Source organism: Phyllopteryx taeniolatus, chromosome 2 (genome assembly GCF_024500385.1).
Source record: "Phyllopteryx taeniolatus isolate TA_2022b chromosome 2, UOR_Ptae_1.2, whole genome shotgun sequence".
Taxonomy (NCBI): domain Eukaryota; kingdom Metazoa; phylum Chordata; class Actinopteri; order Syngnathiformes; family Syngnathidae; genus Phyllopteryx; species Phyllopteryx taeniolatus.
In genome coordinates, this window is record NC_084503.1 from 31,573,289 (window position 1) to 31,717,467 (window position 144,179).

A 144,179-nucleotide genomic window follows, 5' to 3' on the forward strand; every position below is an offset into this window, starting at 1 on the left:
CCGGATCGGTCGTGGCCCGGGTTAACAACGTCCGGCGCCGTCATCCTGCAGGGTGCCGTTGGAAATTCAGCTACTGTGGGTCGAAGTCAAAGAAGAAGAAGAGGTGGAAAGCGGGTTCTTTGGCAGAAAGAGAAGAGGAAAGCACAGAGCCTAGAACTGAATGTGGGGACTTTTAATGTTGGGACTATGACAGGAAAATCTCAGGAGTTGGTTGACATGATGACTAGGAGAAAGGTTGATATATTGTGTGTACAGGAGACCAGGCAGTAAGGCTAGAAGTTTAGGGGCAGGGTTTAAATTATTTTACCATGGTCTAGATGGGAAGAGAAATGGAGTCTGGGTTATTTTAAAAGAAGAGTTGGCTAAGAATGTCTTGGAGGTGAAAAGAGTATCAGATCGAGTGATGAGGCTAAAATTTGAAATTGAGGGTGTTATGTGTAATGTGATTAGTGGCTATGCCCCACAGGTAGGATGTGACCTAGAGGTGAAAGAGAAATTCTGGAAGGAGCTAGATGAAGTAGTTCTGAGCATCCCAGACAGAGAGAGAGTCGTGATTGGTGCAGATTGTAATGGACATATTGGTGAAGGAAATAGGGGCGATGAAGAAGTGATGGCTAAGTACGGCATCCAGGAAAGGAACTTGGAGGGACAGATGGTGGTAGACTTTGCAACAAGAATGCAAATGACTGTAGTGAACACTTTTTTCCAGAAGAGGCACGAACATAGTAATCTAAAGGAGGTTACCGACTGTAAGGTAGTGGTAGTGGAGAGTGTGGCTAGACAGCATAGGATGGTGGTATGTAAGATGACTCAGGTGGTGGGGAGGAAGATTAGGAAGACAAAGGCAGAGCAGAGAACCATGTGGTGGAAGCTGAGACAGGACGAGTGTTGTGCAGCTTTTCGGGAAGAGGTGAGACAGGCTCTCGGTGGACAAGAGGAGCTTCCAGAAGACTGGACCACTGCAGCCAAGGTGATCAGAGAGGCAGGCAGGAGAGTACTTGGTGTATCTTCTGGCAGGAAAGGAGAGAAGGAGACTTGGTGGTGGAACCTCACAGTACAGGAAATCATACAAGGAAAAAGGTTAGCTAAGAAGAAATGGGACACTGAGAGGACCGGGGAGAGGCGAAAGGAATACATTGAGATGCGACACAGGGCAAAGGTAGAGGTGGCAAAGGCCACACAAGAGGCATATGATGACATTTATGCCAGGTTGGACACTAAAGAAGGAGAAAAGGATCTATATAGGCTGGCCAGATAGAAGAATAGAGATGTGGAGTTTTTGACCAGCTTGTTCAATAGAATTCTAGTGCGTGAGAAGATGCCTGAGGAATGGAGGAAAAGTGTGCTGGTGCCCATTTTTAAGAACAAGGGAAATGTGCAGAGCTGTGGGAGCTATAGAGGAATAAAGTTGATGAGCCACACAATGAAGTTATGGGAAAGAGTAGTGGAGGCTAGACTCAGGACAGAAGTGAGTATTTGCGAGCAACAGTATGGTTTCATGCCTAGAAAGAGTACCACAGATGCATTATTTGCCTCTAGGCTGTTGATGGAAAAGTACAGAGTAGGTCAGAAGGAGCTACATTGTGTCTTTGTAGATCCAGAGAAAGCCTATGACAGAGTACCCAGAGAGGAACTGTGGTACTGCATGCGGAAGTCTGGAGTGGCAGAGAAGTATGTTAGAATAATACAGGACATGCACGAGGGCAGCAGAACAGCGGTGAGGTGTGCTGTAGGTGTGACAGATGAATTTAAGGTGGAGGTGGGACAAGATGGAGGCATGCACTGGAAAGCAGAGGAATGAAGATTAGCCGAAGTAAGACAGAATATATGTGCATGAATGAGAGGGGTGGTGGGGGAAGAGTGAGGCTACAGGGAGAAGAGATAGCAAGGGTGGAGGACTTTAAATACTTGGGGTCAACCGTCCAGAGCAATGGTGAGTGTGGTCAGGAAGTGAAGAAACGGGTCCAAGCAGGTTGGAACGGGTGGAGGAAGGTGTCAGGTGTGTTATGTGACAGAAGAGTTTCTGCTAGGATGAAGAGCAAAGTTTATAAAACAGTGGTGAGGCCAGCCATGATGTACGGATTAGAGACAGTGGCACTGAAGAGACAACAGGAAACAGAGTTGGAGGTGGCGGAAATGAAGATGTTGAGGTTCGCTCTCTGAGTGACCAGGTTGGATGAAATTAGAAATGAGCTCATCAGAGGGACAGCCAAGGTTCTATGTTTTGGTTTAAGACAAAGTTAGAGAGAGCAAACTTCGATGGTTTGGACACGTCCAGAGGAGAAATAGTGAGTATATTAGTAGAAGGATGATGAGGATGGAGCTGCCAGGCAAGAGAGCTAGAGGAAGACCAAAGAGAAGGTTGATGGATGTCGTGAAAGGAAGACATGAGGGCAGTTGGTGTTCGAGAGGAGGATGCAGGAGATAGGCTTACATGGAAAAGGATGACGCGCTGTGGCGACTCCTAAAGGGACAAGCCGAAAGGAAAAGAAGACGACAAGTGAATTAATCACATAGTGTTGAACATTTTTTTCCCCCCATTAGTAGTGAGGTTAATTCTGACCCGAAATACCTCAGACAGGATGTTGCCAGGCTGCTCAGTACAATAAATGAAAACAATTGAAATCAGTTGTACCAAGCAGATGCTAGCAAATGGCATGTAACTGGGCTTAAAACATAGTGTCTAATGGCTAGCATGAAACCATGCTACAGGAAATTAAACTTACAGTGACAAAAGTCTCTGGCTGCTCAGAACAATATCAGCAATACAGTGAATTCAAAATCATTTACCAAGGAGATGCTAACAAGGAGCATGAAACTGCTAAAAGGCTATTGAATAGCATGAAAATGGCAGCCTTCACATTTGGCTGAAGATACCTTTTGGGACCGAGCTCTGCCGCAAATAGCGAAAATCCATGAGGAATTGATACGACTCCAACTAAAATGGTTTGTAGTTACCGAAAGATGCCACAAGATGTCGGCAAAGGACAACTTGTGTCTAAATGAAGCCTCTCAACTCACTCAAAATTGTTTCCTCAGGATCAGGATTCCACCAGATAGCACCAAAGCAATAAATAGTGTTACTGACAAAAAACACGCAGGATAGGTTAAACTAGGGGTCACCAACCTTTTTTATATTGAGAACTGTTGACTAATGCAAAGAGCTATCAGTTTGATGAGCACTGCTGTAATAAAAAAAAAAAAAATGCTCAAATTATTTGGGGGTAAATTATCTCATTGACATTGCACCGGCTAGCTTCTCCCCCAAAACAATATCTGTTCATTATGCGCTACGATATTGAACTTTGAATTATAATAGATATTATAATAGATATAAAAAAAAATATCATAAATTATTTATATATATATATATATATATATATATATATATATATATATATATATATATATATATATATATATATATATATATATATATATATATATATATATATATATATATATATATATATATATATATATATATATATATATATATATATATATATATATATATATATATATATATATAGAGGCGGCACGGTGGTCGACTGGTTAGAGCGTCAGCCTCACAGTTCTGAGGTGCGGGGTTCAATCCCCGTCCCCGCCTGTGTGGAGTTTGCATGTTCTCCCCGTGCCTGCGTGGGTTTTCTCCGGGCACTCCGGTTTCCTCCCACATCCCAAAAACATGCATTAATTGGAGACTCTAAATTCCCCCTAGGCATGACTGTGAGTGCGAATGGTTGTTTGTTTCTATGTGCCCTGCGATTGACTGGCAACCAGTTCAGGGTGTACCCCGCCTCCTGCCCGATGACAGCTGGGATAGGCTCCAGCACGCCCGCGACCCTAGTGAGGAGAAGCGGCTCAGAAAATGGATGGATATATGTTATTTTTAAATTAATGTAAGGTTAATTATAAAAATAGCAACAAAAAAAGATGTCGGTCATAGCTAAGAGGTGCTATTAAAAACGAAATAATATTAAAATAAATAGCACAAAATATTTTTCTCTGGTGAGCAAATTTTTTCCTGTGGTCCTTGGGGCCTCCCTGATGCGAATATGTACGGTACCCTCTAGAACTATGACATTTAGAGCCCCACACAACCAGTTGGCAGAAAAGACCACAGTTTATTCTAATCAAATATATTGCTAAATGCTAATAATAACTAGCATTTATATTGCACCTTTCAAGGATTTGGGTGTTTTGAGCCACGCACGCACACACACACACACACTGCTTGCTGTTAATGATTGACATGTTGCATAATTATTCTTGTACGTTATGCTGATAGGTTGCAATGTTCACAATTGAAAGTTAATAAACCACATGCCAAGCTCACTTCAGTCGAGATGCTCAGATGACATCCATTCAGTCACCATTTTGCTGCCATTTCCCACGTGAGCTGATGAGAGCCAAATGCACAATCAGCATTTTCCTTTGAAACCTGACACTCTTCTTAGGGCTTACTACAATTCCTCTCCAAAGCTCTATCTACTGGATTTCCTCATTCCCCCCCTTAAAAGCAACGCAAGACATTCAGCTTACAATAAGATAAAGAAACACTGTACTGTATAGAGCACAAAGCTCCGCCAAAGGCCATACTTCCATCCATTTAGGGTCAGTTTAGCTGGAGCCTATCCCAGCTGACTTTGGGTGAGAGATGGTGTACACCCTGCATGAATTTCCCCTCAGGCACGACAAAAACAAGTTGTTTTTTTTAGGAACTGGTTTAATGAAGCCATCCAATCTCCATCATACCGTGAAAACTACATACAAATAATAATACAATTAGGAACAGACAAACGCACAGGTAGCTAACAATTTCAATGGTGAAAATAATATACTAACGAATACCTCGTTGGCTGCTGCCGCAAAAGAGGGAATTGAAGTGTCCTGGAATCGGGAGGTGATTGTCTTTAATGTTTCACTCTTATCTTAACTTATAATGTTCTCTAAGTAGCCATCGGTCATCTTGTCGTGTTCAGGACGTGCCTCAGCCTTATACTTTCAGCCATCCATTTTCAGTACCGCTTATGCAAGGGAACCGAGGTCCCGTCAACAACTGACATCAAACAAGCAACAACACATGACACACCAATCACCCCAAAGTCACACAAACATATCAGTGTATAATTAGACACCATCATGCATTTACACCTTGGACTGGTCAACAGTCAATCGTAAGGAACGGTAAAGCATTCGCACTTACATTCACACCTATGGACAATTTAGGGTTTTAAACAAACATTTCTGGGAATGTGGGAGAAAGGCACAGTACACTGAAAAGGTCCTTTGAATTTACAAACACCAACTCCAATGAAGTTGTGTAAAATGTGTAAATAAAAACGGAATACAATGATTTGCAAATAATTTGCAAATATTACGATGAATACACTACAAAGACCAGCTATTTAATGTTCCAACTGACAAACTTTATTTTTTTGTTTTTTTTTGGCAAATTATTTACTCATTTGCGGCACGGTGGCCGACTGGTTAGAGCGTCAGCCTCACAGTTCTGAGGACCGGGGTTCAATCCCCGGCCCCGCCTGTGTGGAGTTTGCATGTTCTCCCCGTGCCTGCGTGGGTTTTCCCCGGGCACTCCGGTTTCCTCCCACATCCCAAAAACATGCATTAATTGGAGACTCTAAATTCCCCGTAGGTGTGACTGTGAGTGTGAATGGTTGTTTGTTTGTATGTGCCCTGCGATTGGCTGGCAACCAGTTCAGGGTGTACCCTGCCTCCTGCCCGATGACAGCTGGGATAGGCTCCAGCACGCCCGCAAGCCTAGTGAGGAGAAGCGGCTCAGAAAATGGATGGATGGATTATTTACTCATTTGAATTTGATGCCTGCAGCATGTTCCACAAAAGCTGGGACAGGGGCATGTTTACCACTGTGTTTCATCACCTTTCCTTTTAACAACACTCAATAAGTGTTTGGAAACTGAGGACACTAATTGTTGAAGCTTTGTAGGTGGAATTCTTTCCCATTCTTGCTTGATGTACAACTTCCAAAACTTGTATGTACCTTTCAGCATGAATGGTGCCTTCACAGATGCTGGCTTTTGAACTTAGCGCTAATAACGATCCCGATGGTCCTTTCCCTCTTTGACCCAGAAGACACGACGTCCATGATTTCCAAAAACAAGTTGAAATGTGGACTCGTCAGGTAACAGCACACTTCTCCACTTTGCATCACTCCATCTCAGATGAGCTTGGGCCCAGAGAAGCCTGCAGCGTTTCTGTATTTTGTTGATACACAGTATGGCTTTCGCTTTGCATGGTAAAGATTTAACTTGCATTTGTAGGTGTAGTGACGAACTGTGTTAACTGACAATGGTTTTCTGGAGTGTTCCTGAGCCCACGTGGCAATATCCTTTACACAATGATGCAGTTTTTGTATATACTGCTGCCTGGTCACTCCAAGGTCACTGCCAGTTAATGGTGTTTTTCAGCCTTGCCTCTTACGTGCAGAGATTTCTCCAGATTCTCGGGATCTTTTGATGATATTACGGACTGCAAATGATGAAATCCCCCAAATTCCTTGCAATTGTACGTTGAGAAACGTTGTTGTTAATCTGTTGGACTATTTGCTCATGCAGATGTTCACAAAGTGGTGAACCTCGCACCATCCTTTCGGGGATGTTCCTTTTTTATACCCAATCATGACACTCACCAGTTTCCAGTTAATTTGTTCACCTGTGGAATGTTCCAAACAGGTCTTTTTTGAGCATTTCTCAACTTTCCCCCGAGTTTTGTTGCCGCTGCCCAAGGTTCTTTGGAACATGCTGCAGGCATAAAATTAAAAACGAGAGAATATTTGAGGGAGAAAAAAAACCCCAAAAAACATACGCAATAACATTAATCAGTTTGAATATTAAATATCTTGTCTTTGTATTGAACTCAACTGAATATAGGTTCAAAGGTATTACATTATTATTATTATTACATTACATCAGTGTACCAATTATTCATGTGCAACTGAAAATTAAGTAATTTTTTTCAGTGTACCCGCAGAAAACCAATAAAAGCATAAGGAGGAAAACACAGGAAAATTTCAAATTTCAAAGGAAGCGAAATTGTTTCACAAGATGAACAAATGAGTTGCAATGTTTGGTATACAGTCATTACGCCTGCAAACCTGTACATATTCAATTAAGCCTGATCATAACGTGACCATTGGGATGTTGCTTTGCCAATGATAAGGACAAGACTGACCTGTTACGCAATATACATGCATTCTATCCGAGGAGCATGCATGTGGAAAAAAAAACAAGAGCTTTTCGTCTTCTGCTTCACGCTTGTTTGATGATGCCCAACGTCTTAAATATCACGCGTGACTGACTTGTATGATGGAGTGTGTGCTTTTCCATTCTGGACACATGCCTAAGAAGTAAATGCACCCCCCCACACACACATATACAATACAGTATAGCATATACTGTGTACACATATTAAGTATACCAATTATAATATTATAAATAAACATGCAAAATAATATGAACATTTTATTATGTAAATAATTTTACATTTTTATAATTTTTAGAATAAAATAATAATACAAAAATATATTTTAATAATATAAAAATGGGAAACTGAACGAGATATATTAGCACATCACCATGTAAAATAATATTAATTACTCGTTACTCATACTCCTTTATTAATAAAGTACAGTTTTTTTTTTTTTTTTTTTTTTAACCTGTCCTGTTCAGCTGCATGGCCTTGCAGAATGGTGGATCTGTATGCCTTTTTGTGCTGCCACATTTTTGCTGTGCAACACGGGCCTTTGAAGTACTCCCTCCGTTTATTTTTATTCTTATGTTTATTGAAAATGCAGCTGGACAGAAAAGGATTTTAGGGGACAGAACGGACAAGGGAAATGGGGGTGCGATCGACAGCAGAACAATAGTCAGACAGTCGAGATATTTGAGCACAACGTTACAACAGTCAAATCGTGTTCTTAATTGCTGATTATTATTCTCTCAACAGGTAGAATAATCATTTAAAAAAATACTAATTGTTACATTTATATTGTAAGAATATACAAAAAAAAAAAAGCCCAATAGTATGAGCAGCTTATCCACTAGTACAGTGCCGTGAAAAAGTATCGGTCCCCTTCTCAAATTCAGATAAAAAATTTTTTTTTTCGCAGTTTCCCCACTTTAAGATCATCAATAAATGTAAATATCAGACAAAGATTACACAAGTCCCAAGTAAACATAAAATGCAGTTTTTAAATGGTGACTTTATTTATTAAGGAAAAAAAACAACAACTATTCAAAGCGTCCTGGCCCTGTGTGTACCTGGCCACCCGCAGCAGTAACAACGGAAATCAAGCGTTTTCTATAGCTGGCAATGAGTCTTTCTATCTCTGTAGACACAAACACACGCACACACACAAACACACGAGTCTGTCAAAAACATTGATTTTATTCATTTATCTTAAAAACTTTAAAATAAAGTGCTTTTTATGTACATTATAACAAAAACAACAGTCACAATTCATCTCCATAATACAAAAAAAAATACAGTTCACAAGTATTTACACGACGAATAATTATAATAATAATAAAAAAGAAGGGAATCATGCAGGCAAGACCACATTTGTCTACTCTGTTTTTCAGTTAACTAAGTGGATAGCGTTTCGTTGGATGAGGCCGATAAGGAAAATTGAATGTTAGTTGTACTTGTATTGTGCTGGTATTTGTCATGGGACTGTTTTGGAGAAAAAAAAAAACAACTAAAAAATGAAATAATAATAAAGCAATGAGGGGGCCATTAAAGGAAAATGGCTTTACACATGTGGCTACATTCATGTCCAGTACAGTATGTTGCATCACCGAGGAGCTGCTCAAAACGAAGCATGCTTAACTGCGTTGGAACAAAATGCTCATCATTAATAAATATGCATGTCGACAATTAAGGCCAAATGGTAACTACTGTATACTGTACACGTCAGAGTTGGAGAAAGGCATGTGCGTGCAAAATAAGAAAGCATTTTAAGCAGCCCCCAGTCTTGTGGTTAGCGGCTAATGTAAGCAATGGTAGCATGACCCGTGTTGCGAATTGAAAATGTTTTGCTCGGCGGTACGACATGGCACGTGTCGAAAAAAAGGCAGAACGACAAAGGCATTTTATACTTTTATGTGGTTATCAAGCATATGAAAGCAGCATATTCTTCTTTTGATCAAGTAATCAAGTTCCCAGGGTCCTTAATTACATTTTCAGTAGTTCCTATGGGGAGGGGTGGGTGGGGGGGAATGTAAATCCAAACAATTTTTAGCTAAATTGTCTCATCTTGGAGTTACCAATTCTAACTAGCAGCATGTTTCGGCGCAGCTCATGTGTTATTAGGACTCCCACAAAGTTTTCAGGCAGGACACGCCCCGCTGCAATATAAACTGACTCCGAGACGAGCGCCGCTGCTCTATGATTGGATGCTGTATCCCGGTAGAATACGCTCCACTGCTTCCAGATGGGAAAAGAAGTATGTGATTTAAGTGTGGTGGGGTTAATATGTTTCCCACTAACCCTAACTCACCCTAATCCGAACCTTAACCCATCCTAAATCACCTTAATCCCCAACCCTCGCCCTAAATTTAACCATAACAAACTTCTTTGTTTTTATTTCGTACAAATGTGATACATGTTTGGGATGGTCACCTTGTTACTGTATATCTGCGTGGCCTGCCCTTCCCGCGACGCAGGAGCCAATCATGTTGCAGTGGGGCGTGTCCTGCCTAGAAACTGAGGAAATCCTAATAACGCACAGTTCACACATACTGTAGGCCACTTGACTTTAATACACACGTTTTAAACTGAAGTGTCAAGTTAAGTTATGCTTGGCACAATTTCAAGCATTGCTAAGCTAACTAGAGGCTAGTATTACCATATGGACTAATTGAGATTCTTGACTTTTAACAATTTCAGTTAAAAGTTAGTTAATGGCGTATACAGTATTTGCAAATTTGAGCGAATTTAGCAGTTAGCTTGACTAATTCTCGAAGTATGTCAAGGCCAAATTTACACATATTCAGCTTTAAAACACAAGTTTAAAAACTGTAGTGTCACCGTTTGTAGTGTATGGCTATGCTAGGATAACAAGCGTGAGGGACAAGTATTAGCATATGGACGCGATATCGGGATTGTAGACTTTCCAATACTCAATAAATTAATGTTGTAAATTTGCAGATTTCAACAAGCTTCACAAATGTAGCAAGCTTAGCTCGCTCTAAATGTAACAAAATCTATGTAGGCACGAGTTCAGGACCAATTCATAAATATGAATGTTTAAGAGACGATTAAAAGCTGTGTCACAGTTTTTACTATTGCTAAGCTACCTCGTGACTGGTATTAGCGCATGGCCCCATTATTATCAGGGGCGTTGCACTGAGGGGAAAAAGGGGACAGCTGTCCCAGGGCCATGAGCATTTTGGAGGGCCTCTGACTGCCCCCCCGATAAATTATTTTAGGAGGGGGCCCTCCATAAAGCTACTGTATGTGGGCCTAGAATCTGGTGCTACGCCCCAGATTGGGATTGTAGATTGGGATTTAAAAATTGATTTAAAAATGCACATTTTCAGATTTAAACACACTTAGCAGTTAGCACAAACACAGGTAGCTTGGATCACTCTAGCAGTAACCATATCAAACCACCAGCATGTTAAGGCCCAATTTACACAATTTTGGCACATTCTAAACTGAAGCGTCACCTTTTAAGTTATAAAGGCACCATTTCCAGAATTGCTAAGCTAACTAGTGGCTAGTATCGGCATATTTGTAATTGACGTAGCTGTTGTCCTCTTTTACTAAATGTACAGTATAACTAGATACTGCTTTGATATGCTTGATGCACAAACACAAGTGTGCTCATTAGCAGTATTACGTATGGAGGCAGCAAAATATGGGTGGCAAAAGGTTCAGTTCTATACAACACATCTTACACAAGGTCCCTTAAAAACTCACACACGCACACAATATTAAGCACAGATCGTCAATATAAAGCAAAAAAGAAACACAGACCACTTTTTGCGCGCTACGCTATGCAATTACACTGTCAGCTGGATGCGATGGAACAGAACCACTTGTCAGTCACTTAGTATTTGAAAGGTTTTATGCTGAAATAGATACGGAAAGTTCAGTAAAGTGGTGCTGTATATATTATGTGCCCTATTGTACATTGTTAGTAATATTGTTCTCTATGAGCTTCTAACATCTTTGGGAAACGTCTGCTTATTAAGTCTCAATAGTGTACACAGAATGTTCACAATGGTCCCAGCGTAATTTCTTGCTATTTTCTCAGTACAGTAGTTGCATTTTATGTGTAAATTGACAAACTGTGCAAACACCCTGATTTTTTTGTACTTTCATCGGACTCAAGTGATGATGGATGCGTGCTTGGAATGAAACATTTTGGGGGGGGAGAAATGTCCGACAGATGTCTTTTTAAAATATCCAATACATAGTTGTGCGTAAATTGTGTATAAATAAACATAATACTGATGTTTTTGGAAAAATATCCTTGGTTTGCATCTGACCGACTTCCTCTTTTCTGCCATATCTCCCTGTCCTTTCTTGGATGGCTGCTGCACCAAGTCGGTAGTTAGCGTTTGTACTGTCAGTGTCCCATAAATAGCATTTTTAAAATAAAATAAAGTAAAAACCATTTCATTAAAATAAAAATTTTCATATACATGCTCGATATGCCAGTCACACTTAACTATGACCTAATGCAGTGGGCTCCCGCACCACAACATCCGAGAAAGGTCCGGGAGAGGTGGCAGGAACAATGAGTCGAGATTTTTCATTGGGCTTGTTGTACCCCACGACTCCTGCCTAGCAACAGGTGACCACGACAATGTGATGTGACCAGGAAAAGACAATTCTGTTGTTTTCCACTGCTGTAGCTGCTAGCTAATATTCTATTTTAGGTTTGATATTTTTTTTTTTTGTGGGCTGCACAGTTGCGTACGTTGCTGTAGTAAGAGAAGCCGACAGTAAGAGTAGTGTAGTTATCCTGGTTTATACTGTATCTACCTAAGTGGTCTGCGATCCACCGTTTTCTTTTATTCATATAAAAACACCACTGAACACAGGATGATATTTTAATGCCTTTAGCAAAACCCTCTGTTTGCTCTTTGCAATGCTAAATCAAATGATGTGGAATTGGTCATCACAATACAATGGCAGTATTGCATTTTGATGAGTTCATTGTTGCTTCTTTTTCAGTTTATTATTTTTTAATTTTTTTTTTTTTGGCAGCGAGCACATGATGATTCGGTGCGACCCTGAAAATGTTTTTTCTTACTCCTTGGCTTTCTGTTAAGTAAAGTGGGGTATACGCATACCAATTTTTACACACGACAAGAAAATCCAAAAGTGTGTTCTACTCAAGATGACCAACACAGCACACATAACCATGTCTGTCATAGTGTCAAAACTGACCTGTGAGAGGCAGCATGGTGCTACAGGGTATCCAGACAGCCAAAAAACTCACTGCAACATAGTTCCTTGACACCAAAATGCCACCAGATGGTGCCAAAGCAATACTGATAGTTTTTCAGCAAAGAGCGGAGGATATGTTCCAAAACAAATTCGTAAATAGGCAAATTGGCGAATGCTGAACTGCAAATATGCGAGGGTTCGCTGTTGTCCACTACATAAAAAAAATGTAGAGGTGGGGAATGCGTGAATGAGTCTGAACACAGCCCATGTGTTAGTTAATCTGGTGCAAACTATTCTCGTCTCCTTGTCATTTATTTTTTTGGGGTGAATGATTTGAATGACACGTTCTACAAACAAGCAAGACAACCAGTTTCTCCTTTGTTTGTGTTGAGCAACAGCGCCAGCTTCAGCGAGCTTGCTGATTGGCTAGCATTCTCTTCCATGTCACAATCACAGTGTCCGTGTATCAGCCCATCTTGGTGTTGACCACACGATAGACAATTGTGTAAAATCGTAAATACTGAACAGGCTTAACATTACGATTGTTGGTTTCCAAGCAGATTGGACATGGAAAAAATAATTCTCAACACCTGACACCCCTGGTTAATTGCTCAGGATAATCGTTTAGAGACAACCGACAATTAGGCCTTTGGCGACTTCGATCAAGGGAGGAAAAATGCTCAAATTCAGCCTGATTATAGGTATGCGTGTACCCCGCTTAATGCTCCCATATTTCCTAATCATCGTAGTACCTGCATGATTCAGCGTAGACGCTTGCCGTCCGACGGTCCACGGTGCGTTCACTGGTATGTGCGAATAAACAGACTTTTTCTTTTCTTTTCCGGACATACATTCAGGAGGTACGAGTTTGCGCGTTTAGTGGCCTTTTCGTTGCCTCTTTGATCTGTTAAGCTGTTATACAGTCTCATCGTCCTTTATCTGTTCATCATCGTCCACACAGACATAGTAAGAACGCATCAGTTTTTCGTCCTCGTTGAACCTGAACTTGGTGGCTTTTGTACGGCCAGGGCAGTAGACGTCTAAGGACAATTGACTTGAAGACATAAATACTGCGAGACCGTCTTCTGTCTTGCATTGCCACACTAGGCACGCATTTCGTATGCAATTAGTGGCCATGAGGAAATTGACTAAACTATTGGAGAGCAGCTGTCAAGTCCTCGACCCTGCTGGAGCTGCTTTTGCCATCCCACGCAGCTTGAAAGCAAAAAAAAAAAAGAGCAACACAAAAATATGTCAGCGTCTCGTCTCACACAATGGAGTCTTTAATTTCCGAGCCTAACCGCACTCTGGGCCGGGGGCAAGTGGGCGAGTACTCCACGTGGCTTTCTTTGATGTTGAGTGGCCGCCCATCGGACGCGTCGGAGAAGCTCTTGCTCTCTGGCGAGGACTCCCTGGTTGGCGTGCTGCAGATGTAGTTGTCGTTGAGTGTCTGGTAGCCCTTGTGGTCCGACGTGGACACAGGGATGGTGTTGCCGTTGAGCGGCAGGCTCTCTGTGGGCTTGCCGGCCATCCTGGGCTTCTTCTGCTGCATGCTGGCACACTCACCCTGCTTGAGCATCGACTTCATGTGGTCGCGGTTGCGGTAGATGACGAACAAGGAGAAGACAACGAGGGAGAAGGCGAGCAGGGCGCACACCACGATGAGCTCGTTCCAGTAGGTCTTGGTGTGGATCTGCTCCGAGCGAGACTCGCCTGGAAGGATCATGACCTCCTCGCGCTTCACGTGTGGCGTGCGTGAGTGGCTCACCGCGGTCGTGGTGCTCTCAAGGTGAGGTTCCGCTCTCACGCAGTAGTTGGCCAGCAGCTGGCGGAAACTCTCCTCCTCCGACCAGCACTCGTAGGTCTCCGTCTTGTCGGCTTGCGCCACCACCACCAGGCTGCCCTCGGGGGTGGTGTAGAGGAACTGGCTGGCGCTGTAGCGCCACTTCCTCTGGGCCAGGTTGGAGCGCAGCTTGCAGGGCAAGACCCGTAATGTGTTGGTAGGGATTGTGATAAGATGGCAACGGGATCCACCTTTCCCAAGAATGAACAAGAAACATTAAATGTGTGTCATACAGTAAATAAATGAAAAAATGCTTTTTTTTTTAAAAAAGGGGTGGGGAACTGAACAATTTTAGGGCCTTGAGCACATTTAATCCAGCCCACCATGCAATTCTAAAAACTAATCCAACTTTTAAAATATACAGTATGTGACCCGCCAGCACGAAAATGATCGGAAGTCACATGGATGTGTTTTTATCTGAGCCCATAAAACATTGACTGTGAAAAAGAGTGTTTCAGATGTGATTCATACACCAGAAAAATAAGTAAAAAAAAAAAAAAAAAAAAAAAAAATCAATTGCCAGTTGGAACTGATGTGAATTTCTTACCTTAATGCCTAAAAAAAAATGCTTTAATTGTGAGGGTACAGCGAAATCCCCATGAGAAATGTTCGACGACGACAACGAAAAATCAACGACACTAATCAGCGCAAAACAAGGAAAACCACATCATATGGTTTCTGGTATCAACAGAAAGGTTGGGGTTCTCTGCAGCAACAGATTTACTACAATCTCTACATCATTGGTAAGCATATAGCTCAAAACACATCCATGCGACTTCCAATTGATTTTGTGCTGGAGGGTGACATATTTCCTCGATAGTTGTCATAGGCTGGGCAACTGTTCAATGTAGACGAGCCTCTTTTTAAAATGTTATTTATTATTATTTTATTTTTTTACAATATAGCGTACACAATCTTGGCCAGAGTTTTCGCTTGCATCATAACAACATCCTGTTTTGGCCGTTTTATTTCGATGACAGAAGTCTTTCTGTCCGAAAGCGAAAGTGCACTTTTGGGCGAAGATTTTCTGTCTGAAAATGTGGTGCATCATAGTCATTGTTAACAGAAGTTAATGAATATTTGCTCATGAGTATTGCTATATTGTCTGGCTACATGTGTTGCTTCACCATTTGTGTTCAAATATCCATTGCTTAAAAGGTTATAATACCATATTGGGGTTCTGTAAAATGCTGAACAGTCAACTTGTTTGCTTCATTGTGTAAGCCACAAGATCCAAGTGCCTTTTGATTTGAAAAATGTCACTCTTTAAGAATCATACTCACGGGCAGCTGCTGGTCGGACAGCTCTCGGGCCGAAGAGCGTCTTGTTACAAATGGCCGATGTATCAGCCTCCTCCACATCTTGCTGCCAGTGGCTGAGACAGAACACAACAAACCAAAACACCCACAGCTGCAGTTAAGTGACATGTTGTGTGCACATGCTCATTCATCTACAGTCTTTCATTAAAGGCGTGATCACACTGCCAGTGCAGCGTGACAAAGGGGAACAATCTTCTTTTTAACAGCATCTTGCGCTAGCTCACAACATGACTGTTGGCCTGTTTTTTCATTTGTTTTGGTACACAGTGCGGAACAGTAGAACTGCTTAAGTTGTACATTAGAGCAGTGGGTCTCAACCTTTTTGGGGTCCTGGACTCCAGTAAATTTTTGATCGACCCTGAGGCCCCACTGAACCTTGCAAGTTAATGAGTTTTCTTGCAACACTTTCCTGCAGATGTGTCACAATAAAAGCATGATTAAGAAATAAATGGTGTATGCCAACTGAAACGCTACGGAGCTCATAATTTGAAAAGAATGCAGCTCATGTTAAGTTTGTATTAACAGCTTCATGCAAAACCTTTAACATTGCAAATGGGGGCGAGAGCTCTTATTAAAATGCAATGAATAACAATTGTGAAACATGGGATTAGAGGGAAAAATAATGTTACCCTCTGTTGTTTAGGTAAATAAAGGTATGAGTCACGTTGGAGTAAAATAATCCAATCTCTATAAATGTCATAGGATCTTTTCAAAAGATATTTTATTTTCACGGACCCCTTGGAATTACACCACAGACCACTCGAGGTCCACGAACCCCTGGTTGAGAAACACTGTAATAGAGTATGTTATTCGAACCCCCCAAAAATGTGCCTTTTAAAACCTCAGAAGTCACACCGCCGTCATGTCAATGTCAGGTCGGCCACCATCAAATCGTTAACGCTCCGTGCTTTGCTTTTTTATTTTTTTTGTTGGCTTTTTTTGCGACAAGAAGCAGCCTCAACAAGGGATGCTGATGTAAGTGGACTAAGGTTCAAAGCACTGTGGATCCATCCATTCATTTTCTTTACCGCCTCTCTTCACTAGGGTCGCGGGCTGCTGGAGCCTATCCCAGCTATCATCGGGCAGGAGGCGGGGTACACCCTGAACTGGTTGCCAGCCAATCGCAGGGCACATACAAACAAACAACCATTCGCACCTAATTACCGACGGGCAATTTAGAGTTGTCAATTAACCTACCATGCATGTTTTTGTGATGTGGGAGGAAACCGGAGCGCCCGGAGAAAACCCACGCAGGCACGGGGAGAACATGCAAACTCCACACAGGCGGGACCGGGGATTGAACCCCACTCCTCAGAAATGTGAGGCAGACGCTCTAACAAGTCGTCCACTGTGCCGCCTGGATGGATGGATGTAAAATCTAATTTTTTTTGGTGTAATAGAGAAGTCTCAAAGGCACATTATAGTGATATTGACTCCACTTGTATTATTTGTATTTATTAAATAGTAGTTAACTTTTTTCTTTTCTTTGTTTTGACAGTTAAATGAAGATGCTAAGAATCAATGTTAAGGGTCAGTACACAGTTTTATTATACAGCTGTTATACATCTTATTTTTACACATGTATGACCCTTAAAAATGTTTAAATGTTACTTAAAACATTGCCTATGCTGTTAAATAATGTTTTGTTATGGCCACAGTTTGAATTTCCATTATTTTCTATGGGAAATGTTTCAAAATCTGAACAAATTCTAGGTTGAACAGTATCTTGGAATGCGTTCCATTCGACCTATGCAGTTCCACTGTATTATGGTGCTGTATTTTATTTAAGACACACTGCACATCTTTGTTTAACAATTTGGAGTGATGGAAAAACTGATTTGCAGTTCCAATTGCGGCTCTTGCAGCCCTACCTGTCGGGCGGTGCCATCCTGACGTCCCGACACAACCGTCCGGTCCAGGCACAGTAAGGGTCTCTAGACAGGACACACTCTCCACAGCTTTGGTAGTTGGAGCAGTTAGCCACGGGGACCTCCACAAGGCCAGAGTAGGATGACACAAACAGCAGGCCCTGTAAATGGGAAGGACAAAACATGCATGGTAATATTCATCAGAACAATCCGGCCTCTAGTATTTTCATGCAAAATCACACACACAAAAAAAAACTTCATCTATAGTCCTCATTAGGGTCACGGGTAAGCTGGAGCCTATCCCAGCTGACTTTGGTGGAGAGGCGGGGTACACCCTGGACTGGTTGCCAGCCAAGCAGGGCACATACAGACAAACAACCATTCACCATTCATTCAGGGCAATTTAGAGCAGTGGTGTAAAACAAATTTTCGTCACGGGCTACATCGTAGTTATCGTTTCCCTCAGAGGGCCGTTATGACTGTGAACCCATATAAATGTATGATCGCTGCATATTATTACTAGACTTTACACCGATTTGATCGGGCTGATCGGTATCGGCGATATTTAGCAGTTTATGCTGATCGGCTTTAATGTCATAATTCGCCGATCCGATCAATGCTCCGCAAAAGACATTTACTCCGCGTCGCCGCGTGCACAGTATATTTGAATCCAAAAGCTAGTTTATTTTTAGCCTTGTCGCATGTGTTTTGATGTAGTACTGTAAATATCTGACGGCCAATGAAGTTATTTAAAAAAAAACAAAAAAAAAAAACGACAGGCAACACGTAATGCCCGGCCAGATCAGACTACAAGACAAATTTGCTCTTTCACGATTGCACTGTCAGACTACTGCAATAAAATCTTGTATTCCGATACCACCGCATCCCGTTTTTTATGATCATTGGGCTTTATCTTGTCAACTCAAATGCGACCGGATACACTCGTTACCGTGGCGACGACAACAAGAGTGGACCTTTATGGAGCCAAGGAACATATTTTATAATTGAAAAATCTCACGGCACACCAACCAACAAAAATGTCACAAAAAGTGGATACATTAATGACTGTATTTACTTCCTGCCATCTAATAGAAGAACATTCATTTGTTCTGTCTGTCACTATGACTCACTGGCATAAATAGAGGAACAAAGATACATTACTTATTGTAAATATAATTTTTGGAGCAATTAAATACACAAGTATATACAGTAAATGAACAGGTCATTTAAATGGACACATTCCTCCATCTTGTGATCAGATCAGTGATCGGTTATCGTTTTTTTAAACTCGCTGATCGGTGATCGGCCACAAAAATCCGGATCGTGTAAAGCCTAATTATTACATATACACAACAAATTGATTCATAACTAGTTTCGAAATCAGTAAAAAAAAAAATATATATTATTATTTTAAAAGGGGGATTGGCAAAAAAAAACCCAACCTCAGTCTTTTTAAAAGCAAAGACAATTGGCAATTTTGGCATTTTAGCAAGAAACATGAAGTCCATGCACATGATTTGCGTTGGCGGGTCACATAAAATTATGTGGCGGGGCCAGACCTGGCCCCCGGGCCTTGAGTTTGACTCCGGTGATTTAGAGCCTTCAATACATGCATGAGCAAAAATTTCATAACCAATGTATTTTTTAAAATTGTATTTCTTTGGTAGCATCAATTTATTTGAGAGTTTTGATACTGATATTTTCATCTCAATCTCATTAAGAAGTTTTGAACTGAACTAATAATTTTCATGATTTTTGATTTTACTCTCTTTTAGTATTCTTTAGAAAACCCACGCAAAAACAGCCAGAACATGCAAACTCCATGTAGGAAGGCCCGAACCGAGATTCAAACCTAGAACCTCAGAACTGCAAGGCACCTGTGCAAACTACTATCAGCCGCGCTGCCTCACGCCGAAGCAATTACATAATTAAAAACAATTTAAGTAAACAGCGCACAAAATCTGTCCAGATGGTCCCTTGCTTGGCGCCAGTGGGGTAGTTAAATTGGGGGTGACCAGGCATACACGCAGTACCGTCCTCAACTCATTTTTACCAGCTTTGAAGTGCACGCCACGAGTCTATATTAAGGCTGTCTTTCCCAGCAGTATATTAAACAAACATCACTGAATCATCTTGTTTGTATTTCATCGGCCAGAATACATGGGAAAGTAGCTTGGACTTTATTAGAATGACATAATCTTTCGATAAGAGTCCATTTTGGCCCCTGGGAGAGGCCATTATGTCATAAAGAAGGGAAGGTAATGAAATTGAGCTGCGGCTAAAACACCAGCAAGGATCATAAACTCTGCTCCAGATGGCCAAATAACTCTTAAGAAAATGGGCAAAATGGCCCCAGAGGGGAGGGATGTCTTTAGGCAGCTAAGACAATTTAGCTCTTGTGCTGTTTTTTTTTTTTCTTATTAAATGAATTATAATCTAAGAAGCTCTGTCAAATGTATTTACCCTCTGAGGGTCCAGTTCGATGTGCTGCACGGGCTGCGGGACGGGAAACAGAACCATCTCCTCGATGATGTGCATCTTGTCGTTGGCGTTGACGGCTTTGTGTAGCTTTCCGTCATCTGGGCACAACGGCAAAAAAAGTTCAATGGGTTGCATGTCATCTCATTGCACCGGACTATCGTTCTATTAGTCATTTCAAACTGCTATATTTGCTAGAGGACTCTGCATCTTTTTGCACAATTGTCAAAAGAAAAGAAAAAAAGCACCGGCATTACCACATTACTGGTAACCTTTTATTGCTCAGTGACAGTGTTTTTTATGTCTTTATGTCTCAAAAGTATTCTCCGTCAGTTGACTGTCTGGTGTCGTACTAGAGCGGCTCCAACTACCGGAGACAAATTCCTTGTGTGTTTTTGAAATACTTGGCAAATAAAGATGATTCTGATTCTGATGTTTGAGACCCACCCACTCTATGCTAAACTGTGCACTGGAGGTACCCTTAAGAGGGGCACATTTTGGAAACAAACAGTTGGGTCTGTGGAGTGTCTGCCCACCCATCTAGCATGACTGTACGTAGTACAACAGCCCCCCCCCCCCCCCCCCCAAGACAATTGTGAGCTTTCAAAGTCGTCCAGACTGCTGCTGGCCTATGGGGGCTGGCTAGCTCACCTTTTGTCTTTATTAGCATATTTGGTAGAAGTAATTGAAAGTAATCAAGTTACATTTCTTGTATATTATGATACTTATATTACATCAATGACTACATTTTTGAAAAGGGTAACTAATAACTGCATCGATATACATTTTTAAGTAACCCTCCCAATCCTCGCGACATACACATAGTGTATGTAGTGTATGAACTGCTGTCACCACGGGTAAAAATGCTTTTATTGTCATTATGAGCGCTTACTTTTTCCCCACACTCGGAGCTTTGCTTCCACAAGTACGAGCGAGAAGCATGACAACATGGCATTTTGCAGGGTTCCGCCCTCGGTCACTATGGTAACAAAAGTTGGACTTGCCATCGTCTCAGCAGTACAGTTATATGGGATGAGGGCTGCATGGCTCGCTTACTTGAGACGGGGCTGGCCCCTAAAACTGGCTGATTTCGTCAAGACAAGATATAGTGTGTAAAGAGTGCTAGGATTCTTGATTCTCACAAATGTTATTAAGACACCGTTTAAAACAGTTTGGAATTATGAAAAAACAAAACAAAAAACACCTCCTTTGAGCAACACAACACTGCATGACATGCTTTGGACAAACACTGATCTGGCTTGTGTTTTTTGTGCTACCTGTTCCAATGAAGAGCACATCATAGGCCCTCTCCATGCCCTGGATCTTGTGGACAGCAATCTGCGTGTAGCGCACGCTGCGTTTGAGCAACAAAGGAGCGCTGCGGATTACACTGTCCATCAGGAAATGGTCCTTAACGAAGTTGAGCACCTTGTCGGGCATGTGCAAGGACGACTGGATTCCCATTTGCCTGGCGTGGTTGGTCACACACTGTGTGGGCACGCAATAATTAAATATACAGTACGCTCATCCAAATAAAGAGTACAGTATATGCTTTTGTAATGCAACTCACAGCTCCGGGTCGTGGTTCAGGTGCAGGGTGATTGTACGTGTACCACTGCTGGGTCTCCCTGTTGACCTGCCTGTAGCGTCCATTGAAGGCCCGTTCCACCTGTGCCATGGTGAAGGCACACACTGCAGAGCTGCCTGACGCTCCTTTGTACCTGTCAACAAAGTCACGAACTTACATAGAGTTGTGAATGAATGTCATTGAATCGTGTCATTGTATATGCCATGATACATTACAAGTGGTCAGCTGTCAGTGCTTCTGTGTTATGGTAGAGACCTGTCTGGCAGTCAAAAATACTGTAGGTTTTAAGATTTGTCCCTCCATTCTGCAACCTACTACCTCCTAATGATGAATAAACTAAACGTGTGTAGTTTAGTTATGTACTGTATTTTAGATTTAATATTTGTAATCAATGAATTGGCAATATTAAACATATTTGAATATTATGTTTTAGATTTTGTACAATGTTACGATATTTTGGGCTGGCAAATTGTATTTAATTTTAATTTCATTTGTTTTTTGTCAATGTCTTTGTCTCCTAAGTGTTCTGTAAATTGACTGTATGTTGTACTAGAGCGGCTCCAACTACCGGAGACAAATTCCTTGTGTGTTTTGGACATACTTGGCAAATAAAGATGATTCTGATTCTGAATCACTTTGGCGGCACGGTGTACGACTGGTTAGAGCGTCAGCCTCACAGTTCTGAGGACCCGGGTTCAATCCCCGGCCCCGTGCCTGTATGGGTTTTCTCCGGGCACTCCGGTTTCCTCCCACATCCCAAAAACATGCATGAATTGGAGACTCTAAATTGCCCGTAGGTGTGAATGTGAGTGCGAATGGTTGTTTGTATGTGCCCTGCAAACTGCTGGCAACCAGTTCAGGGTGTACCCCGCCTACTGCCCGATGACAGCTGGGATAGGCTCCAGCACGCCCGCGACCCTAGTGAGGAGAAGCGGCTCAGAAAATGGATGGATGGATGGATGGATGTAATCACTTTTGAAATTATATTTGTAATTAAAAATGGAATGCAATTTTCAATTAAATTTTAATTCAACTTGAAATTTAAGTTTAAGTAATTATTTTATTGAATGTTCAGTTAACATTTTAAGTTAAATTGAATTACATTTGTTTTGCTTATTCCATCCATCCATTTTCGGCACCGCTTATCCTCACTAGGGTCACGGGCGTGCTGGCACCCGTTTCAGGTAACTCTGGGCGAGAGGCAGGGTACACCCGTGACTGATCGCCAACCAGTCGCAGGGCACATATAAACAAACAAGCATTCGCACTCACATTCACACCTACGGGCAATTTAGAGCTTTCAATTAACCTACCATGCATGTATTTGGGAGGAAACCCACGCAGGCACGGGGAGAACATGCAAACGCCACACAGGTGAGGCCGGATTTGAACTTGTGTCCTCAGAACTGTGAGGTAGATGTGCTAACCAGTCGTCCACCGTGCCGCCATTTTGTTCATTATTATTTTTAATTTACCCATGAATTTTTATTTTTATTTCTCAATTTTCAAACATGTTTTAGGTTATAGAGAAAAAGAAAATATCATTAAAGCAGAAATATAACTGCTAACAATAAACTTGGTGGTGCAAAGAATGAATTTTAGCTCTGAATATGTTGCAACAATGATAAGGATTTAAAGATTCATTTGATTGCCAATAAATTATTTTTTAGCAAAACTAATCAAGAGATATTGACTGTTATAGGTGTCCATACTGTAAAGATGTCTGAGGAGGTTAAAAAAAAACACAATAAACAATCTCTTACATTGCCATATTTCAAAATTATAAATCCCCTGATTATCAGTTACATGGCATTTATCCACTTCCCCTTCCTATACAGTGTACTGTATAAGAAATATGTATGAGTATATATGTACTGCATGTATGTTTTCAAACCAGCCAACGAGAGGATACCGTCTTCACCATGTCGCTGTGTCACTTACCACTGTGACGTGAAGACGCCATAGAAGACAGTGCTCTCCCAGCTGTCTCCCATGGGTTTCAGGACAAACATGTCCTGGATGATGTTGAAAGGGAAGCCATCATCTGGCAGGGAACACAGGAGCTGGGCCTTCAGGAAGGTGGTCCACTTCTTCTGCAGGACACGCTCGCCACCTCTGTCGCCCTGGAAACAAACGGCAACTTTTACGCTTCCACGGAAACAGTTTGGGGAATGCCCTTTTCTGTCCCTAGTCCACAAAGCTGAGTATTTAAAGCCATGAGTTTGGCATGGAAGAACCAGATGAATTCATCCCAGCAGTGTTTGATGCAACACAGCTTATCCAAGCATGCCTTGCTTGGCGCACTGGGGGCTTTCAAGCTGGAACATGAATGTGGTCTATCACAGATGCATTTCCTTCCTTGTCCTTTAAAGGCTCCTGCTGGGTTCTACTGTGCAAGTTGCACAGACAGATGACACTAGTCACAGAAGATCCAAATAAAATCAAGTACTTTGGTCACAAACATCTGCATGATAAACCAGCTGAGAGTCCTATAAAAGCAATAGAAGTAGCAACCGAACTATATATAACAGTGCTACACAATGCTTAAAAGCACGGGTTTCAAACTTCCTTTCATCTGAGGCCACATCGTAGTTATGGTTGCCCTCAGGGGGCAAGTCATAAGAACAAAACAACATGAATGTCATTCACAATGAATCATAAACAGCTTGAATCTTTTCTTTTTATACAAGTGCAACAGTAACAGTTTGAGGAGTCCAAATTAGTAGGCTGTAAAAACATTAGTAATTACAATTTGTATTGCTTTGGATCCACTCGAAGAGCCCAGGAGAAGCTGTTTAAAGTTGCGCTTACTTACTCACAGACTAGGCATGTGGCCTAAATAAGTCTCCTTTAAATGAATTAAATTACAAACATGAACAATATCTCCACTTGCTTACAGTTGCCTCTTGAAGGAGAGGACGTAGCACAAGATTAAACTAAGTAGGAAATTAATTACAGCTTTTGGGTTCACGCCTCACACCTTCCCCTGAGATTTAACAGAGACGGGAAGAATCTCCACATAAACACTGGTACCCTGGTAATTATCAGCGAGCCTGTAAACACACGGTGAAGCGATCCAACAGCCAGGTGGCACATGTGCAGGAGCAACAAAAAACACCCAAATCTGATGATGAGTTGCAGCAGTGTCAGGGCCTCAAAAATCCTGAACTCCCTTATGAGAGCGCAGGGGAGGGAAGAACACGTGAGAGGTGGAACAATCCCTCCCACTGTGAGCTCTTAAACATGAACAATCATCTCGCTGCGTGCTGAGGTGAAGCCTGGTGGGACTGCTGCAGGCCTGTGAGCCAATTAGGCTGGACGACAGTAGACTTTGCACGTACAATAACGAGGAGCACGCATTCCTGTTCTTGTTAAGAATACCCGTGCTATACTTTTGCATGAGGGCGATTCCCCACAGACAATAGTCGGACTGTGAAAAGAAAAAAAAAAATAAAAAGTCTCTTGCATCAATGTTTCACATTGTTTACCAACATCTTTACATAGAATAGAGAAGATAACAATGAAAAACTACACTCGTCAGAAGAAATGATGGAGATATTGGTGTTTCGGATGAATATTAAGGATGAACCTACAGTAAAATGCCCTACAGTATATAACATTTACATGTGAACTTAAATTGACCTACTTTAAACTTTCTAAAGCACTTCTCCAACTGTTCCAAGTTTAACTAATTCTTGCGCAACTTGCTGTTTTCTAACAAGGAGCTGAACGGCAAAATTCACGACACGTGTTCATGAATGGACCAATACATTTCCAAGGACGTCAACCTCTATGGCTTTTCTAGCAGTCAGCAAGAGTAGATGTACAAAATGTCACACTAAGTAAGAGAGCATTGATGTCAGTACGTATTGGATGAAGTAAAGACAGACTGTACAGTCTTCTTGCACATTAATCATAGATAATTGAATTAGGGGAATAGAGAAATATTTTTTTTCCCACTCCAACGAAAAGCAGATTTTCTCCAATTAATGGGGGGAAAAAAACTTATTAACTCCTAAATATTTTATAAAAAAGCAACACGAACTAAGAGTAGGTTAGGCAGTAAGTTGCAAGTTTCATTTTTTTTCCCCCTCAGCTATTAACAATAGATTGCAAAACAAAATGACACACTTCCACAAAGCTCATGATGTGCTCAAAGCAGTAACGTCATTGCTTACATTGACATTTGCACAAATTTGTTTAGCCACCCGATTGTCTTGAGCGCATTAGTCAGACTCGGAAAATTAGACCTTTATTGTTAATCAACAGCGCATAACATAATGCTCATTATCCAAGGGTGTTGGCACTTGGTTTATTTAAAAAAAACAAAAACAAAAATCTATTCCCGACTGGGTTTTGACTCATTGCCAAAAGAAAAATAACATAGCGGTCAGATGTTAAAAATGTCATAAACCATGTTTGCACTGGTCATTTTAGATTGATAGTGTTGACAGTAACGATAATTACTTCACATTAAAAGACAGCACAGTACGGAAGTGGTTTGCACGTCTGCCTCACAGTTAAGAGGTTTTGAGTTCTAATCTAAGCACAGTTCCCATGTTCACCCTGTGCTTGTGTGGGTTTTCTATGGGTACTCACACTTCCTCCTGCCCACATTCCAAAAACAAGCAAGTTAAGTTCATAGATGGCTCAGAATTGTCCATAGGTGTGAATGTGAGTGTGAATTTTTTTTTTTGTCAATGTGTCCCCTGCGATTGGCCGGTGACCGGTCCAGGGTATTGATATCTGATCCTGATGTATTGTGCTACATCGCCCTCTTCTCCCACCTCTGGTAAAGAATAGCAGTGCCACGCTTTAATGAGTAATTCACCACCATTTCCACATCAACACATCCAGTGTGCACACCTGAATAAACACAGGAAAGACTGAGTGGGAGAAAGGGGAGCGGTCACGTCGGAAAAGAAAAACAACAACTCTCGAGCGGAATGACTTGGGGAGGCAGAGCAAAACAGTAGTAGGAACACGGCGGGAAACCTTCAAAGATGTGCAAAGATGGTCCGCTTTATCTGACAACACACACTGAGCTGGAGGGGAGCCTGCCAAGATTAAGTAAACACAAGCCTGGTGCAGAACATGGAAAAGGGAAGGCGTGTATCCATTAAAGTATATCATTGCTGTCAGGCGGGATCCTCGCATCTCCCAAAATACTACTTTTCAGGAAATCCAAAAAATGCCCTCTTGCTTAAGTTACCAAACGCCGCATCATTAAAGTTGGTATATTGCTATCATGTACTGAAATCCTATCATAGACGGAAATTAATCTGTATGCAAAGTTACCTTCGTGGCTGACGGACTTCCTAGATTTTCACTAGTTTTCTTTTTCTTTTTCACAACATATGGACTTTCAATCTTGAGGCGACATTAATGCCGTGAGGCTACCCTGAAGTCAAGAAGCAGTGGAGTTATACGACACTTCTCAGACAGTTGATGTGTTTCAGAGAGAGTTAATAGATTTGCTCTAAAGCTACTTTCAACACTTAAGATTGATTACTCATTTGTAAGTAATAACAGACCACGGGACTGACCATTAGTCTTTGTCAAGAAAATAAGAAATTGACCATATTTGGACAAACCAGGTTTCCACCTGACAGTGACAGTATGTAGTTTTAAAAGCTTGATAGAGACACAATGTAAAATACCAACAGAAGTCAATTAAACAACAACTTATTGCAAGCTGTTGTCATTGGATGTCAATCATTAAAGCAGCGCTACTGGTCGGGATGTTATGATTGGTTGAAAACAAATTCCAATCTGTTGTTGAGGAATTGCTGTTGTTGTAGTGATGTACAGTGGACTCCCGCAAATTTGTGGTTTGGCATTTGTGGATTTTTTGTGGAAACCTATTCTCCATTATAGAAGGAAAAACTATTTGTGATTTTCAGTAACATGGTAAAAAAGTCCGAAAATTAATGTTTTATTTCTGTGGCAAAATACTGTTTATGGTATGTATGATATTTATTGTATTGTAGCATCTCTTTGAGACAATGAACAGTTACTGTCAACCGGCCCATAATGCTTAATAAGCTTAGGATGGTAACGAACAGCAACACATGCATGAAATACTAAAACAGCATTACTATGCAGTGCATTGATGTGTTGAAGCATCCATTTGGAGAATAAAAGCAAGCACCTGCATGAAACAGCCAGTCAATATGCTGCCTCCAGTGCAATAAAAGTTCATTAGAGAGAAACGCACACAGTTTGGGGCTCCTTTCACAGAGTCATATCCATATATAGAACCCAAAAAGCTCGGCAAGGCGCACCTCCAGGAGCCAGTCGAATGATGATGATGATGATTGAATTTGTATTGTGGCCAAACCCTTATCAACACCAACAAGAATATAGTGATTCCCAACCTTTATTGAGCCAGGCACAAATTATACATTAGAAAAATGTCACCAAAAAGGTAGATACTGTAAGAATGTCAATTATGCTAAGGTGAGTTGTACTCGAGTAAGAGTAGCGTTACTTTAAAAGAGTAGTCCTCCAAATAATTACTTGAGAAAGCGAAAACAAGTATTAAGTAAAAACAATAAAAATACTCAAGTATTGAGTAACTGGTGAGTAACTCGCATGTGCATGAATGTCAAAGAGTCAAACATAAAACAGGAATACACAAATTCAAATATTGCCCAACAATATCAGTTCATAACAGCCATATATTTTTTGTTATGAAATAACAAACTAAGACAAATACAGCCACAATAAATGGCCTTGAATAACGTTTTGTTTACAAATGTGAACCAGCACAATCAGCTCACCAGACAGAGATAAATAATTATATATTATTTGATTATGTTGAACTTTGACAGGTGGATTCACTCGCATTAATCACCAATGCTGACATCTGTTTCATTAATAATAATTTAAAAAAAAAACCCAAAGTGAGTTCTGCCAACTTACATCTTTATCTTCATTGCTTTGCATACACTGTGGATTGATTTTTGGGCTTGCTCCTTTTGGATGCTTAAATCGCTTTTGACAGCGTGGAATAGAGAGCGCAAACGGGTCTAAGTATGTTGGCCAAGCTGCAGTTTGCATTCACATGCTGTGGTTGACCTGCTGGTTTTAGTCCACAGAGCATTACATTTCGCAAACGCAGTCCGAGACAACCGCTTCTATGTTTATCAAGTTCCAAGTGGAGTTCTTGTAGGCTGCCATGTTCTACGTAAGTAAGTCACTTTGAAAACGTTGGTTACGTGTGTGACCGCGCTGAGACTGTGCACGGTCATGTGACTGTTTGGCTCCGTTTGATAGGTCAAATGCACTCAAACGTCACGAGTTGGATTGGTGAAACAGTCATGTGACACAAGTCTCTCTGACGAAACAAAATAGATTGCGCAAGTAATAATAAATACCGGTAGATAAAATAGAAGTAACAAGTGGATTGCAGCGCAATGGAACAGAGTAAAAGAAGCGTTTATTATTAACAAAAATACTCAAGTAAAGGTAAAAAGTATGTTGCATTAAACTACTCTGACAAACACAATTTATCCCTAAAAGTTACTTGAGTAAATGTAAAGAGTAACTATAGCTCGTTAGAACCCACCTCTGCAAATATGTACAGTACCTTCTGCCATCTAATAGAAGATAATAGATTTAATTCTTCTTCTGGTCACTATACGTTGCTGGCATGGATAGATGAACAAAGATAGATTATTTAGAGTACATAATAATTTTCTTAACATGTAGGTTGAAATTGCTTGATGACATTGGAGAGCGGAAAAAAGAAGGTGTGGATGATTCCCACGGAGGGAAACGAAATGTGTTAAAAACAAGTTTGTACAATCAGACAAAAAAAACTTGTGATGCACTATTTCCATCACATGTCCTGCGTGTTCCAACATGGGACCATCCTACCTCACCCTGAGTGGCAAATGGTGGTACCTACATGAAAGACAAAGGCAGCTGTAGGCCTGGCATCTGTGTGTGTGTGTGTGTGTGTGTGCGCGCGCGCGTGTTTGTTCGTGTGTGTGTGCGCGTGTGTGTGCGTAAAGCGGACCAGGTGTCTGTCGTGTTACCTTGCACACGCGAGCGATCCTCGACACAATGGTGTTGTCGAAGAAGTCAAATTCCTTCCCCGCCTCGCTGAAGAAGAAGTAAATTTTGTCATCGTCACCCACAGGGTTCCCTATTGGCTGACTCTCCTCGATGTAAGCCGAGCCCACAAAGAATGGATCTGTGGAAAAATAGAGTAAAACAAACAAAAAAAAATGATTAATCTGTTTGGCCTTTTGCATAAGAACTACAGTAGCCTTTACATCGCGTTTGTTGTCAAATACATAAAAAGTCCGATCTTGGAGAGTAGATGAAGCTTTAACCCTGGCTGTAATTGTACTCCGATGTCTCATCAGCATGAATTACATACAGATCCAAATAGAAAAGAGGCCTTAATTGTGCACAGTGCGTGGCGCTCTTTGGCAGAGTGCTTACAAAGAGCATGTGTGCTGACTGATAGAAAGCCAGCCATCTAAAGAGGAGCTTGTCCTCTCTGCATACATTAACAAGTGGGACCTGCTAATGAGCAGTACTTCTGAGACCTTACCTACTCAGACAGATACATTAAGGATAATACAAGTCTTGTTTCATCCAAGTTCAGTTCAGTCCATTTTTTTCAATTAATAATTGGTATTGAATCAAAAGTTGGTGATTTTACCAAAATACAGTGGTGCCTTGAGATACAAGTAATCTGACCTATGAGATTTTCAAGATACGAGTTGTCTTTCAGACGGTCTTTTGCTTTGACTTGCGAGTAAAAATTTGAGCTACAAATGCTGAACTCAACTCACTTCACAACAAGCAGCAGTTTGTCAGATAGTGAGCAATTCTTCAAAAGAGAGGCTTGAAGCAGTTTTTTTTACCACCTGCTGTTGAAGTTTATTGTAAAAGTAAAGACAAAACAAAGAGAATTATACGCTGCGTGTTTAACCAAACCACATAACTTCGCCTAACTAAAGCTTAAGGCTAACACACAATGCAAAATGCCATAGATGGGCTAACCAAGCATCGGTGTTGCCGTGTTATAACCCTGAAAGAAACAGAAATTTTAACACAAACGGTGGCGCAATAGATGGAGACAGATGATATAACAATACTCACTCATATTTGCAACTTACTGAGGAGCTGTAACCTGTACATGGAGATTCATGTATATTCCAGACATGCAAACACCAAAGGCATCAAAAAGGTGACAAAAAAAAAAACATTGTAGGGGGGTGGAGCTAATGGGCAGAGAATTGTTTTGATTTTAACATAAATTAAGCAATCTGGAAGACTCTGAAGAGTACACTATGGCAAAATAAACAAATGTTCTTCACGTAGAAAAACATTTATTTACAAGTACGTGTTGATGTACAAATTTAAGATTAAATTAAATTTGCTTCATTTCTTTGTTTTTTTTTGTTCTGGCTTCCAATTTGAGCCCAACCCATCTCCCCCTGCACCTGATGCCTGCTCCAAGCTGTGCCACATGAATAGGATCCTCCTCTTTAAGTACTCTCATTCTGGAAAACAATTGACTAAAATCATTGTTTGTTTCACTTTACTTTTCACTATTAACAACTTCAAAGGCTAATCCCAAATGCATCCTCCAGGAAAATGTTAAGTACAGTATTTTTTTGTTTTTATTGTCAATTTCTGATTTTGAAGTTAGTTTATTCTGTGTTGTCACATAATCCCCAACATCGCTCTGTCGCTTATGACGTTTAACATTAACATCCGTAAATTAATTAGATAATTGTAGGCACGTTTCCTAATTAATACAAGATGTACTAGCGGATCAGCTCTTGTCGCCGATGTTACGCGTGGGTCTTTTCCATATTATGACAGTGTGCTCGCACAGTATTTTAACTAAAGCATTCTGATACAATTAATAATTTTCCTTGTAATCATTTTTACAATGATGTACTGCATTACAAAACAACCAAAAAGAACACATTCACTCTCATTTACGCAGTGTCCCTGAACGCACCTTGCGCACACCGGCTGTTGCTTCGTGCCTGCCGAATGTAAACATGAGCGGCGGTTGCCAAGTACAGCGTTCGTCCCCGACATATGAAGGCTTGTATTTAGTATGTCCAGACGGGTTTTGTCCTGGAAGTCTCTAGCAAAACCTGGCACTCTTGAATGACAATGAAAACCGTTCTTTGACGGCAGAATGAGCGTGTTATCAATAATATTCATCAAGCAGAAATGAACTAAGTTCAGTTCACGTTCGCCCAAAATATGAACTAGTTCATCAACTTTTGTTCATTGCACTCGTTCAGGTACAACACTGGGGTTAATCACTAGCTTCCATAAAACAAACTCATTGTATTTGATTAAGTATATCATATACTGTAGAAAAAAATGCATGTATACAGTGTGATGTGAGGGTTAATCGAGTTTTTACCTTGCAGCCATTTCAAAGAGTTTTCCGTCTTTAGTGCCATTCCTTGGCCCAAACTCTTATAAATGACAGGCTCGTTCCCTTGGAAGTTGCTGACCGTGCCCGTGTACAACTCACCATCTGAAAAAGGAAGAAAAAAATGTTTAAAATGGATTAGTTAACTAATATTCATAATACATAATAATAATACATTAGACAGAAAATTATACGCTCGTGTTAAGCATGAAAAGAAAGTCTGAACAGTGGATCAGCCAAGTACTAATAACCAGTGCATTATTTACTGTAAAACAAACTGAAGACTCATGGTTAGCATGATGACTCCTTCGCAATGGTGGTCAGTCAGGGTAAGCAAAAGCCTTCTGGTGCTGGTCTAAACACTACCAGAAGCATTGACCTACATTTACAACCAAAATTCTACTGCTTCCAGTGCATGTGGATGTTAGATATGTCCAATCAGATTTTAGGCTCTGTGTTGCCATGTCAATCCAATCCGCCAAGGGCCTTGAGAATCAGTAGTGCTGCATGACGTAACTTAGACGATATTAGCAATGGGACTGTTTCTTTACCAAAATGGATTTCAAATTTGTCCTCACACGGCCATAGCACAGGCCCTTTGATGACGACAGCATTTTTCCTTACCTCTAATTGATCTATAGTGATTTGCACACATGAATATATTTAACAATCAGAATCTCTGATGAGTGTGATGTATTTCATTTATTAAATGTTTTATGTCTTTGTCATGTCATCAGAAAAATATTGATTCTGAACTGCACCAGGTGATGTACTGTAGCCTGCTGTTATATTGCATTTTTTTTGTATATATTGATATATTTAGTACCAATATTGTTGGTACTAAAAGGTGGATAGTCAATTTAGGCCTACGTACCAAATTCACGGTCCGCCACAGCTCATTAGTAAATCAAAGTTGAAATAGCTTCTTTCTAAAAAAATTTTTTTTAAAAAGGCCTTTGTGTTTTGTGTAGTTTTTGCTGTACGCACCAACAATGATGGCGGTGGATTTGTACTCGGGATTGAAAGGGCAGCGGCTGCGTCCATCCTCCATCGCCACCTCACCGGCGTCGTCCCTCGCCAGCGTGAAAGTGGACGTGTTCTGCAGACAGACAGGCACTGTGATATCCTAATAACATGACCTCAGCAGCATCGAGCGCTAAAATACACAAGAGAGCGCTGACTTACTGGCAGCGTGGACGGTGAGTAAACAGGTTGTAATTTACCACACATATGGTTTGAATTGTGAGCAAAGCGGTCTACAGTCTGGCACACGTGCCTTAATACTCCGCTTTAATAAGCAAGCGGTGATTAAACATCAGTTTTTTCTTACAGCTTTTTTTGATTTCAACAAAACACAAAGGCATTAATAATTCAATTAACAAGAATGAATGAAAACTCAGTAGCACCACAGGTTTCCATCAACCCAAAACTATCCTGTCCGCACGACTTGTTTGAATATATTTACAAATATTTCTAAGGTGTTGGACTCTAAGGAGCGTAGCGGTTAGCACATCTGCCTCATAGTTGAGAGGTCCTGGGTTGAATCCCGCTCAGGGCTTGTGTGGGTTTTCAGCAAGTCCTCTGGCATCCTCCCTATTTATATTAAAGTGAAAATAAATTACTTTAATACAGGTTTGCACCGAAATGTAAATATCCAACTTTCTCCTACTTAAAGCTGATATCGGTGTGTTTTTTTTCTTCATGTACATTTCAAATGACATCCGTATATCCCATTTTACATTGATGAAACACATGTGACAACCCGAATGAAAAGATGCCCAAATTGCACATAACTCCAGCGACAACATGAGAGCAAACAATAATACAAACATAATACAAATATTACAGGTTACATAGCATTTAGTGAGCTGTGGGCTGAACCTTACCCCATTGATTGAAATAAACTTCGTTACTTTGAACCTTCATTCGCAAATGCTCATATTCGCACATTATCTTTTTTTCGGAAACCTATCCTCCATTATTTGCTGTTTTTATGCTCAAACCAAAGCAATAAAAATATTACTTTGGCACAGTCTTGTGGAACTTTGGTGTTGTTGTTAGGTTTAATTCATCAATGGTGTTTTTCATACACATTTGACATGTCCATTTATGTTGAAGGTCCTTGAATGCACCTTGCGCACCCTCAAGATTGAAAGTAAAAGTATATTTGTACTTCTAATAGCCCATATACTTTCCCATTAAAAAAAATGACTGTATTCCATAACATGTATTATTTTGTGTAGATGCCAAAAGGTGAGTTTTAATGACTTAATACTGTTTGTTATTTGTTAGCCAATGTGTGAAGTCACATCTGTTTGTGGTAGCATGTTATTTTAGTTAGTATGCTATCTAATACTACTGATGAGCATCATGTAAATATGGTTTGTTTGTGTTGAATAATTTAATTCCTGAATACAGTAGTTAAATACATGTAACACGTGTTCATGATTGTGTACATGCTAGATGCATAGTGCTGTGCTTTGTCACCACCTTGTGGCATCTATACACAGTTAAAAAACCCTTTTCGCAGGGGCATTCATTATTTTCAAATTTTCGCAATTCGTGGCAGGGGTTCACTGTACTCCATTGGCCGCCATCAGCAATGACTTGTGCTTATTTACTGATGGTCACACATCTAATGTAGCATATTTACATCATATTTAATGGTCTATGTGTTTGCTGTAGTTGTTTTTTAACGTGTTTATTTGTGTTTACATGGGTGTGTATATGTCACAGATCGTTGGATTTCGTTGACCTCAAGCTTGCATTGACGGGGTATATCTGATCTACGGCAAGATATCCGATACGTATCGGCTTTATATCCATATTTGGAAGAGGCCTGATTCCGATCTAAAGCTGTCCGAATTCACCCACATTTTTTCTCTTCACGCTGCCATGACGCCGATACCAATTATGCTAACTGAGAGCACAAGATCAAATCAAATAGCCTAAATCCAGCCGCCAGAGTTCAACACCCAGTCTTTCCAAAGCATGTCTGTCTGTTTAAAGAAGAGCTATAAAAATAAACATAAAATGTTATGCATGTGACAGACCGTCCTGCGCTGTGTCAATATAAAGAGCATTCACCCTGTCCTCAGTCTGAGACATCCTGTGTTATGGTTTCACTTTTTGACGTCAAAAGTGGGCAAAGTTTACAGAGCTGACGCTAATGTCACCCCGCTGTTAGGCTACCATCCACTCCTGACGTGCTCCTCTGCTAGATAAACATGTCTACTGCTTGAAACCACACACACACACACAGACACACGTGCACACACACACACACACACCCAGTACCCCTCTGTTGATTTGTCTGGATAAATTGCCTCAGCAGGGTCCTGACACACTCTGATGGCAACGGATGGGAGAAAAAAAAACAAGCTTCAAAAACCAAAAGAGATAATACTGTAGAGTGGAACTTCTCAGATTTTCTGGAAAATATGCCTCAAAAGGCAAACTAAACGTCATCACATGAAATCTCCTTGGATTTTATCTCAGTGGAGTTATTCTTTGAGAAGGCTTTTTGTTGTTTCGTGTTTGATGTTACCACAGTACAGTACCAATGATGGAAAAAAGTTGTGACGATAACCAAAGAACAGGAAATGGAACTCATTGCGACATTGGAAAGGCTCTAGCCCAGGGGTGGGCAAACTTTTATACTCAAGGTCACATTCGATTTTTAAAAGGGATAGATGTGCCAGACGACGTAAAAAAATTAAAAATTAAAAAAAATAATAAATCAAATGTGTATTTAAAATAGTTCATTTTTATGATAACAGCTTAAAATTTGTTTATTTGAGTATTTAGAATTTATTATGAATAATTAACCAATTATTTAATAACAAAAATGTTAAATTCATGTTGAATAATATTTGTATGCTTTTTTTTTTTTTAGGGAAACCCATTTATTAATGCAACCAATACTGGTATTAAAGGTCTCTTGGTAAGGTAAATGCTGGGTGAGCCAGATTAAAGCACGGACAGGGTTACTTTGCTCACTCCTGGTTTTAGCTCTTCAGTCCAATATGAACAATACAATAAATAATTTCAGACACTCAAATCCATTTTTACTGTGTAGATGCTAAAATAAATAACAGCTACCATTAAAAAACACATTTGTATTGTGCTGTACTTACTGTACCCATCTGTCGGGTGTCTTCAAAGGGTGAGTAGTTTTAATTTATTTTAGTTCTGAAGAGTTTTTACTGTGCTGTGATTAAGTTATTAAACTAACGTATTGTTATAATGTTACCCAAAACATTGCCTGTATAGTTTGTACAGTTTTATGGCAACATTGGTTTCATTTTATAACAAATTAATTCACTTTACATTATATCCTATGTAAAAATTTGCTTTGAATAGAGAACAACTTGGAAGTGAAGCAGCATCTTAATGGATTGTGTTCCATTTTGGAGTTTTCCACCGTAATTCAACAGTTGGTTGAGAAACACATGCTTGAAGACTTACGATGTAGCTGCAGATGGGGCTGAAGGCGTAGGTGCCGCACACGTACAGGTGAGTGCTGTTGAGACGCAGCAGAATCTTGATATAATTGAAGCAATCGGTCTAGTTGAGAGGGGGTGAAAAAAAGTAAAAAGAACATGAAAGGTGGTATTTTTCTCCTCCCAAAACTCGCTCCTGTTCTGCACAAAAAAAATAAAAATACCTGAAATGATCAAATAAAACTCACAAAAAAAGGACCAAGCAGGGATAAAAACTAAAGCGTTCAATGGGGGGAAAAGCTGTCGCCTGCTGAGTGGAGTCGGGACTACACAGCAGACGTGTGCAGTGCGGCTCGCACCTTAGCGGGCCTTGTCACCGGAGGATAGTACAACAGCTGGTATGACAACAAGTGAACGAGCACACAAGGAAAAAGAAGGAGAAATTCCCCATGCACACCTGATGAATGTGGAAGAGAGTGTCAAAACATGATAGTTGAAGGTGACACCAAAAAGCTGTACTCAAAGTGTTGTATGTAAGCCTGCGGCAACCTGCTCTAAGTTGTGGCAACGCGTTAAGGGGAGACCGAAGGATATCCCAGCTGACTTAAGGTGAATGGTGGACTGTAAAACAGGTGGTCTACATGCTGGACTGATTGCACAGTATTCAGCTATGTGAATCATTACACTACCTGTTGTCCATTCTCAATATTGCTTATTCTGTTCAGGGTTACAGCAGTATTGATTGCTAATTTGCACAACAGTCAGCTATGTGAGCAGCTACACTACCAAGCCTACCTATTGCTCAAGTAGTACAGCTCAATGTGGTATGCACCATTGACATTACATTTAAGTGTTAATTTATGAAAGTGACACAATATACAAGAAAAATAATGCTGTCGAAATTTTGTTGTTGTTGATGTTTTTACCACTTTCTCTACGCGTAGCGGTGTATCTCACCTCGAGGTTCTTCCCTTTGAAGCTGCACTCTTCTCTCTTTCCAAGCGGAGTAGCCCAAGTTAGCTGAAGGCCAAAAACAGTCAGAATAAATCATCAATAAAACAGGGAGATGTGCTTTAAGAAAGTGTACAATGAACTTTTGCATATTGCCGTCCAAAAGAATAACATCTCAGTTAAAATGCAACACCCGTCTGATGTTGAGAAATCTGCTACTATTAGTATAGAGTATAATTTTAAAAATACATAAATAAATAGCAGTGTATATGTATATGAAAAAAAAGATTAGAATTATAATATAGATATATTTATTTGTAATATTATATATAAAATATCTATATTTATACAATACTGGCTGCTCATTACAATGGACCTTAAGGCAACAACAATAAGAAGATGACAGTTTGGTGACAGTTTAATTCTATTTTCATGATTTCCTTTGAGGGAAAAAAACTAAATTCGACTCCCAGCGCAACACTGTGCTTGTGCGGACGTGTCTGGCACAGTGACACGCTCACATTCTTCTGCAGCTTAGTCCTGCTGATGTCGGAGAGGCTGAGGGCAAACAGCGCTTCCCGGGCCCCCACGTACAGCATGTCGTCCTCCTGGCTGAGCAGCAGCGATGTGTAATTGAAGACGCCCTCGGCAGAGAACCTTTTAGCCGATCTCTCCTTTGCATCTGCGAGACACACATACAAAACGCGTTGTCATTATAAAGACACAGTCTGGTAGTGTGAAAAGTACACAGGTGGCCACTTAAAGGGGGGACTTGAAAGGTGGAAAAATTGACTTTTTAATGGGTTGTTTACAAATGTTTGGGTCTCTCGAGAGCCTGTCTGACCATCAAGTGTAAAATTAAACAACCATCTAAATCCTAAATGATGTATGTCAGAAAATGTCTCTGTGGGTAAACTGTATTGAACTTCCATAATTTACATAATAACTGCTCCCCACACTGAGTTTCTCTGCCCATGATGTGATCAGCTAGGCTGGGTGAAGATCCAGTCACCCCCCCCACTATCGTGTCAAAGCCAAAAGGTCAGCAGAGTTGCATTGATTTTTGTTGGATGCACAGGATAGCGTTAGCTTCTGATAAGCGGCACATACTTGATTGCTCAGTGAAGTTGTCAATGTGGCCTTGGTGGGTATTTGTGTTTGGTGATGTGGCCATGCGCCACATACACATGGTGTAGTGTATGATGTGATGCCTCCAACTATTATTGTCCTTATGAATGCTCACTTTTTTCTCTTGGCTCTGGTTCTTGATGAAAAGACGAAAGGCAGGATGCCATGCAATACAAAAGAGGACGAATAGAACGCGCACACTTGCAGGCGAGATGCATTCCACTCTTAGGCACGTGTGAGATACAGGCCGCTATTATGCATACACTTGACGGCAAGATAATAAGCAGCAGCCAGCGAAGCCTCTGCAGTATCAAAGCTCAGGCTCTGCCCCTGGTTGTCATCGTAACAAAAGTTGGACTTGCCATTGGCTGAGCAATATATGGGGTGAAATAAGGTTTGGCTAACTTGCATGAGACAACCCCTAAAAACGAGACGATTCAGCAAGACAAGAAAAAGAGTGCTTTTATAATTATTTATCTCGGTGGTATTTTGACAAAAGCATGTCAGACATGATATCAACACACATTGGAGCTGTTTTAAATGCAAAAGCAATGCAGAATATGCCTCCTTTAAAGGTTACAATCCTGACAAGTTGCAACAAACGCGTTTGCTGCTTTGCAACGAGTACAGTTGCACTTGCACAGTCAGACGGCCCAATGTGGCTCACACTCAAATTCCTTCGGCAAAAAAAAGTTCGCCAAAATGTGTTTCTAACCACTTGAATCCAACTAATGGCAGCCAATGCAGAATTTATCAGCCAGCAATGTGGAATCCAGACTTGGAGCAGTGGTATTAACATGCACTTTGCTCACAGCTTCCTACGTGTTAAGCGTGCTGATGCACTCCATCACATAGTTGGCTGGGAAAAAAGAAAAAACTATTTACTAAGTACTATGGATGCCAGCTACCATCATCATTTTGGATGAGATACCATACATTATTTTTCATTAGGTTTCTTGCATTGGGAAAGAGAAACTTGTCCCGGAATGTTAATAATTAGTAAAAATAAATAAATAAATCAACAACTGTCACAGGTTAAGAGGTGAAAATGAACATGTAGCATCTTGGATCTGATGCCATTCCAACTCAATGGGGTTCCTATGCCAACAAAGACAATACCTGACAGTTTGACCAAGATTGACTGAAAATTGTGAGCGGTATGGAGGCGAGAAGCAACATGTCTATCACCTCGTTGACCCAACGCACTCTAACATCTATGGCAAGGACCTTGAATTACCTACAATCAAAAGGATTTATACTTTGACAGTGACAGAATTCCTTAAAATTTAAAGATCATGAAAATAGTGAGTGGATGAGGAGCAACAAGGAACATGTACTAATAAAAGCTTCAACCCAAATATATTTTAAACATTTGACATCATTCAAGATCCACTCAGGTTCTTGCACTGAAAGAAAATTAATACCTGAAAACATAAAGGATCACATAATGCGGCAGGTACAGAGGTGATGAGGTACTCATTTGACTACAGTAATTCAAGCAAATTGTGGATCTGACAAATAATCCCAGAAAGTTTGAAGGTCTGTAAACATTGAAAGCACTAGAGGTGCCAAGGAACATGGACGAATATAACGATTGACGCAAACTACATCAAGCATCTTGAATCTGAAGCCAAGAGCTATTAGATTCTTTCCACAAGTGAATCACTACTCAGTATTAAACAGATATCAAATCAGCGGTGCACCAATACTACTTTTTTCAGACCAAGACTCTTAAATGCCCGTAGGTGTGAATGTGAGTGCGAATGGTTGTTTGTTTGTTTGTGTGCCCTGCGATTGGCTGGCGACCAGTTCAGGGTCTACCCCGCCTCTTGCCGGAAGATAGCTGGTATAGGCTCCAGCACGCCCGCAAACCTAGTGAGGATAAGCGGTACAGAAAATGGATGGATGGAAGTACAATTACAAGTACTACAGTATTTACATTTAAGCACTCGCCGATTCCGAGAACCAATAGAGTGCCATTAGGTCTTGCAATTGTGATGAAAATGTATTTTATTTTAATCAAGTTTTGTTCAAAAACACAAACTTTTCTTGAACATGGATGGCATAAGTCTCATTCAAATTGAACTTTTTATAGCGTAACGATGGGCCATTCATTACTTCAATTTCAACATCAAACTGCATGTTTTTCTAACAGTCTTGCCACACATTTCACTTAAATGTAGCCTTTAACACAATGCATTTCACATATATGGTGTCTCCGTCGGAAAACTAGGGGGCACTTTGTAGAAGGAGTACATACAATAGATACGAGATGAGGAAAAACATTGGGTGCATCTCATTTCTATATTTGGAACTTCCTAGGTCCTACCTCCTCCTCCTCCTCATGCTAGCTCCTCCCACCAGAAATTCCAATGAGGAGCCAGGATATTGACAGAGGAGCGATGCAGGAGGAGGTAGGAATGTTTGGAAGAAATGAAACAATTGTTCCTCGATGACGTCATTTCATGGAGATGTCTATTAAAAGATGACGTCATGTCATTGATATGTTTCACAAATAAACCGTCTGCGTGGCTAAATTATTACTATCATCATAAATGTCCACTTGATGTTTTATCTATTAAGCGGGATTACATTTAAGACAAATTGAATCAACACGGTTATTCTTTACAATTTTGCAGATGCAAAGACGATCGTGATTGGTCAATCCCAAACTCGTTCTTATGTATTAAACATTGTAGAACCAACAGTAATTTATTTTTTCTTGATGTGCCCAAATGCATTTCACAAATACTAATTACAACTACATAATCCTTAGAAATATGTGGTTGGTTGGCGTATAGTAACCATGAGCCATTGTAATTTAATCATTTTAGCATTAAATACTGCCCCAAATACAAGAGACACTCAGCCAAATGTATATTCAAACTACAATAATGACAAAAACAGAAGCTTAACTATTTAATTTTGAAGTTCTGCTCTGTTCAGGATCCAGCTGGTGCACGCCCATTTTTAAACGTCACCATCGAGGAGCTATAGGACCGTGGAGGATACATCAGACATCCCTCGATTTAAGCAGCCCGGGGAGACTCCTCGATGCTCGATCCTCGCTCCTCCATGCGAGTTTAAGACACTTGAGACGCTCCCTAATATGGTGGCGTGACAACAACTTTCGGGTCACGTTCAGTGTTTTGAGGAGTGAGGAGGTAGGAATGTTGCATTTTAGGGACTTGAGATGCACCCATTGAGACTTGTGGCTATAACATCAACAAGTAGGAATATAAAAGCCAGGTTATTTCTGTGTGTGAACTCCAAAATCAAGTCAATAACAAAATAAATACAAGACTGCTTTTTGAGAATACAACAAGTTATAAAACTAACTGAAAAAAAATGTATGTGATGCTTTATATCAACATCGATTACTTCTCTTTACTCAACATTTCACACTTAGGGGCTTCGTGATGGGAACGCGGTTGGCTCGCCCGGAACTCACAGGGCGGCAGCCTCCTTGGCCGCCTGGGCGGAGTTCATCATCCATTTTGCGGAGCATAATTTGCCCTCATCTAATAAAGTGCAGTAATTCGTTTTTACCTTAAAGTATCTCCACATAGACATGACATACTGTAGCTCCTACTTCACCTGCCCGGAGGTTATTTGTCAGGCAGGTAAAGCGGCATCGATGTGTTTGCGTCGGAGCACAGTACAGGTGCTGTTTAGACGTGCAGTATCAGCACCGATACGCGTATCCCTATCTCAAATGTATTAAGAAAAACAAGATTTTTTCAGAGCAGAAAAATCAACACTTGAGAATAGGATTAGCAACAAAAAAGGGACATTGTTTACATACTCTGTAAAGCCTTTTCCTGGGTAAATGTTTACTTATTGCTTCTCATTGTAAACAGTGAAAACTGAACATGACTCCAAAGACAAAATGCTGCTGCCTTGCTCTAATAAGATTAGCAGCTTGTAAACATGAATATTTCTTGCAGTTCAACTCAACCTCAAAGTACTTTGGCTAGAAAATCAGGTCTTCCTACATGGGAGACAGCCAGCTGCACAAGACTCGTCTTGTCCAAAACATCACATTTGAAGGACTTTTGCAAACCAAAAGCTCTCACTTTGCTGAAAATCCTGCAACATCTGGAGTCAATGTAGAGAAAGCCTGCCATTAAAGTCATAGGCGGGTACGCAATGTATATTTTAAAACAAAAAAACAAAAAAGATTTCCTGTTTTCTTCATCGGGTCGTTTCAAGAAAGCACAATAAAATGAAGAACAATTAAATAAAAAGCTCCCACACATTTTTAGGAATACTTAATCAGTTTAGAACCTTGAGAGATTGGGGCTGACAATAATACATAAAATAATTTAAATAATGCCGAAATTAATAAAGTACAGTAAAAAGATTTTAAAAAATGAAAACGAAAAAACAAATATCAAATCACTTTAAAACAGCTCAAAAGATATCAATGCCAAGTTTCTACCATCAGTTTAAGGACTGTCAAATGAGAAGAAATAAAATATAATGTAGAAAAACCCCAAAAAATAGAATATAATTTAAAAAACTATAATAAAATTAAATATCAAAGCCTTTGAAAATAATTCAGTTTAAAACTTCTCAAATGTAATTAATGCTGACAAATAAAATCTTAGCAAGATGTACTATAAATGTTTACTAGCCTGATGGTCTTCTGGGTTCTGGCCATCCATTAAAAAAACAGCTTCCCTGTGGCACATGAACACCCTGACGTACATCACTGGGAGAGAGCATAAAAAGCAGAGGAGGGCAAACTCGTAAAAGTAGCGGCACTGAGAAATGGACATCGTTTAAGACAGTTCTGCTAACATTGAGCGGTCTTTCTAAAAAAGAAATAAATAATGTCAGTTGCGTGGCATTTCCTGTCTTGTGGTTGATCAGCGCAAGCACTCTTGAAAACTTGAAAAGGTCATTTGTGGTTGGACAAACAAGAGAGCGAGAGAGAGAGAGAGAGAGAGAGAGGGAGAGAGATAGAACATTCCCAAACAGACGCCACGTTCATCCATCAGCCTCTTGTTTCATCAGCTGCCTGCCAGCATCAGCTCTTCACCTTTGCTCAATGCCACACTTATCATCAATACTGCCAGATCTAATGTGTTCAATTAGCCACAGGTTGCCAAGGGACACTATATGGACATAGCCTTGGCCATTACAGCTCCTCAGAGTGAGAATGAGAAAACATGTGTGGACCATTCCTTTACTCTTCTGGGAAGGAGTGGGAATTTTTGTCCATTCAAACAGAAGATGATTTGTGAGAATCAAACAAAATCCAATTAAAGAAACTAGAAGCTTCTATTAAGGACTTAAATATAATATAAAATATATACCATCCATCCATTCATCCATTGTATTCCGCTTATCCGAGGTCGGGTCGCGGGGGCAGCAGCCTCAGCAGGGAAGCCCAGACTTCTGTCTCCCCAGCCAACCTCCGCCAGCTCTTCCGAGGAGATCCCGAAGCGTTCACAGGAAAGCCGAGAGACGTAGTCTCTCCAGCGTGTCCTGGGTCGTCCCCGGGGTCTCCTCCCGGTGGGGCGTGCCCGGAACACCTCACCAGGGAGGCGTCCGGGAGGCATACTAAACAAATGCCCGAGCCACCTCATCTGGCTTCTCTCAATGCGGAGGAGCAACGGCTCTACTCTGAGCCCCTCCCGGATGACCGAGCTTCTCACCCTATCCCTAAGGGAGAGCCCGCACACCCTGCGGAGGAAACTCATTTCGGCCGCTTGTATCCGGGATCTTGTTCTTTCGGTCACGACCCACAGCTCGTGACCATAGGTGAGGGTAGGAACGTAGATCGACCGGTAAATCGAGAGCTACGCCTTTCGGTTTAGCTCCTTCTTTACCACCATGAACCGATTACAAAGTCCGCATCAATGCAGACGCTGCACCGATCCGCCTGTCGATCTCCCGTTCCATTCTTCTCTCGTGAACAAGACCCCAAGATATTTGAACTCCTCCACTTGGGGAAGGATCTCATCCCCGACCTGGAGAGGGCACTCCCCCTTTTTCCCACTAAGGACCATGGTCTCAGATTTAGAGGTGCTGATTCTCATGCCAGCCGATTCACACTCGGCTGCGAACCGCTCTAGTTCTAGTGAGAGTTGGAGATCACGGTCTGATGAAGCCAACAGAACCACATCATCTGCAAAAAGCAGAGATGCAATACTGAGGCCACCAAACCGGACCCCCTCTACGCCTCGGCTGCGCCTAGAAATTCTGTCCATAAAAGTTATGAACAGAATCGGTGAAAAGGGGACAATTCTGTTCATAACTTTTAAAAAATATATACAAAATTTATACCATCAGTTAAAAAAAATTCAGATGACATTGATGCCAATAAAGATGGAATAAACTAAAATATGATAAAATACAATGAAAACGAGCTAAATAAAATAAAATAGAAGCTTCTATTAAACATATAACTATTAATATATTTGAAATGACAAAACAGTGTAGATCATATTAAACAACATTGATGCCTATAAAGACTTAAAATACAATAAAATAATAAAATAAAATAAAAACAGCTTCTGTTGAGCGCTTTGAAAAATATAAACAGTTTAAAATGTATGAAATCAATCCATTCCTACAATCAAATAAATAAAAGACAATGAAATAAATAGTTAAATAAAGTAACATAAGAGAAGCTGTTGTATGTTAAACTTCTCAAATGACATTGATGCCAACCAACAACAACAAAAAAACAAAGCTTATATTAAACATGTTCAACGGTTAAAACTTCTCAAATTAAATACAATCAAATTAAAATTAAAAGGTTTTCTCAAAATAATAAAATTAAAATTAAAAAGTCATTAAAAATAAAATAATAGAAGCATCAAGTAAGGACTTATATAAAATCAGATTCAAACTTACCAAATGAGATTGATGAAAATAAAGAGAGATATTTATAAATAGAATACATTAAAAAATAAACTCACATTATAGAAGCTTCTATTAAGCAATGAGATTTATCCCGACAAAGAAAAAAAAATAGTAAAGAAACTCATCCAAGCTTTCTTTTATGGACCTTGCTTTGTGGACTGGTGCACTGTCCCAAGACTTTTGGACATATCGTGGAAGCTAGCAGTAAATCAGGTAAAGTTCAATTCCAGCAGCCTATTCATTCAGGGGAAAAAAAACATACATGAAGAAAGGATGGCAGTAGCAAGTCATGTATCTCAGCATGTGAGAGAGCAGCTGCTCCCCGGTGAGCCTGTGCAAACGCTCTGCAAGACAATGAGATTTCAACTCAAGAAAGAACAGAATAGCATGACTCCAGTCGTGACTGTAGTAAATACAGTATGTAAAGTATATCGGCTTGACTATCGATACACATATATCTGCATCCGTATTCTTGTGCCTGATAGCGGTCAATTCTGATATGGATGCTCCAGGGAAAAATCTTGTATAGCCCATCAACTTTGCACAAACTACCATCCAAACAAGACATTTTAATGCAAGCGATACTGATGATGTTATCTGCAAAATAAAAAATAAAATAAAAAAAAGTAAATCAAAAAAATACACGCCAAACCATATAGTGAAGCAGATGTTGAGATGCTAATCGCTCCTACGAGGCCTGATTGTAAACATGGCTCGCAATGGCTAAAGCAGCATGAGGCGGCGATGTGCAACTTTGGACCCTTCATGAGGTACAACTGCACAACGTAATATCATCCAATGTATCGAAATGTTTGCTCTTAGAAAGATGAGAACGCTCACTAGAACAGAACAACATATTTCCCATAAAGGTTATTAGGCTTAAGAGCACTATACAGAACAGGTCTTCACAGCAAAGAACACACAACATACCGGTATCTATCTGAATTTTTATCATTCGGTCATTCAATCAATAGGTGATCGATTTTTACCTCCAGAAGGGGCGCAAATGAAAGCCAGTGACAAGGGCTATCCAGAATTATTTGGTCAATACACTCTTATAACATCAAGGCATATCTCAAATAAAAGCAATCAATGAGTGAGTTACTTCCCGATCTGATATCAAAATTGTCAATAAACCCTAATAAAATCACCCAAAAATTTTAGTGTTTGAAAAAGTCCATATCACGGTCATAATTAATCTGCAACAAACCACACTGAGTGGTACCTCATACGAAAGGCCCTCACAAGGTGATAAAATGACCAAAAAGCATGTTTTGTTACTTGGAAAGTCATTATTAAGGTCAAAAATCAATTTGCAACACACCACATTGAGTCGTAACACATTAAAGGCCATGTTGGCAACCTTGCAGATATGTTATCACATTGTCAATAAACCTTAATATGGTGACAAAATTATCTAAAAACATGTTTTGTTACTTGAAAAAGTCACCGTTTAGGTCGAAAATTTAATTGCAACAAACCACATTGAGTCATACCTCATATTAAAGGCCTTGTTGGCGATTTTCCATATATGTTATTACATTGTCAATAAACCCTAATATGGTGACAAAACTACCTAAAAACATATGGGTTATTTGAAAAGGTCACCGTGAAGGTGAAAAAAATCTATTTCCAACAAACTACATCGAGTCGTATATCATATACCTGAGATTTATGCACACAAGTCAAAATGTGCTGTTTAGCATGGCTTTTGCAGAATTGTGTTCATCATATCGAGTTGTGTGTGCGCATCACAGTGAGCGGTAGTTGCACCTCATAGATAACAAGCACACCATGGCAGTGCCTAATGCTCACTGCATGTTGATTAAGCAACATAGACGGTGTTGCATCGGGACAAATAAGTGGAATGCGGGCACTTGATGGGGCTTAAACGGAGGAAGAAACAGCACGCACAAGGATGACTGCATAGCTCTCAAACATGACTTGTGTGATGCTCAGCTCTGTCTAGTGTCTCTCAGGTGTCAATCTGCTCGCATACAGTGGTGGTGGTCTACCAGAGCTGGAAGCTTTGCACAATCCTGACGCCTTTGTGGTATGCGTGAGACAAATAGAAAGTGGCTGGATCCAAGAGCAGTCGGAGGCAGATGTGTAAGGATGAATAGTTTATTGATGAAAGGTAATGGCGGTGGTCCTAGGTGGGTTGGCAGGCGGCGTTGTGGACAGGTGGCAGGCAGTGGTGAGGACAGGGAGCGATGACGGTCCGCGAGCTGTTTGTTGCGTGCGGCAGACCGGGTCAATGCTGCACAGACGTCATTCCATACAGCCTGGATCCGCTGGAGATGATCCTTGACTACGGGGACAGCCCACTGAAGAATGTCAGAGCGTGCAGAATCTGGTACGAACAGGCGGTTTGGAGGCCCAGTCTTGGGATCCGGGTGAGTTTTTTGGGCCTCGTTAAACACCAGTTCGACTTGCCAAGTGGCAGCACCAACGAAGCACGAGGAAGGATTCCTGGGTTCCGGTTTATCAGGGCTGGTGGGGGGGGGGGGGGGGGTAAAGAGTTTGCCGTTTTTGGAGCCAAGGCGGAAGGAGAGATTGAAATTAAACCCGCTCAAGAAGAGACTCCAGCGAGCTTGTCGGGGGTTAAGGCGTTTGGCAGAATCGAGGTAAGCGAGATTCTTGTGAAATTGTAGAAACCAAGGAAACGTAGTTCTTTGCGGGTGGTGGGAGTGGGCCAGTTAACGACTGCTTGCATCTTGGCAGTGTCGGGTTGTAGTTGACCTTTGGAGATGACGTAGCCCAGGAAGTGTACAAGGGGAGGTGGAATTCACATTTTTCAGGTTTAACATACAGCCGGTTTTCAAGGAGACGCTGAATGACTTGGCGTACATGGAGGCGGTGTTCTTTGGGGGAGCGGTAAAAAATGAGGATGTCATCAAGGTATACAAATACGAACCGGTTGAGCATGTCACGGAGGACGTCAGTAATAAATGTCTGGAAAACTGCAGGGGCCTTGGTTAAACCAAATGGCATGACCAGATACTCGAAGTGTCCGACAGGGGTATTGAAGGCAGTCTTCCATTCATCTGATATGGATGAGGTGGTAGGCGTTCCGTAGATCCAATTTGGTGAATACCTGAGCGTCACAGAGGGGTTCAAACGAGGGGTCGATGAGGGGAAGCGGAGATTTATTCTTCACGGTGATATCATTGAGACAACGGAAGTCAGTACATGGGCGGAGAGTGGTGTCTTTCTTTGCAACAAAAAAGAACTCCCCAACTGGAGAAGAGGAAGGTCGAATGAGTCCGGAATCCAGAAAGTCATGGATATAGTCCTCCATAGCCCTCTTCTCAGGTCGGGAAAGGTTGTAGAGATGGCTGGAGGGAAGACGGGCCCCCGGCAACAGATTAATAGCACAGTCATACGGGCGGTTGGGGGGGTTAGAGAAATACCGGAGAGAGATCACGATATTCTCCAGGGACTCCGGAGAGGTCAACGAGCATGGAAGAGGGTGGTGGTGTACCAGAAAGAGGTATAGATGAGAGCAGGCACTGTGAGTGGCAGTGAGGGCTCCATCCGTTGATGGCTAAGTCTGTCCAGTCTATGGTGGGGTTATGTCTTTTAAACCAGGAAATTTCAAGGACTAATGGGGTATCAGGAGAAGGGATAACAAAAAGGGAAATGTTTTTGCGGTGATTTCCTGAAATAAGCAAGGTGACTGGCACAGTTTGGTGGGTAACAGCGGAGATGATACGGCCATCCAGGGCTCTGACCTTCTTCGGAGACGGAAGCAGTTGGAGAGGAATTTGGAGCTGGTGAATTATGGCTTCATGAATGAAATGGTCATCGGCACCGGAATCAATCAGGGCAGTGATGGGGGTGTTAAGAGCCGAAACTATAATGCAAGCAGGAACGGTCAGTTTGGCTAACCACAATGCTCTCAGGTTGCGTTGAGCCTGGTCTTTTGGCCGGAGGGGACATGAGGAAATAAAGTGACCGGTTTGACCGCAGTAGATACACAGCCGCTGGGCGATACAACGCTGACGCTCCTGTGGATCGAACTGTGTCTTAGCAACTTGCATGGGCTCTTCAGTGGCTACGTAGAGTGACTGAAAGGCGGAAGACTGTGGGAGGCGGGTGTGAAGCTGACGGCGCAGCGCTCGGAGTCGGAGGGTTTTTGCGCGAGCGAACCCCCCTCGCTTGTGTACGCCCTCACAGTTTGTTATCCAGACGGATGGAAAGGGCGATAAGATCCTCAAGAGAGGAGGGCTCGTCCCGGACTGCTAGCTCATCCTTGAGCTGCTCGGAAAGGCCATTGGAAAAAAATTGCATCATCCCACCCACATTCACCCGCCAATATCCGGAACTCTACGGAATATTCCGCTGCAGAATTAGAGCCCTTCGTGAGCGTGAGTAGACGACGGATGGCTTCTTTGCCCTGAACGGGGTGATCGAACAATTTACAAAGTTAATCGGAAAATGAATTGAATGAGTGGAGTACCGGGGAGGAGTTTAGCCATAAGGAAGTGGACCATTTAGCTGCTTTGCCGCAGAGGAGGTTAGTGACATACGCTACTTTGGATTGTTCGGTGGGATAACTGTATGGTCGAAGGTTGAAAACGAGTGAGCAATTGAGTAGAAACTGACTACATGCACCAAGGTCGCCGGAGTAGGGCTCGGGCGGCGGAACATGAGGTTCTTTATACAGGAGGCATGGTGACGCTGATGCTGCAGGCGCTGAAGGCGTACAGGTGGAGGGTTAGCTAGCATCGTTGAAGAAAGGAGGGATACCTGTTGTGTGAGGGAGTGTAGGGATTCTGTGAGTTCTTGGAGTGTCTTTTCTTGTTTTCCTATGTGGGCTCCTTGGAGAGTGAGTGCGTTCATCAGTACTTCCGGAGTTGCTAGGGTCCATAATGGCCGAAGTATTCTGACACGAAGAGAGAGTGGCTGGATCCAAGAGCAGTCAGAGGCAGATGTGAAAGGATGAATAGTTTATTGTTGAAAGGTAATGGCGGTGGTCCTAGGTGGGTTGGCAGGCGGCGGTGTGAACAGGTGGCAGGCAGTGGTGAGGACAGGCGCATGCTTGGCGGCAGGAATTACGTGGATCAGGCACGGGGGGGAAACACACTGGAACAAGGAGACACAGGAGTCAAAAAAGGAACGAGGAATAGGGTGATTTACGGGAGGTAAAAGGGCCGTGGTACCACTGAAAGTAACTGCAGGCAGTATATGACAATGCGAGCGACTTATTCCGACACGCAGCGTGTAATTCCCTCTGTCACAACACAAAAAAACGAGACGTGCCCACGCTCGCCCGACGACAAGATGTCAGAGGTGAAGCCCGAAAACTTGTGTACACAGACGGGAGGCCAACGGATGCTACGTTGTGTGAAAGAATGCCAAAGAAAATGGGGTGCTGATTGGTGCTAAGAACACCGTTGACGGACAGTGAGAAATGTGAGGCATATACAAGGGGGTTGTCATGGCAACCGGAGCCCAGCAACTCAATGACGTGATGATTGAATCATTTACAGTGGCATCAAAAAAATGCAGTTGACTTAAAGTTACAGTAGTCAAAACTAAAGAAGCTAATGTACGTATTTGCTAACTAAACAAGTTTGTGGTATTACACTAGTGTTGTCACCATACCAAAGTTCTGACTTTAAAACAATATCTCTATAAAGTAATTCAGCAAGATGAGTTCTATTTTAAAGCCATTGCTAACATAAAAAGTCTTTTTTTTCGTTGCAAAACAATGTCTTGAAATAAAATTGCCTCATCATTTTAGTGCGTGGCAATCAAAAGACACAAGTAAATAGTAATGCTAGCACTGATGCTAATGCTAAAACAACACGAGAGGTGTACTGGTTGGTCCACCAGTTACATTTTGTTCTACAGCATTACCTTGATTTACAAGTTAAATTCATTCCGTGACCAAGCTTGGAACTCAATTTACTTGTATCCATCCATCAATTTTCTGTACCGCTTATTCTCACTAGGGTTGCGGGCGTGCTGGAGCTTATCCCAGCTATCTTCGGGCGAGAGGCGGGGTACACCCTGAACTGGTCGCCAGCCAATCGCAGATTTTACTTGTATATCAATTCAATTTTTCCTATAAATGAATTGAAATGCCATATCTGTTCCATCCTCCCAAAAAACACCACCATTTTTGAATATTTTTCATAAAGAACAATAGGATTGTATTGTATAAAACAAGAGAAAGTAAACAAATAAACTGGTTCTATAAAGTATAATTGCTGTACTTACTGTAGTATTAGTGTGTTGCATGTGGCCTAGTGAGTGACATTAGGAGCTTGCATCACAGTGCACTGGCAACTGTGGCTCTCCTTGCCCACATGCGAGGGTATTACAGTACTTTATTTGCGCAATTTTTCATTTTCTTATTTAAATTATTTTATTCAAGTGGTGGTACCACTGTATATTTACGTTTTTTAGGACTAACTGGAACGGAGATTTTGAACAGACAAGCTGCAAGATCTTGTTGAATGTGTCCCCTGAAAAGTGGCATTGTCATAGCAGCTAAGAGATCTCCCATTGTCACTTTGTGTACTTGTGACCACACATCTGCGGTCGTGAATATATTTGAACATTCACAATCTAAGTGGGTTGCACATTCCTGCAGATGGTTTGTGCCGCTTGCTAAGTGCACTCCCTGGAAGCTGGCATATGATTTAAGGCCTAAGTGCTAACGCAGCATACAGACCCACTATCGTGCGTGTGTGTGCGTGTGTCTGTGTGTGTGTGTGTGTGTGTGTGTGGTGATGAATTGTGGAGTAGTCTGCCGTTCTGGTTGCAGACGCACCGCAGAGTAAGCTGAGCGAGTGAGGAGGCGGTCGGGGCCAGTCTGAACGTCGCATGCTGATGGTTTTCTGCACGCGCTCCTCAAACAGCTGGAAGCTTTTACCAACGCACCGCCGCCACCGCTCACTTCCTGTGTCGTTGTACTCCACACATACAGCTTTGGTGATAGGTTCCATTATAGCGGCCGGGGGGGTTGGGGGGGACTAAGTTCTGATAACGACCAGGCTTTCTCGTTAAGAGCGCAGAATTGAAAAGTGATTTAAAAAAAACAACAACCTCATTTTATTGTGTTAGTCTTTGGAATGGAATTATAAAATGTTGAAATAATGTGCAGGTAAGATTTTAAATAGCATTTTAGTATAGGTAATCGTCATTAAGTATGGAAATCCATTAATTCATCATCAATGAAAATCAGTTTATGGTCCATGTACTAGTACAGTACGCTCTTTGCCCTCACGAGTAGAACGACGAGGACACACTATTAGAACAACTGCATCTTACTAATAATGTGTTTTTCACTATTACCTTCCATTACTGTATGACATTTCTACACCTCAGTAGGACATATTACTAGTGAGGCAAAACTAATAGTAGGCATTTTGGTACTACTAGTAGGGTCCAAGAGGCTACAAGTGCATGACAGATGCTAACTAGTTGGGCCTAGTAGTGCAGCACAGTAGTTTCCTAGTAAGGTTTAATTGTGTACTAGTAGGCCAAAGGTGGTACTAGTAGTGGGGGGAAAAAATACTAATAAGACAGTCTAGTCATTCTCATCGTGCGCTGTACTTGGTATTTAGTGCACTTCAGATGTCATTATCATTTACCATTTTGGCTTATCCTCAAACTTGTGAATGGGTATCTGGTACATTCTAAAAACAAAGGAAAAATGAGTAACAGCTATAACTTTTGTAATCCAAGAAATATCTTCACTGCAAATTTGACTCTTGCAATGATGCACACAAAAAAGCCAAAGAAAAAACAAATGCATTTTTTTAATCAACAACAATTATCATTGGTTTAGAAATACTGCCATCATTAAAAGCGAAAGAAAAAGAAAAAAATTGGTTTGGTTGGTTTTCTGAAGTGTTCCTGAGCCCATGTGGTGTGAAATATATGTGAAATAGTTCATAGCTACAAAAATGTGATTAGAGCTTCATTTTTATTTATTTTTAATACAGGAAGTTAAGAATAGAACCACAATGATGTCATGGCTTGCCAGACTATCAAAGCACTCCCTAAACTTCCAATCTGAACGCTCCAATGTCTTGCCCTCGACTGCTCACAGTCAGCAGGGCGCACATTTGCATGCTATCTGGTACATTGCTATGATTTGCAATGTTACAGTCCTTAATTCATTTTAAGTGGGTGGAAATCCAAAGGAACAATTAGTTGGATGGAAAAAATTAATAGACCCAAAGTGTGGCATCACACTGGAGCCTTTCAATGGCTTCTACGGTCCAAACGTTAATGTTAACAGAATGCGAGGCTGTGTAATCTACTTTGGATGCAGCAAATTCAAGGGAAAGTTGTCAGTTTTGATTCATGCTAATGTGTTCATTCTTGACAAAAAGTGCACATGCATGCTGAATGCTAATAGCGCTCCAAGTGCAAGATCTCCATGGGGGAAAAAAAAAACTTGAAACAGTGTATCAGTCTCGTCGTCGTAAAATAAAAATTACTTACTGCGAGATGCTGCCCAGACTTCATGAATCACACATTTGCATCAGCCCTGTTACAAAATCTCTGCCCAAAAAAAACAGCAACAATCATCTCACGCAGCAATCCCTAACAATGTGTCATTAACCTTGCATTCCTGTCTGTCCACCTTAATTTCAGAGCTACAAGGTCATTTCTCACCACACGCCATTCTGAGCCAATCAAGCTCTTGAAATGTGTCAGGACGAAACCTCTCTCCATATGCTCTGGAGCATGTAAAACGGGGGACGAGGCCATTAAAACCATGCCGCAATTAGGTCCCTATTGTCGAGCATTGTTGTCGTCGGATGAGAGCATTTGTGAGCGTCACCTCTGCTAGTGGGGGATTCGAAGACAGCCTTTCTTTCAGGATCAGCGGGCATGTCCTCAGCATCGCAGTCTAAAAAAGCTCAAAAGCAACTGTTTTAGAAATATCGTATATTTTTATTCTTGTGAAATGGTATACATTGGACGCTCCGCATACTTGCGGTTCGACACACGCGGGTTCACCTATTCACAGATTTTTCTTAATTTTTTTCCAATTCAAAAAACGTTTCCCCTCCCCCCCCCCTTTTTTTTCACGGGGAACCAAACTTGACAACACTTATTAGCGGTCTATCCCGACTAATTCAACAATTTTTGAGGTTTAAAAAAAAAAAGTTGCTTTTTTTTTTAATGCATGGTGAGGCCTGGTCCCTATCCCCCATGAATCGCGGTGGTCCACTGTACAGTATTCCCTCGCATATTAGTGATTCACTACTTGTGCATTCACCTTTTTGCTGATTGTTTTTGGAGCTTATCCTCGATTATTTTAATTGATTTGCTGTTCTTGTGCTCAGGCCAAAGCCCTGTTTTATATAAAAGTAGTGCTTTGGCACCATCTTGTGGCATCTCGGTGCTAAGGAACTATGTTGAAGTGAGGGGAGGAGCTATTAGATAGGTCAAAGCCCAGTTTGATATTAAGGTGCTGCTTTCTGCTGCCATCTTGTGACATTTATGTATGTATATGGTCTGCAAAAGGAAAGACAAGGAAAAAGTATCCAGTATTTGCAAAGAATGACTGGTACCCTAATTTTGCCATCATTCTCATTTTCACTCTTGTGAAATTTTCTCTCCACTAAACAAGACCAAGAAGAAGCTGAAAAAGTCCATGATTCGTGAAGAACACAGTCGTTGAAGAGAAGCGCTAAGAGGTTATTTCTCCCCGCTCGCCATTTTGCGCTAATCAAGTTGTTGAAATGTGTCAGGACGCAACTTTTCTCCGCATTCCCTGGAGCGTGCAAAAAAGGGGGAACGAAGCCAGTAAAACGCCTCGAACTGACGTGCCGCAATCACGTCCCTATTGTCGTGGGTCATTGTTGACATCGGACGCGAGCACTTGTTAGTGTCACCTCTAATAGTAGTGGGTTCACACTCTGCATTTCTTTCAGGATCAGTGGGCGTGTCCTCATGGGGTGTTAGGAGGGCATCGGAGCATGTAAAGCACACTATTATTTGGCCCGGACCCCTGAAAACACGGGCAGCCTGCCTCCACTGCCGTCCGCACGCTGCCAAGGTCGCCGGATCAGCATGCATGAGAGCCGGCGCACAATATACGGCGAACGTAACGCAAACATATGTGGGGAAAGGACACCATGCACAGAGTTTAGATGCTTAAAAGGGGCAAATAGTAATAGCGGTCCCGTGGGAAAGCCACAGCAAATATGTGCCTTACTCGCATAAATAAAGCATTCCCAACAATGTCACCATATTTGCTCCTGGAGGAAAATGCAAAGTTGCATTCAACCACAATTGTTTATCATACCGGACAGTATACAGTGATACAAAGTCTACAAACCCCTAGATTTTCCGACCAAGATTTTCTCATTTCAAAACATTTCCACTAGTAATCTAACCAATAACATGTACAACGCAATTTAATCTTTTTTTTTTGGTATCTTTTCAAGAGGGGAAGGAAAACAAAAAATGATGTGGTTGCACAAGTGTGCACATCTCTTACAGTATAACTGGGAAGAGGCTGTTCAGAATTAACCAATCACTTCAAAACTCATGTTAAATGGGAGTCAGCATACACAGACCACAATTTTGATGACCCCCAAATGTTCAGATGTTGTAGTAGGCTTTTCCTGACTTTTTTTTTTTTTTGCTTCCTAGGATAAGTCTTAAGATTTTGTCCTAACACTAACAGCTATTTCAAACTGTTCATAATTAAATCAAACTTTCGGGGGAGGAGCTAGGGTGTTACAACGAAGACAGCAGCTACTCAGTGTCGCCAATATAGCGAGTTTTTCAACTATATTTAGTGACATTTACAATCCAAACCACTACTGCAACCAATCTAGCTACTTTATTAGCATCCATTAAGATTTGATTGCATTTTGCAAATACCTCTCAAGACCACATCGCCAACTTTGCCGAACATTCCAGTTTGTGCTGGTTATCAGAGGCTAACGCTAGCAACAGTGTTAGATACCATACTGTTAATCTGTGTTGACACTACAGGCCTCTTTGGATTCTCGTTTTTGCTCACAGGAACTTTTCTTTCATATCCTATCGGAGAGAGCTGACCCGGACATACTTGGAGGAAAGGTTGCTCGAATTCTAAAAATGCTTAGGAAAGGTGCCTCAATAGACCCTTAAACCCACCTTTCAAAAGGATGCGAACCATAATTCTTTACAGCAGCAATCGTTTAAGCAACAGGCCACCAACAAAGTTTACCAACACGTCAAGAGTAGAATGAGACGAATACCATGTAAGTTACCGTTATGCTACATAAACAATAAATGACAATGATAATATAGGACATCATCACAATAGTTATTTGAATAAGCCATAATTTGTACCATAAGAAAATAAAAGTCGAACTTCACGTTTTGAGAAAGAATACTAAAGGCAGTGAATTTCCACATCAATGTAAGTTTTGTCCCTTCAGTGATTCTCACTGTTGGTGACAACCTGATTGAAATAATTACAACACGCACGCATGGATCAAAGGGCGGCTTTTTGTAGTCCATCTTCGGGAAATAGTAGTTTCCAGAAGATTTTGGTGGCCCAAAACACGATTTTGTATGTGGCCCCAAAAAGGGGTGGTTTTTGATATGGGTGACATGGCTAGTCGGCCAGGGTGGCAATCTTCGTGGTTATTAAGTAAATTAGCTGAAATGTTAAATCACAATTTGAGAAAATTCTGACATATGTATTTTCAGGAATAGGCAGATAAAAGATTCACCTGGTTGTTCAATTTCACACTTGATGGGTGGGCAGAAGCTCCAGAGACCCAACTATTTATCCATCCATCCATTTCCTTTACCGCTTATCCTCACTAGGGTCGCGGGCGTGCGAGAGCCTATCCCAGCTATCTTCGGGCGGGAGGCGAGGTACACCCTGAACCGGTCGCCAGCCAATCGCAGGGCACACGAATCAAACAACCATTCGCACTCACATTCACACCTATGAGCAATTTAGAGTCTTCAATCAACCTCCCACGCATGTTTTTGGGATGTGGGAGGAAACCGGAGTGCCCGGAGAAAACCCACCCAGGCACGGGGAGAACATCCAAACTCCACACAGGCGGTCCCCAGAACTGTGAGGCGGATGTGCTAACCAGTCGTGCACCAACTATTTATATACAAGCAATTTTAAAGTCCATTTTCCATAATATGTCCCTTTGAATGTTATAACACCCAACCAATCAAATGGACTTAGTTCCACAGGTGAGTAATGGTAGCATATTTGTTGTCCATGAAAACAAATGGACGTTAAACTTTTCTTTTTCAGGTATACGTAATCTGACAGTTTATGAAGCAGCAGGGAACAAGACAATGTGAAAAGATACTGTGAAAATTCTACATGAAACAGTATCCAGCGATAAAATATGTAAACAAAAGTAAGGGTTTTAACGTCATAGTGGTGAAAATCAACCGGCTCAACTCTTCTCAGGTTCAAAACTTGAACGACTCCTTGTTGATGCAGGCAAAGGAATAAATAAACGTCTTCTGTCTCGAGAGACGTTTGTGATAACGAGAAACACGCCGCATGCCCAACTTTATTCCCATGATTCTTTGTGCTGCTCTAATGAATAACAGACGGGCTCTCCCGCCGCAGTCGCCACACAAAAACCCTCCACTCGGCGCACATGAGAGCTTAGCCCGCTCATTAGGAGAGACGCATGGAGAATGGCAGCGAATGGGGTAGGAACAAAAACACCCCCCCTTGTCCTTGAATACAATTAGGATTAGGACCATAGCGAAGGTTTTACGGGGGTGACGTGTTTTACATGGTGTGAGACAGGCCAGTTATTCACGATGTTGAATTGTTTCTTCAAAGCGACTTAATCAAATCCATTTAGATGTTTGACAAAACTAAATGGCTTAAGAGAGAGAAAGGATGTTCTTCAGATTGAATAATAGCAGTCTCACATGCAGTGTTGCACCGGAACTAGTTGACATTTTGTGCCAACGTGAACTAAATTTAAGTCCATTTCTGCCTGATGAACGTAATTGCGAACGGGCTCATTCATTCATTTCCATTAAAGAGTGCCAGGCTTTGTTCGGGGCTTCGAGGACAAATCTCATCTGAACACACTACTGTATGTACGAGCCTTCGTATGCTTCAAACGCTGTGTTTGGCAACGCACTCAGTGCGCAGTGCGGCCACGGCCGCCGTTCATGGCAGCATGTCGCAGCTGCGTGAGAATGCGAGGTGCGTTCGGGGACACTGCGTAAATGGGAGTGAATATGTACTTCGGTGGTTCTTTTGTAATACAGTCCATAATTGGAAAAAAATTATTACTAGGAACATTTTTATTTGTATCAGAATGCTTTAGTTCAAACTCTGTACGATCACATTGTTCACATTGTCATGATATGGAAATTATTTTGTTCTGTAATATAAGAATAGATAAAATATTTTGTTAATATAGTCAGCGAGAGCTGCGAGGAATGTAAAGTTATCAATTTCCTTTTACCATCGTTCCTGTCATATTCTGTTGCGTTTTTGTTTGCACATAAAGGACAAATGTCCTGTTTTTGTTTTAATTCCTCATATTGAAAAAGACCATTCAAGCAACACGTTTTTGAGATTGTAGGGTGAAAACTGCAGCAGGCTACCAGTGTGGACTGAATGGGTGACAACAATGGGAAAATGAAATGCCAGCATTTAAAAGGGAATAGCCCGTCAGCAACATATTGAGAAAAAACAAAAACAAAAAACTATGAAGTAGTTTCATCCATCCATTTTCAACACCGCTTATCCTGGTTAGGGTCGCAGGGCGCTGGAGCCTATCCTGAGTTCGGGCGAAAGGCGGACTACACCCTGAACTTGTCGTATGAAGTATTTAATTTTTAGAATGGTGAACTTAGTTCAAAATTTTGAGTTATAAACTATAAACTGAACGTGGGCCTGCAAGCACTTACACCAGGACGGCTTCGCTCATCACGGCAATTCACTCATGCAAATGAAGGCTTGAATCCACAGTCACTGCAGATGGCCGAGGCTTGATGAGGACTGCTCGCTCATCAGAACATTCTCACAATGGTCTGATATCATTATTTTAGAGTCTTGATTCTCCAGTTTAGGGATGTACATAGTAATAGATTAATTAATCGTTAAGAATTCCTTCGATTATATGGAAATGATTGTTGATTACTTTGCTCTCAACTAGTTTACTTTCTCAAGAAGCTATGAAATCCTGGGGTACAGTACATCCACAACTCCACCACATTAGTCTGCTCAATACAACACTGGCATTGTTTACTTGATGATTCAATTAACCCATACATGATTAAGGACATTTTGCACATCCCAAGTGGACTCATCTCTATACTACCAAACTTGAGAATCCTAATAGTTTTAAATGATATGTGACTGGAACAAAAACAATAATGACCAAAATATATTTTTACGATTTTGTAATGGTTACGACACAAATAAATAGAAGCTCATCCATCCATTTTTCATACCACTTATCCTCACTAGGGTCGCGTGTGTGCTGGAGCCTATCCAAGACAGGTTTGGGCAAAAGGTGGGGTACACCCTGAACTGGCCGCCAGCCAATTGCAGGGCACATATAAAGAAGCAACCATTCGCACCTATGGGTAATTTAGAGTCTTCAGTTAACCTACCATGCATGTTTTGGGGATGTGGGAGGAAACCCACACAGGCACGGGGAGAACATGCAAACTCCACACAAGTGAGGGCGATTTGATGTGCTAACCAGGCACCCACCGTGCTGCCCTTAATAGAAGCTCTTTAACCAAAATTATATGTATAATGCTAAAATTATTATCTGAATTTACAGCTTTTACCCCCAAAAAAATCATTAAAAAAAACTGGTAAAACATTGAAAGCTCACTGAAATTGAAAGCGGTATTAAAGCACTTCTTGATGCTGGATGCACTCCTCGTTATTATGACTGCCGGTCTAATGAATGTGTTGGCACTAAATATGTTTTTAAAGATGCCCATAATAAGCGATAAGTCAATAAAATGATCGTTAAGAATTCTGTCGATTGTGTGGACTTGTTTTTTGATTATTTGTGCCCCATCTTCAGTGAACCCCCGTTTATCACGGGGATATGTTCGAAATGCACCTGCAACAGGTGAAAACCTGTCATATAGAGAGGCCAATATTTTTTATTCGTTTACCCCTCCCGCTTGCTTGAAACACAATTAGACTTATTAAATCACACCTTTTAAACACATTGTGAACATTGTAACACCAAAAAATTATTGCAAGCATAATATGTATAGAAAATAATATACGTATTGTGGTGCGTGTGTGCATGCATGTGCCTTTAAGAGGCAGGGCCTGGCGTGACATTGGCTACTGTGTGTGTGAGTGTCTGGGCGTGAGCTGTGGCTTACAGCAACTCCTGCATCAGTGTGTTTTTGTTTTGCTGCGCTCCTGACGTTCAATAAACGGCTTAAAAGTGCATGGAAAACAGTGGCTCTCCTTTCCCACGTGCAAGGGCGTTACAATAAGAAAGTAAACATTAAAACGATCACTTTGAAAAACTACATAGCTGGGGTACACTATAGTTTTCTGCCTAAAGAAGTCCAACATGTGGTCAGCTTTGGGAAATTGAAATCTAAGCTGACTGCCAATATGGCACGAGTCCTCCGCACTGCTAAATACGGCACTGGCATGGAAACAGGAGTTCAGAACATTCCAAGAACGATTCTCCAATTCCATTTAAAATCTAAATTAACTGAAGAATGTGAAGAAATAGAGTGTTAACCATCCCCATTGGGGATCAAAGATGTTTTTGTCAAAACCCCATCCATATATGAAATGAGATGAGAAAAGCATCACAACTTCATCGCAATTGAAGGAGATACCATTTTTGGATCATGTCGAGACGTGAGATGTGACAGGTGATTTCTTTTCCTACTTACTGTATGGAAAAGTGATGCGCGGCCTCACGTCGTCGTCCATGGTCGTCGCTGATTGGACGCAGAGGGCCAAAAGGATGGCGGCGGCCGGGAGGCAGCGCGCGCCTGCCGCTGATGCCCACATGGTAACCTACCCTCGCACCAACTAACACGAAAGAACAGTGTTTGTTTTAAGATTCCTCGGAATTCATCAAGCTCCACCGTACTCCCGGGCTCAGCTTTCTATCCTTGCCGTCATCTTTGGAAGGGGGAAGGGATGCGGCGAGCTTGTGAACGTGCCCTTGAATTGATCCTTGTATTCCCACAGGTCCTCCTCCACACGGCAAGCAGATTCTTCGCACAGAGGAGGAATACTTTCTGGATTAAAAGCCTGCTTGTTTTTTGCTGGTGTATGTGATCCGCACTAAGCAGTGGTCATCTGTGGAGAGAACAGAGGGAAACGCTTTCTTTAAGTCTGATCCAAGAACATTGCAAATTAAAGCTCAGCTAGAACAACACATTCAGTTTGTGACAACAAAAAGAAAAAATTGGCCAAAGATTTTACTGCAAAGCTGAAATTTAAAGAGATTCTCAGTTTTTCGACTTCGCCAGTAAAATTTGTTGGCTCACTGTCTCGTTTGCAAAACATTTTTGTTGCCGCGATGCCAAAAACAAAAGCGAGGCCACTCTTTGAGCACGCTGCCAAAGAACAACTCCATCAAAATGCAAGCAGCTGGCACTCGACGCACAAACATCATGCGGTAGCATCACAAACCTTTGCCATTTTTAATCCCCCTGTATCAAATTATACTTTCATTAACAATCAAAGATGATCATGAGGAAGCTTGGCTCAACATTTGTGGCTGTGTTGAGGATTAATGAAAGAACAGCGAGTCCAAAGACAACTCTGTATTTGTATATAGAGACACAATGAAACCACCTACTCAGTGACTTTTATGGGCTTTTAGTGTGCATCCACATCTTTCCAGAATATTCCCTTTGCCCATTTCTATTCATTGATACAAACTATCCAAGACATATCAGACCGGATGGATTTAAATTCAAACTTTCATTTAAAAATTAATCATGCAGTGTGTCCAAGTGGTGTTCACGTACCACTTCCGCTAGTACAGCGACAAAAATGGCCAACAAAATCATGAACCAATCAGCACGCTCCTGCTATATGAGACTGCCATGTACTGGAGATACTAATTGCAATTTACTGTACATTGCTTAGTACACTGTTCATAATGTTTTTCACGATGCAAGCCGTTGTTTGGCCATTTTTATTTATTTTTTGCTTTTACTTGTGAGCAAAACTTTGAGATATGAGCCCTGTATGGTGGCAGTGAACACAAATCAACTCTCTTAGCTTAGCAACAAGTTGCAGCTTGGCAGATGAGCGAATTTATTATTTTTTTTTTCAAAAAAAGAGGTTTAATGCCACTCACTCCCAGTTGACGTTTACTGTGAAACTAAACAATAAACAAAGACTATTACTTTTTAGAAGAATGTATTATTTCAAACAAACTTACCATTAAGCTCGCTATCTTAATGCTAACATATAATGGGAAATGCCATAGATGGGTTAACAAACAGCATCTATTTGGCAGTGTGATAGAACTTCAAGAAACAGATATATGAACACAAATGGTGCAGCAACTCATGTAGAGAGAAAATATATCAACACTCACAGGCATAAACGTTTTTAGTTCTCTTTTCCTTATTAAAAACACATAAAAAACAGTTTTTTGGGGGGGGGGGGCAGGGGAGGCTGGAATCGATAAACGGCATTCCCATTTATTTCAATGGGGAAAGATGATTTGAGATAGTGTTCCGAGTAACGAGCGTAGTCATGGAAATAATTAAACTCATAGCTCAAGGCACCACTATTTATCAAACTCTACAGCTATCATCTTATTGTAATAATATAGTAATAGCTTGTACATACCTGTAGAAAAAGACACTCATGTTGACATACAGTATTATCTTCTAGATGCTGTACATATTGTATTCTATTTTAATTACTGCCTATGCACTTCTGTTTTGATGCAATCTGCATTTTGTTTCCTTGTACTTCTGACGTGTAATGACAAAATTGTGAACGTTTGGTGATCAAATTTAACCCGGAGGAAGATTTACTTCGTGCTACATCAGATACAACTACAATCCTATGACAAAATTAATAAGATTATTGCATTGCCATCGAGCCATATTCCCCCAAAATTGGAAGACACTCTCTAAGAATCACTACGACACTTTTTATAATGAATGCACGCATGGACATACAGTAGCAGCCTGACGTCAAACCCTTTGTAGTTCTTTCAGTGGGTAAGCATTAATGTGTACAAAGCAAAAACTAAAATCTAAACCAGATTAATAATGTCAAATCAAGGCAAAATCAGCTATTTTTTTGTCACTCATGTCAGAGCTTGCTTCAAGCATCTTTTTTCTTAAACATTTTCACGCAGTAATATAACTTATCTAGAGTGTATTACTTGTTATGAGATTGTTTATCTTAAAATAAGAAATACCATAATTCTATTGGGACAACAATGGGAATAGAATGGGAATAACACAATATCAAATACTGAGAAGTTAGGGATATTCGGCTTTCAGGATGTACCTAAAATGCACTGTAACCTTTCTAGGTGAACTTAATTTGACCTTCTCTAAACTTTTGAATGCACATGTCCATCTGTTCAATGTTGAATTTTTGCACAGCTTTCTATTCTCTTACAAGTAGCTGAATGGCAAAATTCACAACAGGTGCTTCATCTATGAATCGACCAATACATTTCCAAAGAGGTCCACTTCTATGCCTTTCTGTGAGTCTTCCAATCTTTCTGTATCTACGCTGCAACCTGCTCATGACACTGTAACACTCTGAGATCAGCGGCCACTTCACTCTGAGAACATCCTGTTCTGGACTGGTCACCAGCCAATCGCATTGCACATACAGTATAGACAAACATCTACTCACACCAATGGGTTCAGTCTTCAATGAATATCAGAATTTGTGAGGCAGACGAGTTAACCACTCATTACCGTGCTGTTGTTGTAGTAAACAGTCAAATAGAAACACAACAAGATACGTTGGTTGGTTTGTTATTTAGTTAGCAGATTCCTACAATAGTTTTGTAGAGGCTTGATCAAAGAAGAACCCATTCATTTTTCATGTCGAGCCAGATAAAGATGTAATTTTGACATTTCCCTGTTACTATTCGGTCACATTGGACCCAAGAGAGGTAGTCAATCACCGGCTCAAGCAGATTAGTGTTACCCACAGGACTGGAGGGGAACAATAGAGAGAACTGCACTCTACTAATCTACAGTATTTAGTCTGCTGTTGTTACTGCGTTGCATTTATTGTTGGGTTACATTGTTAGGGTGTCGTGCTATTCATATTTTTATTCGACAGTCAAAGTTTAACTGTCAACCCCAGTATGCGCCGTGACTGGAGAGACCCATGTTCCACAAGCATCTCGTTACTCAACATAAGAGGTCTTTCAATATTTAATGCAAAACGAAGGCTTTCAGGGAGGATTCCTGGCACTTTGATGAATTGTTATAGAGCATAATCCAAATAGAAAATGTGTTAAACATTTCTCCCCACCTTTTGTTACCCTGGCCTAGCAAGTAGCTTACTGTAAGCTCAACAACAATGATTTCACCTGACATTAACGTACTGTTGGTGGCCTGATACAGCTTTGTGACACAAAGCATCCATCCCAGCTTGCTCTGAAAGCAAAAATCAAATGCTTTCAGAGAATTGAAAAATTTAAACCGTGAGGATTTGGGGAATCTAGTTAACTCACTGACACGTGGATAAAACCCTAATAATGTGGATGCAGCTGACAGCAAACACATAAAAGACAAGAAAAATTATATTCACTGCCCATGTTTGTTTTCTATTGTCCTGAATCAGTCGGATAAATTAAACCGGGCCCTTCCATCAAACATGAAATTAAAGTTCAATAAAATTTGACAGCAAGCGGTAAACAATAAAAGTGGTCACGTTGTTTTGTCACTTCAAAATAGAGAAACTGCGATACCTATACAGCAATAAATGCATCAGTTGCAAACAGAGACAAAACAAGGCTTGCTGTATTTATTTCTTGGTTTGGATCCAAAAGATGCATTTCCACCTGAAGTTCCAGAAAAGTTTAATTCTTGCTTCTTGGAGTTCCTTGAACTACTCCAATCAGACCCCTTTGGGCTTTGGGCTGTAGTTTGGTACTGGAGCTCCCTAAAGTATTACCATACCTCGAAGGGTCTTCTTTTGGCTCCCGGAATTATAGTATATTGAGACAATAGTTCCCCGCGGACCAAACACACAACAGTCCTCTGAAATTACACAGTTCCTACAGTAAAGTAGTCATTTCTACAAACATATTCTCACGTTATAACGACGTGGAAATTTTATCCGAGAGGAAATAGAAGGGCATCAACGGAGCCATACAGTAAGTGGAGACTGTGGAGTAGAATATTATGGCGTCCAAGGCTAAGGCACAGCAGCAGGGTAAGCTAACATTAGCATGTTTGATTACTTTTTTCACTATTCAGCCCGCATCCTCAAATGTTGCAATGTCCCTGCAATTTTATTCGAGTGGAGACGAAGGACAGAGAGAAAATTAAATACACCAAGCAAAGTGTCGTAGACATGCTAAAGTTAGCATGTGTCTTAACTTATTGTCATTTGTTGCAGTATATTCTCAAATATAACAATAACGCAGTAATTGTATTGACGAGGAGACCAAGGGCAGCGAAAAATCCAAACCAAGCAAAATAGAGAGTATGGAATATACAGTATAAAAGCGTCCAGAGCTAACGCATAGCAATGGGCTAAGCTAACGTTAGCATGTGTATTTATTGTTATTCCTAGCTATGTAGCCAGGCTGACCAGGTACTACAGTAAAAACAGTGACAGTCATGTCACCATTTTGCTCCAGCGGTCTGCTTTCTTGCTGCCGATTGTCACCTCTCAAATAAGTAAATATTACACGAGAAATAATAAGGGAAAAGTACCTGCTTTTGTTAATTGAATCTGGCATCTTGCAGCCAATTTGGTAACATGCAGTGGAAAATGTTCAGATGTCTTCTTTAGAATGCAAGGGACCGCAGTACGCTGAGTGCCATGTAGGCCATCTGGCTCACCAAGGAGAGGTTCTGCTTTTCCGTGTGGCATGTACTGTATGCGTGAAGTGGGGAATCTGGTGCCATATTGCTCGCGGTTACAGATTCATTAACCTTGAGAAGCCTCCCCGGCAGCTCCATATTAACAGCTACATCTGTTGGGATGAAGGAAAGACTGTGACAGCCTCATTGGCTGACTGAACGGACCAGGTCATGACAAGTTCACCATGTCATTAAGTAACTCATCCATCCAACTATTTTCTATAGTGTTTGTCCTCATTACAATCGTGAGAATCAGAATAATCTTTATTTGCCAAGTATGTCAAAAACACACAAGGAAATTGTCTCCGGTAGTTGGAGTCGCTCTAGTACGACAACAGACAGCCATTTGACAGAAAATACTTTTGACACATAAAAACACAGTACAGAGAGTCACTGAGCAATGAAAGTTTACTGCTAATGTGGTAATGCATTTTACATATATACATAAAAAAAAAAAATTTGGGGGGGGGGGGGGGGGGGGGGTGACAATTGTGCAAATGATGCAGAGTCCTCTGGCAATTTAGAGCAGTTTGAGCTATACGAGCTATAGTCTCGTACAGTGACCATTGTGGGGCAAGAGGCAGGGTACACCCTGGACTTGTCGCCAGTCAATTGCAAAGCACCTATAAACAAACAACCATTCATTGACTGATGGACAATTTAGTCTTCGATGAACCTAACATGCATGTTTTAAGAATCCCGAGAAAACCCTCACAAGCAAAGGACGAACATGCAAATGGACCTAAGCCAAAATTTGAACCAGAACTAAAACTCAATAATGCAATAAATCATCTTATTTCTCATTTGGTCTTCGGTCAAGGGGCTCGATGTTAGGTTCGATTGGGCATCTGCTCACAAAACAATACAAAATACATTAAAAATGGTTGTTCTCATAAGGTCACATCAATTTAAAATGTCTTATAGGAGTGTTCTTCTTAATACTTCTGAGGTTTATTAGTTTTTTTTCCAAGGACAAGCCTGCAACCACACTGGTTTGGGTTTGGGATTCCAGCAACGATCCAGCAGGGTTACCAGAGCCATTGTGTTGGGAACAGAAAGAGCTCAGCGGGTGACTGACCAGACAGAAGCGTCATGCTGGACCTGTCTTTTGAATTCACACTTAGCACAGCCTGCTAAGATGCAGCAGGGGAAAACACACATTTAAAAAGCATAGAGGTACAGTATATACATGGTCTTAACATTCCAAGCTATGATCCTGGATTGAATTCATGGCAAAACACTGTATATATTATTTACTTATTTGCATATTCTAAACATAACAAAATGGTCGATAAAATGTAAATTAGCTAAGGGATGAACTCCTCACAGCATGAACTCCATTGACTTGCACTATTAGGGAAAGAGACGAGTCAACAAGAGGCACCACCGTCAATTGTTCATTTTGCATAACAATAGGCACATCTTCATCGCCTCGGAAGCACAAAGGTATCACAACATTGCCATGGTGACAATACAGCAAAGTTGAAGGTCTATAGACTTGGGCTCGCACTTCTGTGCTAAACTTGTTAACACGTCCATGTAAAATGCACGCTTCAAAAAAGTTTACTTAAAAAAACCTCTTATTCTCCAAAGGAAATGATTAAAATAGAATGAATGAGTCACCACCATCAAACATATGTTAATGGGACAATGTCTGAAGGAACATTTTAAAATGCTGTCACACAATTGTAAAAATAAGTTAACCACTGTTAATATTATGGTGTGGAGGAAATAAAAAACACATGCTTGTTATTGGAATGTGGGAGGAAGCCAGAGTGCAAGGAGAAAACCCACGCCAGCCGAGATTTGAACCCAGAACCTCATAACCGCGCTTCATAGTACATGTGTTATCCACTTGGGAGTGAGACAGGTGGGGACGAAGGAGTCAGACTTCTTACAGACGTCTCCTAGACTCATAAATAAATCACCACTGGGTTAAAAATAAACTGCAACCCCTCCTTGTCGCAGTTAGGCCGGCCAGCAATTGCCTGCGACTAAATGCATTAACGCTGGCGACTTTGCGCGTCAAAGCATGACTCAGCGAGTCTGGAAAAAAACCAGGTTGGATGTAAAAAAATAAAAGCTGACAGGGCAGGGGAGCGCAATGACATTATTGGGAACAAAACATGCAAGGCACCTTTTATGCAAATTGACACATGACATCAGAAGGTGGATTTACTCAACTTCTATCATGACCATCTTAAATGACTACAATCACTTACCTTTGTCATCCTCATCATCATCACACCCTAAACGTGATCACAGCCAGTTTGGAATAAAACGGTAGCAGGTATGTAGGGTTTTTAAAAAGTCGACTACATGACCATTAAAACATACAATCACAACCCTACATAATCTGTAGGCCACTTCCGAAATGTTCTCCTGGAAACTGTGAAATGCAGGCGGTCTTGAATGCATCAGTGGGAACTCTAAAAAAAACCTCCATGAAGGACAACAAGGCTCTCCTGAATTTACTTCTCCAAGAAGAGTTCCCCAAACCCAATTTCATTCCCCCCGTGGATGCCCAAGACTGTCAATTCTCCCTTGTAACCTCAAATGTTACAATGACAAATCCGTTCAACCCAAGAGAGTTGTGGTTTACATCATCCATATGGTATCAGCTCAGCAAGCTTGTAGTGGTGGTACAGACTTTCAGGCCCATTGGTGAGATGCATCGCCGTGCAAATCAAAACTAAAAGCATGTTGCGTGAAACATCCCAAAGGGGGCTTCACTTATGTATCATTAATTATTTACTGTATCATCTTTCTATTGATTTGCTGCTGCCTTGAATCATGCTGCCTCTCGCATATGCATTGTGATGCTTCAAGATAAGACTCAAGTAGCTATAATATGAGTCACACAGAATATAATCGGCAGAAATTACTCGTAATATGTAGTGACCATTCAGTTTGCACCTGAAGAGCCTACATTTACAGCGAAGCAAAGCAAAGATACATAGTGTATAAATACAGGCCATAAAATTACACTTATATGCACAAATATCACTTTAAGTACACAGTACACCACTACAGATTACAGACAACGACCCGCATATTTGTCGCAACTGTATGCACGCACGTGATCAAACACTATACAACTATAACATGAGAGGACCCAGAACTAAAACAATACAACTATTATTGTAATCTCACTAACATGTTCCAACTCGTGAAAATGACCACAAAACTGCATTTCTTAGTGAGTGTTTATAGATAGAGTTAACATCCATCCATCCAATTTTTTAATGGCGAGTGTGGTCAGGAAGTGAAGAAACGGGTCCAAGCAGGTTGGAACGGGTGGAGGAAGTTGTCAGGTGTGTTATGTGACAGAAAAGTCGCTGCTAGGATGGGCAAAGTTTATAAAACAGAGGTGAGGCCAGCCACGATGTACGAATTAGAGACAGTGGCACTGAAGAGACAACAGGAAGCAGAGCTGGAGGTGGCGGAAATGAAGATGTTGAGGTTCGCTCTCGGAGTGACCAGGTTGGATAAAATTAGAAATGAGCTCATCAGAGGGACAGCCAATGTTCGATGTTTTGGAGACAAAGTTAGAGAGAGCAGACTTCGATGGTTTGGACACATCCAGAGGAGAAATAGTGAGTATATTGGTAGAAGGATGATGGTGACAAGCCGAAAGGAAAAGAAGAAGAGTCTTCATTCAGGTCGCGGGTGTGGTGGAGGGTATCCAAGGTGACTTTAGGCAAGAGGTGGGACACACCCTTAATTGGTCATTGGCCAATTGCAGGAAACAAATAGATAAAAAAAACAAAAAAAAAACACACACTCACATTCACACCTATAGTATGCAGGGCTGCAGCAATTAAATCTGTCTAAAATTGAATATCCTACCAATTATCCCATCCATTAATGGAGTAATCAGATAAAAAATTATTTTGCATTATTCAACACAATAACGTGCATGTGAGGTAATATTTTTGGCCACTTGGGGTCACCATCCTCACGTTCTACTGTAGTATCTGTGTCTTTGAGTGCGTATGGCTTTAAAAAGCGGGGCCTGGCCTGGTGAGTGACGTGGGCGTCAGCAAATGATTATATAGAGTTGGCTGACTGTTAGGCGTGTAGACATCCTGGACTGGTTGCCAGCAAATCATCGACAACATAATTTTGTCTCAACATTTTTCGAAATTTCTCAAAACAATTTAGAGGACTCATGTTAAACTTCACTTCAGTGAGTAGCCAAAGGAATACTTGTGTTTTGCTTTTTTGTTGTTGAAAAAGCCAAACACTAATTTTATCCATATTCCCTTTCCTGTTCTATGTTAGCAACATACTTTCCCTCTTTGCCACCACTGGTCTCCTTCTGTGGTGGAACAATTTACTGCCTTCAAAAGCTGTGTTTAGTCTTGTGAAGACTCACCTCATACACATAAAAAATTTGACACCATATGTTAACTTATTTTTTTACACTTTGATGATTACTTTTATGATTATGGTTATGGACTGGAATTGGTTTGTCCTATTTACAGTGTAGTTTATATCCAAAGGGAAAATGGATTTTAGTTCCAGTCATCTGGCATCTTGGAATGTACTCTGTTCAACCACAGGAAGTTTCACATCCCCAACTCGCGAATAGGCCAGATTTAATGTGAATACTCTCATTTGCAGTCATTTAAATACAGCTCAGTATTGTTGAGCAGTCAAGGTTCATTTTCAATGAGTGTCAGAGGAAATAAATTGGGGGTCAAACGTGTTCCCACTGATATGCAGTTGACTTACCATAGGAGATCATTTCCGGTAGAAGTGCAAAGTATAATTAATGGGGCATGTTTAATAATTTCCCACAGTTGCCACTTGACCACAGCATCTCTTACACAAACTGCTGCACACTTGCCAGCAAATCCGTTTACGGCATTTAAAAATGGCCGCTATTAGTCTCAGAACTGAGAGGAAAGTAGATTAAACTAATCTCCTTTGTTTACTTGGCTTGAAAACCGCTCTGTGCGTTTAACGCGCTGACCCATTTGAAGTAGCGTGACACGACAGAAACTGTTTGGAAAAGCCCAAGCACACGGATCGCTTTCATGAGAGGCCTTCAGTAGTCATTAAGACGTGTGGTCCAACTGATCTCTGATCGCAACTAATCTCTTCGGGATGCATCATTACAACGCAATTGCATTATATTTTCCTCATTGTAATAAGTCAATTTGCATATACAGGTAACTTATCCAGTACAGTGGAACCTCAGGTAACAAATTTAACTTGATCCGTTACCCCGTTCTGAAACCGAAATGTTCACAAACCGAGGTAACGTTTCCTACTGAAATGAATGGAAAAACAATTAATCCGATCCAGCTACAGAACGACATTGTATTGACCTTATTTTGATTGTTGTGTGCTTAAAAATAAATATAGAATATAGAATCCACAATATAGAAATATGTGAAAACATAATTAATGATGATGAAATAACAGTGGGCTCACTAGCAAATCACTGAGCAGTGTCTTAGCCTTTTCGTGTACAGTAATGTGTAAGTTTACTGTGGATACTGCTAGCCCTAAATGACTGACACCTCCCACAAAGCAGTGCAAACCAAAGCACTTTGAAAGTGGGTGGTTCGTAAACTGAGGTTCCACTGTATCATATTTTTCTTTTGTAAAGTGGTAACTTGACTTCCAGGGGCCTCAACTTGCAAGTTTTTTGAGTAACGAGCCAATGCTTTGTCCATCTTTTGCTTCGTGTTGTGACCCATAGTTGCCGATGCACTTTCAGCCGTTTATTGAACAGAACAAACAGTCAAACACATAAATACAAAACGAGAACACTGTAAATGAGTTACTCTAGACTGGGCCACAACTCCGGAAGCTCACATTGAACTAACCCACCAACCTGACTCTAGCTCTTGATGTCACTTGCTAGGTCACACCCCTGAAAAGGCATACATCCAATGCGTGAATACCCTACGACAGTATGTACATTAATTACACTGTATAAAAGCAATGTATTTATTTACATTCTCTTTTATTGTGTTTTATAATGGTTTTATACAATACGGTTCCATTTTTCTTAATCAAAACCAAAAAAAATGCTTTATTTTTTCAGGGCAGGCTGAAACAGATTTATCGGCATTTCAATTCAAGAGGGAAAATTAATTTGACACGTAAATTGAGTTACTGTTTTAAAAGCTTTGCAATGGAAAAAAATTAAAGTCGTAAGTCAAGGTTTCACTGTACTTCTCACATGGCGCCACTTTTGAATTTTGTATTGTTATACCTCTACAGTTGTGCCTTGTGATACTGTTTTAATCCGTTCCTGGAGGCTCACCTTCTCTCTCGGCTTCTTAATAGGGCTGTAATATTAGTCGTTCTTCGCAGAGGATAAAGAACATATGCCTGTGAATATTATATCGTCCATGTACATGTCTGCCAGTACCATTCATGTTCACATATTTGTTTCTTAAAGGGTAACAACACCACTACATAGATGCTAATTGCCTATTGAGGTTTCCATTTTATGTTTGCATTCACATAGCGGAGGCTATGTGATTGCTTTTAATATACAATGAGTACTTTTCTTTATGTTTAGTTTGACAGCAACCTTCAGCTGAGAGTGGCAACAAACAGCTTGAAGCCTCTTGAAGACTATTTACCAATTGTATCTGCCAAACTGCTGCTTGTTGTAATGTGAGTTGACTCACCTGCCACTATACCGCACTCGTATCTCAAGTTTGCGCTTGCAAGTCAAGACAAAAGAAATCAGAACTCTTAAGTAGGGTCACTTGTATCTCAAGACGCTACCATTAGTATTTAGATTGTTGCTTTGTACAAACTTTTATTATTTGGCTTTTTTCTACTTGTATTTCACACAATGTTGGCATCATTTTGGACGGTAAAGAAATTTCATTGCACTTGGGAAACGTTTCCCAAGTGTTCATATGACACTTTGAATCTTGAATCTGTTGTTAGAAGCTTGCAAATACGTGACGATGCAAGTCAAGCATGCGAGCAAAGTAACACTCACGCAATTACACAACGAGGTGAGGTCACTGTCCTGATTACCCCACATGCAATCCACAGTAAATACATAGCTAGTCTCAGTAAACCAGTAATCTGACGACTTCAAGTTAGTGGTTGGGGGGAGCCATTAAATCCCAGCAGTTTCTTCAAAATGAAGACTCATTTCGTTACCGGCTTTGACAAGCCAGACAAAAGGTTTTAAAAGGGCATCATGCACTCGTAGGTACAGTACAGTTCATCTGCAAAATCTATTGCGGGCCAGTACAACAACTTTACAAAGACATTAATGCTCAGCGTAGCGCATATGCTTCACTGTTGGAGGTTAAGGGTTCAAATCTCGGCCCAGGTCCTTCCTGTGTGCAGTTTGCATGCTCTCCCTGCACTTGTGTGGGTGTTTTTTTTTTTTGCTTCCTCTCACGTTCCAAAATCACGCATGTGCTGTTTGTTGAAGAATCTTAATTGTTCATAGCTGTGAATGTGAGTGTGTGAATTTGTCCTGCAAATAGCTGGCGACCAGTCCAGATTGTACCCTGCCTCTCGTCCAAAGTCAGTCAGGATAGTCACGAAACCCACAACCATAATGAGGAAAATAGCTCCAGAAAATGGATGATTTGTTGTTGTTTCTAGAGGTGCAACGATTAATCAATTAATAGACAGCTAATCGATCATCAAATTATTCGACAACTATTTTGATAATCGATTAATCATAGAGACCTTAAAAATGACCAATTCCTCAAACTTTCAGTCTCTCAACAGTAACTATTCTCAGGTTTCTGTAGTCCTCAATGAAAGCATGAATTTGTGTTTGATTAAAATAAGACATTTGGAAACATCTGCTTTTAGTTTAGAAAACAATGATTGACATTTTTTTTCCTATTTTCTGACATTTTACAGACTAAACCAGTAACTGAATCATAATCAATTTATGTTTGTGCACTTTCTGCACTGTCAATTTGAAATAATGTCTTATTTTTGAATACAGGTATGGCCATTTAAAAAGTGTTTATGCAATTCATCGATTAATCTAAAACATAATCGTCAGTGCAGCCCTATTTTGTTTCCAATGGTACCTTGAGATACAAGTTTAATTCATTCGTGACCACGCTTGTAACTCAAACCCCCCCCCCCCCATTCAAATGAATAGAAATTCCAAAAATCAACAAAATAAAATTGCAATTTGTTTTTCATAAAGAAAATAGCACTATACAATTTTTAGTTTACACAACAAATAGTAATGACAATTAAATAGAATGTAAATGTGCACCATGATTAATTCACTGTGATTGTGCGTTTAATTATGGGGGGCAGTATAATACAAGCATACGGCTATACTGTACATAGTGCCACAGCATGGATGAATCTCAACTTCTTATAGTTGACATCATGTTGGACTTCTTCAGATAGCAAAACAGCCAAGTAGTGTACTACCTTTGCTTCAAGAGCCCTTACTCAGGTTTGCTGCTATTCTGTTCACCCTCTGACGGGCTTCAAACAGACCAGCTGAGGCACCTTTGCTTAGTTTGCTATCAGCGGTCCTGGTTTTATGTTCGGTGCCAATAAAGGAAGTCATAAGTCAATACGAGGGGGTCCCTCCCGGCAACGATGCCTGATGGAGGCCACAGATAATAACCGCTAACAATGAAGCCGGTTGCCTTAAACTGTGAAATTGAGAATAATAAGCTTTTTTAATGTTCTCTTGTCTAATAATTGAGCAGCATCTGCTCCTTTGTATTGTTGTGAATGACAACTGCTATAGCACAATACTATGGCTGTGTTTGTAATAGAAAATGTAGTAAATCAACTACTTTTGGAGAGCAAAATGAGCAGATTTTCATAGAGAGACATTCCAAGCCAGCTGTTTTTCATCGCAAAGTGAGAGTTTTATCTTTTCCCCTGCACTACTTTCAAAACAGAAAAGCAAAAAAAGAGGAAGGAGACAGGAATGTTTTTTCTGAGAGAGAGGAGCTTGTTGCATAATAGATTTCCATCTCAGCCTTGTTCAAATTGATACCGGGACTTCTGACAAACTTACACCGCACTTAAACGCCACCGCCATTGTATACAGTATGTATTGTGTGTCGACTGTATATATCAGTAACTTTTTAACCAGACCCAATGCTTCACTTTCCTACCAACGCTTCAAAACACAAAACGACCCTTTCAAGCCAAAGCACGGTGGTGAACGTGTAAAGTTCAGAGAAGTACAAGAAATTCAAAATCACTGGCTAATGCTGAGATAAAGCTGAGCATACGGGGTGAAGACAAGCAAGTCAAGGTAGACAGGTGAGCTGTCCTGCATTTAAAAAAACAGCATGCGTCTCCTAAGAGCTGCAGGTGGTCCTGAATATGAACAGCAACACACACACACGCACACACAGACGGGCTGAAGCCAATGCAAATCGGAACCATTAAACCCTAAAAGTCCTTGTGGAAAGCGTGACTTTTCACATTTTAAGGCTGCTTAAACTCACTTCAGGATCTAGCTTCAGCATAAGAACAGTACAGCCCAGACCTCCGCCAAGGCTGAACAGCTGCATCCCATAGGCGGCAGTAATTATACACCATCTTTTGTGAATTGCAGTACTCACAAAGATCTGGATCCGAGCTGATCGACAGTTTAAACTACACTTTAAATAAAAACGGATTTAAAAGCTTTTACACGACAATGATGAGCCTGAAAACACAGAAATATGAAAGCTTTTTTTTTTTTTTAATTTCAGTTTCTGTACTAAATGTCTATTATTGTCAAGCAATCATTTGAATTTATTTCTTAATTTTCCCTCAGTCATTGATCTTTTTATTTGTATTGTTGCTGTGGTGTTATTTATGTTCTGCATGGTGTCCTTGAGTGCTCAGAAAGGCACCTATGAATAAGATTTCAATTATATTTACATATTCTTTCTTAGCCAAAGCCACAGTGTTGCAAAAATTTGTTTTTGAGTCATATAACAAACATGGGCACTCTATACAAAATTGCTTCAAAAGAAATCATTATTAGCCCATAATGATGATGAAATCCATACCCATGACAAGTTTATGTACATTTCTAACCGTAACTGTTAATCTTTGAATTTACAGTTAAAGCCTTTAAAAGGTCTCCCAGGCTAAACACTTTTTTTTTTCCTTAAAAAAAAAAAAAATCTTTATTAGCATCCACAGTATGTGGCTCATCTGACAGCAGTAGTGCTCTGAAACCAATGTACGGTACACACTAAGGATAACTTTTCAAGTGACAGACGGGACAACAAGATCTATATCAAAGCCAAACGCTAAGCAGAGCTGCAGTGTTGATGGATGGACAGATTAGTCTTAGCGAACAGCATTTAATTTTTTTTCAACGTTATGTTACATGGTAGCAGTCACAAGCACAGCCACCACAGACAGAAAAACATGTATGAACTCAACCAATTCATTTACTACCTTGCCAAAACAAAAAGAACCACAAGGTGACAATTTAGTCACATCCTGTTGTTCCTTCAACTTTTTCAGGGGTCTCCTGTTGGTCTGGGTTCGATTCACACTCAATAGTTGGCATGGTAATGTAAAGTCATACTGGTGTTAGTATAAACCCTGCAGTAGAGGGGGGTGCATGAGACAAGAGAGACCCTCCCCAAAAATGGCGATTAGCACCGTAATTCTTGATCCTTTTGCCTTTTGACCAACGCGTCATAAATACCTGGTTTTAATTCATAGATAAGTGGGATGTCTCCTTTAAAGGGGCCATATTAGGCAATTTTTGGGGAATTATGCCAAGGTTAATTTGAAATGCTGCCTCCATGAGTGAAAATAAAATAAAATCGGTATGGTCGCCTGCTGTAAGTGTGTGGGAGATATGGTTAAATTGGCTTTGCGCAAAGTAAGCAGAGCAGCATTGAGTTTTGTTGGTTACGCAGATTAGCATTAGCCGCACTTACGTCATTGCTCTTGATGCAGGCTTTTGTTGTGTTAGGCGATGTGTCTGTGTACCAACATACACAGAGTATACGGTATGAACTGTTACCTCCACAAGTGAAAGGCTTTCATTGTTTTGGGCTTAATGCTGAGTTGTATTTTTAATCATTTGTTTCTATGCCTGTCCATCGAAATATGTCTTTACGTAAAGACCGCTGCACTGTAATGTGCTGAAAAAATATCAACAAAGTAATTGAAGAATCGATAGCGGTCGGGTCTGGAACGTATCATCTCTCTCATGGTGAACGAGAGTTCACCAAATCTACTTTTCAGAGACCAATGGCCCCTCACTAACTTTTGGCGGATTGGGGGGGGGGAATTAACGAGCGACTCCCCATTCTGGTCCCCACATGTTGACCATTCCTCTGAGCCATGGGTGGAGCCAGCATGTTTGTTTTGAGTGTTTGAATGTGTGTGTGATGGTGTGAGTGGGTGGGGATCCACATGTGCATTTGTGTGTGTGTGTTTCAGCAAAAAGGAGGAGGACGCGGAAGAGGAGGAGGCAGTTTAAGTGTTTCAAGGAATACTTCTTGCTGCAGCTTTTGGTTTACTGTAAAACGAGGGAGGACAAGTGTTGTTCAGTCTCACTGATAGGCTATCACAAAGCACAAGAGGTCGTCTGAAGGTCTGATTCCATCCTGCCCCTCCTCTGTATAATGACACAATCAGCGACTCATCAACTTGATTAATGCAACAAAGCCGTTTTTTGTTTTTTCACAGGGGGAAAAAAGTGAAGTTTGTGATTAAATATTATTACACGGGAAGAGTTGAAAGGGGCGGCATGGTGGACGACTGGTTAGAGCGTCTGCCTCACAGTTCTGAGGACCGGGGTTCAATCCCCGGCCCCGCCTGTGTGGAGTTTGCATGTTCTCCCCGTGCCTGCGAGCGTTTTCTCCGGGCACTCCGGTTTCCTCCCACATCCCCAAAACATGCATGGTAGGTTAATTGACAACTCTGAATTGCCCGTAGGTGTGAATGTGAGTGCGCATGATTGTTTGTTTGTATGTGCCCTGCGATTGGCTGGCAACCAGTTCAGGGTGTAGCCCGCCTCCTGCCCGATGATAGCTGGGATAGGCTCCGGCACGCCCGCGACCCTAGTGAGAAGAAGCGGCTTGGAAAATGGATGGATGGATGGAGTTGAAAGGCACATCCGAAACATTTTGTGAAATTTTCAGTGCATGTTTGGTCTTTAATCTTCATTCAAACATCCTTTGGATTTCTTCGTCAGTGCCTCTCTAACAAACATCACCCATGTGGGACGTTGCCATTGGTGAAGTATGCATGTTCACCCTGCCATTGCGACTTGGTGCAATGAGATAATTAGATGCATGACAGTGACAATAGCGTACAACACAAAGGGGCGTGGGCAGTGAGTCTCGGCTGTTAAACTTCACACTCGCTGGTAGTAATCCGCCTCGTTAGAAGCTGGCAAATTCCTGGGTCGACTTCCACAGTCTTTACACGAGCCAGTAAAGAGGCAGCTTAGATGTGTAAATCTGCGGTTCTCAACAGTTGTCAGTCACCCCAGGACCCTCATTTTCCTATTGTTGCAAAGTCGCAACCCACTTTCATAGAAGTTAAGAACAAGAAAGAATTGTTTTTGTTTAAAAAGAAAAAAAGCACACACAGTTTTTTAAGCTGTTTCAAATTAGTTTGCTGTACCGCCTAATGCATGGTGCTTGCCATGATATCCACCAGCCAAAGGCTGAGCTGCGCTGTATTTGTTACAAAGTAAACCAGTGGCTAGAGAACAAGGAATTAACATTTCTTGTCACTTTCTTAATATATTCCATGTGGGGACTTGGCACACCTTTGTACTATACCGAAAAAAATCTGAATAGGAAGACATGTCATTTTTTTTTACGAGCTGTCCGCGACCCAATGTTGGGTCCCGACCTACCAGTTGATGATCACTGGTGTAAATGATACTTTTTTTTTTTACTGTGATGTACTAGTGATAGCACAAACGGAACAGTTTTGCTTTTGAATAAAAGACATCCCCCCCCAAGGTTTTAGACAGGAACAATTGTTGGGATAGTCATTGTTTAAAACTTTCACTTCCACTGTCCAAAAACAGCATTGTTGTATAAATCAGCTCTAAAAACTTTGCTTTTTTTCCCCCCAAACCATTTATAGTTGAAATAGTCCAGTGTTAACGTGCCTTAAAGCTTTACCAAATCAGTTCGTAGAGCTTGCATATGCCAGATGGGAAAAACTTCATTATGTCCTAGTTTGGGAAAACCAAAAATTCACATTACGTTTATTCTTATCTGCTTTTCTTTTTTTATGTTTTATATTCGACTCTATGGCTGATTTCATTACATATTTTGTTGTTGTTCCTTTTACAGCATTATTTTATATTCTATATACCTTTTTAATGTTTGTATACAAATAGTTGGGTCTCTGGAGTGTCTAAAAATGTGTCTATGAGCAAATGTATGATATATGCGTATGCATGGTCAGATGCCGTTATGTCAAACTAAATTTAATCTGGATTTGATCCAGATCTTGGTGTGAGCCCACATTGACAATATTATGAAAATGAATATTTGAAAAAGTGCTCTTAAACCACAAAAGCAATAATATTTATATCAAACTAGAACACAATTTACTATGTGTATCAAGGGTCTGATGCTGTAATATCAAACCGAATTTAAGATGGAATAGATATAGCTTTTGATGTGAACCCGCAAATTGATAATGCCATGAGACTGAAGACTACAAAAAATAATTGCTTTTAAACTGAGCAAAACTTTAAAACTATTTTTTAAAGTTACTTGCAAAAGTATATATATAATAATTCAAGTGATTCTATTACATGTTTTGGTGTGAAGCCACGCACTGACGATGAACATAAAAAAAAATACCAAGCTTGCAAAAAACAATTTATCCAGAATTTAATGTATGTAGGGTCAGAGGGTGCAAATATCAAACCAAGTTAAAACTGTATCTGATACTGATTTGGTGCACATTGATGATGTCACGAAAATGACAAAAAACAAAGGGCTTTTACACTGTGCACAACAAATCACTCAGTTAAATTCGATCTAATTTGAACCCAGCAAACTATGTGTATGCAGGCTTAGATGCTGAGTTTAATTAGGATCTGATCCCGATTTTGGTGTGCACACATTCATCCTCTCTTAAACGTTGCTGATATTATAAAACGTAAATAAACGAAAAAGGCTTGAGGGTGTTCTTAGTGTGTTTTGTTTTTCCCGACTGTCCGTTAAATATTGATTTAGCCAACACCAATAATGGTTGCACATCTTTTGTCAGCCTGAGGTTAAGTAGCATGACAATACTTGAAAGCAATGCAATTGTTTCATTTCAAATCAATTGTAGGAGCCCGAGTTAAAGAAAAAGAAAAGAAAGAAATCTCTGCACGCTTTAAAACAGCTTCGCGCACGCAAAGAAAAAACATTTTACTCACCCTTCCTGGCTGGCAAATGTAGTAAAAAAAAACAACTAAAAAAGACAACAATGGTTGCTCAAGTCTTTAGGGTGCTGGAAAGATGAGAAAAAGTAAAAAGAGATAAGGTTTAAATCCACCAAACGCCGCTGCTCGCACTGACGTGTCGCTCAAATGAAGTCCACTGTGAATGTGTGTGCGTGAGTGGAGTGTTTCCACAAAGGCTGCAAAAGTTCAAGTTCCGCCCACAACCCACGCTCCCTGCAAGCCTACCCTCCGTGACGTCACTCACCTCAAGGGAGTCCTCAAACTCAAATCAATCGACTCAAAACAAATACTCAAGTAACTATTATTTCCCGTGCAATTCTCTTAATTTGCTTTTCAAGGCGCAATTTGGATCAGATCCAGATTAAATCTGGTTGGACAATACTTCAGCCAGTATACAAATAGCGCATTGTTGTTCAAATTTAACTACGTGTTTGAAATACGGCATAACAGAGAATAAAATTGATTTTTAGAGAAAAGAAGTATGTCTTTGTCATTCATTGCAGGGTTTCATTTTTTTTATTGTTTTGCATAATATGAAAGAAGGGGATTTTTTTTCTTCACTTTTCTAATTTTTCATGATGTCATGATGTGTGGATTCATACTAAAATCTGGATCCGATCCAGATAGGACTTGCTTTTACATGACATCTTCTGAAACAGCATACAAATAGTATATTATATTTCGATTGGATAAGATGATACTAATATTATTCATTAATTTGTATTTTTTCCAGATTAGAAAAGATTGTTTTTTCCCCTTTGTGTCCACACCAAAATCCGGATCAGATCCAGTTTGACATTGCATGAGAGAATAATTTTTGTACACTTTGTATTTACAGTATGTAAAACATTTTTTATTTGTTGTCTTTTCACGAAGTCAAATGTGTTTATTTACTGTACACCAAATAAACAACATCTCACACCAAATGTGGATCAGATCCAGTTTGATATCACAGCTTCGGGCCCATTGACCTTACCGCTTATCCTCACTAGGGTCGCAGGCTTCCTGGAGCCTATCCCAGCTATCTTTTGGGCAAGAGGCAGGGTACACCCTGAACTGGTCGCCAGCCAATCGCGGGGCACATATAGACAAACAATCTATGCACACCTATGGGCAATTTAGAGTCTTCAATCAACCTGCCATGCATATTTTTGGAATGTGGGAGGAAACCGGAGTACCCAGAGAAAACCTTCGCAGGTACGGGGAGAACATGGAAACACGAGACTGGAGTTGAACCCGGGTCCTCAGAACTGTGAGGCAGATATGCTAACCAGTCACTCGGCCGTGCTGCCAATTACTCACAATGAGGGTCAAAAATTAAGTTTAAATTGCATAAGATTTGACAGGTATTGCTTGAATTTTATTTCACATGGTGGTGAGTGGAATTACACCCAAGTCTGCATCTAAACCAGTAGGATTTATTTCACGGATTTAATGAATTTCTAAAACAAGGATTTTTTATTTTAACATGATAAATTTTCAAGATGACAAAATTTTGACACGATCCCGATTAAACTTGGTTTGACATTCCAGATTCTATCTATTTCTGTAAGGCAAAGTTGTCTTAACTGTGTGTATGTTTTGGGGATGAATAAGTCACTGCTTTTTTCTTCTTCTTGTTCTTCAACTTTTGTTGTGCTTTGCAGCCAAGTAGAACAATGTAGGAGAGCGTCCAGCACAAAGAGCATTACAGGGGATTACGGGTAAAGGCAAAGACTTGAACACAAGAGGACGCAGCCATTCATGTAATCTCCTTTCACAGCTGCAAAAAAGACTAAAATGTCACGTTGCACTTGTCACACTGTAGTCATCTCCAGCATGCTTCAACACCAGTAAAGCCCCCCTGCTTAAAACAACATTTTTTGTCTCTTTGCTTTGTTTGAAAATGCGATGACAATCATTTCCCAAAAGTGGAATAAAAGACGTATGTTCTGTGATTTAAAAAAGCCACTACTATACTGTAATGTACTAATGTGTAATACTACACAATAATGCATGAGATGATTAAAGCAATAACACAGGTAAGTGGAGTTTGCACCTACAAAATTCAGAATACAAAACTACAGTAGTTTATAATTAGGGCACCGCAACCCTAGATCACCTACTTTAGAGGTCAATAAAATTGGTGGAGCCAGGACACCTCCCATAGTGTTAGTACTAGCATCGGTGCTAACATGAACATTTACTGGTATGCCCTCTTGAGCAACTCAATAATAATAATAATAATAATAATAATAATAATGCCCCACCTTGAGTTGTCAGTTAATTGTGGTGGAGGGGTTTGTGTGTCCCAATGCTCCTTGGAGCTAAATTGTCTGGGGCTTTATGGTAACCCATGGCAAACAGGATCTAGTTGAGGGACCAGACAAAGCACGGCTCAGAAGACACCTATGATGTATAAAAACATTGGAAAACGTTTTCCTTTGCCAAGACGTGGGTCATAGGTCTCCCCACTCTGGAGCCAGGCCTGGAAGTGGGGCTTGAAGGCGAGCAACTGGTAGCCGGCTCTGCACTCATGGGGCCCGGCCGGGCACAGCCCAAAAGGGTAACATGGACCCCCCTTCCCATGGGCTCACCACCTGTGGGAGGGGTCATAGGGGTCAGGTGCAATGTGAGCCAGGCGGTGGCCAAAGGCGATCCGTTCCGATCCCCGGTTACAGAAGTTGGCTCTAGGAACATGGAACATCACCTCTCTGGCAGGGAAGAAGCCCAAGATGGTGTGTGAGGTCAACAAGTTCTGACTAGATATAGTCGAGCTCGCCTCCACACACAGCTTGGACTCTGGGACCAGTCCTCTTGAGAGGGGTTGGACTCTCTTCCACTCTGGAGTTGCCCATGGTGAGAGGCGCAGAGGAGTTGTGGGCATACTTATTCCTCCCCGGCTCAGCACCTGTACACTGGGGTTCACCCCGGTGGACAAGAGGGTAGCTTCTGTCCGCCTTGGGGTGGGGGAAGGGATCCTGACTGTTTGTGCCTATGCACCAAACAGAAGTTCACAGTACCACCCTTTTCTGGAGTCCTTGGAGGGGGTGCTCACCTGGGCAATGACAGTAAGACCTGGAACGGGGTGATTGGGAGTAACTGCCCCCCTGATCAGAACCCAAACGGTGCTCTGTTATTGGACTTCTGTGCTTATCATGGATAGTCCATAACAAACACTGTGCGAGATGCTGGTGCGACCTGGCAGGCACAAACATATTGTGAGGGTCTGCTGGAAACGTCTGTCAGAATCCCCTGTCAGAAGGAGTTTTAACCTCCGGCAGAACTTCACCCACTTCCCGGGGAAGGCAGGGGACATTGAGTCTGGGTGGACCACGTTCCGCACCTCCATTGCTGAGGTGGCCGACTGGAGCTGCGGCCGTAAGGTGGTCTGTGCCTGTCATTGCGGCAACCCGAACCCATTGGTGGACATCAGCGGTGAGGGATGCCGTCAAGCTGAAGAAGGAGTTCAATCAGGCCTTTTTGGCTTTTGGAACTCCTTAGGCAGCTGATGGGTACCGGCTTGCCAAGCGGAATGCAGCTTTTGTGGTTGCTGAGGCAAAAACTCAGGCCTGAGAGAAGAGTTCGGTGAGGCCATGGAGAAAGACATCTGGACAGCTTCGAGGAAATTCTGGTCTACCATCCGCCGTTTCAGGAGGGGGAAGCAGTGCACCATCAACACTGTGTCTAATGGGGATGGGGCACTGCTGACCTCGACTCGAGACGTTGTGAGTCGGTGGGAAGAATACTTCGAAAACCTCCTCAATTCCACCGACACGCCGTACCATGATGATGCAGAGTCTGCTATCTCTGAGGCGGGCTTTCCTATCTCTGGGGTTGAGGTCACCAATGTGGTTAAAAAGCTCCTTGTTGGCAAGGCCCTGAGGGTGGATGAGATTCCTAAAGGCTCTGGATGTTGTGGGGCTGTCCGAGTTGACACGTCCCTGCAACATCGTGTGGACATCGGGGACAGTGCCTCTGGATTGGCAGACTGGGGTGGTGGTCGTCCTTTTTAATAACGAGTGCCGGAGGGTGTGTTCCAACTACAGGGGGATCACACTCCTCAGCCTCCCTGGTAAGGTCTATTCAGGGGTGCTGGAGAGGAGGGTCCGTCGGGAAGTCGAATCTCCAATTCAGGAGGAGCAGTGTGGTTTTCGTCCTGGCTGTGGAACAGTTGACCAGCTCTACACCCTTGGCAGGGTCCTCGAGGGTGCATGGGAGTTCGCCCAACCAGTCTACATGTGTTTTGTGGACTTGGAGAAGGCGTTCGACCGTGTCCCTCGGGGAATCCTGTGGGGGTGCTTCGGGAGTATGGGGTACCGAACCCACTGATATGGGCTGTTCCTGTCCCTGTACAACAAGAGTTTGGTGCACATTGCTGGCTGTAAATTGGATTCGTTTCCGGTGAGGGTTGTCCTCCGCCAAGGCTGCCCTTTGTCACTGATTCTGTTGATTCTGCTGATTCTGAAAACTTTTATGAACAGAATTTCCAGACGTAGCCAAGGCGTAGAGGGGGTACAGTTTGGTGACCTCAGTATTGCATCTGTGCTTTTTGCAGATTATGTGGTTCTGTTGGTTTCATCAAGCCGTGATCTCCAACTCTCACTGGAGCGGTTCGCAGCCGAGTATGAAGCGGCTGGGATGAAAATCAGCTCCTGCAAATCTGAGAGCAAGGTTCCTCAGTCGGAAAAGGGTGGAATGCCCTCTCCAGGTCGGGGATGAGTTCCTGCCTCAAGTGGAAGAGTTCAAGTATCTTGAGGTCTTGTTTACGAGTGAGGAAACGTTCAATTTACCGCTCAAGCTACGTTCCTACCCTCACCTATGGTCACGAGCTGTGGGTCGTGACCAAAAGAACAAGATCCCGGATGCAAGCGGTCAAAATTAGTTTCCTCCGCAGGGTTTCCGAGCTCTCCCTTAGAGATAGGGTGACAAGCTTGGTCATACGGGAGGCGCTCGGAGTAACCGCTGCCCCTCTGCATTGAGAGGAGCCAGATGAGGTGGCTCGGGCATCTGATTAGGATGCCTCCTGGACACCTTCCTGGTGAGGTGTTCCGGGCACATCCCACCGGGAGGAGACCCCCGGGATGACACAGGACACACTGGAGAGACTAGGTCTCCCGGCTTATTATTATTATTATTATTATTATTATTATCCATCCATTTTCTGTACCGCTTATCCTCACTAGGGTTGCGGGCGTGCTAGAGCCTATCCCATCGATCTTTGGGCAAGAGGCGGGGTACACCCTGAACCGGTCGCCAGCCAATCACAGGGCACATATAAACAATCAATCATTCACACTCACATTCAGAATCAGAAGTATGTCCAAAAAAAACACATAAGGAAGTTGTCTCTGGTGCCTTTTCTTCTTATTATTATTATTATAATTTTTTTTTTAGTTTTTTTACATTGTTGATTGTGTTGTGCGGTGTTTGTATTGCTGTACCTTGCTGACTTGCGGAGTTGATGCTCAAAAGTGAAAATCGTTAAATAAACCCTAATTCAAAAGAAAGTGAAAGATGTCACTTCCTCTTCTTCCTAATCACAATTTCTATGTTAAAAAACAAATGGACTCCTTTTTGCCGAATGCTCCGTTTGACAGGGGCGCCATTGTTGAACACATCACTCTTAATCTGCCGCCATGCTCAAATAACGTCTCCCATTGTCAAGACACACGAACACACTGCAGACTACACTGCAGCCATTCATATCCAGGTCAGATTTGATTGGGGTTAAGTACACGACAATCTCTCTTTGCCACAGTTGATTTGGTGATGTGTTGTGCATCAACGTCATCATTGAGGCCTTCAGACGGGATCAAAGATGCTGACATACGACAACATCATGAGTGCATCACATGACTCAAGCTGATAACCTTAAACCCCTTTGACAGGCAATAAATAAAGAGACCTTTTACCGAATAAGAATGTTTTTCAGGGGGTACTCTTGCTTCCTCCCACATTTCAAGGACATTCATGTTAGGCTCACTAAAGACTGTAAATTGTCCAGAGGTATGAGTGTGAGTGTGAATGGTTGTTTGTTTATATGTGCCCTTTGATTTTTAATGGTGACCAGCCCAGGGTATATCCCGACTCTCACCCAAAGTCAGCTGTGATAGGCCCCAGTACACCCGCGACCCTAACGAGGACGAGGGGTTGAACTCATTAGTTGACTCGTCAATGATTTCACGTTTCTACTCACATTGATTTTTAAAGCTTGAAGTTGAATAATTGCTTTAATTTTGTCATCTCATCTTCCATTTGTTTTGACTTGCCCATCTGCTTCTGTAGTCGGAAAATAGCACTCTCTGGAGCAGCGGAATATGCGGCCAACAAGACGACACAGTGTTCATACATCTGCGTGGGTGTGAGAGTACCAAAATAAGCTGGTGGTGGATGCTGTTTTCCTCACTAGCTTCACCTATTCCGATCGCAGCTACTCTTAAAATATTCATACCAGCAATACTACAGGACGGCCGGCGAGGAAAAAAGGCAGAGGTGCAAAGTGAAGCTCTGTTTCATCCCCAAAATGTGATGCCCAATAATGCGCAGGCAAACTGTGTGATAACCAGAAGTTTATTCATATCATAACACGCACCATCATCACCACACTTGTGCATCTGTACGGCACTGTGTTGTAGCACTTGGTGCAGTACGCCATACAGCCGTACTATGCTACTAACCGTGAAGCCAGTATGTGGAACAAGTAAGGTTGGGGACCACTGTACTGTGCAGAAAAAATATCAATGATGTCATGGATTACTCGACTTTAACTTGACTTTCAGCAACACATAGTTGAAAAACGTTGTAGTTGTTTAAATCCAAACAAGGACAAGCGCTACAGAAAATGAATGGATGGATTGAAAGGCCTTAAAAAGTGCAGCCTAAACATCAGCTTTACAGATGTCACGCCTACTCGATATCAACAATGATGTACTGTATGTTGGTATCAATCATAGTAAACATAATTACATCCACCTAGAAGCACAATTCCCAAGCATAAAAAGGAGACATTTATTTGTGATGTGGACGACACATCAAGGAAATAATTGGGCAACGGTTTTAATTAGACATGAGTTAAATTATCATCACGCATAGGCATTACCGTGTTTGAGGAAATATGGTACTGCGTATGCTGTAGGTTTCACAAATCTTATCATGATCTTATTCAAGACTATTTCCCATTCATTTTCTATAGCGCATTTCCTCACTAGGGTCACTGGTGACCTGAAGCCTATTCCAACAATGACTTTGGGGGAGAAGCGGGGTACACCCTCGACTGGTCGCCAGCCAATTGCTGAGCCCATACAGACAAACAAGCACTCATATTCACACCTGAAGATAATTTAGTCTTCAAAGAGTCTTCAATGAACATAATAGGGCTATTTTGGGAATGTGGGAGGAAACCAGAGTACCAGGAGAAAACCCACACAAGCACATGAAGCACATACAAACTCCACAAGGGAAGGTGAGAGTCATGATTCGAAACCAGTACCTCCCAACTGTGAGCCATACATGCCAACCACTAGCTCGCCGTTACTGGTCTTTGTTCTTCTAGATTCATAAACAGTATTTTTTGTGTAGTTTTGTTTAGTTGGGATGTGCCAAGTTACTGACACTTAAATGAGGTTTATTGCTGTGCAGATGTCATGTGGTCAGTGAACAAAGCGAGTGAAAAACACACCAAAGTGGAATCATGACCAAAAGCCATCTGGCAGTAGCTCGTCTGCTGATGCCAAATGAGCAGCCCTTCCTCTCTTCATCTTCCTCTATCATCAGCAATAAAAGACAATATCTGCCCCGGTGGGACATGTGGCATTAATATGAATTATCTCTATCTTAATATGCTTATGCCCCGGAGACTGGAAGGTCGTGACGTCAGCCATATGCAGGTTCTAATGAGACCGTGATGAATACATTACATTTATTTAGACTTTTATTCCTACTTTCTTTGTTGCTTTGCAGCTTGTGTAAGAGGCCAGAGGTCAAGGTCCTGCACAGCTGCAGAGGAGGAGTATTGTGAGGGTGGGTTATGGTGGGGGGTTGGTGTGGAGGAAAGAAAGCCTCCAGACATTGATGATGAATTCATGACTTTTTCAGTATGCAGACCAATATGACGATTTGAAACTTTATTTTCTAATCAGTTCTTTATTTTTTTTATTTCATCCATTATTATTTTTTTTATCTCTTTCTGAAACAATCAGCGTCTAAATTGTTAGGATCGGTGGAACCCTGTACAATTGATGATTTATTTTTTTTCGGGGGTGGGTGGGGGGGGGGAACTACTGTAGCAAGAACTCTGTTGATTTTGGACAGAATCCAATGTAAATTGTCTGAGGTAAGTCAAAGCTACATAATCTTGATGTCTCTTTTCAGTGTGCTACCAGTCTCACATGACCTCAAGAAACCTAGTGATTTTAACTAGTATCATAAGCAGGATAGAACATGCAAACTCCACACAGGCGGAGCCAGGATTTGAACCCCGGTCCTCAGAACTGTGAGGCAGATGTGCTAACCATTCGTTCACCGTGCCGCCGTGTAATGCATTATTATTATTATTATTTTACATACTGTAATCTATACATGGTATTTCTTAGGACTATTTGGGTCACATGTTCAAACTGATCTTCTTCAAACCTCTATACCAAAGCAAGAAACCTATTGATTTAGAATAGTCTCAGACATAAGGTGGCTGAGGTAGCTGAGGTCAAATATCTAAAGAATGCATACTCCTTTTCAGAGGTCTATTGGTCACAGTGCTCCCAGATGTTGCTCATACTTTCACTGTTATGTCAAACCAAGAAGCCTATTGATACAGAATGATATCCAACACAGGGCGGTGAAGGTGACTGAAGTCGAATGTCTCATCATTACGTTTTCCTTTCCAGTGCTCTTTCACTCAGTTATCACAAAACATTCATTGCTATGTTGAAACAAGAACCCTACAAGAATGCACATGATTGTTTAGGTAGCTCATGAAGTCCAAGGAACAATTATCTTTGCATCCATCACAATGCATGAGAATTGTTTAATTTACTCAATAGAGCAGTGCCTTGAGATACGAGTTTAATGCATTCCATGACCACACTTGTTCCTCAAAACGCTCATATCTCAAATAATCTTTTCCCATTGAAATGAATGTGAATGCCGTTAATCTATTCTAGCCTCCCCCCCCCAAAAAACAATAAATATTTTTCTAATGTGTTTTTTATAAGGAAAATAGCACCCTATAAAAACATACTGTAATAGCATACAGCAAACACACAGTAATAACAAAATTTAATAGAATGTAAAGAATTAAACAGTTTGTGTATCATAATTAATTCATTGCAGCTCCTTCTGGTGTGCACAATTCAGCCCTCTGTGGGCAGTATAATACTACAGACTTGCAGACACAAACGAAGAAAAACAAGCTTTTGTTAGTTGTTTTACGGAGCAGATAAAGAATATATGCCTGTGGGTATTGTGTATCGTCTATCTGCTTGTGTTGATGTATCGTTTGTGTAGAAATATCCCTGGCTTGAAGAATTATAACACCGCAACATGGATGCTATTCATGAGACCGTCTATGGTGTTTCCCATTATGTGTTAGTATTAAGATAGCGGAGTCCAAAGCAAAGTTATGCGGTTCATTTAAAAACACATAATTCTCTTTGTTTTAAGTTTAATTCGACAGTAATCTTCAACTGGGAGTGGCAATAAACAGCTTGAAGCCTCGTTTTTGAAGATTTGCTGCTTGTCGTCAAGTAAGCTGAGTTGAGTTCACTGCCACCATACAGCGCTTACGTCTCAAAATTTTGCTCAAAAGTCAAAGCAAAAAAAATCATCCAGACACCAACTTGCTTGTATCGCGAAAACCTCGTAAGTCGGGTCACTTGTATCTCAAGGCACCACATGGTATGTGTCGCTCATCAGCTAACACGAATGTGCCCAACCAATAAAAACATTTCTCAACATACAATTGCAAGGAATTTATGGATTTCATCATCTACGGTCCATAATATCCTCAAAAGATTCAGAGAATGTGGAGAAATCTCTGCACGTAAGCAGCAAGGGTAAAAAGCAACATTGAATGCCCATGACCTTGGCTCCCTCAGGTGGGACTGCATTAAAAACCGGCATCATTGTATAAAGGATATTGCCACGTGTGCTCAGGAACAGTTAAAAAAAACACAGTCAGTTAAGACAGTTCATCGTTACTTCTACAAATGCAAGTTAAGAATCTACCATGCAAAAGCGATATACTGTATCAAAAACACCCATTAATGCCGCCAGCTTCTCTGGGCCCGAGCTCATCTGAGATGGACTGATGCAAAGTGGAGAAGTGTGCTGTGGTCTGATGAGTGAACATTTCAATTTCTTTTTCTGGGGGGGGGGGGGACATGGACATTGTGTCCTCCGGGCCAAAGAAAAGGACCATCTAGATTGTTATCAGCACAAAGTTCAAAAGGGTTCCTCTGTGATGGTATGGGGGTTAGTGTTAGTGTCCTTGGCAGGGGTAACTTGCACATCTGTAAATCACCATTAATGCTGAAAGGTACGTACAGGTTTAGGAGCAACACATGCTGCCATCCAAGCAACGTCTTTTTGAGGAACATCCCTGCTTATTCCAGCCAGACAATGCCAAGCCACATTCTGCACGTGTTACAAAAGCACGGCTTTTTAGTAAAAGAGTGCATGCACTACACTCACCTGCCACCAGTCAACCTGTCACCATTGAAAATCCATCCATTTTCAGAGCTGCTTGTCCTCACTAGGGTCGCGGGCATGCTGGAGCCTATCCCAGCTGTCATCGGGCAGGAGGCGGGGTACACCCTGAACTGGTTGCCAGCCAATCGCAGGGCACATAGAAACAAACAACCATCCACACTCACATTCACACCTACGGGCAATTTAAAGTCCCCAATTAATGCATGTTTTTGGGATGTGGGAGGAAACCGGAGTGCCCGGAGAAAACCCACGCAGGCACGGGGAGAACATGCAAACTCCACACAGGCGGGACCGAGGATTGAACCCGGGTCCTCAGAACTGTGAGGCTGACGCTCTAACCAGTCGGCCACCGTGCCGCCACCATTGAAAATGTGTGGCAAATTATGAAGCGCAGTGTTGAGTAACTTAAGTTGTATATCAAGCAAGAATGGGAAATAATTCCAAGTACAAAGCTTATAAAATGAGTGTCCTCAGTTCCAAAACACTTATTGAGTCGTTTTAAAAGGAAAGGTGATGTAACACAGTGGTAAACATGCCCCCATCCGAGCCTTTTTGGAACATTTTGCAGGCATCAAATTCAAACTGAGCGAATATTTTAACAACAATAAAATTTAGCAGTTTGAACATTAAATAGACTATACTGCCAAAAGTATTCGCTCACTTGCCTTGACTCAGATATGAATTTGAGTCACATCCAGTTCTTAATCGATAGGGTTTATTATAACATCGGTCCACCCTCTGCAGTTATAACAGCTTAAACTCTTCTGGCAAGGCTTTCCACAAGGTTTAGGAGTGTGTTTATGGGAATTTACGACCATTTTTCCAGAAGCGCATTTGTGAGGTTATACACTGCTGTTGGATGAGAAGGCCTGGCTCTCAGTCTCTGCTCTAATTCATCTAAACGTGTTCTGCAGGGTTGAGGTCAGGATTGTGCAGGCCAATCAAGTTCATCCACACCAAATTCTCTCATCCATGTCTTATAAACCTTGATTTGCGCACTGATGCGCAGTTATGTTGGAACAGGACACGGCCATATCCAAACTGTTCCCACATAGTTGGAAATGTCAAAAATATTAACCCCTGAGCTCCAAGGAGAGGAACTCTGAATGCTTTAGCATACCAAGAGATTTTGGACAGTCAACAGTTTGGGGACGACCCCTTCCTCTTCCAACATGTCTGTGCACCAGTGAACAAAGCAAGGTCCATAAAGACATGGATGAGAGAATTTAGTGTGGATGAACTTGATCGGCCTGCACAGAGTCCTGCCCTCAACCAGATAGAACACATTTGGGTTGATTTCGAGCTGACAGTGAGCCAGGCCTTCTCGTCCAACATCAGTGTGTGACCTCACAAATATGCAAAAATTCCCATAAACTCACTCCTAAAACTTGTTGAAAGCCTTCCCACAAGAGTTGAAGCTGCTATAGCTGCAAAAGAAAGCCCAACATCATATTAAACCATACGGCTTAAAATGGGATATCACTTAAAATCATCCAGTATGTGAGTCAAGGCAGGTGCGCGAATACTTTTGGCAATATAGTGTATCTTGTCTTTGTATTGTATTCAATTGAATATATGTTGAAAATAATTTGCAAATCATTGTATTTTGTTTTTATGTACATTTAACACGTCCCAACTTCATTGGAAATGGGGTTTGGGCAGTATATGAATTTGCCAAGTTGGAGCATCACATCAGCTTAGAAACATTTTCAGAAATAGGTGATTTCACACTTGATCCAAAGACTTAAATATTTTTATACAGTACAAGCAATTAAAAGGTAAACTTTCCATAATATGTCCTTTTAAGGAGCAGCTGACCCAAGATGTTTAGTCACCTCAGTGGCCTTCTTTTCATTATTCGACAGCAAGACAGTTTCAAACTATCTTCTTCAAATGTTCACTCCTATGTCAAAGCAAGAGCCCTAATTGATTTTGCATTTGTCCAACGCAAGCATGCTGAGGAAGCTGAGGTCGTCCACTTATGCACTCATGGAACAGATATTCCAGGATGGACTTTTCCGTAAGCTTTTTCCAGAAGTGGGCCTCACATTGTCACGTGTTGAGTGTACTGTAGTCGTGGCATCTCTGTTTGGAGCCAAAAAGCCATCAAATAAGATAAAAGCCTTGTATAAAATCATGTGGAAGGATGTATATGCAAGCCTGAGACTCTCACAGAGTTAATACAGTTTAACAGGCTGAATGCCTCATCAAGGTGATTGGAATTTCTATAGTCACGATTCAAACTGGTTCAACAGCTGCTTGGCCAGTTATCCATGAGTGAGTTCAAATAGTCATATTTTCCATACTTGAAGGCTGCACAGGCAGCATGATGAGCGAGTGGTTATTATGTCTGCCTCACACTTCTAAGATTACGGGTTTGAATCTCAACTCTAACTTTCCTGTGTGAAGTTCCCATTTTGTCCGCATGCTTGCGTGGGGTTTCTCTGAGTACTTCATCTTCCTCCCACATTTCAAAAACATGCATGTTAGGCTAATTGAAAATTCGAAATTGTCTATCGCTGTGAATGCGAGTTTGATTGCTTGTTTGTCTGTACGCCTATGTGCCTTGCGATTGTCTGGCAACCAGTCCAAGGTGTAACCCACCTCTTGCCCAAAGTCAGCTGGGATAAGCCCCAGCTCACCCGTGACCCTAATAGGGACCAGCAACATAGAAAATGGATGGATGGGTGATTGCAGCTCTTCCAATGCGAGTCCAGTGAAGTACAGCAGCAATATCATGTGTTGGTTCTACTTCTAAAAGGTCACCATGGAGACAGTGTGTCTCTTATGGACTGTAACGGGACTCGAAGCGGTCAGAAATCAATGAAGCGTCTCAGCGAGAGCCCACGTTAACCTTCCGAGGAGCCCCCATTTCCTGTTGCTCTTATAAGTTTGTAGTTGCAGCTTAATCTCTGTACAGCAGCGGTCCCCAACAACCGAGCCGCGGTTCGCGGGCCATTTGGTACTGGGCTGCACAGACAGACTGAAGACAAAATACTTAATTGATCATCAAAGCAGTTTTATCTTGAAAAAGCAGGTGCATTTACTCGTGCCTCTGTACACACAGCAAACTGCTCGTTTCAATCACATGGTTATGGTAGTAAACAAATGTAAGCACACAAGCTAGAAAAATTATTAAAAAACAAATGTCTTTGGAGAACTTCTTAAGAAAGGGGGAAAGACCGAATCGTCAGATTATAAGATTGATGGATTTTTTTGCTTCGTGTTGTGAACCAAAATTTGAGCTAGCGTACGAGCAAGCGTAAGATACACCGCGGTTCAGTTGATGCAAACAAACTATATAGTTGTAGCTGCAATTCACTTATTTACTATCAGAGCCCACAGTTGAATTTAGTGACCAGGTGCTATTTGCAGTAGTGGTAGTGCTAGCAATCCAGCGTGAGGGCTCGCAGCATTGAATGAGTCGAGTCGTTGAATAGATGTGTTGCGAGGGTTGTGTTGCTAGTGCAGAGGAGTTAGCACCTAGCCACTAGCAGCTGAGGATTCAGCGATCATTCCGTTAAAAATGTAGAGGAGCAATCCGATGAATTCTTGACTAATACAGTATGCTTTACAAGTACGTAGTCAACTGGAAACTGCGTTACAGTGGAAAGTAACCATCGAATGAATTACCAGGCATAGTGTAACATGTTAGGTTGTTGTGACTTTCGGCATCTTCCAATGTACGGTAATTAGACTAAACCAGTTTCTTTATATTCTCTTTTATTATATTTTTATTTTACCCAAAGATGGGACCAGCTCGTTGGAGAGAAATAAGTGAAGGGCTCCCACTAATTACTACATTCACTACTACTACGGAACTACATTCAGCATAATGTTGAGTTTAATTTTTAATACTTTGCTTTTGTTTCTGTGCCGGTCCGTCAAAATGTTGCTTTACGTGAAATCGGTCTGTGGCGCAGAAAAGGTTGGCAACCACTGCTGTTTGTCTCCTGCAGGATGCACCATTTCGCATGCTAATTAGAGATCAATAACTCCTGCGACATCCAAAAAAGAAATGCTTCACTATGTCAAGCATCTCTATGTGATGATGATGATGATGATGACGATGATGATGATGATGATGCTGCTGATAATGATGGTTGCAATCACTAGCAATAATGAGCGAGTTGAAAGGCGCAGCAAAGCTAATTTGTTTGCTGGTTAATTGAAGAGCTGCGCGCTGATTATCTGGCGTGGCGAATAGAGTGTTGGTGCTGTTGCAGCTGGATTAAGCTTCCCTACAGATTGACTTGATAGATTTGAAATGATGGATCCTCTAGCTGGGGAAAATCAATGACAACCACATGAAGTGGAGGGATCTTAAAAGGTACATGTTATGGGAAAGAAAGGCTTTTTCATTGCTTGTATACTAATAGTTAGGTCTCTAAATCTTTTATTGTCTGCCTTTATTTCTGAAAATGTGTCCGCAAGTAATTGACCCTCCCCTAAAATGTTTATAATTTCCAGTATTAATAGTTTAAACCGTAAATATACCCCAAATTATAATCACAAAAACACTTTATTATCATTTCTAACTCATTTTAGAAAATGACCCTTACATTTAAAGGGCTTACAGATGATTTGATTTTAAAAGAAATGCACCAGAAGCACGTGTCTGTCACCTTTGCCACCGTTAAAAAACATCAATTACCACTTTTCTATTAGCCAGAGCTCTGGCGGCACAAAAATATGTTGATAGCTGTGAATAGTTGAGTTATTCCCCAAATTGTTGTGGTTAGGTTTCACAGACAAAATCACGACTAGGTGAAGTCATTAATGGTGAAATGTAAAAAGACATAGGTTTGCTGTAGATTGTCTGAAACACTATCTGCAGAAACATCCACATCCCCCACAGGTGCAACACCCCTGCTATTTTGTCAAAGTCAAAAGGTAAGCAGAGCTGCATTGACTTTTGCTGGAATCTGCCTCCACCAGTGAAAAGGGTTTTATAGTCTTCATGGGCGGGGCAGTCACTTTCTTCACTCAGGGTTCAAGTATAGCTCACTGCAGTCAGGGTTCTGCCCCGAGTCGTCATGGTGACGAAAGCCGAACTCGCCATTGGCATGGCTGTATACCGAGTGAGGTATACAGTTGCTCTCCTGCATTGTGTGCCAGTCAAACAGTATGCAAGTTTGACTTCGAAGTAACAGCTTCAAAAATGAATTTGAGGGTATACTAGTCAGTCCGAGCGATCGCTGTGTCTGTGTCGTTTCCATAGCAACTATTAACCATCACTTACTTTAGTGGTCTGTAACATTGGTGGACCAGGCAAAACACACTGTAAAGACATCAGCATTACAGTTCAGAGTTTAGCAGAACTTTTATAGTTGAACACAATTCCTCCCAGGAGGCAACAAAGAAAAAAATGCAACTAAAAATAAATTTTGGCATGAAAAGCAGAGTCATAATAAACATAAATTACTTAAAAAATAAATAAAAAAACTCTTGTTGTTGGGAATTGAAAGGAGGTGATGATAAAACAAATCACTTGGAAAAAATTAACGACTGAAAAATAAATTCTCTTGAAATTCAAAAGCTGAGGTCATGATAAAATGATTCAGAAAATAAATGCAAACAAATATATATATATATATATATATATATATATATATATATATATATATATATATATATATATAAGAAAGTAAATAATACATAATAAATTAATCAAACAAAGCAGAATAAAACATTCTTAAATTAAAAGTATGAGTTGAAAACATACATTTCACACTTTTGGGTTTCAAAGGCTGAAGACAAGATAAATGACTTTTAAATATAAAATAGTACAGAATAAAATAAAATCAACCCAATTATGCTCTCGTGGGATTCACAGGTTGAGGTCATGATAAAACAACTAATTTTTTTCTTTTCAAATCCCACTGTGCCTTCCACTGAATGAGCTCCGTGGACTTCAGGGACAAGGAGGAGCAATGTATGTCACTCACATCCACACACACACACACACTCACACACACACACCCTCCACATAATGACAGTGTCAGGGCTTTATTTGTAGCCACTGCATCTTCATTGTGCAGCTGGTCAGGAGTCACAGCCAACTACATCACCGCACTCCTCACCGGGAACTTAACGCAGCCTCAACATCAGCATCCTCAGCGTGCGTTATCTCCCGACAAGGTGACCGACATACCTCCCAGATTGGAGCCTTGAGCGTACGCCAGCTTTTAAAGAGGACTTTAACACACACACGCATGAGCCAACAAGCTGACTCCATGTGATGTACGACAACGGTAGTGACTGATCCCACCTAACCCCACTTCATTAACCGTCTCTCTATTAGCCCCACTGAATGACAAAGTAAAAGCATCCTTTTGTCTTAGTGCAAGCCACGCCGCCCGCTGTCATGTATCATAAAAATGAGGGAACTCACCGTGCGGGCGACAGCAGCCAGGTGGAGTGAGTGGAGGCTGCAGTGGCAGCGGAATCCCCCTCCTCACCCTCCTCCTCTTACCGGTGTGTAAACTGAGTGCATGTGTGTGTGTGCTGATCCAGCAGATGCAGACTGGAGCCACCAATAGAAAGAGGCGAAAGGGAAGGAGAGGGTGTGAGAGACGGCAGAGGAGGGGTCTGGTAGCATTACATCATGGGCGAGGGGAACGCTTGTGTTCTGCAGGGGGGTGGGGGAAGGTGTGTGTATTGTGTGTGTGTGTCCTTGTATATTTTCTGCAGGATGATTAAACATGGTCATGATGCACCTGCACAGAGCTGTGATTAACAACCATTCAGTGGGAGACAGTAAATAAGCTGAGCTTTCATCGTGCAATAGAGGCTAAAAGTGAATAGCAGATGGACATGGGCGAAAACGCCCTTTTCCAAGCCCCTAATGGCTCTCTTGTCAGCATGAACAAGCGCTGATGGACGTCTTGGGAAAGAAGGCGCTTCTGACATTTCAGCATTAAAAAAAAAAAAAGAAGAAAAAGCATGATGCAGAAGCGCAGAGCCATCACCTGTTAGCGAAGCCTAAGAAGGAAAAGCGAGGGGAGATCATTTTTGGGGGAGAAAAAGGGTGTCAGGAGTATAACAATGACAGCTCAGGGTCATCCCTGCGCCTCGGCTTCGGCTGTGCCCGTTTGACACGAGAATGAGACAGCAACCGCGCAGGAAACATACTGATAAGGAAGTCTTTCTCTCGCGGTTAAATGTTACATAGCGTATATGTGCCAGGCGTACACGCAGGCCTCACATCAAGGTTGGGATGGAGAAGGCAGACACAGCAAGTTTGGAGACAGTCTGGCTTCAGTTTGGAAGATAACAAGAGCAGACCTCTGCCAATGCTCTTCTAGAGTCATACAATCCATTCATTAATCCATTTTCTATACTGCTTATCCTGTTCAGGGTCATGGAGAGCAGAAGTCAATCCCAGCTGATTTTGAGCGAGCGGCCTGAAAAATCCTGGACTGGTCGTCAGTCAATCACAGGGCGCATAGAGACAGATAACCAATCATATTCACGGCGTCACTGAGTGGTAACTGAACCCAAGCGGCATGCACCAAATTCAGGTAAGTATATCACAACACCTTCAGTGACTCGGCATGGAACCCTTCCATCCATTTTTTGACGGTGGTTCAAACTGTGACTTTTGTTTTTAGACTTTAGAGACGTATATTTCCAGAAATTTGGGGTTGGAATATGACATTGCTAATTGTACGACTTCTCAGCATGATGCTTGGCAGTTTGTCATACAAATGCATACATCCATCCATTTTCTGTCATCATTAGGGTCACCGGGGGAAGGATTCAATCCATGCTGACTTGGAGTGAAAGGCTGTTTACACCTTGGACTCCTCGCTAGGTCAATCACGGAGCACATGTAGACCGACAAATCCGCATAGGTTGAATCAAGGCAACTGGACTGTTGAGATGCAAATGAACCACTGATTGTGGTCAACTTTGTCCTCATTTGTGTCACAGCCTTGTGAGTTGGAGTCTATCTATCCCAGCAAAGTTTGGGCGAGAGGCAGGGTACGCCCTGGACTGGTCGCCAGCTAATCACAGGACACCTATAGACAAACAGTCCCATTTATAAACAATTAAAAGTCTTCAAGTAACCTAACGTGCGTGTATTTGGAATGTGTGAGGAAGCCGGAGGGACACAGGGAGAAAATGCAAACACTACACAAAAAGGCAGCAGCCAGGATTCAAACCCAGAACCTCTCAACTGTGAGGCAGCCGTGATAACCACAAGATCAATGTGCAAGGTTGAGTTCACATTTGGCCATGACATTCCTTTTGTGTGATGTTTCTCACCGTCAAGAAAGTAGAGTGCTGTTACTTTGTTTTAATTAACCAATAAGCTTGGATAATGAACATCATGGTTGTCGAATGACTATTAATAAATGTCCATTTTTCAGCCCCGAACCTTTGAAAATGAGAGACGGACGTGCTGACCGCTACTCCACCGAGCTGCCCAAAAATAAATGAAAAACAATAATTTAAAGAAAAACTTCATATGCGCAATGTACATAGGATTTCTGTTGCAGCATCAGGTACTAATAAAGGGTGTGAGTTCAAGCCCCAAATGGCAACCTTGATGATACAGCCATGTTCAGGTAGCAGTGTGTTTAAAAACAAAAAAGTCAGTGAAGGTAAAAAAACAATAATAATAAAAAAAAAAAAATCCTTAAAACATTTATTTTGTTTCCGTACATTTAAAATGAATTGGGAACACTCCACATTTTCTTCCACAACAAAAAAATTAAGAAAATGTATCAAAACTGTAATTCCTTCACAGAACATGTAGGAAAGGGAATATTATATTGTTCAAAGAAACTTTACAAACTCAAAATTAAGAATACCAGTGTGTACAGGTTATAAATATTTTCGGACGGCGGCCGGAAGTTCTTTTTCTTTGGTGAGCGCCACCATGAGGCGCTGTGAAGCACCGATCCATGGAGAAATCAATGTGGCAAAGCGGAACTGCCTGCATCTTAACATATTGGTATTTTGATACTCATGTAGCATCTATCACACTATGATCCATTGTTATATTGATATTTTGCCCCAGCTCTACTTCCTGTTTCATACTTCAAAGTCCGAATTCAAAATGAGCCTTCAAATTGTATCAATAATGCTCAGAGAAGCACTGCAGAACCCATTTTTTAAATGAACTCACTTTATATACAGTATAAAGGAGTGACTTTTTGAACCCCCATCTCCTTAACTAATGAACTCATTTTTAAGTGCAAGACAAATATTGGTGGATGGGGTTAAATAATGTCTTCCTCTCATCTTGCATGAGAAGTGCTGACTCTGCATGCTCCATCCATCATGAGTGGGGGTGTCAAAAACAAAGTGTGCTTGCATTGGTTTTAATTTCAACAAGAAAAAAAATCAGAATGCGAATTGCGCTATAATCATTGATCCTTCTGAGAAAAGCACGTCACATACATGTTTTTAAGACACCTTTTAAATGGTTAAAAAATGTATAATGTCTCTTTTAAAGGTAACGCATGTTTCAAATAGAGCCCTCACTGGTTATGCTCTATGTTCTTCACTTCCTGTATATGATCGATTGCTTGCAGACATTTTGCGGCCTAAACAAATTGAATGTGTAATGGGTGCCCGTGTTAATGGATGTGAATAATTTAGGCTGTTCCATTGACAGGTGCCTATTTATTATGTCAACAGACGCTGCAGGAAATAGAGGCGCATGATGAATCATGGCATGATGAATCATCGCAGGGTAAGCATCGGTTTTAGAAAGCACGTTTACACATGTAGACATACTGTATGTTAGCATCCAAACACTTAAATCAAAACATAAACAACACGGTGTCGCTATTTATCTTCCCGATTCCAGTGAAGCAGTGGCAAAACAGAACAAAGCCATGTTGGGAAGGCTACGCTTGGAAAGCTAACAGTGGTTTCTGGGTAATTAGCAGCCATGACGGAAAAGAGACATCCAAATGCATTTGTCATTAATGCTTTGGGACATTTTAAGGGAGACATTTCCAAGACTGTTGTGCCTTTTCTCGACCGATCCCTGCATCCGGCAGCCAGGAAGATGAGATAATGTTGTGTTTTTTTTCCCTCCAAGGCATTGATGCAAGTACAAGCAAATGTAGACAGAGAACATCTGGAGACAAATGACTAGTGTGGCCATTCAGCCAACACACAAGAAGTAAAGGAGGTAAGTGAACTTTGCCGATAAACATTAGACAACTAGAACAGCAGCACAGCAGACGTCCTACAAAATTGAATTGTTCATAAAAAAAATAATGAGTGTCTGACCACAATGTGAGAAGCAGATGTTTCTGCAATCAGCAGGATGTGCTGTGACAAGAACAGTCATTCAAACACAACTGAAGTCCATCCATCCATCCATTTTCTGAGCCGCTTCTCCTCACTAGGGTCGCGGGCGTGCTGGAGCCTATCCCAGCTGTCATTGGGCAGGAGGCGGGGTACATCCTGAACTGGTTGCCAGCCAATCGCAGGGCACATCGAAACAAACAACCATTCGCACTCACAGTCATGCCTACGGGCAATTTAGAGTCCAATTAATGCATGTTTTTGGGATGTGGGAGGAAACCGGAGTGCCCGGAGAAAACCCACGCAGGCACAGGGAGAACATGCAAATTCCACACAGGCGGGGCCGGGGATTGAACTCGGGTCCTCAGAACTGTGAGGCTGACGCTCTAACCAGTTGGCCACCATGCCGCCACAACTGAAGTCAATATCAACAACAAGCCCACCTCAGTATCATACCCGTATCAAACTCAAGGACTGGGGGCCACATCCGGCCCGCCACATCATTTTATGTGGGCCGCAAAAGCAAATTATGCTTACATGAATCTTCCTAAAATCTGTACCAAAATTTAAAATGGTCATATTTAATAAATATTAACACTGAGATATGGTGTTGCAAGCATTTTTTTGTGTGTGGCTAAATCCCTTTAACTGTAATTGCAGCAATAGTTAAACAAACTATTATCCTTGACGTTTAATTTCAAAACTAGTTATCCATCAAGTTGTTGTGTACGTGTAATACTATGATGAGGCGATTAAACAGTATTTATGGTTTCACAGTCATAACGTCTTGTAACCACAATGTGGCCCACGACAAAAATGAGTTTGACAGGCCTGTCATAAATCATGATGTGTTGTTGGCACAGAGGATGATGTCAACTTTTAAATGGTGAGGCAGGGGTGCATGCACAGCTATATTATAATTCACCCTCACTCAATATCACAAATCAATACGGTAAACGTGCAATACGGTATGGAAAGGATGGCGGTAAATGACAGGCAGGGAGGGGCAGGGGGGGAGTGTTCTGGTTTGTGGAGAATCATGTAAGTAAGACATTAGCGACAGACAGACGGCACTTTATCCGCATTTTTATCTCGATTTGCAACTAAATTTAATCGATTCTTGCGTGGCAAATGGGCCACCCCAAAAGGACGTGGGCATAATCCTAGTGAACAAACGACAACGCCAACTGTAATTTTTTTTTACCATGATCCACTACAGCTGCGTCGCTCCGTGTGCCTAACTAACTAACTAACTAACTACCTAAAATGACAAAAACATGTTAGAAGAGAAGGCAGGACGTACGATACCAAGAGATTTCAATTAAAAAGAAGAGGAAATAACAGGATATCAGCAGTCCAATCAGGGACCATAACTAATAAAAATTAAGGATCCAGTAGAAATAGGATAATAAAAAATATATAAATAAAATAAAACAAAATTAAATAAATAAAACAAAATATTTTTTTGCAAACCAAAATTCTAACATTAAAATCTGTTAAAAATTGAGACACTTTTTTTTTTTTTTTTTTTTTTTACCTTTTTTTAGACAAAGTAAAGTATCAGGAGCCGGGATAAACCTATCTTAACATCCAAAGTAGAACGTAACAGTTAATCTAAAATGAAATGAAGGTTTTCTTTTTCAATCTTGTGAATAATTTCACACAATATCAAGTGTAACCACAGTCAATACGTTGCAGACAAAAGAAATGACCCACCCACCCTTTACCAGATAGCATAAAATATAATCTGTGACTGCCCGCAAGCTCTGTTCCTTAACATTGTGCCCTTCGATTTGAGACAGTGCCTAAGCAGCGCTATTTATAGCACAATTCAATTTGTTTTAGAAATACATTTATCTCTTTCTCCTTCAAAAGGGAGTGTCTTCATGCATAAAGGTGTCCCCTGGCATCGCCACTCTTCCCTGTCAGCTCTTTCACCACCACCTCCACCACCATGCCTACACTGTACCCTGTTGCCTTGGCAACCTTACCCCCCCCCCCCCCCCCCCCAACCACCCCCATCTCTCTCTCGCTCTCTCTCTCTCTGGGGACACAACGGTGACTTGTGTGCTCGCCTCCGAGCAGCCGGAGGACTTTTCATAGAAAAGGTGCAGATGCTCATCCTTTCCTATACCCGCCTCTAGTTCGACACTCCTACGACAGTGAGTTTTCAAATAAGAATCAAAAGTTCCACGGGAAGTGAATAATGTCTTTTTCATGACATGTGGGAAACAAAAGCATTAAAAAGAAAGCAGAAGAAAGTTATAAGCTGCTAATGGTACTGAGTATAGTTCTTTCAAGATCAAGAAATTACATTTGGTAACCTAAACTTGAGACAAAATGGATGCCTCACTATAAGGCAGGAGAATCATGTGATGTCTCCCAGCCAATCATCAAAGATCACAATAGTAATGACTATTCAAATATTGAATGAATATTTAAACAATAGTAAATTACGTATTTCTGGAAGGAGTGGTGGTGGTAGGGGGGGGGCATTTATTTGTACGATAATATTTGTGCAATAACACTAAACAATATTTGCAGTGTATTAACAAGTCAAGTGAAAGTGGATTTGAAAAACCAAATAAAAAGGACTAATGCAGAGAAACAGGAAATAAAAGTAAGTGGCGTAACTCCTCGAAATATCGTTGCACACAGCATTGAGGCGCAACCACCTCAGTGTCTACTGGAATTATATACTGCACATCGTTTACAACATGCTGTAAGACTCCACACTTTAATTCATCTAAGAAACTGTTTGGGTGCTGCTGGTTTGGTTAGCAACCGAGTTCAAATGGAAATTTAGCTACGTGAACAGGAAAGGATTTCATTCGATCTATGCAAAAATAATTGCCTGAAGGAACGCACGATGCATTCATTCATTCATTCATTGTACAGAATAGCTCCGTGGCTGTGCGCCTCCATGGGAGCTGTCGTTGAGGATGGCTGGCTGCACGTATAATGACGTGTCCCCGTAATGCTTGCAATACGGGTATGCATAATTGCTTGTCGGCCTCCAGTTAATTAAAGATCATTCCCGTCTGTGGGCCGTGACATGTTTTTTTTGGCATTGAGTTTGATGTCAAACCATTTATTTTTCTTCCCGAGACTGCTCTTTTCTCTGATCGCTAGAATTAAAATAAACTCAGATTGAAAGGACAAATACATTTACTTTTACAACTACTGACCTCTACTACTGAAATACAGTGGTATATATTTATCAATTATTCCTATAAGTTAAAAAAATATATTTTGTTTAGACCAGTGGTTCTTAACCTGGGTTCGATCGAACCCCAGGGGTTCAGTGAGGCAGTTGCTGGGGTTCAACGGAGGAATCGACACACACCTTTTGCGTGTGCTTGCATGTATCCGTAAAAGCCTTTTTACACTGCATTTGAGTTCAAAACGCAACGCTGCGTCAAGGTGGGCGCTGCGCTTTTTTAAACTATCTTTATTTAAAAACATTTCAACAATACACTTGAGTTGAGTAGCATTCCTGTGGCGTCAGACAGCGCATCCCATATTAATAAAAGAGCCTAAAAAATTTATTGTTACCTATGAACCCTTCTCAAGGATTGTAGAAATAACATAAAGAAAAGGAACAGACTCTGTTCCTCTGCCATGACAGTGGCACTTTCCAAGGGGAATAACAACAGCAAAATTCACATTCACTGAATTAAATTTTTAGGATTTTTTTGTGTGTGTGAAATTCAAGTTGTATTTGTTTTGTTCTTTTATCACGATGATTTTGTGTGCAACTGATGCATGGTTCATTTTGTGCATGACCTGGATGACTGAGAAGCTACACAGACAATACAATATATACCGTATTTTCACGACCGTAAGGCGCATTTAAAAGTCTTACATTTTCTCCAAAATGGACAGGGCGCCTTATAATGCGGCACGCCTTATGTGTGCACCGAGTTCCAAAATCTATAAATGTTGTTGTGTGATGAGCACTCCGCTTGACTGACTGGGAGCATTTCCTGCCGACACGCTGCTTATATAGAGGAAGGCGGACGTGACTGAGGACAGCATGCGGATGTAAAGGGGGAAGGGTGCGCGTGACAGAGGGGAGCTAAAGACACGCCCCCAGTAGGTATATAGTTCCGGTATGTGCATCGGTTTGGCTAAGGATCCCCGTAAATGACTGCGGTCAAGCCAGCCTCCACTCGTAAAGTAGCAGTCAAGCCAGGCGCCCCTAATTTTGTTCATACTAGGCATTACGGTAATAAGTCGCCAACTCGCGGCGAAAGCCACCTTCAAAATAAAAGCCTCCCAATAATACGGACGTATCTCAGATTTTTTTTAACAGATTTTTTTCAGTCAGGGGTAATGACAGCAAAATATGCAGTTTTCAGAGACTTTTATTTTCAAATGCAATATCAGATCTTCATCAAACCTCTTTTAGTGGAGTCCTTGGTGGTCTGTCACACAGATCTGGATTTGTCTTGGGATACCAATGGGATTATGCTGGGGTGGCTTTGGTTCAGTAGGTAGAATCCCTGCTACGACTGTCCGCATGTCGAAGTGTCCTTGGGCAAGGCACTGAACCCTAATTTGCTCCCACATGGGCCTGGCAGCGCCTCGCATGGCAGCAGTCGCCCATTGGTTTATGAATGTGTGTGTGTGAACGTGAGGCTTTTTAAAGCGCTTTGGGCACTGTGATGATGTAAATAAAGCGCTATATAAGTGCAGTCCATTTACCATTTATTTTTCCTAAGATATCAAATAAACTCAAGATTCAAATTAACTTTGCTGGTTGCATTCCTTAACCGAAGAGCACTGACGTCCGTATTATTGGAAAACTTTTATTTTGAAGGTGGCTTTCGCCTATTACCGTAATGCCTAGTATGAACAAAATTAGGGGCGGCTGGCTTGACTGCTACTTTACGAGTGGAGGCTGGCTTGACCGCAGTCGAAAATGGCATTTACGAAGAGACACGCTTACGAAGCACAGTTTAAATTGCAAGCTATCAGTTACATGGGAATTGAGCAGCCGCGAGAGAATTCAAGATCAACGAATCCATGGTTCGCAAGTGGAGGAAGCAGGAAAACGAGCTTCGCCAAGTCAAGAAGATGAAGCTGAGTTTCCGCGGAAACAAGGCGAGGTGGCCCGAGTTGGAAGACCAACTCGAGCAATGGATTAATGAGCAAAGAACAGCCGGGAGAAGCGTCTCTACTGTCACCATGAGTGCAATAACTCAGAGCTTGACGAAGGAACTCCAACCGCTGGACATCGGTGTAAACAGGGCGTTCAAAGTGAAGTTGCGAGCGGCGTCGGAGCGATGGATGACAGATGGCGAACACAGCTTTACTGAGGATTGTGGATGCTTGGGCTAACGTGTCTGCTTGCACTGTTGTTCGAGCTTTCGTAAAAGCCGGCATCATTTCTGAGGAGCCGCACGGCAACGAGACTGACTCCGACAATGACGAGAGGGAACCCGGCGTGTTTGATGGAGAACTTGCCCATTTGACGTCACTACCCAGAATGCACTGCGACGAAAAAACAATGGCGGCCTATGTTGAAATTACGGTTTGAATAAATATATATATCTGGAAATGACTATCGAAAGTTGTATTTTATTGTTACGTTACTCAAGTCGAAAGAGATCATATATGCCGAACATGTCATCGCAATCGAAGTTCACTTTAACAGCAGCAGTTAAATTCTCCCATGTCATTTTCTCCTTTTTTTTGGTAACACCTGCATTAATTGTTCCAAACAGTATTTTTTGGTTCGCTTCCCCTTCTCAGACATGTTCCTCAATGTTGGTCTCGGAGATATTCCTTTACTCCGTCCTCTTTTTTCAGGGAAGGAAGTAGTTCAACCGCGCATTCTTAAGGGGTTGTTGCTACCATATAGCAGAATCAGAATCAGAATCGTACGATGTGTGTCTGCACGAATGATATACCGTATATGGAATTTTTGTATGTACACACATTTTAAATTTCAATCCAATGAAGAAACTTAGAACCTGTTCTATGCATTCTTTGATCAATGAGGCCCTTGGGCTGTTCGACAACCAATTGCCGGGCACATATGGACACAAATATTCACACTCACATTCACACCTATGGACAATTTGGTTTTGGGAATGTGGGAGCAAACATGGGAAGAACATGCAACATCCACACATGAAGGCCTGGGCCGAGATTCAAATTTAGTTCCTAATCAGGCCACTATTCAACTGTGCTACCAACAAGAAATTTTTTTATTTACAAAAAATAAATACTTTTCTTCAGATTGACTTGTGTAGGACAGAAAGTCCAGCTTTAAACATGTAACAATAAATGCTCTGGGAAATGTGTGTATTTGTATTTCCTGAAAGCTATGCAAAGGGATTTTCCATTTTTAGGTGAGCCCACTAAAATCTGATCTAAATGACAAATAAACTCGCTCGGGATAGACTTTGGGAACGAAACTCAAGCAGATGTGAGCATTGTTTAGGCAAGCAGCTGGATGGAGCGACTTACTTACATCGGTCCCAGCAGACTTGAGTTAATGCACGGATCACGGTGTTAATAGCAAAACTCCCCATGGTCATTTTGGGAATATTTCTGAACTTTGCATGGAGCCAAGTGAGGTTAATTGCCTGCTGACTCCATTTTCATACTGCTCACAAGTGTGGCATCAATTTCGCACTTAATTCTTACTTATTAAATATACTAAAAGTAAATAATGCAACTTATATTTAAACAGGAGGCCCAGGCCTTGGGGAAATTTCCCAGTTGCATCACATGTTCCGTGAGCTTTATATCATTATGTCACCATGCTAAGTATTGTGTAAAGGTTTTAATTCATATCTGTTGTTAAAAGTGAGCCATCGTAAAAGAAAAAAAAAACAATCCTGGAGTCTCACGGGGCATCATTTAAAGTGTATTTATATGTGAATAAACACAATCTACAAACCAGAAAAGCCATTGGTCCACCATACCTTGCTGTAGTGTGGGTTGCCGGACTAACAGGGACTTATTAATGGGTCTGAGGGGTTGATTACTGCTTTTATTATCTATCCATTCATCCATTTTCTATAGCGCTTGTCTTCATTATGGTCGCAGGTGAGCTGGAGCCTATCCCAGCTGAAAAGACTTCAATGGTTTGGACACGTCCAAAGGAGTGATAGTGAGTATATGGGTATAAGGGTGATGAGGATGGAGCTGCCAGGCAAGAGAGCAAGGGGAAGACCAAAGAGAAGGTTTATAGATGTAGTGAGGGAAGACATGAGGGCAGTTGGTGTTAGAGAGGAGGATGCAGGAGATGGAAAAGGATGACACGCTGTGGCGACACCCAATGGGACAAGCCGAAAGGAAAAGAAGAAGACTGGACTTTGAATTTAGTTCTGATTCTTTAATAGGTAGTCATTTCCAACATCTTAGGCAATATTTGTAAAAACAGTGCACCAAACCTTTTAAGAGTCAGCAAGAGTCTTGCAAGAGCCACTTTCAAAGCACATTGTCCTTGCAGAGTGGAAGTGTAATTTATCAAGGTCCTGATGCACTTTTAAGAGCAAAAAACAAATGTTAAGATGATAACAGTAGAGCAGAAAACACATACTGCACAATGTTCATGCTGAATGGTAGTTTCCTACATGGTGTTAATAGTGACTTCAATGAAGCTACCAGCTAGCAGTTTTTTTTTCTTAAACACAAATGTCTGTCTTTGTTTGACAGAGCAAACTGTTCCATGCTTACCTCTGTGTTCTTATTTTGTTATGGCATGGAAACAGTTAAAGGATTAAGCCGCCATTATTTGGCCTTTGCTAGATTATCAGTCTAGTTTAGAGACAGACAGACTCAAAGTTGTCAGAGTGTGTGTGTTAAGAGAAATTGAAACAGGGACAAATAAGGACTTGTCTCGCAGAGATCCTAGAGTGTGACCGAGGTCACGTGCGGAACATTTTGTTTTGTTGACGTTGGCCTTGACAGACAAATCACTGGCGTAACCGAAGAAGATAATGCTGAAGACAAAACTACGACTGTAATATAATTATCTTTATCATGCTAACCCCTTTCATGCACTCCCATCAGCTTTGAAAACAAGATTGACTGAATGGTCAATGTGTCCAAAGATGTGATCCATACCTTATAAGGCATCGTGGCTTACAAAACCAACACTGATCCAACCTCCATATTGCGCTCAAGTGTGGTCCATAACGATTGAAAAGATTCTAGTGAGTCTTCAATTGTAGAGACTGTTAACTAAACTTTTGAACACCATGCTGCGGCATTAATCTATCCACAGAAAAATACAATCTGCTAATCACACATATGTCCATCATTTCATAGTCATCTCTTTCTATAGCACTTGTTCTCATTAGGGTCATGGGTGAGCTGGAGTCTATCTTAGCTGACTTTCGGCATGAGGTGTGGTACACCTTGGACTGGTCGCCAGCTAATCGCAGATCACATAAAGACAAATAACCCTCCACACTCACATAATCACATAATTAAGTATAGTCTTCAATAAACCTAACATCCATGTTTTTGGAATATGAGAGGAAGCTAGAATACCTATAGAAAACCCACACAAGCATGGTGAGAACATATAAACTGCACAGAGGAGGGCCAGACAAGTGATTCAAACCCAGAACCTCAGAACTGTCCGTTGCTAACCACAAGGCCACCGTGCTGCCTCCCAATAAATTCTCCAAGTCCAATAACACTGCTGAACCTCTAAAATCCTTCCAGTCTTCTCCGTTGGGTGACAGCAAACGGTTGAGCATGTCAACCAGCTAGCGCAGCCGACAGTCGGCCACCTGGATCAGTCAGACGCTTCCGCAAATCCGCTGGCCTGTCACACAATCGCGGCGCTGTTCCCCGGCTGAAAAGTGTGTCCGGCCAGCCGATTAATCAGCTCTGCAGTCAGTCATCCACAGGAGCGATTACATGCTGGGCACATGAGCGAAATGAGAAAACGATGATAGAAGGGGTTTACTTCCGGGAGGAAAAATATTCTCACAGATGTGGAAAAATTGACAAAAGTAGACAAGCCTTACAGCTGGAACCTCCAAAATCAATTTGGAGATCAGGAATCACCATGCAGAATATATGAGAATTCTGAGAAAAATTGTTAAAAATTTCGTTGGCGTCAAACAAATTTTCATTGCGGGCCAGATCATTGTCTTTAAGTAGGTTTTCCTCAGTGGGCAGTTATGACTTTGTAAATCATATAAATGAACAATCACGTCATGATATTATTACGTGTACACAATTGCCCTTGCATTTCAATGTTATTATGCAGTATACAGTGTTCCCTGCATATTCGCGACTTAATATTTCAATTCAAATTTAACCTACCTCATTTTTTTGTGCTCAGCCCAAAACACTGTTAACATAAACCTATTGCTTTGGCACTATCTTGTAGAATTTTGGAGCCAAAGAACTATGTTGAAGTGAGTTGAGAAGCTTCATGTAATGTTTTACCACCATCTTGAGGCATAAATAAGCAATTACAAACCCTTTTTGGGTGTCATTTACTTGCAGATTATTCGTGGTAGGGTTAAATTTAATAAAAATCAGATGTCATGGAAAATAGTGAAAACCAATTAGTTTATTTGAGGATATAACAATTGTTCAATTTATGTTAGGAAGCGATTTGTTGTTAAAAAAATGCTTGTAATATATGTGAACAGGGAAGAAAAATGTTCATTTTTCGCACCGATTTTATACCAAAATGAAAAGAAGAAATCCATTTAGCAAGAAACATAAAGGCACACTATTAGCTTTAGTGTGCTACACAAATGAATATGGTAGGCAGCATCTGGACTTGAGTTTGACACTTGTGATCTAAAGGATTATGTCTACACCTTATTCCCCTTTAGTTTTTTTTTTTTTTTTTGTGATTCCACCACAGAATATACCAGTTTGCCAAAGAGGAAAATGATAGAACATAAAATTGAATGAATAAAATCAATCTGAATAAATCATCTGGCTGCTCAGTACAATCAATATATGCAATGGAATTAACTAAAAACAAAAGTGAATTTTTACCAAGAAGATAGTAACATAAATATCACATGGCTGAAAGCATATTTGCGAAGTGATAGTACTGAAATGGCCAGATTAGCTTGTCAACAAACTACCAGCAAGTTTGAGTGTCATTGTCTTGAACTTTACATGCTGACAAGACAATGACAAAGCTGTGTTCTTACAGTGCTTAGCAACAAGAAAGGTACGGTAATTTGCCTACATAATCGTGCGCTTGACTTTTATGTTCAAATTTCCATTGAATTCCATTCATCCATCCATTTTCTATAGCCCTTCTCCTTATTTGGGTCGCAGGTAGGTTGGCGCCGTCTGTATCTCAGATGACTTTGGGTGAAAGGCGGCCAGAGGTGGGTAGAATAGCCAAATATTGTACTCAAGTAAGAGTGCTGTTTCTTTAGAATATGAAAGTATAAAAGTAAAAAGTAGTTCTCCAAATATTTACTTGAGTAAGAGTAAGAAAGTACTCAGTCAAAAACCTACTCAAGTAAATAGTAACTCATGAGTAACTTCTGATTAAAACAATAAAAATCAGAGCATGAACGTAAAATAAACATTTTAAAATACTAATATATGGTAATCCACGTACACCTGCCACTATTTCAATTTTAAACTGCCCACAAACCAAGAACACATGCATTGGGCCCTACAGAAACATAAACACCCTACAGAAACATATAGACAAACAACTATTCATACTCAGTCACACCGATGCATATTTTTGATTCTTAAATAAACTTAACATGCATCTTTTCGGAATGTAGGAGGAAAAGCATGCAGCCAACATACAAACTACACACAGGAATGGCTGATGCCAAGATTCGAACCTCAAACCTCAGAACTGTGAGGTAGATGTGTTAAAGAGTTGTTTTACTTGAATTTTATGAAGGTTAACTTATTTTTACACTTGTACGACATCTTAAGACTAATAAAATGTTCATAAAAACTGTAGGTTTTATGATGGAGACAGCGTGTTTTAATGCAGAATATAAAGCAGCTTTACCCAACTTCCAGTCTTTCCAGTGAAATGCATGAGGAAAGAACATAGTTCCCCCCGTGGAGTTGCTATTATTTAATATGCGCGGGTCAAGTGCAAATGTCAGTCAGGCCACATTGGGCCTAGTTAAATGTTAAAGGCATTAAACTCCAGAGAAGCAATAAGACCTGTCAAGCACTGGCAGACATCCACTGACGCTATTGCAACAGGGAAGGTCCGGAGGCTGTTTCTCTTATTGTAAGTGTGACGTCAAGGGGAAGCAGCGGCCTCACAATTTATCTCATGGGAAACAAGGGAAATTCAATTAATTTGTTCCAGGCACAAACTCTTGCCATCATAAAAACTTTATTATAACTGTATGTACAAAGTCTTAGTAGTATAAATAGAAGTTAAACTACAGTCATGCTCAAAAACATTGGCACTCCTGGGGTGCCGATGATTTTAGACATGACTGTATAAAAAGAAACACAACACTTTTTTTTCCTGACTGTCTGACATAAAGTCAGACTAAACTTTTTCTGTTTTAAATAAATTAGGAGTACCAAAATTATTTCTATTTGCTGAATGCCAGAGTAACGAAAGAAGGATTTTTTTTTTTTTTAGACATTAATATCCAGGTATGTAATTGACAATACAGTCATGGATAAAAACAACGGCACCCCTGGGGGGAATGCATTATGTATAATCCCCTATGTATGTACCCTATGAAATTTGATCCCGTCATCTTGACAGAGCTTGAGACGATGTGGCAACGGACCATCCAACCTCAACATTCCCCGGACTCACGGCTGAGGTGTCCTTGAGCAAGACACCGATACCCTGAACTGCTCCCTGGGCACTTAAGTAGCCCGCTGCTCCAATGTGTGCCAAGGTGTGTTTGCTGTGTCCATACCTGTGATGGGTTAAATACGGAGCAAAAGATGATAATTCGTCTTCTTTTTCTTCTTCTTGATATTCAATCAGTTGTATTGATCATGTTGTAGAGCGTGCCCTGATCCATTTCCGTGTCACAGTCAGTTCAATTTCTGCTTCTTTGGTTATCATCATCATAGGTCTACTAGTGTTCCGTGGTGGTGGCGCCACAACTACAACAAAAACAAAAAACATCCCATGAAATTTGAACAGATTGTCCTACATGATGATGGTTTGAGCTCGAAATTGTACTTGACTTTTGGGCTGTTCGTCTTTGGAGGTCCCATGTATGGAATTATGCGTCCCACCAAACAACAGGGATTAGAGGAGTGAAAGTGTGTTGAAAAGTGAATTATTATTAATGTAGTGGATCAATTGTCCATGATGTCCGCCTTCTTTAGGAGTCTCATGTGGATGAGGTCAACATGCTCAAGGCTAAATGGGGAGTAGATTCTGGCTTGTGGCTGCATGCATAATCGTTTGACTTTATACCAAGAGGGTGGGGAGATGTTTACCCTGGTTGACTGGCCACAACACTAGGCAGAACTGCAGTGATCCAATATAAGCGATGTAGCGAAAAACAACTTTATCTCAGTATGATACCTTGCAATCAACTACAAACAATAATCCTAAAGTGCGAAAGCTACTGCCGCCGCGACCCGACCTCGGATAAGCGGAAGAAAATGGATGGATGGATGGATGGATGGATGATCAAACTTTTGATGCCTTGTTGCTAAAATGGGCGTGTTTCCAGGCGTGTGTAGGCCCCCAACAGGCTGGAATAATGAAAACAAACACAGCGATTCCATGCTAATTATTAAATCAACAACTCTCTGATGCTGTCAATCAAAAGTGAGCATCATTATCTTTGCAAAGGCAGAGTTTTTTTGATAGAGCTCTTGTATTGGATCTACAGCATAGGCCATACTGGGGTGCACAAAGGAGCACAGGGCATCATTAGTGGCACTTTACATTCAGGCCACGCACCACTTGTCCTCGCTTCAGGGGGGTGCAGACTGCATCTAAGGAGGAGGAGCAGGGAAGACTCGGGGTCAGATTTTTACCCAGCTGCTCATCAGACCATCACACAACACATTCTTTTCTATACTTCTTCATTTACAATAAAATCCCCACAGCTATAGCAATGCTCTCCTTTAATGTTATTCCCTGGCGAAACAACTGTATGCATAAACCTGACAATTTCATCTCATGTCCACTGTGTCCATTTTCCAACGAACAGTGATGATCTTTACAGTTCTCCTCAGTTGCTTTGGCTCAATGATTGAAACTCGGATCCTCTTGATTTTTATCATCACATTCAGAGCACATCAGAAGTCTTCTTCTCCAAGTGTGAACACATTTTTCAAGACAGTTAACACACCTCTCATACAAAAATGCATTTTTCAAAGGATTTAACGTGTCAAGCAAACACATTTTTTTCCATTAAAAAAATGAATACATTCCCATCTCAAAACCGCAATTGCATTGGATTCACTTTGGTAAAGAAAAGGAAAATATTCCGTCACAGCCAGTTGGTTTCAGTTTGCATAGCGGTGATTCGTCGAAGCATCCAAGTGAGATTCGGACTAAGACTGATTCAATCAGCAATCATTCCTCATCCAGCTGTAATAGGTGCTCACCTCTGGATCATTATGGAAGAAGGAGCCACGAGACAACTTTTGAGAAGAAGTGTGAGTGAGAATGCGTGGTAGCGCAAGAGGCGGAGAAAGACATGACCTGACCATGGATTTCTAACGAAATTCGAGCCAAAATTGTTGATCATGTCATCAACCATGAGCTGACATTCGGATATGCTGCCAATATGTGCTGCCATCTCCAACGATGTTGTCCTCTGCCACATGGTGCATCAAGTCCCCCTTCTGTTTTACCTTTCTGAAGGTAGAAATTCTACTTTTCTTATTTTTAGAGTAAAAATTTAAAATGGCAGAGTCTAGCATTTGGAACCATTTTAATGTGGGTTTGAATGGGATCATTGAAAATACTGTAAATAGTGAATTGGAGGTAACTTTTTCATTTTTACCCTAGCTATATGCCCTAAAAGTGACAACATAGGCTGTTCCAATGTTTTAAATCATCACACTTTTTAGAGAGATATAAGCTACTGTAATAGTTGTAATAGAATAAAGTATATCATTAAGTTCCTGTGGTGATTGAGTAAGTTTGCCATTTGAATCTTGTGTGGTTGTAATTAGTGTTTTTTCTTTGTTACGTTGAAGGTGGTTTTCCAGATTTATTATTGTGCTAAAAATCAGTTTATCTTAGCTGTTGTAGTAGGAACTCTGTTCTTTTTGATAATATGCAATCAGGTTGTTGTTTAGCATTATAGAGTTGGTTCCTAAGTGGGTCTGTCGTATTTATTGCATCTTCTTCTCTAAGTTGTTTGATTTTCATCTCCTATTCACTTTCAAATTTTTGTTCTTGTTTTTTCATGTAGGAATAGTATGAAATGATTTTCCCTCTAATTACAGCTTTCCCTGTTTCCCAAAGTAAGGATGGAAATAGAGTTGTGCAATCATTCATATCTAGAAAATCTTTCCATTCTTTCCTTACAAATATCTTGAACTCTGGATCTTTCAGTAGAGAAGTATGAAAGTGCCAGGTCAGAGAACCCCGCTTTGTGAAGGAGCCCTGCATGTCTGACAATGCAGTTCCTGTCTCCAGGAACATGGAAGAATGGATGGCTATTATGTGTATATATATATATATATATATATATCATGGATTATAATAATATTGAATAAATAAAATCCCTGTCTCGTTTATGATGAACACAGGCCTAGTACTATTTGGAGAGCTAAGTATTTTTGTAGGTTGGTGCTTGGCGTAAAAAGTTCGGGAACCGGTCTGGAATAATATACACAGTATTTCCTGGAGGAATGTCACACTACCTGGCGCTTGGGCCCTAATTGTTAATAATTACAAATAATTATATTGGCATATAATGTGCCATATTAGCATTGGTCATAAAATTCATTCAAGCGTGTAAAAACTCCCACTGCCTCAGACACAAACCACAACTAAGAGAAAAGCTATTGGCAACAAAAGTATTTTTGATTGCAGACTGCTCATGGTATTTGTATGACACTGACTATGAGGCTCTGCGCGTGTGTCATTTGAGATAAATGCATTATAATAATAATTAGGAATGTTTTTTTTAGAATTCCTTCACTTAGGAGACGCAAATGTGCCTATAAGGAAATGTATTCTGGCTTGTTTAGTACCAACATAATAGAGCCTGTAGAGGCGTCCTTGCATTAACACACAACACGAGAAGAGAATAGACGAGGCCTCGGCCACAGCACAATAGGCTGTGACAACATGGAATTACAGCCTCCGTATTAGCCTTTTTATTTCCCCGCTGCTCGGAATGGTGTTGACGCATGGGCGGTGCTATATAGTTGGAATAATCACCGGCTCTTATACGAGGATGCCATGGCAACTTGTGGACGAACGTGTCCTGCTGCTATAAAGAAGAAAAACGAGAGCCCTCAGTGGGGCGCGGACCGCCGTCAAGGCTATAAAAAAAAAATGTTTTAAATAAAACCCAACAAAATGCCTCCTTGCTAGCTTAGCGACTAATCCATCCATCCACACCCTGGACTGGGTCCCAGTCAATTGCAGGGCACATATTGACAAACAACCATTCACACTCACACGTAAGGCTTCTTTAAGGGCGGTGACCGCGCTGACGTCATTGCGGCTATCCCGCGCGCAGTTTGCCTTTATACTCGAGCGCAACCCACACGCGCAGTTTTGAAAATGTGCTGCAGTTCTCTTCCAAGCCAGGGGTGTCGCTACAGCTGCTGTTGGTTGGGACAACACAGGGTGGAGTTTCCTCTGCATTTTATGGCCATTTCAGGTAGCCATTTTTTAGTTTCCTTTCGGAACAAGGAACAAAGCAACAACAATGGCGACCGTGGAACAGTGTCTACTTGAACAAATGGACCTAGATGGCCAGATGATACGTTTAATTAGACTGCAAAATAGATCAAGAAGGCGGCGGCGTCGGTGGTATGTGGAACCAAGGGCAACGCTGAATACGTCATCACAGCATGTGACTAAAACGGACCAATCAGGAGAGATGATCTCCGTGGCGTTCTAAGGCCTCATGGCAACAATTTGTGCCATGTGCGCGTCAAGTGTCGCATAGGGGCCGCGCGGCCCAAGGTGTGAGTCACGTGATGCAATGCGGGCGTATAAAGAGGCCTTTAGGGCTGGGCGATATTTTGTTCGAGCATCGTCACATCGCTGGGTCTGCTGCTGCTTGGTGTACTTGTAAGATGCAGTGAATCAGCTGCAATATTAAAAGTGACCAGTAGAGGGAGGTGTTTGGACATGCTAATAAGATTAGCACCCATATTACAGTAAATTATAACGTTTCAAACAACACAGAGAGCAGCCCACAGTGTTGTATACTTATCTCCTTGTGTGATAACAATGAAAGAGGATGGGGACAACAATGTACACCTGCTGCATTTCCTATTTCATTCTTCAGAATGAAACTATTGTAGGCAGGAACTCTGTAGCTGCGTGAGTGCCCGAGGTGCGTTCAAGGATACTGCGTAAATGGGAGTGAATGTGTTCTTTTGTACTACAGAACGGAATTGTAACTACGGATTACGAAGAAAATCATTATTTGTATCAGAATGCTTTAGTTAAAACACTGTATGCTTACACTGTGATAATATTTAATTTATTTTGTTTTGTAATATAAGAATAGATACATTATTTTGTTAATATTATATAATCAGCCAGAGTTGCAAGGAATGTAGCTATCAATGTCCTTTCACCATCATTCGTGTCATACTGTGTTGTATGTTTTAGGTTACACAATAAGTGCAAAAGTCCTGTTTTTCTTTTAATTTCTCATTTTAAAAAACACAATTCAAAAATCAACTTTTTTTTCTCATGTTTTTGAGATTGTAGGGTGAAAGCTGCAGCTGGCTATTATTGTGGACTGAATGGCTGACAGCTATGGGGAAATGAAATGCCAGTACTGTATTTTGAGGGTAATAGCCCATCACCATATTATATATATATATATATATATATATATATATATATATATATATATATACATATATAATAAATGTTATAAACAAACTAACAAAAATAATCTATAAAAAAAGATCACTATAAATAATGAATTCATTATAAAACATATTCAAATATTTGGCAAAACAAAACTCATTGCATAAAATAAATGTTTAAATGATTCTCCTCTCTGTATCTGCAGTTTATTTTTTATTTTGCTTAAAAAAAAGTTGTTACTGCAGGATGCTGGTTAAGTCATGTATTTATGAACTAGTGACAAAAACCCAAGGCTAACTGAGCCTCTGGGAGGTGAGCTGCAGGTGAAAGATGAGTCCAGTTGAAAGAATGTGAGGGCCATCAATCATTTATGGGCTGACGCATGGGAAGAGGCTGCCAGAGAGAACAAACATTCTTCTCTCAAGAAGAGGGGCTGTCACAGTGGTCCAACCCTGCTGAGACCACTTGAATGAATAGTCAGAGGACATGATGCACACGTATGACATCGTGTCTCACTAGTGAGCAGTCATTTAGCAGTGATACCTCATATCCTGTCCTGGACGTCATCCTTCACCTCCTGATGTGTCACAATAAACAAGGCCAACTATGATTATACTTTTTAAATGCCCGTAAGGAGGGTAATGTGGAATATTGTGAGGGTTTTCATCCAGGGAACCAGCTGGGTACAGTTTGTAGCTGCAAATAGTGTATGTTATACTGATGAGCACATGAGTGATAACATGATATGTCTAAAAGGGATGGATTTCCATGTTCATAATTCAAGAAGAAGTACTGTACATGCACATAAAAGATGCTAGCAGAGTGAAAAAATTGTAGATGATGAAAATGTGAATTGACAGGCCGCCAGCCGCAAACATTCAACATTTCTGTTGGCTGTTGGTGACTAAATGCTATTGCTAACATGAACAGTTTACTAGGGCTCTGCACAAAGCTAATACAATGTAATTAGTATTTTATATTCTCATTCTTATTTTTATTGTAGATTATTCGGGGGGGGGGGGGGGGGGGACATTAAAAAATTTGCCTTTTTACACTGGGTTTGTGATTTTTTTTCTCCATTATTTCTATTTTGAAGTTTTTTGAGATTTTGTTTCGTGAAAGTTTGTAACAATTGTGTAGGATTTTGTTAAATAAGTAAAGAATTATAATTATAATTCTAAATTATGTTTTAATTTGTGAAAATCCTTTTAGATTTGGGCTGTTTGTCTTATTATTGCTGTTGTTAAATATACAATTTCGAATTCCATGTTGCAAATACAGTACATGTGTGTTATATGTTCAAGAATTTCAATTTTAAAAAATAATACTTAACATTCCTGAGTTTGTGTCACAAAATATACATTCAGCATTTAAATCCATACAAAAACGGAAACAGATATGAATATTTGGTGAGTTATAACCTAAAATTGTTAATCCAAATTCATCCAGATGCATTGTCTCTGGAACATGTAAGCACATTATGTACAAACTGCCATTAGCTACAATTCAGTCAGGAGTGGATTGCTCACATAACCTGTGTAGAAAGCACACAATGATGATGCCGAATTGTTACAGCGGGAGATGTAAATTTTCTGCATTAGAGATGCACAATATGACACATTATGTGGTCATAATGATAGTTTACAACCACTTATCCTGACGTGCGATGAAACATTGTAGTTTGTGGATGGCTACAATGTGCTAATGACCCGACTATGTGACTCAACATGGTAAAGTTCATGAATGTATGCTAGAAATTTAAAAGAGAAATGTGTAATTACTCATTCTCTTCAGGGTACTTGGGTGTTACATCAACATGACACTAAGTGAAAATTGTTTGATGTTAGCTATTAAATAGTTAAAACTCAATTACAAGCCATTACAAGAAGGTCCGCTGACTTACAAGTGACCATGCGGCATTCAAGCTTAACGACTTCATGCCATGTTTGTCATTAAAAATCAACTCCAAAAAGATTTCGTGACCTCAAAAATCTGACATCAAACATCACAGTAAAGTGAAAGACTTTAGAAGAAAAGTCTTTGAACATGGAGCACATGAGTTACAACCCCACTGACAATTAAGTCTAATTAGAGTATAGGGATATCCGGTTTCTCCAATGAATACAACTCTTTGTTTCAGCGTTATAACAAGATGTGCTGACTGAGTGATCATCAGTCCTCATCTTCTCACTCGGCAGATATGAGGATAGGCTCTGACTGTTAGATCTAACGGACACTTTAGAACGTGTATCAGTGACGCATGCATCAGACGACGGTGGCACACTTTAGTGACCTGCACTTTGCTGATGTAAGCATTCAGAATCAGAATGATCTTGATTTGCCAAGTATGTCCAAAAAACACACAAGAAATTTGTCTCCGGTGGTTGGAGCTGCTCTAGTACGACAACAGATAACACTGAGACATAAAGACATTGACCAAAAAAAAACAGTCACTGAGCAATAAAGGGTTAATAGTTATCTGGTAATGCCGGTAAAAAAAAAATCTTTTTTTTTGACAATTGTGCAAAAGATGCAGAGTCCTCTAGCACTTAGAGCAGTTCGAATGACTAATATTGCAATAGTCCGGTGCAATGACCATTGTGCAAAGGGCGCCGAGACTTCAAGGAGTGTATGCAGTTTAAAGTGACGAGTAGCGCGATAATCTGGGACAATGTTGATTGTGCAAATGTTGCAGACGCTCCTCAGTCAGTTTGGCCAGTATTGGTCAACAACAGATATGCAAATAGTGTAGCGTGGCGAGACTACTACAGTGAGTGCACGAGTAATATATAATTGGCCGCACAGAAATGTGACAACGAACTCAAGTCAAAAAAAATTCAGAGCTATCTGTGGGAATGGTTCATTATAGCTGTACTGAGTCCTTTGAAACTCACATTATTAAAAAAAAAAAAAAAAAAAAACAGTGACTACCGGTATAGATATATCCATCCATCCATTTTCTGAGCCGCTTCTCCTCACCAGGGTCGCGGGCGTGCTGGAGCCAATTCCAGCTATCATCGGGCAGGAGGCGGGGTACACCCTGAACTGGTTGCCAGCCAATCGCAGGGCACATACAAACAAACAACCATTCACACTCACATTCACACCGACGGGCAATTTAGAGTTGTCAATTAACCTACCATGCATGTTTTTGGGATGTGGGAGGAAACCGGAGTGCCGGAGAAAACCCACCCAGGCACGGGGAGAACATGCAAACTCCAACCAGGCGGGGCCGGGGATTGAACCCCACTCCTCAGAACTGTGAGCTCTAACCAGTCGTCCACCGTGCCGCAGTATAGATATAGTAGATGGCATATTATGAATTGTGGAGGCTGAAGAAAGGGATGTATCTTCCATCCATCCATTTTCTTCCGCTTATCAGAAGTCGGATCGCGGGGGCAGGAGCTTTAGCAAGGAACCCCAGACTTTCCTCTCCACAGCCACTTCCGAGGGAATCCCAAGGCGTTCCCAGGCAAGCCGAGAGACGTAGTCTCTTCAGCGTATCCTGGGTTGTCCCCGGGGTCTCCTCCCGGTGGGACGTGCCCGTGACACCTCACCAGGGAGGCGTCCTGGAGGCATCCTAAACAGATGCCCGAGCCACCTCATCTGACTCCTTTCAATGCAGAGGAGCAGCAGCACTACTCTGAGCCCCTCCTGGATGAACGAGCTTCTCACCCTATCTCGAAGGGAGAGCCTGGACACCCTGCGTAGGAAACTCATTTCGGCCACTTGGATCCGGGATCTTGTTCTTTCGGTCACGAGCTGTGGGTCGTGACCATAGGTGAGGGTAGGAATGTAGATCGACTGGTAAATAGAGAGCTTCGGCTTAGCTCCTTCTTCACCACATACAAAGTCTGCATCACTGCAGACGCTGCACCAATCCGCCTGTCGATCTCCCGTTCCATTCTTCCTTCACTCGTGAACAAGACCATAAGATACTTGAACTCCTCCACTTGGGACAGGATCTCATCCTCGACCTGGAGAGGGCACTCCACCCTTTTCCGACTGAGGACCATGGTCTCAGATTTAGAGGTGCTGATTCTCATCCCAGCCGCTTCACACTCGGCTGTGAACCTCTCCAGTGACAGGTGGAGATCACGGCTTGATGAAGCCAACAGAACCACATCATCTGCAAAAACCAAAGATGCAATACTGAGGCCAGTAAAATGGACCCCCTCTACACCTCGGCTGCGGCAAGAAATTATATCCATAAAAGTTAGGAACAGGATCGGTGACAAAGGGCAGCCTTGTTGGAGTCCAACCCTCACCGGAAACGAATCCGACTTACTGCCGGCAATGCGGACCTTCTCCAAGTCCACGGACCCTCTTCTCCAGCACCCCTGAATAGACCTTACCAGGGAGGCTGAGGAGTGTGATCCCCCTGTAATTGGAAGACACGCTCCGGTCCACCACCCCAGTCTGCCAATCCAGAGGCACTGTCCCCGATGTGCACGCGATGTTGCAGAGGCGTGTCAACCAGGACAGCCCTCCAACATCCAGAGCCTTTAGGAACTCAGGGAGAATTTCATCTACCCCCGTGGCCTTGCCACCGAGGAGCTTTTTAACCACCTCGGTGACCTCAACCCCAGAGATAGGAGAGCCCGCCTCAGAGACCCCAGACTCTGCTTCCTCATGGGAAGGCGTGTCGGTGAAATTGAGGACGTCTTCGAAGTACTCTCACCACCGACTCACAACGTCCCGAGTCGAGGTCAGCAGCGCCCCATCCCCACTATACACAGGGTTGATGGTGCACTGCTTCTCCCTCCTGAGACGCCGGATGGGGGACCAGAATTTCCTCGAAGCCGTCCGGAAGTCGTTATCCATGGCGTCACCAAACTCCTTCCACGCCCGAGTTTTTCCCTTAGCGACCACCAAAGTGGCATTCTGCTTGGCCAGCCGGTACTCATTAGCTGCCCCAGGAGTCCCACAGGCCAAAAAGGCCCTATAGGACTCTTTCTTAAGCTTGACGGCATCCCTCACTGCTGGTGTCCACTCAAGGGTTCGGGGATTGCCGCCACGACAGGCACCGACTACCTTACGGCAACAGGTCGGCGGCCTCGGCAATAGAGGCGCGGAACATGGTCCACTCGGACTCAATGTCCCCCACCTGCCCCGAGACGTGGGTGAAGCTCTGCCGGAGGTGGGAGTTGAAACTGCTTCTGACAGGGAATTCTGCCAGACATTCCCAGGAGACCCTCACAATACGCTTGGGCCTGCCAGGTCGGACCGGCATCTTCCCCCACCATCAGATCCAACTCACCACCAGGTGGCGATCAGTTGACAGCTGGGCCCCTCTCTTCACCCGAGTGTCCAAGAGATGCGGCCGCAAGTCCGATGACACGACCACAAAGTCGATTATCGAACGGCGACCTAGGGTGTCCTGGTGCCAAGTGCACATGTGGACACCCTTATGCTTGAACATGGTGTTCATTATGGACAATCCATGGTGAGCACAGAAGTCCAATAACAGAACACCACTGATTGGGGGGGTTCCTCCCAATCACGCCCCTCCAGGTCTCACGGTCATTGCCCACGGGAGAATTGAAGTCCCCCAGCAGAACGATGGAGTCCCCAGCGGGAGCGCTCTCCAGCACCCCCTCCAAGGACTCCAAAAAGGGTGGGTACTCTGAACTGCTGTTTGGTGCATAGGCACAAATAACAGTCAGGACCCATCCCCCCACCCGAAGGCGGAGGGAGGCTACCCTCTCGTCCACCTGGGCGAACCCCAACGTACAGGTGCCGAGCCGGGGGGCAATAACCCACACCTGCTCTCTCACCATGGGCAACTCCAGAGTGGAAAAGAGTCCAACCCCTCTCAAGAGGACTGGTACCAGAGCCCAAGCCGTATATCTAGTCGGAACTTCGCAACCTCACACTGGCTTGGGAGAGGATGTATTTTATTTTATGTATATTCAATGACGCGGCACGGTGGCCGACTGGTTAGAGCGTCAGCCTCACAGTTCTAAGGTGTGGGGTTCAATCCCCATCCCCGCCTGTGTGGAGTTTGCATGTTCTCCCTGTGCCTGCGTGGGTTTTCTCCAGGCACTCCGGTTTCCTCCCACATCCCAAAAACATGCATTAATTGGAGAGTCTAAATTGCCCGTAGGCATGACTGTGAGTGCGAATGGTTGTTTGTTTCTATGTGCTCTGTGATTGGCTGGCAACCAGTTCAGGGTGTCCCCGCCTCCTGCCCGATGACAGCTGGGATAGGCTCCAGCACGCCCGCGACCCTAGTGAGGAGAAGCGGCTCAGAAAATGGATGGATGGATATATTCAATGACTGCGATCGGCTGGCAACCAGTTCAGGGTGTACCCCGTCTCCTGCCCGATGATAGCTGGGATAGGCTCCAGCACGCCCGCGACCCTAGTGAGCAGAAGCGGCTCAGAAAATGGATGGATGGATATATTCAATGATTTCAAAGTAAACCATAAATAATTAAGTCAAAGTAAGTGAATAAAGTGTAAATTAAATGACTATCTTACTGCGAATTTAGGACCACCACTTTAACCCAGTAAAAGTACTGTCTGCAGTTACTGCAGCATGTAAACTGTTCTGACTATTTCAGCGTATGTTACAACAGACCTTGACCTAATAAATCATCCAGCTATCAACCTATTTTCTATAGCGGTGGTCTTCATTAGCGTCGCGGGCAACCTATGTTTGATTTTGAATCTTCAATAGCGAGAAGTACAAAATCATCTAATGTCGTCTACCTTCTTCTTTGGCCAACATAGGTCCTCAATTATCTTGCTTATTTTTGCACATTTACAGTCAAAATTCATTTAAATTATCAAAAATAAACCTGCCACTACTAGTCGTACAGTACAAATGGTTTTGTGACTCAAAAAATGAGACCCATGAATGACATGTGGCAAACTCAACTGCCCGCTCACTCATTTGTGCAAATGGGTGAGCAAATGTATGATGTTTTCATGGTCAAATAATTAAAACTCCAGATGCCACACTGTTAAAGAGAAAATGCTAAAACTCGTTTTCCCCTATTACCTATTAGTATATATTATTTAAAACGGTAAAATATTTGGTTCAATATAGAACAATAATCTACAGATTGTGACTAATAGAGTGTTGAGAAGTAACCGGACACTTCAGCCATTTTGTGTCAAAATAAATAAAATAGTCCACTTATCCCTAAAAGTCAGGAAAGAACAGTTGAGAATTGTGATCAGGAGACAAGTGTTCTTCATTATACAATACCATACTACTGCAACTTTCCTGTGTGGATTGTGTCCAATCATTCTATTCATTTATTTTGTGAAAGGGGGCAGTTATTATTCATCACTCTCGAGAGGAACGATCAAATTAATGATACTGTATGACCAGTACATTGGTCATGTGCCATTGAGTTGCTGAAATTGTGGTGAACTTTTTTGACTTTGAGGATTATTTAGAGTTGTTCTTTTTATCTGTATTGTGTAAGGTGGCAACTTTGATTTATAACGTTTGAGAATAGAGATAACATTGACATACAATGCATGTGTGCCTTGTGTGTCCAAGCGTGCTTTTGTCTTTTTGCATTATTTCGAATCATTGTAGTTATTTCTACTGTGCAATGTGGTGGGTACTATTAATAGGACAAGAGGAGCGATTGCATTATTTATATGAAACGTACAAGTAACTAAGCATGTCATGAACTTTTTTTCGACTTGTCAGATTATTGCGAGTTATTCACTCACCTCCTGCGGCCCACCAACAACCCGGTCTCCTACCTTGTCAAACTGGTCCTCCTTGGAACCCTGCCTATCCCGGATCTAGTTCTCAGAGCCCTTTTTTGTTTGCTTCCAATCTATAATAAACATTTGTTCACAAACTGCCTTCCCTCTCCTCTCTGCAACTGGGTCCAACTCACAACCTGAATCAGAATCAGAATCAGAATTAGAATCATCTTTATTTGCCAAGTATGTCCAAAACACACCAGGAATTTGTCTTCAGTAGTTGGAGCCGCTCTAGTACAACAGACAGTCAATTTACAGAACACTTTGGAGACATAAAGACATTGACAAAAAACAACAACAAACAACAATTGTGCAAAAAGATGCAGAGTCCTCTAGCACTTAGAGCAGTTCGAATGGCTAATATCGGAATAGTCCGGTGCAATGACCATTGTGCAAAGGGCACTGAGACTTCAAGGAGTGTATGCGGTTTAAAGTGACGAGTAGTGCGATAATCTGGGACAATGGTTGTGCAAATGTTACAGATACTCCTCAATCAGTGTGCAAATTGAGCAGATGCTACCCTGGCATGAGTGGCCACTATATGTAAATAGTGCAGCACGGCGAGACAACTACAGTGAGTGCACGAGTAATGCATAATTGGCCCCACAGAAATGCGACAACGAACTCAAGTCAAAAAATTGCCAGCTTGTTGTAATGGAATTATAAGTTAGCTGTTTAAGAAGTTGATTGCAAGAGGGAAGAAGCTGTTGGAATGTCTACTAGTTCTAGTTTGCATTGATCGGTAGCGCCTACCTGAGGGAAGGAGCTGGAAGAACTGGTGACCGGGGTGGGGAGGGTCCGAGAGGATTTTGCACGCCCTTGTCTTAATTCTGGCAGCGTGCAAGTCCTCAATGGTGGGTAGGGGGGTACCGACAATCCTTTCAGCAGTTTTGATTGTCCGTTGCAGTCGGAGTTTGTCCTTTTTTGTAGCAGCACCAAACCAGACTGTGATGGAAGAACACAGGACTGATTCGATGACCGCTGTGTAGAACTGACTCAGCAGCTCCGGTGGCAGGCCGTGCTTTCTCAGAAGCCGCAGGAAGTACATCCTCTGCTGGGCCTTTTTGAGGACGGAGTTGATGTTGGTCGCCCACTTCAGGTCCTGGGAGATTGTAATTCCCAGGAACTTGAAGGTCTCGACGGTTGACACAAGGTAGCTGGACAACGTGAGGGGCAGCTGTGGCAAAGGATGCCTCCTGAAGTCCACGATCATCTCTACAGTCTTGAGCGTGTTCAGCTCCAGGTTGTGTCGGCCGCACCACAGCTCCAGCCGCTCCGCTTCCTGTCGATATGCAGACTCGTCACCGTCCTGGATGAGGCCGATGACAGTGGTGTCATCTGCAAACTTCAGGAGTTTGACAGTCGGGTTCGCTGAGGTGCAGTCGTTCGTGTAGAGAGAGAAGAGAGGACACAACCTTGGGGCGCCCCAGTGCTGATGCTGTGTGTGGATGAGGTGGCCTCCCCCACCCTGACCTGCTGTGTCCTGCCCGTCAGAAAGCTGTAAATCCACTGGCAGATGGCAGGTGAGACACTGAGCTGGAGAAGCTTGGATGAAAGGAGTTCAGGGATGATGGTGTTGAACGCTGAGCTGATGTCCACGAACAGGATCCTCGCGTAGGTCCCTGCAGTGTCGAGGTGTTCTAGGATGAAGTGCAGTCCCATGTTGACTACATCATTCGCAGATCTGTTCGCTTGGTAGGCAAACTGCAGGGGGTCCAGCAGGGGACCTGTGACACTCTTGAGGTGGTCCAGCACAAGACGTTCAAAGGACTTCATGACCACAGATGTCAAAGCGACAGGCCTGTAGTCATTCAGACCCGAGATTGCAGGTTTCTTCGGGACTGGGATGATGGTGGAGCGTTTGAAACAGGATGGAACTTCGCACATTTCCAGTGATCTCTTGAAGATCTGAGTGAAGACTGGAGCGAGCTGGTCCGCGCAGACTTTGAGGCAGGATGGGGACACGTGGTCCGGGCCTGCCGCTTTGTTAATCTTTTGTTGTTTGAAGATGCGTCTCACATCCTGTTCATGGATGGTTAACGCAGATGTCAGAGGTGTGATTGTGGTCGCGGTTGCGGCCGGGTGGGTGTGTGGTGTGAAACTGTCCTTTTCAAATCCTGACAGTACTGAGCTCGAGTATGCATTAGAGCACCCAAACAAGCCAAACAGAAACTTTAGGTGTTACGTGGTCCCAAGCACGGTATATAGATCGTCTAGTAGTGTGAGGTCACACTAACGTAGTAAAGTCCAAAGTCATGGCATAGCAATATGCTAATCTTATGTTAAAATGTCTGCGATTGGCTGACGACCAGTTGAGGGTGTACCCCGCCTCTCGGCCGAAGATAGCTGGCATAGGCTCCAGCACGCCCGCGACCCCTGGTGAGAATAAAGCGGTACAGAAAATGGATGGATGTTAAAATGTGCTTCATTTTTGTTGTTTCTTACAGTCTATTCCCAATTGTTGATGCAATGAAGAATCTGCTCGACCACACTTAGATATCTGACAACAAGGTACTGCAAAAAGGACATTGTAGCGTTTGCTTTTATCAATGCAGTGGAAAATGGGGCATCTGTTCATGTAAGACATGTTTGTTTATGCCTGAAGTTTAGCAAATCGCAGGATGTTTAGTATATGTGGTGAGTACATAGGTGGGCGTACTTCCCCTTGTCAGTTTATACCTTGCACAACAAAGAGCAGCTGCTCTTTGCTATTAAATACTTTTTTGTAATGTGGAGAGAGGACAATGTATATACATACACCCACCCAACCACCCCCACCATTAATCAGATTAATTACACAGCCAACACAGCTACATTTATACACATTCATATAATTCAGTCCTTGTGTAGAAGTATATCATTCAGTAAATATATATTCTCTAGACCACTTATGACCTGCATTGAGTTTGTATGCATTGCATTTTATTATTTGCCATTTCAAAACAGCGCTGAGGAGACAGTCACCCCTGAAAGTCACTCCAGCAGCGAAACAGCCAGGTTTTGCCAAGGAGATGAGACTGGTCAATGCCATTTCCATTTTCCACCTTTACAGGCATTAACGCATTTGCAAAAGGACAGAAAAACATACACTATGTAGGATACACTTGTTCAATAGCTGCCTGCTAAATCCACTTTTAAACCCTTTTTAAAGCATATTTTGTGAGCCTGAAAAGTACTTGTAGATATAAATGTAGCACACGGTATGCCACTGGCCCTTAAAAATAAGTGTTCAGAACTGCAGAAGGAAAAAGACCACCATGATGGCCCCACATGAAGACATCCTGGACAGCCTGTCTGCACGGCCACATTTCACAAACCTGAGCCTTGTAGCCTGAAATAGACACATTGCTTTGGGAAGCGGACTTGAGTAGAAAAGTGATGCCCCTGGTTCAAAGTGTTGGTCTCTTCCAAAGAGGTGAGAATAATCTCGGTTTAAACGAAACTGTGAGCCAACTGTTGTATTCACATTGCTGTCAGAGTTCACACATCTCTGCTACAATTCTGGAACTAAATGCATTAACATCAAGTGTGTTTTCTGCTGTGTCTTTGGATTTTGTTGTGTGGTTATGCTCCACACATACTAATGTAAAATATGACTACAATGGCATGCTGTAAAGCGTAACCATCAGTCAAGGCCAAACAATCTTAATTCAAGGCAGCTCCAAGTATTACACCTATAATGTTTTCTGTCTTCTACGTATACCATGCATTTTGCCATTAAGATTCATGTATCACTGAGAAATTAAAGAGAGAAGGTTAGACTCCTAACAGAAGCAGGAAAAAAAAGTTTTGTGGCGAGTTTTCTGAAATGAGCAGTGTGCTCTGATTTTAGCAAGGCAGTAGATGGCAATACATGTGTTGTTTTATTTATTTGTAATTTAATGTGGAACCACACTGTTCAAGTGTTCTTAATCCGAAATGCAAAAGACATATGTGCTGTACTCATAGATCTGTGTCCTGCTAACAACCTATTTACTCAGATGTTCTCATTAAAATTCACAGCCCAACAAACAAAAAGCCTAAATTAATAAGACAAAGCATAAGGTGTGGTACACAAAGGATGACGAAGGGTTTTGATTTACGTAGGAGCATGATAATTCCATTGTGATTCAAATGATAATAAGAGAAACTCCAACAAAGGGAAACATTGTTGAGTTTTGGCCCTTAGTTAGCAGGTTGTTTTCTGGGTCATGGGGACTGATGTAAGACTTTTTAGACAGTCAAGACTCTTCCATTTGTATTCTGGCATTTGAGGAAAGGTTCACTTGTGACTCAGAGAATATCCATTCCATTATCTGCATTTTTATCCAAATTTAAGGTTTTGTGGAATGAATTAACTAGCAAACCAAACAACTAATCAGCCAACTTACTACCCATCTAACTTCCCAACCAACCAAGTAACCAAACAATAAATCAGCTAACTACTAACCAACAGACCTATCAATCAACCGACTGACTGACCAACCAAACAACAAACCAAAACAAAACCAAAAAAAACACTCAAACACTTTCTACTGTAACTAACCACCCAACCATTTGCCAAACCAAACAACGACCTAACCAGTCCACCAACCAACCAGTAAAGCTAAAAAATGACAACGTAAGCTGACACGCCAGTTGTTTTGGTCCATCATACAATGTGGAAAACAAAGAGGAGATGTCTGGAAAAGTGCAAGCAAAGTGGAAGATAATTGGACAATGGTGTGTCCAGTCCATTAGTGACCAGTCAGAACAACTAGTCAAAGAGCAAAGAAATATTCATCGCTCTTAAAAAGTCCTCAACACTCTACTCGTGATAAAACATGTTGAGCTGCTCTGATAAAACTGCTGCTATGTCAACAGCCATGCTAAATTCTCTGGGGGAACTGCCATTGTTTTTAGGTGAGCACTTATGTACATGACATCCAAAACATACCATCTATTCAACATTACATATACAACTAGCTTTGGTCACGTGTACTGTCAACTCACTCAGATCTTCAATAGATCTCTGGAACTGTGCGAAGTACCATCCTGTTTCAAACGCTCCACCATCATTCCAGTCCCCAAGAAACCTACAATCTCGGGTCTAAATGACTACAGGCCTGTCGCCTTGACATCTTGCTGGACCACCTCAAGAGCGTCACAGGTCCCCTGCTGGACCCCCTGCAGTTTGCCTAACGAGCGAACAGGTCTGCGGATGATGCAGTCAACATGGGACTGCACTTCATCCTTGAACACCTCGACAGTGCAGGGAGCTACGCGAGGATCCTGTTCGTGGACTTCAGCTCAGCGTTCAACACCATCATCCCTGAACTCCTTTCATCCAAGCTTCTCCAGCTCAGCGTCTCACCTGCCATCTGCCAGTGGATTTACAGCTTCCTGACGGGCAGGACACAGCAGGTGACGCTGGGAGAGACCACCTCATCCACACGCAGCATCAGCACTGGGGCGCCCCAAGGTTGTGTCCTCTCTTCGCTGCTCTTCTCTCTCTACACGAACAACTGCACCTCAGCGCACCCGGCTGTCAAACTCAGATGCAGATGCAGATGACACCACTGTCATTGGCCTCATCAAGGACGGTGACGAGTCTGCATATCGACAGGAAGTGGAGCGGCTGGAGCTGTGGTGCGGGCGACACAACCTGGAGCTGAACACGCTCAAGACTGTAGAGATGATCGTGGACTTCAGGAGGCATCCTTCGCCACAGCTGCCCCTCACGTTGTCCAGCTGCCTTGTGTCAACCGTCAAGACCTTCAAGTTCCTGCGAATTACAGTCTCTCAGGACCTGAAGTGAGCGACCAACATCAACTCCGTCCTCAAAAAGGCCCAGCAGAGGATGTACTTCCTGCGGCTTCTGAGAAAGCACGGCCTGCCACAGGAGCTGCTGAGGCAGTTCTACACAGCGTTCATCGAATCAGTCCTGTGTTCTTCCATCACAGTCTGGTTTGGTGCTGCTACAAAAAAGGACAAACTCCGACTGCAATGGACAATCAAAACTGCTGAAAGGATTGTCGGTACCCACCTACCCACCCTTGAGGACTTGCATGCTACCAGACAAGACAAGAGCTCTTCCAGCTCCTTCCCTCAGGTAGTCGCTACCGATCAATGCAAACTAGAACTAGCAGACATTCCAACAGCTTCTTCCCTCTTGCGATCAACTTCTTAAACACCTAACCTACAATTCCATTACAACATGCTGGCAATTTTTTGACTTGGGTTCATTGTCACATTTCTTAGGAGCCAATTATATATTACTCGTGCACTCACTGTCGTAGTCTCGCCACACTGCACTATTTGCATATCTGTTGTTGACCAATACTGGGCACTCATGCCAGAGTAGCATCTGCTCCATTTGCACACTGATTGAGGAGTATCTGCAACATTTGCACAACCAATATTGTCCCAGATTATCGCGCTACTCGTCACTTTAAACCGCAAACACTCCTTGAAGTCTCGGCGCCATTTGCACAATGGTCATTGCACCGGACTATTGCAATATTAGTCATTCGAACTGCTCTAAGTGCTAGAGGACTCTGCATCTTTTGCACAGTTGTCAAATAAAAAAATAAATAAATAAATAAATAAAAAATGTACCGGCATTACCAGATAACTATTAACCCCTTATTGCTCAGTGACTGTTTTTTTGTCAATGTCTTTAAGTCTCAAAAGTGTTCTCTGTCAATTGACTCTCTGTTGTTGTACTACAGCGGCTCCAACTACCGGAGACAAATTCCTTGTGTGTTTTTTGGACATACTTGGCAAATAAAGATGATTCTGATTCTGATTCTGACATGTATGACTTTTCCATTAGGTGGTTGCCTCCAGTTCTACGAAGCATGTTCATCAGACTGTATTAGCTAGGATTTAGCTATGATGTAAGCAGAGAGAACCAATTTTAACATATGAAACTGAATTTCCACCCTCATGTGAGATCGCACGCACAGCTGGACAGGAACGAGTGCGTGCACGCACGCACGCACACACACACAAAACGTTTTTTTTTTTTCTTGGAAAGAGGGTTTTATGCAATTTCTTGCTGCATCCTCTGGGGATGTGTTTTGATTTGAACATGAAATTGATCTGCCCCAACACGCCCTGCATGTACATCTCTGCAAAGCACTGCAAGCTGTCAAGAACGCCATGAGCTCATGCTGTTACGCCCAACCAAGACACACTGTGGAGCCACCGGGAAAACAGTACTACAGAAAGACGCCGTTTAAACCTCCGCTGCACGTTCCTCCTTCTATTACGTGTTGTTGCTTATTGGGAATTAAAAGAAAAACACATTTGCGGAACAAATTGAAGTGAGCTGTCAAGTTGACAAATGACGAACAAGAGCATTAGAGTAGCGTCAGCTTTGAAAAAACACACATCATAATCTACCTACCTACCAACCTACCTATCAAGACAGCTAACTAGCTAGATACAGTCACTTGTTGTACTGCAGTAAGGAAAAGCAGTAATATGGCTCCAAAAACATTTAATTTTAATTATTATATATTGACAGATAGCTACAGCTAACTATGATTAGCTAACTATCATTTGCTATTTGGAATAAGTCATAAAAATCATAACCATCAGGATTTTTAAATCAGTAGTCATTTTTTCATTTCTTTGTAGCGTCTCCTAGCTACCTATGGTTGCTAGCTTTACTTGCTATATTTAGAATTGGTTGGGTAGGTTAAGCGAATAGGCCCAAATCTTCATCATACAATGAGATAAGTGTTAAAACTTTGTATAAAATATCAATAAAATGCCAGCAGAAGTCCTACTGTCATGTGGATTCTACAAGCAGCAGTCAGTTTTTAATTTCTTTGTAGCCTCCTGCCTCCTAGCTAACTTTAGGATTTGTTAAAATCCAAAAATCCAAACAATAAGATTGTTTGGATTTGTCGAGCAGCATTCACTTTTTAATTTGTTTGTAGCATCTCTTAGCTAGCTGTACTTGGTATTTGGAATTAGTTGTACATGACATGCTCATTAGAGGAAATATTGATACAACAAGCTGTGAAAATATAGTAAAATAGCAATAAAATGGCTGGGGGAAAGAAAATCATACAATTGCAAGAATTCTTCAAGCAGGATTTTTATTTTATTTTTAACTAGCCATGGCTAGCTATACTTATTATTTGGATTTATGAATAAGCCAATGACAGCAAATCAAACCAGGAACTGTCAAAATGTTTAAAAATAGTAATAATATGGCAGCAGAAATCATAACATTGCCTGGATTTGTCATGCAGCATTTGCTTTTTTGTATGGTTGTAGCACCCCCTGGCTAACTATAGTTGCTAGCTGTACATGCTATTTCGACATCATAACATAAAAAAAAGAATAATAAATAATAATAATCTTTACAAAGTTATCATTGTTTTCACCCATTCCATTACCATTTCACCACATTTTCACAATTCTTTGCATTATGATTTTCTCTCATTAGTGTCTTCAAGCTAGCCAAAGTTGTTAGCTATTCATGCTATTTGGAATTAGTTGCATAGAATTAGCGTAAATAATAAAATCTTAATCATACAGGTAACAAATTTAAATTCAAATGCAGTAAAAACAATAACTACTGACAGCAAAAATACTTAAGACGCTGAGATTCTTCAACCGGCAGTTGCTTATTCCTTTTTTGTAACGTAAAGTAACGAGTACCTGTAGCTATGTGAATTAGAATGGAAAAATAATAATAACAAAATGATTCTTCAGGCCACATTTTTTTATTATTATTGTTTTATTAGTACCATCTCCGAGCTATGGTTACGAGCTACACTTACTATTTGGAAGTAGACACCGTGGGCATATAGAAGCAAATCTTCATCACACCGTACAAAGAAATTGTATTATTAAAAGTATTCTTGGCACACACGTGGTCATACATCTGCTATGTGTTGATATTTTAAAAAGAAAAGTCTACTTGATGACACAACAGGTCTATGCAAGCCGAGGGGCCCACTGCTAATTCTTCCCTCTTCCTCCTCTCATACAATGTCTGTTTCTCATTTACTGTTACGCAACACGCTTCGCATCCTCACAACCAAATGTCGACTGTAGAAACTGGCAATTTCAAGGACTTTGTGCAACCGGAGCCAACATTTTCTTATATGCATCAGTTGTAAACATTTTTTTTTTTACCATTGAATGCCTTTTGATGTCATATAGGTCGGATGAGCGCGGCTTGCTCTTCCATATTGCGCTTGCGTCGGACACATCCGATTTCTATCCACATGTGAACGAGGCCTGGGTCGGATTTGAAAAATTCGGAACTGTACTGTTTACATTGACACGAAAAAATCAGATACATGTCACACTGGGCAAAAAATTGGAACTGACCTGCAGTGTGAACACAGCCTATGTGTCATTAAATCTAATCGGAGTCCTGATGAAAGACTGATATTGTTACCTACAGTAATTTAGCTTGCTTGCTAGCTATTAGAACGTAATAAACAAAGCCACTCACTGCTTTGCACATATTTATGGAACATTGTTTGGAAAATTATTGATCCTAGCCTCTTATGTTGAGCAGAGTTTTGATTTAAGGTTTTGGTGGGCCTTACGATTTAAAATTGGGCAGACCGGGCACTCGTTTGGAATGACTGGGTTAAGGTTTGATTACAAAGATGTCAGAAAATAGGCAATAATGTTGATCACTCATCCAAAAGCTGAAGTCCATGAATGTATTGTTTTGTTTAAAACACAAAGGTAAATTATTTGCGTTGACAGAGGACTAATTTGACAAAAAAAAAATTTGAGGATTTGAGATCTTAATTTATATTTTAAAAGTGGTTAAATTCCTTTTCATTTAATTTCCATCTCGTGTCATCGTTGGACAGTTAATCATCTGTTGTGATTTAAGTTCATTGTATTTAACTCAATAAATGCAATTTTCATTCATGTATTATCCTTTTTTCATAACGGTTTGGTAAATTCAGTCGAGATCAGGAGTGTTATGAATGTATTGTTGAGATATGTACTGTCCCGCAGAAGGGGCTAAATGTGTCTAACTTTACACTGTCAAAAACAAAATCTATATATCCATCCAACCATCCATTTTCTGAGCCACTTCTCCTCACTAGGGTCGCGGGCGTGCTGGAGCCTATCCCAGCTGTCATCAGGCAGGAGGCGGGGTACACCCTGAACTGGTTGCCAGCCAATCGCAGGGCACATAGAAACAAACAACCATTCGCACTCACAGTCATGCCTACGGGCAATTTAGAGTCTCCAATTAATGTATGTTTTTGGGATTGAACCCGGGTCCTCAGAACTGTGAGGCTGACGCTCTAACCAGTCGGTCACCGTGCCGCCAAATCTATATAATTACAAAGTAATTCAGGGAAGAGAAGCAATGCTATGCTGTGGATGGAGAATATGTGGTGGCTCACATTCTAAAATCAATTTCTTAATTGTGTTTCATTGAAAAAAAAACAGTTATAGAGAATAAATACACTAAATTACATTAAATTGCTAGAGGCTAAGTGACTCTCCGTAGTGTGTTTTTAAGTTTTTATGTCTCAAAAGTATTTTTTGTCAAAATGGCTGTCTATCGTCGTACGAGAGCGGCTCCAACTACCAGGGACACATTCCTTGTGTGTTTTTGACATACTTTGCAAATAAAGAGGATTCTGATTCTGATAACATGTACATGGCTCTAGGCATGACATGGGAATTTTATTTTGGCCACAATATAGTTGTAACATGCACACAAAATGCTAATATATGACCTCAAAATAGGTGTAATTCGCGCATAAAATGCTAATTGGTGGGTTTGTTATCATTCTGATTAACAGCTAAGCAAAAGGTGTGCACTTTTGCTAGAAAATGCAATTTCTTGTGTTCTTAAAGCAAGTGTCTTTTCTTATTCTGTTTTCATGAATAGCCTGCAATGCTCTGCTGAGACATTTCAAACACTTGTTCCATGTTCCCCCCTTTTAACTTTGAGCACCCGCCCCTCCAAAGGTCTCTGCATGACCCCGGTAGCTCGATTGACCTCTGAGAGGCAGCATGGTGCCACAGGACAAGGAAGAAGAATGTAGTAAATAAAAGTAGTTGTAGAAGAATTGAAGAAGCTAGGCTGTTAGATTCCCTGGCGACTGCATTGCAGTTAAAAAACTCTTCTCCTCCACATTTTTATTGTGATGACTGACTTGTGAGACACATTTAAAATCACCGCAGCCAGTTGCACCTTTATTTCTGTCCAGCAACAGCACAAGCTCCAGGTCGGTTCCTAATTGGCTATCGTTTCGTTTCACATTACAATCACTGAATACTCACTCTTAACACACCCCTCTCCACGGGATAATCCATCTATCCATTTTCTATAGCGCTTATCCTCATTAGGGTCGCGGGTGAGCTGGAGCCGATCCCAGCTGACTTTGGGCCAGAGGCAGGGTACACCCTCAACTGGTCAGCAGCCAATCGCAGTGCACATATAGACAAACAACCATTCACACTCACATTCACACCTAAGGAGAATTGAGCCTTCAATTAACTGAACATTTATGTTTTTGGAATGTGGAGAAAACTGGAGATATCTGGAGAAAACCCACACAGGCACGGGGAAAACATGCAAACTCCAAAAGGCCAGAGGCCAGATTTGAACCCAAAACCTCAGAGCTGTGAGGTGGATGTGCTTACCACTTTTTCACCGTACAGCTCCTTCACCATAATTGCTCAGGATAATCTTTTACTGACATCCGACAATTGCGCCTGCTTACTTTAATTGGAAGCAAAGGAAAATGCTTAAATTGGTACAGATTGTCGGTATGTGTATACACCGTTTAAGTGGAGCAAAGCTGTTAGAGGAGACAAAACAGAATCTGTTTATTTGTCTATTTGTGGTTATTTGTGCACGAGAGGCATGAGGAGGTGGGCAAGCATTAGCAAGGTCTTGCCACCCACAAGAAATTATTCATAGCCATCGATGCAGACCACTCATCATTGCTACGCAGGTCCAGAGTAGACTAGAATGTATTATCATAGAAACAGCATGTAGAAATGCCAACAGCACGCAAAAAAAGAATTTTTAAATGTATTATGCTGCATTCTATCATAGCAATCCTGGATAGCGTGCAAATATGCCCCTCGTGGCTATAAACTGCATTACGGCAGCACAATGTGATTGGATGTTCAGTAAGTGCGTTGATCTTCTGTTGAGTAATATTGATACCATTAAGCGTGATAAAATATATATATATTAAAAAAAAACGAGCAATGCAGCCCTATGGGGGGCACAAGTCAGTGCAAACTGTAGGCCGGTCCCAAGCCCGGATAAATGCAGAGGGTTGCGTCAGGAAGGGCATCCGGCTTAAAACCTTGCCAAACAAATAGGAGCGTTCATCCAAAGAATTCCATACCGGATCGGTCGTGGCCCGGGTTAACAACGTCCGCCACCGGCGCCGTCAACCTGCAGGGCGCTGTTGGAAATTCAGCTACTGTGGGTCGAAGTCGAAGTCGAAGCAAGAAGAAGAAGAGGTGGAAAGCGGGTTCTTCGGCAGAAAGAGAAGAGGAAAACACAGAGCCTAGAACTGAATGTGGGGACTTTGAATGTTGGGACTATGACAGGAAAATCTCGGGAGTTGGTTGACATGATGATTAGGAGAAAGGTTGATATATTGTGTGTCCAGGAGACCAGGTGGAAAGGCAGTAAGGCTAGAAGTTTAGGGGCAGGGTTTAAATTATTTTACCATGGTGTAGATGGGAAGAGAAATGGAGTCGGGGTTATTTTAAAAGAAGAGTTGGCTAAGAATGTCTTGGAGGTGAAAAGAGTATCAGATCGAGTGATGAGGCTGAAATTTGAAATTGAGGGTGTTATGTGTAATGTGATTAGTGGCTATGCCCCACAGGTAGGATGTGACCTAGAGGTGAAAGAGAAATTCTGGAAGGAGCTAGATGATGTAGTTCTGAGCATCCCAGACAGAGAGAGAGTCGTAATTGGTGCAGATTGTAATGGACATGTTGGTGAAGGTAATAGGGGTGATGAAGAAGTGATGGGTAAGTACGGCATCCAGGAAAGGAACTTGGAGGGACAGATGGTGGTAGACTTTGCAACAAGGATGCAAATGGCTGTAGTGAACACTTTTTTCCAGAAGAGGCACGAACATAGGGTGACTTACAAGAGCGGAGGTAGAAGCACACAGGTGGATTACATCTTGTGCAGACGATGTAATCTGAAGGAGGTTACCAACTGTAAGGTAGTGGTAGGGGAGAGTGTGGCTAGACAGCATAGGATGGTGGTGTGTAAGATGACTCTGATGGTGGGGAGGAAAATTAGGAAGACAAAGGCAGAGAAGAGAACCATGTGGTGGAAGCTGAGACAGGACGAGTGTTGTGCAGCTTTTCGGGAAGAGGTGATACAGGCTCTCGGTGGACGGGAAGAGCTTCCAGAAGACTGGACCACTGCAGCCAAGGTGATCAGAGAAGCAGGCAGGAGAGTACTTGGTGTATCTTCTGGCAGGAAAGGAGAGAAGGAGACTTGGTGGTGGAACCTCACAGTACAGGAAATCATACAAGGAAAACGGTTAGCTAAGAAGAAGTGGGACACTGAGAGGACCGAGGAGAGGCGAAAGGAATACATTGAGATGTGACACAGGGCAAAGGTAGAGGTGGCAAAGGCAAAACAAGAGGCATATGATGACATGTATGGCAGGTTGGACACTAAAGAAGGAGAAAAGGATCTATACAGGCTGGCCAGACAGAGGGATAGAGATGGGAAGGATGTGCAGCAGGTTAGGGTGATTAAGGATAGAGATGGAAATATGTTGACTGGTACCAGCAGTGTGCTAGGTAGATGGAAAGAATACTTCGAGGAGTTGATGAATGAGGAAAATGATAGAGAAGGGAGAGTAGAAGAGGCAAGTGTGGTGGACCAGGAAGTGGCAATGATTAGTAAGGGGGAAGTTAGAAAGGCATTAAAGAGAATGAAAAATGGAAAGGCAGTTGGTCCTGATGACATTCCTGTGGAGGTATGGAAGCATCTAGGAGAGGTGGCTGTGGAGTTTTTGACCAGCTTGTTCAATAGAATTCTAGTGCGAGAGAAGATGCCTGAGGAATGGAGGAAAAGTGTACTGGTGCCCATTTTTAAGAACAAAGGTGATGTGCAGAGCTGTGGCAACTATAGAGGAATAAAGTTGATGAGCCACACAATGAAGTTATGGGAAAGAGTAGTGGAGGCTAGACTCAGGACAGAAGTGAGTATTTGCGAGCAACAGTATGGTTTCATGCCTAGAAAGAGTACCACAGATGCATTATTTGCCTTGAGGATGTTGATGGAAAAGTACAGAGAAGGTCAGAAGGAGCTACATTGTGTCTTTGTAGATCTAGAGAAAGCCTATGACAGAGTACCCAGAGAGGAACTGTGGTACTGCATGCGGAAGTCTGGAGTGGCAGAGAAGTATGTTAGAATAATACAGGACATGTACGAGGGCAGCAGAACAGCGGTGAGGTGTGCTGTCGGTGTGACAGAAGAATTTAAGGTGGACGTGGGACTGCATCAGGGTTCAGCCCTGAGCCCCTTCCTTTTTGCAGTGGTGATGGATAGGCTGACAGATGAGGTTAGACTGGAATCCCCGTGGACCATGATGTTTGCAGATGACATTGTGATCTGCAGTGAAAGCAGGGAGCAGCTGGAGGAACAGTTAGAAAGATGGAGGCATGCACTGGAAAGAAGAGGAATGAAGATTAGCCGAAGTAAAACAGAATATATGTGCATGAATGAGAGGGGTGGTGGGGGAAAAATGAGGCTACAGGGAGAAGAGATGGCAAGGGTAGAGGACTTTAAATACTTGGGGTCAACCGTCCAGAGCAATGGTGAGTGTGGTCAGGAAGTGAAGAAACGGGTCCAAGCAGGTTGGAACGGGTGGAGGAAGGTGTCAGGTGTGTTATGTGACAGAAGAGTCTCTGCTAGGATGAAGGGCAAAGTTTATAAAACAGTGGTGAGGCCAGCCATGATGTATGGATTAGAGACAGTGGCACTGAAGAGAAAACAGGAAGCAGAGCTGGAGGTGGCGGAAATTAAGATGTTGAGGTTCGCTCTCGGAGTGACCAGGTTGGATAAAATTAGAAATGAGCTAATCAGAGGGACAGCCAAGGTTCGATGTTTTGGAGACAAAGTTAGAGAGAGCAGACTTCAATGGTTTGGACACGTCCAGAGGAGAGAGAGTGAGTATATTGGTAGAAGGATGATGAGGATGGAGCTGCCAGGCAAGAGAGCTAGAGGAAGACCAAAGAGAAGGTTGATGGATGTCGTGAGGGAAGACATGATGGCAGTTGGTGTTCGAGAGGAGGATGCAGGAGATAGGCTCTCATGGAGAAGGATGACGCGCTGTGGCGACCCCTAACGGGACAAGCCGAAAGGAAAAGAAGAAGATATTAAAAAAAACAAGCGGTAAGATAATTCTCATGTTCTTGAGAAAAAAAAAATCTAAATGAGATAAAGCAGGAATTAGTATAGGCTAAGTAGCAGTGATCATGAATTTATTAATCTAAATTTCAAATTCGGGAAGCACGGTGGACTAGTGTTTAGCACATTGGCCTCTCAGTTCTAAAGTTCAGGGTTGAAAATTTAGCTGCGGCCCTTGCAACATTTGCATGTTCTCCCTGTACTTGCATTAGTTTTCTCCGGGTACTCTGGCTTCCCCCCGCATTCCCAAAACACATATATTAGGTTCACTGAATACTCTAAACTGTGAATGTGAGTGTGGATGGTTGTTTGTCTGCCCCGTGACTGATTGGCGACCACTCCAGGGTGTACCCGCCTTGCGTGCAAAGTCAAGTGTTATAGAAAATGGATGGCTGGATGAATTTCAGAGTGGCACGCATCCTCTTGACAGCTCTGGCTGTCTTGCTCCCCCCTCCCCTCCCCATTTAAGAGTCCCTGTCCATCATGGTCGTAGCCAGCTATAAGGTTTCCAAGGTCCAAACTGTGCTTCTGACTAACATTTTTACCCAAAGAGTGATGCACAATGCCACAACCATATTTTTGCTCACTTCTGTTCAACTCAAGCAAGAACTACGGCGGCCCTTATTGGTCCTAAACATTCATTACTGGTCTGGTGAAAGAGCTCTAGCCGATCGACTTCAAATCTGTTCACAAAGCAAGATAATAAATAAGCCTTTTTTGACGTTCAATAGCAGTACCTGCAGTGTAAATGGCTTAAATAAATAATAATAATAAATAGGACTATCAGGACTATCCTCCAAGGCCTCTCCTTCTCTCACATTGTGCGCATTGTTCTTGTTTATTCTCCTACTTAACGATCCAAAATGAATACGATGACGGCCATCTTCCCTGAAGTTCAACCCAGTGACCACAAAAATTCTGGATTGGCTGCTGAGATTTTGGACACTGATTAGCCCCAAAACTCTCAGAATATTACAGGAACACTATCCCTCATCAACAGTAGAAAACTAATCAAGGGATGTTAATCACAATGAGGCCTAACTAAGACATACTTGAGGCTCCTTTGGTTAGAGTTAATCACATGGGGTGTTAGTGCCCTCTAGTGTCAAATCTGGTCATTTGGCAGCATATTTTCACTGCTAAAAATACAGTACTGTGGTGGTGTGACTTTTGGATTTTCCCTGTCGCCACATATTTAATCATTGGCTCATGAGATGATGTCTTTGAAATAAAAAGTACACAATGTGTGTATTTTAATCTTGGCTCGGGCCCTTCCTTTACATGTTTTGCCCATGCTTGCATGGTTTTTCACCAGGTGGCTTCCGCCCACATTCCCAGAACATGCATGTTAGGTTCATGGAAGACTCTAAATTGCTTTAAGTATGTGAATGTTTGTTTTTCTATAAACAGTGGGGACAATACTTATTTTAGCCCCTGCTGAATAGTTAGTTTTCTAATTTACAAAGCAATTAACAGTCTATAATTTTATGGCAAGTCAAAACATGGTAGAATAAACCAAAAAACACAGGCATAAAGTTTGAAAAATTGTGTTTTGTTTTTCTGTTTTTCTGCAAAGGCTACAGGTCGCCTTGACCACATTGAGGGGCCAGTGAGCAGAGCCATGTACTGTACTGTCATGCCTTGCATGAAAATGTTCTTTCCCCAGAAGGAACCCACTGAAGATGGGTCGTTGAGCCAAAACATACTGCCAGGAGTGCCAGGGCAACAAAGGAGTGGCTCAAGCATATTGAGGTCATGGAGTGGCCTTGCCAGTCTAGACCTCAACCCAATAGAAAACCCGTGGAGAGAGCTGAACCTCTGAGTTTTCAAGCCGTAGCCAAGAGACTTAAGTTTCTGTAAAGAGGAGTGAGCCAAAATCCCTCCTGAGCTGTGTGCAAACCTGGTAAATAACTACAAGAACGGTCTCACCTCATTACTGTGCTTGCCAACAAGGATTTATCCACCAAGTACTGTTTTATGTGTTGCATGAGGATAAAACACTTGTTCTACTGAATAAAAAGCACAATATTTTATAACTTTTATGTTGGGTTATTTTATGCATTTTTGACAGATATTCTATTAACATAATCAATAAACAACCATAAAATTTGAAACTGTTATTGCAAGAGAGCAAACCTTCAAATATAACAATGAATTATTTCCTCCACTGTGTCCTGTGATTAACTGGCAACCGGTCCGGAGTGTATTTCGCCTGCTGGGGTAAATGGCTCCAGCTCACCCGTGACCCTGCACGGGATGACCAGCAGAAAATGGATGGATATATTATTGGTTGGAAGAGTGCAAGAGCACAAACTCCTATTTAGATTTTTTTTTTTTTTTTTACACAAAGTACCCTTCGACGTTTTTTTTTTGAAGAAGAAGAAGGA

The 144,179-nt window shown here is 41.6% G+C and overlaps 1 protein-coding gene and 2 long non-coding RNA genes across 6 annotated transcripts; 2 read left to right on the top strand and 1 right to left on the bottom strand.

Annotated features, from left to right (window-relative positions):
* Positions 1-8,412: 8,412 nt before the first annotated feature.
* On the bottom strand, positions 8,413-97,946 carry LOC133474241 (semaphorin-4B-like). Of its 3 annotated transcripts, XM_061765726.1 has the most exons (16): positions 80,747-80,914; positions 66,238-66,500; positions 61,234-61,648; positions 37,878-38,038; positions 37,363-37,425; positions 36,431-36,529; positions 32,951-33,062; positions 31,952-32,068; positions 29,583-29,740; positions 23,482-23,663; positions 21,523-21,673; positions 21,230-21,440; positions 19,938-20,053; positions 17,478-17,635; positions 15,571-15,662; positions 8,413-14,478 (listed from the first exon to the last, which is right to left on the bottom strand). In XM_061765726.1, exons 3-16 carry the CDS (start codon positions 61,352-61,354, stop codon positions 13,712-13,714), a joined length of 2,508 nt encoding a protein of 835 aa, XP_061621710.1. In that variant the 5' UTR covers positions 61,355-61,648; positions 66,238-66,500; positions 80,747-80,914; the 3' UTR covers positions 8,413-13,711. The 3 variants fall into 3 exon arrangements, with proteins under 3 accessions (XP_061621710.1, XP_061621711.1, XP_061621709.1); XM_061765727.1 differs by lacking the exons at positions 66,238-66,500; positions 80,747-80,914 and adding an exon at positions 97,854-97,946; XM_061765725.1 differs by lacking the exon at positions 66,238-66,500.
* LOC133474242 (uncharacterized) lies at positions 14,098-20,468 on the top strand. Of its 2 annotated transcripts, XR_009787426.1 has the most exons (5): positions 14,101-14,233; positions 15,559-15,702; positions 17,105-17,136; positions 17,451-17,530; positions 19,946-20,468. It is a non-coding gene; the product is annotated as an uncharacterized LOC133474242 (long non-coding RNA). The 2 variants fall into 2 exon arrangements; XR_009787425.1 differs by lacking the exon at positions 15,559-15,702 and having other exon boundaries at positions 14,098-14,233.
* LOC133474243 (uncharacterized) lies at positions 57,392-62,533 on the top strand. Its single transcript, XR_009787427.1, has 3 exons — positions 57,392-58,029; positions 61,246-61,355; positions 61,538-62,533. It is a non-coding gene; the product is annotated as an uncharacterized LOC133474243 (long non-coding RNA).
* Positions 97,947-144,179: the final 46,233 nt, after the last annotated feature.

Excerpts from the sequence above, each read along its gene's own strand:
- LOC133474241 (XM_061765727.1), bottom strand. The coding sequence starts at position 61,354 with ATGTGGGCATCAGCGGCAGGCGCGCGCTGCCTCCCGGCCGCCGCCATC. Across the intron at positions 29,741-31,951 it reads CTCTTTGAAATGGCTGCAAG|ATCCATTCTTTGTGGGCTCG; the intron begins GTAAAAACTCGA and ends ATTTTTCCACAG. Across the intron at positions 23,664-29,582 it reads GGATCGCTCGCGTGTGCAAG|GGCGACAGAGGTGGCGAGCG; the intron begins GTAACACGACAG and ends GTTTGTTTCCAG.